Source organism: Cheilinus undulatus, linkage group 23, assembly GCF_018320785.1.
Source record: "Cheilinus undulatus linkage group 23, ASM1832078v1, whole genome shotgun sequence".
Classification (NCBI taxonomy): Eukaryota; Metazoa; Chordata; class Actinopteri; order Labriformes; family Labridae; genus Cheilinus; species Cheilinus undulatus.
The window spans coordinates 9,137,843-9,271,376 of record NC_054887.1 but is presented as its reverse complement, the minus strand read 5'-3'; the positions used below and the strand labels follow the sequence as shown (position 1 = coordinate 9,271,376).

At 39.9% G+C, this 133,534-nt stretch overlaps 1 protein-coding gene across 2 annotated transcripts; it reads left to right on the top strand.

Annotated features, from left to right (window-relative positions):
- The first annotated feature begins 14,398 nt into the window (after window positions 1-14,398).
- On the top strand, window positions 14,399-132,500 carry ptprz1b (protein tyrosine phosphatase receptor type Z1b). Of its 2 annotated transcripts, none has more exons than XM_041780677.1 (33): window positions 14,399-14,637; window positions 56,731-56,799; window positions 91,770-91,949; window positions 95,611-95,762; window positions 95,845-95,940; window positions 96,043-96,109; window positions 97,878-98,035; window positions 99,966-100,116; window positions 102,615-102,799; window positions 108,850-108,976; window positions 109,070-109,107; window positions 110,851-111,324; window positions 111,437-111,587; window positions 112,591-112,809; window positions 118,487-118,634; window positions 118,720-118,811; window positions 118,908-118,993; window positions 120,423-120,443; window positions 122,434-122,530; window positions 122,628-122,710; window positions 122,848-122,982; window positions 123,321-123,452; window positions 123,572-123,729; window positions 123,838-123,973; window positions 124,049-124,195; window positions 124,352-124,445; window positions 125,382-125,455; window positions 125,548-125,676; window positions 125,998-126,150; window positions 126,234-126,376; window positions 126,460-126,595; window positions 127,757-127,896; window positions 132,050-132,500. In XM_041780677.1, the coding sequence occupies exons 1-33, from the start codon at window positions 14,574-14,576 to the stop codon at window positions 132,120-132,122; spliced, it is 4,308 nt and encodes a 1,435-aa protein (XP_041636611.1). In that variant the 5' UTR covers window positions 14,399-14,573; the 3' UTR covers window positions 132,123-132,500. The 2 variants fall into 2 exon arrangements, with proteins under 2 accessions (XP_041636611.1, XP_041636610.1); XM_041780676.1 differs by having other exon boundaries at window positions 118,884-118,993.
- The last annotated feature ends 1,034 nt before the right edge of the window (window positions 132,501-133,534 follow it).

Here is a 133,534-nt window from a genome sequence, read left to right as displayed (position 1 = left end):
TCTTGATGATCCTGATGAAGGATACATGCCGAAACGCGTCCGTCTATTAAAGTTGTTCCTTAAACTACACGTGTTGTTGGAGATTTCTGTTCTGTTTCAAACTCTCCTCGTCCTCCATGCACCTTAGAAGTAGGTGAAGTTGTGCCAGATTTACCAACTTCAAAATCTCTTGTGAGAAAAACAACTGATGACTACCAAGCTAAAAGTTAATATAGCAGTGTACTTAAGCTTATTCTTCGTTTTTATTGTGTGACAGGACCATATTATCTATATCGGAAAACTGTAGGATTATCAAGTGTTTGGGAGCATTAACAAAGTTTGATAAAGAACTACACAACAATATTAACAGAGGCTAGCTGATAAAGGTGTAAGATAAAGAACAAACTGACTTTTTCTTTTTCTATCACAGATTTTACCATAAAGAAGAAGAAGAAGAAGACGAATGAATGTGCAGAGTGCTAAAGGGTTAATGTTGACCCAACACATCAGCACCTGGTCCGACAGTGACGGGCAGTCATGGCAGGCCTCCTGGCAGCCCTGTGACACTGCAGTCTGGCTGCATGCAGTCTGTTCCGGTCTGGGCAGAGAGCTGTCGGCCATATCGTCCTTTAAACCTTGACTGCAAATCTGTAGGAGACAGTCGACAGCTCCTAAGTGCTGACAGGGTGAGGAAACTGTCTTCTTGGACTGTCAAAACAAGAGTCAGTAGCATTGGCAAAATACGCTGTTTGGCATTGGCAGAGAAGATTTGGCATTTATTTAATGGGCCCAGCCCACATACTCAGCTCTGCTGCTCATCCCACAAATGCATGATCCTTACAAATGTGGCACTGTTTAAAAGGGTAATAAACAGGCTTTCCAACAGTTTAAGATTTACTGCCCAGAAGCATTGTTACAACAAAGAAATGATTTCCTAAACTCAGATTTCCTTAGTTTTTGTTCTGTGTTTATAAGGAGAAGCAGGACTTGTATCTAAATTGAATCCTGGTAAAACTGCTCTCTGAAAGACATGTTGACAACAAGTGAAATCCCAAAGTATTTGCACTACCAGTTCAATTTTTCAACCATCATTTACAACAAATTCCTGTGACAATGCTCGGTTTATATCTTCTTGAAGATGTTAGTGCAGGAGTTTAGTTTTGTATTTGTTTAAGATGAAGCCAACAAAGCTAATGGTGTGCAGAACCTGAAACACAAGTCCTGATTGTTGAGTAAAGTTAAACAAAAGTGAACTTGGCTTAAAGTAAAATCTGTGCTTGTGCATTCATGTTGCATTCAAGAAGAAAAAACTTCTGAATGTTTGTTCCCTAAAGCTTCTTTCTGTGCACAGCACAGCGAGTGTTTGTCACTGAAATGCATGAATGTACAATAAAGCAAATGTGTGCATAGCTTGGCAGTGTGTAATGGCAGAATGAAAATGCGTGTTGTTGATTAACTCCCTCTCTGTTTTTCCCTCCACAGCCCCAGTGACGGAGAATAGCCCCAATGGTTTCCATGGTGCCTAGCAGCAATCTATCTCAGTTCGTGTGCTTGTGCGCGCTGAATGAAAGTAAAAAAACAAGTACTCTGATGCCAGGATGAGGTGCTCACCCTCTTCTTAGGAAAGTAAGTGTTTGTCGCCCTTGTGCGTGCGTGTGTGTGACTTGAGTGTGTCCCTCTTCAGCTGCTTCAGAGACAGAACTTCATTCACTATTCATATCACACACCATTTACCAACCTCACTTCAAGTCTGTTTTCCCCGCTGACAATGAGTGTTTCCATTACAGTTTGCTCCGGTTTAGAGATTTAAGACCAAAGTTCCTGTCCAGGCACAATCTTTTAAATGCATGAGGGTGCAAACACATGCATATCATGTAACAGAGCAAATGAAAAGTAGAGGCTATAGGTGTGGTGTTTGCATTTTCAGTAGGTAGAATTGTCCCTCTTATACAAGTCAAAAGTACCTCTGAATTTCTGGTTTATAGTTTCTATGTCAGATGTCGAGAGTGGCTCAAAGGCTGAATGAAAAAGTTCTGCAAAAAGTTGTATCAGTTTTCAAGTGGGAAATTTTTCTGTTGTACAAGTGGCTGCTTTTCCGCTCCACAGAGAGGAGAGGTAGTTCTTTCTTTCTTTCTTTAAGGGAAGGGGAATTCTTCATTCAAGAACACCCACATCCCATCTTATCTGTGCTCTACTCTTATTGTCCAGGATTCTTTTTGTTACAGTGTTGGAAAAGATAATAGTTTTTTTGGAAACTATCAGCAAATATAAAAATTCTGCAAGTGTCTTGATAAAGTTGAGGGGTTGACAAACCTTGTACTGAATGCCCGGTGTATGAGAGAAGAAAACTGATGAAAACAAAGCAAATATGTGAGATTAAATAAAATGGTGTATATAAGAGATCTGATGTATTCAGGTGTTCAGACAGATTTCTTTCAAATGCACAAATGTTATAGTGAAATTCCACCACAATAGTGGCAACCTCTCAACTTCTAGTCTTTTCCTGGATTCGTCTATTTACCTCACTGTACAGGTGCATCTCAAAAATAAGAATATCATGTACATGTTCATTTTCTTCCCCGTGATTTATTTCAGAAAGCTAAACGTCCATCTATTCATGATTTATCTCATAAAAAGTGAAATATCCCAAGACTTTTTGTTTTAATCTTGATGATTCCAGTGGTTCTACTGGTTTCCTCAGCTGGGGACCTCCAGCAGGCATTGGGATTGTTTGCGGCTGAGTGGGAAGCAGCCAGGATGAGAGTCAGCACCTACGAATCTGAGGCCATGGTTCTCTGCCGGATATTGGTCTGGATTGCTCCCTCTGGGTGGGGAGCGAGTCCTTGCCCCATGTGAAGGAGTTCAAGTATCTTGGGGTCTTGTTCATGAGTGAGGGTAAGAGGGAGCGTGGGATTGACAGGCAGATTGGCGCAGCATTGGCAGTACTGCTGCTCCTTTGCATTGAAAGGAGCCAGTTGAGGTGGTCCGGGCATCTGATCAGGATGCCTCCTGGCCGCCTCCCCAGTGAGGTGTTCCAGGCACGTTCTGGGAGGAGACCTCGGGGAAGACCCTTAACTCACTGGAGGGATTACATGTCCTGTTTGGTCTGGGAATGCCTTGGGATCCCCCAGCAGGAGTTGGAAAGTGTCGCTGGGGAAAAGGACGTCTGGGTGGACATGCTTAGCCTGTTATCACAACGACCCGGCTCTGGATAAGCGGATGAGGATGGATGGATGGATCCCAGCTTACAGCTCAGGAAAATCTAAAATCAGCATCCTCAAAATGTTAGGATATTGTGGAAAAGTCCAATTTGCAAAGTCTTCCTGGTGGCAAAGATGGTACAAGCTACAGGTCACCGGTTGGATCAGTGGGTCACAGAGGTAGTACGGCGCCACTGACAAAGAAAAGTTCACGTTTGAGGTGGAACACCACAGGATTTATAGAAAACATAAACTTTAGGGAATAATGGAATTATGTCGAAATGAATAACAAATCAAGCCCAGAAAGGAAAATAATCTGTTGTTTACATTTTCTTCCTGAGTGAACTTCTAGTTCTCTTGTGATCTTTGTGATCCAGAGTCGCTCTACAAACATGTCCAGCGGGCAGTTGCTTGGTCAGACCACTGCACACCCAGAATGCAACACTCTGCGAGGAATTTATGGGTAACTGTTCACTCGCCTTATCAGTGCATCCCTATTGGATACCTTGGACTTGTATGTCTGTCATTCAGGCATTGAAACAGCTATCAGTTTTTAAAATTTCTACTTTTTAGAAATGTCAAACCCCCTCTTTTAAAGATCGGTTGACACTAAAGCTCATATGAGTCTTGAGTCTTTGTATCAAGCCATGCATACTGTGAAAACAATCATGTTTTTTCCATTGGCCTCTGGAAATGCTATTCATTTGAAACAAATAACCCCGTCTGAGGTTTATTCCTCCTCATGTAGCCATGATTTTCAGAGGTTTTAGAGCTTTAGGATTAGCATATATTCAGGATGAATCAGTGCAAGTGAATAAGATGTTTAAAGGGAAATGTATGGCTTCAACAAACTGCTTTCCTGTTTGCTGGAAAGATGTGTTAATCTTCGGTGCTTCTTAAGGCCTCAGACTTGTCTGACAGTGCAGTCATTACATAAGTTTGCACATACTCAGCACAGGTGGCATCAGTGGGATTTTGAGCTTATTTCTGGCAGTTTCAGTTTGACGAGTATATCAGCTCTTCCCCCTCTATAGCTCTCTTATGTCCCTGCTTTTAGCAGCAGACTCTGATAGCTGTGGAGTATATTTTCTAATCAGTGAAATTATTTTTACAGTTTTTATTTAAAGCTAAACTGGTGAGATATCTGTTATCATTTTTCGGCTTTTCATTATTTTCTTCTTTATCCCTCATTAAAGTTGTCTTGGATGGCATTTGTCTATTTGTAAAGAGGACTAGGAACTAACAGTGTCTAAAAAGTGTTCACCCCCTTGGATGTTTGACCCTTTTACTGATTTTATAAATCAATAATGGTAAATATAATTTGGCTTTTCTGATTAAAAAAATTACCAAAAAAACCTTTAAGGTCAAAGTGAAAGCAGATTTCAACAAAGTAATGTCAATTAAATAAAAATACATAATATAAAGTAAGTGACTGCATATTATTCACCCCCTGCAAGTCAGTATTTAGTGGATGCACCCTTGCTGCAATCACAGCACTGATTCTGTCTGGATTGGTCTCAACCAAGTCCAGTCACAAATTCTCTATTCAGAACATTTTCCTTGTTGTCTTTCAACCATTTCTGTGTAGTTTTAGCTGTTTGCTTCGGGTCATTGTCTTGCTGGGAAATAAATCTTCTCCCATGCTGAAGTTCTCCTGCAGACTGAATAAGATTGTCCTCCAGGATTTTCTTATATTTTTCCTCATTTATTTTACGCTCTTCATTTACAAGCCATCCAGGGCTGGGTGCCGAGAAGCCCCCCTACAGCATGATGCTGCCACCACAGTCTGCTTTCACTTTGACATTAAGCAGAACTTTTTTATGTCAAAAAAGCCAAATTGTATCAACGAAGATAGATTTATAAAATCAAAAAATGGTGAAAAATTCAAGGGGGTAAATACTTTTTATAGGCCGTCTAACTACGATTAGGATGGCAGCTCTCAAACAACAGCAAAAAACAAAACAGTGAAGCAAATTTAATTTCAGTCAGAACAAACAGGTTGGCAATGAAATGATCCTTTGTACCAGATTAGAGTACCGTATGTTGTCATGATGAATTGATTTTAATAGCTGTAGCAAATTCAGACAGACTCACAGCAGCAGGCCATCTGCAGCAACAACTATTATTACCAGTGAAAGTAAAAGTTCCATCCTTTTTACTTTTCAATGAAAATAACCTCTTTCAGTTCTGCCCCAGGAGTCGTACCACAAATTGGTACCTGCTTTTTAAAAACAGCATGAACGGATCAATGTTCCTGCTTGGAGAATGGATTGTTATTCGAAGTTCATACCACATAAAAGCAGCCCGACAGCCTGCTGTCTGTTTGACAAATGAGGAGCTGTGGTGGGCATGACTCTGCTGTCACCTGTCAGTTACAGTCAGCCCATCCAGGTGGTAGAAGAAGCGTGACAGGGCTTGACACGGTATAGAATGTCTACATGTCTGCAAAAAATGACTCTTCAAATGGACACAGGGGCTTCTGACCTGTCAGTCAAGCTTTATGTCTTTGTTATATATGATGCAGCACAGCTTAGTCTTTTCAAGCAGTATTTACCTCACTTTCATTTCTTTTTTTTGGTCCCTGCAGGATTTGGTGTCCACATGATGCAGCTCTTTTGTTGCCTTTATAGATTTCTCCACTAGTAAGTCAATACCCAAATCAAACAATAGTTGAGTAAGTCTGTGGTCAAACCTGATGCAGAGCTATTGTTTATTTTTTAAAGAGTTTAGATTCACGGGTGCAGAAAGGAATGACTCATTCACTAAGAGCAAAATAAGTAGACAGAAGTCATGATATAGAATATTCTTATTGAACAGACAAGTTATTTTTACACAAATAATTTGCAGTAGCTTGCTGCATCCATATGTTTGTTCCTAACAACCAAACACGAGAAGAAGACAAACCCAGGACAGTTTTCAGGGTGCTTTCAGGACAGCTACGATTGTTTCATACCATGCCTGAGCACGATTGCCCCCTTCCCTCCCATACACTGATCTGCTTTCACATTGTTTCATGTCCAAGCACACTTGTGTATGTCATATTCAGTAGGTGGCAGAATGCACCGTCATGGCTTACAAATCCTCCAAAAAGAAGAAGAAAGAAGACGCAACCATGGAAAGCACTTATGTTGACAAAAGTTTATGCTCATGCGCCAGTGGAAGTTTTTAAGATTTTAAGACACCAACAAACCTCTTCCTTCTTCCACATCTATCATGCATCATGGATGAAATGGATCTGTGCTGTGCTGATACCGTGGTTTTTGAAGAGGAAGGAGTTGTTAAGAATTGACTTTACAGCTCTTCTCACAGTCAAGTACCCAGTACTCATGCCTGATTGGATCACCAATGGTTGGAACACCATGAAAAAATTCCTTTTTGGGATGATTTGTTATGAAGTCCAGGTTGCTCTGTTAGCAGCCTTCAGCTTGTCTGTATTGTTGAGTCTGGTGTCTTCCATCTTTCTCTTCACATTTCCCCTGAGATTCTTAGTGGGGTTCAGATACCAGGTGCCAAGTCCTGCTGGAAAAGGAAATCAGTATCTCCATAAAATTCTCAGCAGATGGAAGCATGAAGTGTTCTCAGGTCTCCTGGTAGATGGCTGACGGCGCTGACTCTGATAAAGCACAGTGGACCAACACAAGCAGATGGCATGGCACCCCAAACCATCAGTGAATGTGGAAACTGAAAACACTGGACTCCAAGCATCTTGGATTCTGTGCCTCTCCGATATTCCTCCAGACTCTGGAACCATGATTTCCAAAATAAATAAATAAATAAAATTGACCTTCATCTGAAAACAGGACTTTTGACCACTGAGGAAGGCCCAATTAATTTTCTAGTGAAGGGTGTCAATGATTGTCTTCTAGACTATAGTCAAGTCAGCAGTCTTCCCCATGATTGTGGCCTGGTGTACTGAACCAGAGTGAGAGAATAAAGGTTGAGGAAATCTTTGGAAATTGGACTTTTCTACAAATTCTAATATTTTGGGATAGTGGATTTTTTGTGAGCTGTAAGCCATGATCATCAAGATTAAAACAAAAAAAGTCTTGGAATATTTCACTTTATGAGATGAATCTAGAATTTATCGAAGTTTAACTTTTTAGAGTAAATCATGGGGAAAAATTAGCTATTTTGAGATCCACCTTAGGGCTGGACAATTTGGGAAAATAATCTAATTGTGAATTTTGTCCCCAGCATTGTGATTGTGATTTGATATGCGATTATTCCTTAAGAGCTGAATAATTGCATGATATGTAATGCATGACATCTCTGCTGCAAAAAAAAATTTAGACTGGTATTCTGACTCAAATTTGAGGTAAAATAAATATTGCAACTTCTGTGATTTGAAAATTGCTGCAGGCCATGCTGCAATTTAATCTAATTTTCGATTAATTGCCCAGCCCTAAAGCACCTGTAAATCTTGTCCAGATCATCTTTTTTTATGCCTAGATTTGGTATGCTAGTGTTTGCCCTGATAAAATATGCAGGACTTTGGAATCAAGAATTTGGATCTATGCCTAGGTCCTAATGTGAAACCACCCTAAGATGCCAAAAATGTGAACCAAGAGAGCTTTAACAGAGCTTCCATTATTTTTTGTTTTACATATAGGGACGCACCATTTCCTGATATTTCCAGACCAAGTATAAGTACTTAGACTGGTGTACTCACCAATACTGAGAACAAATATGAGACCTTAATGATACCATAACTGTACTTTAAATTATTTAGAAAGTTAATTTTGTGTTCTTCATCCCACCTCTTGACACAATTTGACAGTGCATTTTTCATTTTCCTCTACTGTTTTAATCCTCATTTTTGTTAAAATATCACCAAACTGCAGATATGCATACAACTTTGACTTCATACCCACTTAATAAGAGGCTAAAATCATGCTCTAAAATAATACAGAGAATAGTATCTAGTAATGTTTTTGAGTATAAGTAATTAGGCTCAGTATTGACAACGATATCCGATGCTGGTATTGGTATCAGTATCAACACATCCCAAATTGAATTCTACAACTTTATTAATCCATCAAGGGGCAGCTACTTAAATAGTATAATATGTAAAATATTTCCAGAAGGGTCTGGACTAACAGCATGGGAAGTGTTCTGGTATCTATAGCTGGACAGACAGATTATGCATCAGCAGAATTTGTAGTATGCAGGAGAAACAGTGTGTGCAAAAAACAGGCAAAACATTACCCCCTCTAAGACATACTGGTAATGATAATGAGAATTGATGTGTCTCTGAGCAGATAATCTGCATTACATATCAAACATTTTAACCTGAGTTGCTTATCAACCTGACCGTGGGCTGTTAAAGCCAAGCTAATAAAACCAAAGTGAGCTGGGGTGAAGTCACTGTGTTTCTACATTTGAACTAAGACTAAACAGATGACCAGAATGTTACAGCATTCACACTGTAGGTATTAATGCTATAAAGGAAGTATCACTGTGAAGTCATTCTGGAAGTTAACATGGTATACGATGGTTGCTGCAGTGTTATGAGATTGACAACCATGTGACACAATGGCAGGCAGAAAAATTCTAAGTGCAAAATGATCTGATGACTTCAAGATATGTAGGTGAACCTCTGTTGTGTCAGAAAAGTAAATGTCAGATCAGCCCTCACAGCCTGTGAAAGGCCAGAGGACACTCTGAAAGACACTCGTGCTCTTTTTCAACACACAAGGATGCAGGCAAGCAGCTCTTACTGTACGCAGAAGCTAGTTGGTTCAGATTTTAAAGGACAACAACATCCTCCCTGTAACACCAAAGGCAGGACTTTCTTTTAACTATTTTATTTCCTTAGAGAGCAATTGTAAAGTGTAGTAGATGCATAAACCATGAAGTTCATTCTATGATCAAATGGAATCGATTTGGAATATTTTCTTTAGCATGCATGTTGATCAATTAGAAGATGAGGGACCCCATCCAAGACTCAAAATTTTCTTTCCTTGTCCATATACATGCATGGACAAAAGTATTTGGCTACACAATTATTGAATTAAGGTGTTTTAGTCAGACCCATTGTCACAGGTGTATAAAATCAAGTTCCAAGCCATGCACTCCCCATTTGCAAACATTTGTGACTTCAAGCACAGTAGTGTGATGGATGCCACCTTTGCAATTAGACAGTTCGTAAAATTTCACCCCTGCTGGATATTCAACAGTCAACTGTAAGTGATATTTTAGAAAGTGAAAGAGTTTAGGAACAACAGCAACTCAGCCACGAAGTAGAAGACCACAGGGTCAATGACTGCTGAGGTGCATGGTGCGTGAAAGTCGCCAATGCTCTGCTGATTCCATATCAAGCCTCACATCAACAAGTCCAATGCCAAGCGTCAGATGGAGTGGTGTAAAGTGCATCAACACTGGACTGTGGGGTGTGGAAACATGTTCTCTGGAGTTATGAATCACGCTTCTCTGTTTGGCAGTCAGATGAGGGAGTCTGGGTTTGCTGGATGCTGGAAGAATGTTACCTGCCTATCTGCAACATGCCAACTGTGAAGCTGGTGAAGGAGGGATAATGGTATGGGGCCTCTTATCTCCAGTCTTAATGCTTCAGCATACCAAGGCATTTTGGACAATGCTGTGCTTCCAACTGTGTGGCAAAAGTTTGGGGAAGGCCCTTTCCATTCCAACATGACTGTGCCCCAGTGCACATAGCAAGGACTGTAAAGACATGGTTTGATGAGTTCAGTGTGGAAGATCTTGACTGGCCCACACAGAGCCCTGACCTCATCAAGCACTTTTGGGAGGAACTGTAACGGAAATTGTGAGCCAGGTCATCTCGTCCAACATCAGTGCCTGACCTCATAAATGCTTTAAAGACTGAATGGGCACAAATTCCTACAGAAACACTCAAAATCCTGGAAATCCTTCCAAGAGGAATGTTATAGCTGTGAAATGGGGCCAACTCTACAATAAAATACATGTATTTTACTACCATGTCTCACAGTCCCTGTTGGTGTAATAGTCAGGCGGCCTAATGGTTATGTCTATACATTATAGTTCTAATTATCATCTTTAAACATGTATCAAATGATAATATTTTTTATACTTAAACATGCACTGAATTAATTTTGCAGACATCAGTATTTTTCATGCATTTCCACCAAACATGTGCAGGACTATCTGCATGAATGCATTTCTATGTGGCTCCATTGCAGGTATCGACCCTCAATGGTATCTCTGCCTCTACTTAACACACCCACGCACACACACACACATCGACCATGTTTGTCATCCCAGTGGTGTCCAGGAGACTGACATCCAGATGCCACCGCTGCAAGTCAATATCACTGTCAACTGGGAAGCAGCATCCACTGTCATGGAAACAGCAGTTCAGGCATGCATAATCAGCTAATACAGCAATTAACACTTTGATTAACTGTGTTTAATTTTTGCCCATTGTTTACACATTACTGCTATAGAAATAGATCTTTATGTTAATGTTTGTTCTTTTTTTACCCCAAGATACTTGAACTCCTTCAGCTGAGGCAGAGACTCACTCACCACCCAGAGGGAACAATCCAGCTTTTTCCGGCAGGTGCGTCTGTCCCTGTGGCTTCATTTTCACTCTCCAAAGCTTCACCACAAGTCATGCATACAACATATTCAGAATGGCTAGATGTCACATGAGTACCTGGTGAGGATAGGCATGGGTGGATGATGGCCATCAGCAGCCTGGAGCAGCACAGGGCCAAAGTTGACACAGCAAAGTGCCAAACGCCTATTGCTCCCATATCAGATCTGACCTGACCCTGCAGTCATTATGGCTTATCACATGACTGCAGGCTGAAGCATTAACTAAGAAAAATATCAAACTTTGAATAGCCTTTATGTGGCACTGTTCTGTCACAATGTATTCTTGTGTATCCCTAGTGAGGGTGTTTTGGAGCTTCAGACATATAAATGAGCATGAAAATGAACCTTGTTGTACAGTTGACCCTCCTCCACTCACAGTGCTGATGCACAGTCAGAGAGAGGAAAGATAGAGCTAGCACATAATCCATAATCCAGAGCAGCCTGTGTGCCGTTTAAACTGAACCAGCTTTCCCACAAACGCAGGATCTGAGAGCTCAGGATATTCTGCAGCAGGCGACAGCAGCGCGCTATGATCGCTCACCACACAGCTCATGTCTATACACCTGTCAAAGCAGACAGTAACTCTGTGTGAGCATACATGCTTTGTTGAGACGATGGTGTGTTTAGTTTCTCTTTTTAAACTCGCATTGTATCCCTCGGCTTCAGCTCCAAAGATCTGTGTGAATGCCTGTGTGAGTCTGTGAGTGTGTCGCCTGTTATGTAAGACTCAATAAGAGGGCATTTTTTGCTCCGTTCTCTTTTTTTAACAGTAATCACACAGACTGATGCCACCAACATGGAAGTCCTTTTCATGTGCACAGACACAACCACACGGACAGGCTTATACACCGGAAACATGGGCCAGAGAGGATATTGTAACAAGCATCTGAAAAAATGTTGGTCCAACAAGTGAGACAGGCTCCCGCCTGAATTAAAGAGGATTATCTCTCTTAATTTATGCTAATTAATGCACACAGCGTAATGAGAGCAGCATGTTATTGTGCCTGTTTCACACACGCACACAAACTCTCAGAAACATGGAAAGGCTCCCACAACTGTGTGTGTTATTGCTCCATTGAATCTTGTTGCTTGTGGAGCTACACTTAGTCTTTTTCACAAGGCTACACACTTAGTCCTCTGCTATTGTGAATCTCATGGGAATCTCGTAGTCCAGCCTCTTCCAAATCTCACCAACTTAGCAAATACACAAACACACTCAGTGATTCTGCTGTGAGACCCTCGGCTTGGTTGGTTGGATGCACAATCATTCTTGTTTTGTTTGTGATGTTGCTACTGACCGAGGAACTTTTAACTTTTTATCCAACATCTTAAGAACCTGGGGTTTCTTTCTCTTTCTTTTGGAGCTTTGTGAAGTGGTCAAAAGAAACATTAAAGTTAAATTCCCCATGATTTTACAGACTTTTTCTTAAACCATAGCAAGGTTAGAGATTAAAAGTAACTATATACATGCTAATGTTTATCTACCACTTCAGTTATTGTCATCCTTTTCCCAAAACTCACCCATCGTTAGGCCCCACCAGTACCCCTCCTTGATGAGAAATCTGGACCAAAAGTTCCTTAAGTGTCAAATCATTCAAATGAATTTGAGAATTATTGCATATTGGACATAAACATATGTTTGAACAAAGACACAAGACAAAAAGAAACATGTTCATAAAGCACATGCATACATTTGACTCCATCTCCCACATGTATTTTGGTTGTTTTCAAGGGATCTAAAAAAGTATTATCCTGAAAAAACTGCTTTGTTGTCCAAAATAATGACATAAATAAGATCTCAATAAAATAACTCATTACCACGGTAAAATGAAGTGAAATGAAACGTGGATGTATGTCCGCTTTGGGCCTCCGTACATTGTAGACTTTTTGCCACTAAAAATAAACATTCCTCCACAACCCACTTTGGGGTCCTGACCCATCAAATGTCTTTTGTTAACTCAGAAAAATGCGGCTGAAATAGTTGTTTTTCGATTCTTTTTAGTTAACACAAAGCTATATTTATAATAACTGTCTGGTATTCAGTCTTACAGTCAAAAAATGAAAGCCACAGGTGGGGCGGTAGCTCAATCTGGATGGACTTGGGCTGGGAATCGGAGGGTCACCAGTTCAAGTCCCAGTCAGACCATATCCGGACTTTGACCTGGTAGCTGGAGAGGTGCCAGGACACTTCCTGAGCACTGCCAAAGTGCCCTTGAGCAGGGCTGAACCCCCAAGGGCTCATGGCAGTGCTCTATCAGGGGCAGCAAGGCCATCACTCTGACATCTATCCATTAGTGCATGTCCATGGGATCCTGTATTTGCATGTAATTCAGCCTATGTTTTTGTAGCATGTATAACAATAGAGTGAAAACTGTGAATTTATTAAAGTATGAATTAACTTTGACTTCTCTAACTGAGTCAGTAACTTCACTCATGGTGTGAAAGTGTCCAATGCCCGAAAGTAATTTGGGAAACTCCTCAAAGGCAACCCTGGTGTCCTTTACCTAGGCACATAGTTCTAGGTTAAAGGAACAACTCGCAATTTCAAGTTAAAGTAGCCCACAAGAGTACACTATACTGCCATTAAAGCACAAAACTGGATTAGATTCATGTAACAATATTACTTTACTTCAACACTCATACACTTTTAAGAGTGTGACTGTCAAGAGATAACCCCTTTCTGAGTGTTAGTCTGGTTCAATAAAGGTTTATTAAAATGAAAGTAAATGAAAATAATCACAGTTAACAATGGTTTGACAGCCCTAATTGTTACAATACACAGCAAAATAATACAAACCAAAATAGCTACAGCTTTATGATGGACTCTGGAGCACACTGACTGTTTCAGATTTGATAAAAAATGACAATCATTGGGGTGCAGAAGGCTTAATGGTTTGGTACCTGGACGGCCCGGGTTCAAGTCTGGCCTGTGGCTCCTTTCCCGTACGTCTCTCCCCCATTCTTCCATCCCTGTTTCCGACTCTATCCACTGTCTTTCTCACTAAATAAAGGCTTGAAGCCCAAAAATAGATCTTTAAATATGGCAATATGTTTTAATACACACAGAAGCTGCTGGAAAAAGCTACATAAAAATCTTTAATAAGGCCACAGCTGATCCTCCAACAGGTCAAATGTTGATGAAGTTTGATGTTTTCTGTTGGGGATGCTTCACTCTTCTCATCATAAATTGTACTAAAGCATCCTTGCACTGTATTATTCTGATATTATCAATTAATAGTAGTGCCTGCTTCTTAATGATTGCTCTATTATCTGTATAAGTACACTTTATGAGGGATAATGAGGTCAGAGAGAGACCCTGAATCCCCCTCATGTTCACTAATAAGTCATTTTTACCCCTGCTGTGTAGATATATGTAAATATCATAGGGACCATACTGCTGAGAGGAGATTAAAGCCCTTCAACCGCAGCTGCGAGCTGCACGCGCACACTCACACCGTGTCCCAGTGGAAATATCATCAGTGAACATTACAGGAGTCTTACACACGTTTCCATTAAGGGCAGTGGGCGGCGCGCGCGCTCAGCCTGTCTCCTATAGCGTTTAACGCCAGTGCGCGCCGGTTATCAGGCAACCAACCAGCCAGTCAGTCAGAGAGCCAAAACCCAGCCGAACCACACCGAGCCGAGCCAAACCGATCCCAGCATTTAGCGCTGCTGGCGCACACAGAGGCAGCACAAGAGGAAGGATGAACTGGTAGCGCATCTTTTACGCACCCGAGCCGCCGTCTGCGCCTTCGAATCCACATTTCTGCCGCTTTTACGTTTAATTCTCACGTCGAGACCATGGAGACGACAGTTCCCAGGACTGATGTTTTCATCTCTCAGCTGCTCCTGTTCAGCCAGATAGGTAAGAAACTGAGAAGAAGGCATGCACTGATTGAACGTTCTGCGGTGCTCACATGTGATGCTGTCAAAAAATGAGCTGCGTGTGTTTAGACCCACGGGGACTGAACAATCCTGCACACTTCAGCCTGTGTTTCAAATCTGCAAACGGCGGCAAAGAGGATGAATTTTTGATGTAGATGGCATTATTTTAGCGCGTGCATCTCCAACATGAGAGTGCGTTTCTGTAATAGTCTGCTGCTGAATGTTCCAGTCCAGTTTCCAGTCTGCAGTAGCCTACATGGAGGGATTTCCTGTCAAGCTTTGAACATGTTGATCCCATTTCCCAAACACATGTTGAAGTATGAATGAGATTGTGTTGCGTGACGACGCTGTGTGGTTTCTGTTGTCTTTGGGGGATACTGGATTTAGCGAGCTGCCTCTGTGGGGTCTGAGGAACTTACTCAATAGGAGTCTAAATGTCCCTGTGAGTGTGCTGTTTCATAATGATGATCTTTTAAAACCTAACGGGGACCCAGCTTCATATTTCTGTGCTTTTCCAGGCTGGATGCTGAGTATCCCTCTTAAAATGATCAAAGGTCTGCTTGAGCTGCCTGAAGGAGGTCCACTGAGGCGTCAGCACACCACATGTCAAAACTGTTAGAGCACAGATCCTCTAAAAAAAATTAGCATTAAGGTAGGGTGCAGTTTTCAGTAACAGGTGCTGACTGAAGAATTGAAGAAAAGAAAACAATGCATGCCCTAAATTTGCAGTAAGACGATGAGTTTATTGAAAACTGGTGGCAGAGTACTTTCTCAAAGCTATCCAATCACAGGAGTCAATGAGATGTTTTCTCACGTTTGGTTAGAAAGGTCAGTGGCCTGAGACACAAGAAGCTGGGTAAATATAATGCTTCCTTTGGTGTTTTTATGGCTAGGATTTTGTTCATAATATACCAACCTGTATGCCATAATGACTTACCCTATAGACATGCAGAATAAAGCAGGGTGGAGCCTGAGAAATAAATCAGCAGTGACTCTATAGTGGCTTGTGTGGTGGCAGAAATATTGGCCAATTAGTAAGAAGTAATTGCAGCCCCTAACACCAAACACACTGCCTGTCTGAGATAGTTTCAAGACTGTGATGTAGTACGTGTTTTGTCCACAAGAGGGCACTGATGAGCGTGTTTTCAGGTGTTTTTGGTCCAAATTGATTTGACAGCCAATTTAGTGGATTTCCTTCAAAAATGTTCATAAAGTATGTGTAATTTCTGACAATTTTAATAATTTTTATTTATATTACTTACCAAATTCCAATATTACAGATTTGTCAGGTGTTTTTAATGCTCTTCAATTGGGACATTCTGGGTAAGGAATTATAAAATAGTCTACTTTAAACTGTCTGAATCCAAATGTTTATAAGTGCTGGATGATGTGGATCAACAACTATAGTTTGGTATTTTCTTTATATCTGAATAGCATACATGATAGATAATGTGTATGTTTTTTTAAGAGCTAGCTCTGTAGTGCCAAAATACAGCACTGTGCATCCTTTAAAGCATGTTTTGGCCAAAAACTGAAGCTTAATCAAGATGGAGTTGTGGGGAGTTAGGTGCTTCACCATCGGATGGGTAGGAAGATTGACACAACCCAAGTCATGCTCTGGATGTCTTTGCATAAAACCAGAGGTATGGTAAATAACTGTTGAAAAAATAACACCTTTTGGGCCGAGTGAGGGGTGGATGAGGCTAGTTAGCAGGACAGAGGGGACCGTCAGGGTGGGCCGTAGGGTTGCAACGAGCCCCTGGTCAAGCTGTGGATGTCCCAAGGGCCCAAAAACTTCAGGGGTGAAAAGGCCCAGACAAGAGATATGCCGTTGAGCTTGATCTTGGCTGTCAAGCAACACGTGTGTGTTAACGTGTGTTGTGATTCACTTTGGCAACCCCATCTCTCCAGCCCCAGGTTCATGCCTTGTGTGAAACTTGTGCATATTGACTTTATTGTCATGAAAAATGATGTAAGAATAGTATTTGTGGGAAAAAATAATATCAAATGAAAATTTATCTCATATAGAATAAGTTAATATTTCTACACTGAGCCAAAGCATTTCAAATAGATGATCTCATTTATCCATAAGTTAATGATTCTTACCAACAATAGTCCTTTTAACTGAACTGTAGGTCTGGCATCTATTTTTCTTTTTATTGGCTTGTGTATTTGGATATTACTTTGTGAATAATATCATATCTGGTTACATGCAAATCATAGATGCATTTAGTTGTCTAGTCTGTATTGTCTGTGAGATCTCGTGTGTGGAATCTTCACTGTGAAACTGCTACTGCAGATGGCAGCTGTGGGGTCACATGGCATTGTTATAAGCATTATCGTGTCATTAAGTTGAGCTAGAGTGGCCACTAGTGGCCGGTGGCTATGCTACAGTTTAGACAGAGCATTTGACAGGGATTATGGGCCTGAACTGGTGGAAAATATTTGGAACTAGAAAAGCACTCAGAGAGCGCAGAGCTCCGCCATCAGCCCTATCTCCCAATAGTGAAGAATCCTTTAAAACATTCCTGGATCCAGACTGTGATCCGGATCACTCCCAAAATCTAATTTGCCGTTTACTCCCTTCCCGGTGGGGTGGAGACACGGTGAGGCGAAGCATTGGCTTCGCTACGTGTGGACTGTCATGGTGGAAGCACCCAAGGTCTCACCGGACGACTGGAAGTCATGGCAGAGGGTGAATATTCCTCTATTCCTCCCATTATTGTGAGTATTCTCGCTACAATTTGCTGTCTTTCTCTCTGTTACAATCAAACTCTATAAACTCCAAAACTTTCTATAGAAACACACCAAAAACATGCTGCTGGGATTGAAGTTACTCATGTTCACCATCTCCTGGTGTAAAGTGGTAACAGCGCAGACCTCCGCCATTAGCCCTATCTCCCAATAGTACAGAATCCTTTAAAAAATCCCTGGATCCAGACGCTGATCCAGATCAGTCCCAAAATCGAATCAGTTCTTCCTTATGCCATTTCTGACATTTCCTGAAAATTTCATGAAAATCTGTCCATGACTTTTTGAGTTATGTTGCTAACAAACGAACAAACAAAAAAACAAATGAAAAAAAGCCACCCGATCACATAACCTCCTTTGCTGAGGTAATTAGGTTATCAGATTCGTGTCGACTACTAATAATGCACATCCCTATATAAACAGTACGGTTTTACCCAGTGGTGTAGTGTTATTCAGAAGTGGGTATGCCCGATGGAGACAAAAAAACATGTTGGAATGCTCCATTTATTCACGTTTCCCCTGCACTACACCACTGGTCTCACCTTATATCCTGTTTGTAGGTATATCCTAGGGACTGGATATGCTCTCCACTCCTAATGTGTACCACCTCTGTGTTATAGTTAATATCTAAAACAGAAAGATTAAACCCCTATCACTTAGTCTGAAAATTAAAAGAGAATTTGTTGTGGACCCCCTTGTACACCTCCTTGTAGTCCACAGTCATCCATCTTCTGTAAAGTTTCGCTTGACATTTCAATTTAGCCTTTAAGAAATTACATTTAGAAGCTTAAATTCAATAAGTATTGGGCTTTATTCTGCAATTTGTCTTTGTTCTGTGAAAGTTCAGGAAATGAATCTCAATTTAGGAGACAAGATCAGCGGTTTGGAAGTTTTTTCTCGTTCCGAACACAAACATTTTAGTTATGCTACCTGTGATAGATTGTTTTAAAACCTGATATAGAAACAGACAGATGGGAACAGTTGCTTTAAGTCAGATCTGTTACTTGCTTGTTTCCCCCCATTAACACCAACAGCTTTTCACTTCTGTCTGCTGCTTAGAGGAAGAGTTTGTTCTTAGTTAAGATCATGAATATCCTGCAAACTAGTGATCTTTGGATTCCAGCTTGAAAACAGCATGCTGAGATGACTTCTTCCTTTATCAGAGTCCTCGTTAGCATTAGATAATCGTTGGCTGCTCCTCCTGGGGTCCAGCAGACACACAGTAATACACACTTATGCACAGTACAAATTACAAAATAAGAAGCAGAGCTAAAAGGTTAAAAAAAACAGCTGGTAGATTTGAGGCTGTTCTTTTGTTTTGGCCTGGAGCAGTAGTGTCAGTCGAGCAGATGTTGACAAATCTAAGCTTCGCCGTAGCTGCAGGTTTACATGATATATCTGCATCCATCTGACGAGGCTGGTTCGTTTCCTTTAACATGTTTGTGTTAAAGATGCTGTTTAGACACAGAAATAATGTATCCTTTAGGGAAATAGAGCATCCTCTAGCCATCTGTTCTTCAATATGCCTGGACACCACTCAGAATCACGCACAGACACATTTTCTTTCTCAGCCTCCCGCTCACGCTCTTCTATACTAACACACATACAAGTGGCTGTGATGTCGCTGGCGCTCTCATTCTGGCCTTGTTTGTCCAAGCAGATCTGCCAGTAAACACAACCGTCTCCTGCCATATGCTTTCCAATGTGGTGGCATCTATACATCTGACCTCTCAGTGGTAATCACACCTGAAGCCTGCAGTTTCATATGTGCGGTTCAGCGGGCAGAAGGGTGCACCCAGTGTTTTTACACTGCAGTACAGCACGATACAAATGTTAGAAAGCCCCTTTACTTTGAGCTCTAGCATCCTGTCATCCTGCTGGTTAGAGATTTCAAACTAATGTGACTCAGCTCAGCATGACTGGAGCTTTCTTTCTTCTCACACTGCTATGTGTTTCACCAAGGCAAAGAGATGGATCAGACTCTCCAGAATCACTTGTTTTTTTTTTTGTTTGGTTCTCTCGGGTGAACTCTGACAGAATAAAATCAAACTGGTATTTTTTGACACCATGGCAACAAAAATAGAAACCATTGCACCATATTTTGGTGATTTTTTGTTTTAGGTATCAAATACTGCAAAAGAGTTCCTGCACAGTTTCTAAATTGCACTAATACTGCCCCAATTCCAAAAAAGTTGGGGCGCTGTGTAAAATGTAAAAAAAAACTACGAATGCAATGAGTGTCAAATCTCATAAACCCATATTTTATTCACAATACAATGGGAAAAAGATCAGAAATTGAAACTGAGACAGTTTAACATTTCATGAAAAATATTAGAAAATTTCTAATTTGATGGCAGTAACACATCTATAAAAAGTAGGGACAGGGTGGTGTTTACCACTGTGTTGCGTCCACTCTTCTTTCAACAAAAGTCTGTAAACAACTGGGAAGTGAGGAGACCAGTCACTGGAGTTTTGGCAGAGGATTGTCCCATTTTGTCTGTTGTAGGATTCTAGCTGCTCAGCAGTCCTGGGCCTTCTTTGCATGATTCATCTTATATACGCCAAATGTTTTTTTGTTGGTGAAAGGGCTGCAGGCAGTCCAGTTCAGCACCTGTAGCCTGCAGCTATTCGTAACTTCTGCCTTAAGTTATGGTGTAATGTCCCCACTAAACCCTACGCTGAAACTAGTTAAGTTCTAACTGAAGTTGTGTCATTGTTCAGTTGCACCACAGAGATGTAAGATTGATCTTAACTAGTAGAGATTTACGTCCAAAATATTGTTGCAGATATGATGTATTCTCTTACTTTAACCAATCACTGAAAATCATTTTTTAATCCTGCGTTTGCTACAGATGCTAAAGGCTAAAAATAACGTTTGCTAACTGCCGTCAATCCTCAAACAGCATCCAGTGTGGATGAAAATATCACTAGGCATTTTGCATAGTGAGTATCGTGGAGCCTACAGCCTAAACCTAGAGCCAGTATAAAATAACAACACTGACATGGAGTGGTGAAATCGCTAATAACACGAGATAATATAACAGTGGACGGCGGAAATGACCTCCGCTCATGGAAAACAACATTGTTATTGATCATTGATCATTCCTCAACTCCTCGCCACCCTCCGGGTTATCGCGTCTTTTGGAGCTATCATTATGACAGCCATATTCTACGAAGGACTTTACACCTAGTAGGGGTTAGGTGTAAGATTTCAGTTATAACCTAAGCCTGCGTTGGAGCTATCTCAGCTGGTGCAACACCTTAAATGTTAGGAGAACGTAAACTCCGTCGTAAGAACTTACGTTCAAACTAGGCTACGTTTGAACTTACGCGCAGCTGGTGCAACCCATAGCTGGACTTTTCTACTGTGAAGCCATGCTGTGGTGATGGATGTTGGTTAGCATTGTCATTCTGAAATAGGCAAGGTCATCCCTGATAGAGACGTCTGGATGGGAGCATGTGTTGCTCAAAATCTTTACATACTTTCAGCACTGATAGCGCCTTTCCAGATGTGTAAGCTGCCCATGCCATATGCACTAATGCAACCCATCAGAGATGCACGCTTTTTGAATGTGCAATGATAACAAGCTAGATGGTCCTCTCCTCTTTAGTCTGCAGGGCACAGCGTCCATGGTTTCCAAAAGGAATTTCAAATTTTCATTTATGTGACTACAGAACAGCTTTCCATTTTGCCTCAGTCCATTTTAAATGAGCTTTGGCCCAGAGAGGATGGCGGCATTTCTGTGTTGCGTTCACATACCGCTTCGTCTTTGCATGATCCATCTTGTATTTGTGGATGGCATGGCAAACTGTGTTGACAGACAATGATTTCTGGAAGTGTTTTTGAGCCAATGATGTGATTTCCAGTCCAGAATTATGCCTGTTTATAACACAGTTCCACCTGAAGGCCCGAAGATCATGAGCATCCAGTACTGACCTTTGGCCTTGTCCCTTATGCAGAGATTTCTCCAGATTCTGATGATGTTATGGACTATAGTGTCTAAAATGCTCCTTTTATACTTACTCATGTCACTGACTTATTGCCAGATAGGGATAAAAAGCCAGTGAGTATGGCTTCGTTTTATTACCAACACTTGGATTGGGGTTTTCATACCATGTGGAGGCCATGTGTGTTTCCCTTTTTTTTTTTTTTTTTTCTCTGTTCAGACGTTTTGGTCGTACTACTGCTCACAGCAAACTGTGACATCTGAACCATGAAGATTTGGGACAAATACAAATACTATTACGCCCCTAATCAAAATGAATCCTTTTCTGGCATCAGCAGTAGCTCTGGACGTAGAAAATTGAGCCTAGAAGAGATTCAGATTAGTGTCTCCTCACCATTGTTACATACAGCTGAGACGGGTGTTGTAGCCCCTATGGAGGCTCTTCTAGCAACCTGGAACTTGAGTGACTTTCCGTGGCATTTAATTATAAAATCAACACTAAACTCTAATACTTAACATCTTTTTATCCATCTTTTAATCAATTTTCCATTGTTTCTGCTGCTAGCTTAGCTGGCTAACAGCCATATTGATTTCCCACAGTGCTTTGTGATGAGCTGCCGTCAACCAATGACAGACTGTTCTGTTGGCACGTGATACTTGATCATACTGTTATCATGCAGGAGACGGCCTGAATATCTTATAAAGGAGAAAGAGACACAGAGAGCCCGTGACGTGTCCCTCTGTGCCACTGCAGACAGGAACTGCTTTGAATAATGACTCAAATAGAGCTAACACAATCAAACACAAAGACTTTGTTTGTAAATATGTTAATATTTTGAAGAATTTTTGTCACAGAATGATTGTTTTTTCACTTGTTGGTCGCCAAGAGATAGGAGAACAAGTTTATGCCATAAAAGGTTTTGATTTCTGTTTAGTTTTTTCGTTTGTCTTTACAGTCCCATAACTTTTGAAAAATTCAGTGGACATTACTGCAGTACACACATTCTTAAAGTCCAGGTTGTCCTGAACAAAAAAGATGTTTAGAGCTTGACTGTGCACCACAGAACTGATGTTTAACAAGCTTTTAAAGACAGTAAGTCCTGGCTAAACACGATAGTTAAAAAATAGCTTATGGCTGAGAGGGTTAATAAAGCTGATATCAGAGATCACTGCCCTTCTTGATTTTAATTGGTTGGTGAGGGAGATGCGATACTAATGAGTGTGGCCGTGGTCCAAAAGTTGAACTGTTTTGAGTGCAGCAACAGAAAGCAGCGAACACCGAGGGCATTTTTGTACTCAAGAGGCTGAGGATTAAAAAATGCTGGGGTTTAGATTAAGAATCAGCTCTGGCAACCACAATTGTCGCATGCCCTAATGAAATAGATGCTTTTTGGTAAATTTTAAATTGTGCTCTTGTTGTGCCCTCTCCTGCAGTGTTTTATTCATTTTTACATGTGTAGCGCCACCCACTGAGCGACCTGTTGACTCCTAACTCTCACATAACAGCAGTGCACAGAAACACACATGAACTTGCATTTTCTTTTGCCCAGTTTCTAAAGAATTATTGAAATTTGGGACACATTTGAGTGGAGTCTACATTACAGGCTGCTGTGAAGTTCTGTTACCTTTTTTATTCTTTCATTTTTAGATCTATTAATGTCATAAACCAGCACTTACATGGCTCTCACAGCCTAAAACAACATGTAAACAGTGCATTGTCTCTTGTTGGAGTCATGGATTGGTGGTACATGGTGACAGGTTTGCTGTTCTGCAATAACACAACAACAGCCAGCATGCCATTGATCATTAAACAGATCAATATGATCATTACTGGAGTTTTGGCACATCTGTCGAGTGTTTACATGCCGTGTGAGAGAGGGATATAGATTGAGGCCTTTGTCACTTAACCCAATAAATCTGAATAGGCACAGATTTAATGCTCTCACATATAATTAAAAATGAGGTAGAATTTTTCAACAACTTAAATAAAACCCCATTAAATAGCCTTGTCACCTATATATTCTCTGTTAAAGAATCAGGCCACATACCATCACTCACTGTGTCATAGTTGGTGTGTGTCCGTTGATATGGGTCCAGTGATCATATGTTCTCCTTGTGAGATACCATCTGGCCACCGAGCGCTCTCAGAGCGTTTGGACCAGAGGGGATTCATCCGGCAGCACAATGTGATGTCTGATGGTGTAATAGCCCACTAAATACTGGCACTCTTTCTGACACACATAGCATACTGAGTGTGTAAGTGCATTAATAATATATGGGGAGCAGTAATGCGGGATAATGAGAGAGACTGTAAGTTAATAACTGTAGGGTTTAAGCAGAGGAGTAATAAATGAAGCTGCTCTTAAATATGTTAACATACTCATTGTTGAAATTACAGTATCTGTAAAGGGACAACATCAAATCATCTTAAAAGCTTAATTCATGTCTGATTTGCATCTTGTCTTGTCTTGAGTCTTGTAGGTCATTTCCACCAAGTGGTCCGGCTCAGATCGGTGGGGTACGGCATGCTTTTTTTGGCATTTCCATAAGAGGCTAGCTGAGACCCTTTAACATGTAAAACAAATCTCATTTTGTCATCAAACATGCTTTTAACTGAAAAAGTGATATGCCAGTGCCAGTTTCCTTTCCTCCTTCTTTTTTTAGTCCACATTTTAAAAATACAAATTGGTACCAAAACAAAGAGCCGTTTGGGAGCCAGACTTCCAGCTTTACTGAGCTGAGCCACATGATCTGGATCTGATTACATTTGCTTGAATATTTCCCTACTTTCAGTATACAAATGGAGCTTAATAATTGATAATGTTCATACTTTCACACTTTGAATGTTTGGCATAGTTGTATTCACTCTAAACACTGCCTTTTTGGTAGCTTTTTTTAATGCAGAAATCAGTTTGCCCCCAAGTCTTCTACTAAGACTGTATGGTCTACATTAAACATTAATATATCAATAATTGTTTATTAATATAACACATTATTAATATTAATACATTATCAATTAATTAATTTAATTTTATATCAAAGACAGCATTGCAATTTGGTAATTTCTCAAGAAATTACCTTGTTATCTTTGGAAAAACAGCTGTATTACGAAAAGAAAAGGAAATAAATATGAAGAATTCCTGGAAAAAATACTGAAATTTTACTTATCATAGGAAAACCTGAAAATTACATGTATGAATTTACTGTGTCCTCTCAGGGTTTCTTTACATACAGTTTATGCCATGTTTGTGACCCGCCAGAAAGAGCCGACTCCTGACCCGCCAGTTGAAAACAACTTTCTTAAAGACCCTGTAAAGTGAAATCCAAAGTTTTTGTCTTAACACACTAGATATGTTGGAATATGGTTGCTGTAAACATGTGAAAACACTGAGATCTACATGTGACTGTTAGAAAGTTTTTCACCTCTTTCCTGGCTTGGTTTCATGTGGGCGGGGCCAATAGGGGGGCAGTGGAGAATGACCCCGCCCTCTAACACCACGATATAAAATCACAGAGCAGTTCATCTCAGTCCAGTCTGCTGTTAGCTGATTTCACTGCCTTTATTGAAAGTTAACAGTCAGTTAAATGCTGTTTTTTGTTCATTGTGTGGTAAATTTCCCAAATCTATCAGCTACAGAGGTCTATGGATCATTTGAAGTATCATAACAGAGATTTGAGCCAGAAAACGGACTTTGTCTCTTCTCTTGCACAGAGCCAGGCCGCTGCATTCTGCTCATAAGGTCAACATTCAGATTGTAACATTTTTTGAATCTGAGAGGATCGTATTTCTCCTGAGTGGGCCTGGTTTCAGCTCATTCAACAGACACTCCCACACCATCCTTGGGCATTTTTCACGATTTGGAAGCTTAATTTGTCATATGTCATCTTTAAGCTAAGGCTAGTTGACTCCCTGCTTGCTTTAATTTTCAAAGAAAATCAAAAACATTCAGTATATGAAAAATTATGATATGAACTTGCTATGGATTGAAAATGAAACAAGAGAGCAGTTACAAAGGTAACACTGTGATAACACAAGGATCAGGTGACCTTTCACTTGTCCAAATGAGACGTAAAGGAGCACAACGTACACCAACGTGGCTGCAGGAAGACGCTGCAGTAGCTTAACCAAAGTGTGCTGAAAGCGACAATAAATCATTAGATAAATGTGATCGAAAAAGCCCTAGTTTCAGATCTATATCTTCCATAGTTTTTATATTATGTGTGACATGAAAATGCAATGGTTGCTGACACAGGTAATACTAGCAGTATAACATCCTGTTCCACTGATCTACTCTATGGCTGTTAATGAGTAGCACCAGGAATAAAAGAAGCTGGGTGATGAAATAAATGTAAAAATGACCTTTTCTAGGAGTCAGCGGATACAAATCATGCATTCTGGGTAGGGCTGTAGTCAAAAGACATGCTAAGCAACTAGGAAGCCATTAAGGCACAACCAAGACTTTCAGTCTTTTCATGAATACCTTACTTTATATCTGTTTGTTCTGACCCTAGATCAGTCATATTAGATGAATGAACCGCCACAAGTTTTCTACTTTTTCCTATTCTCCACTGTCTTTTGTTCGTGACTGCAGATGCTACTTTATTTTTGTGTGCCTCTTTCTTACTTTAACTCTGAGCTAAGATGAGATTATGTGTGCACTAACTTAAAGACATGCACACCCATACATACACATCCTGATGGAGTGAAGCTCTGTACTCCAGCCAAATAAAAATCTTCACTGAAGGAAATAAATCTTGTTAGAGAGATTTTCCAAAGCCCGCTTAACTGTCTGGATTCAGCCAAAAAAACAGATTTTCTTTTTTTGGCTTGGAAATTAGGAAAATTGTGATTTTCTTTTACAGAAAAGTTGAATCAAAAATAAATAATTGCATCCTCATAATGGAGAGAAGAGTTTCATGTAGATTTAAGTTCTTTGTGTTTTTTGAGGACTATCATGAGAAACGGGTTGCACTGATAGTCGCCACAGTGTTGGCATTGCTAGAAACCACAGATGTTACATTGAATAATTGATCACCTTCTTTTCTCTGTGATATTTTGTCTTCCTTCCCCTCTGTTTCAGCCCCTTTCCTTACTTTTTTTTTCTTCTGGTCTCTCCATCTAAAGCATTTATTCATAAGTGCTCTTATTCTTTAATCCACTTAGCTGCGGTCTGCTCTCACTGTGGCAGCACACGGTCACGGTTATTTTAAAGCCGGTCTGTGCCATGAGGACCGCTGAATGTCTTTGATGCTAAGCAGCCTGGACAGGAAACTCAGCTCAGTGAAACACTAATGTCACTCAAAAGTTTTTTTAGTTGTTACCGAGGTTGCTCCTGTCGGCCCTGATTTGTAAAAGTACCAAGTCTCAAAGGTGAAAGTGGAATCATGTGGCGGCTTCCTGCCTTGTGATATACAAGGAAGCCCAACAGTGCAGACTCTAATGTAACACAAGGAGTTATAAAACACTAGACTACAGGGTCCTTTTACCTGATAGGGTTGTGCTTCCTCTGCAAAGAATAGTTTGCACAGATGAATTATGTTAAATGGTTTCTTGCTTCATGCTGTTTTGATGGAAATTCTCCTCAAATAAGAACTGGCGGTCAACATTGTTGTCATTTTGATGGTGCAAAGTTTGGACCATCTTGTTCAGTCTGCAGAGCTCCTTGCTGATGTTTATGTATCTGTACAACTGATAACCTTGTTTTGTTTTAATCTCTTGTTCTTTCAATTAGAGCTTGGATTTAAAGTACTGATTGGGAGCACACCTCAGAAAACATAGTGGACCGCTGGCAGGTCTGTTGGCAGTGTGTTTGTCTTTTACATAATTGGTGATTACTTGTTCATTTGAGTCATTACTGTAAAATCCTATCCTTAATTTACATGCATATTACAAGGATTACACTTGTCTAAGAGCAAGAACTGGTTAAGGTCATGAATCTGGCATTAAAACCAGAGTTTGGAAGTAGATGAATCAGCCAGATAAATAGGCTTACAGTAGGTATCAGAAAGGAGCTGGAAAGGGTGGATGGCAGAATCCCACAGGACAAAAGGTGAACAGAAGTGGAAGAAAGACACCAAGTCACTGAAACCACAAAATGCCAGCGCTCTCTCGGCGGTCTCTCCAGTTGAGGAGGTCTGTCTGAAGTTACATCCGCTGACAATGGCCGTCTGTCTCTGTCTGTGCCCACATACAAAAGCTTCTGTTGTATTTTTGTCATGCTGGCACCAAGGACTGAGGCTACCGGAGAGGGAAAGAACCTGGCCACCGCTGGGCTGGCCAGCTGACGGGCATATGAGACGCTGACTCCTAAAACTATGAACACAAATGAAAACACGAGTATACATGGTTTTTAAAGAAGCCATTACAACGTGTCTGTGTTGATGGTGATAGTTTTGAAAGACGGGATAACTTAGAGGAGTAGGGGGAGCTGAGGATTTTACCAGCAAGTTTGGTGAGCCTGTGCGTTCTCACTGATCAGTGACTATTTTCACACACAACCATCTCTAAGGGAACGTATTCAGTCAGCAGCAGTTGTGTGGATGAAAATGCCTTGTTGATGTCAGAGGTCAGCGAAGAATGGGCGAAAGGTTTGAGATTATAGATAGGCAATAACGTAAATAACCACTCATTACAACCAAGATATGCAGAGTAGCATCTCTGAATGTACAACACATGGAACCTTGAAGCAGACAGGCTACAGCAGCTGAAGACCACACTCCTGTCAGCGAAGAATAGGAAACTGAGGCTACAATCCACACAGACTCACTAAGATTGGAAGAACGTAGCCTGATCTGTTGGGTCTTGATTTTAGCTGCCACATTCAGATGGTAGGGTCAGAATTTAGTGTAAATAACATAAAAATGGTGGTGTAATGGTGTGGTGGATATTTTAGTTCCTTTAGTATCAATTGAGCATTGTTTTATCGCCACAGTCGACCTGACCATCCCTTTATGACCACAGTGTACCCGTCTTCTGATGGCTACTTCCAGCAGAATAATGCACCATGTCACAAATCATCTCAAACTGGTTTCTTGTTTGCTGTACTTCAAAGGCCTCCACAGCCACCAGATCTCAGTCCAGTAGAGCTCCTTCTGGATGTGGTGGAACGGGAGATTTGCATCAAGGATGCAGCAGACAAATCTGCAGCAACTGTCTCTGCAAAATCTCTGAGGAATATTTCCACCACCTTGTTCAAACTACGCCACGGAGAATTTAGGCAGTTATGACAGTAAAAGGGGGTCCGACCCAGTACTACTAAGGTGTTCCTAATAAAGTGGCCGGTGAGTGTATATCCATGCAATGGATGCAATGCAGTGTTTCTGGCGTGTCAGGTTGGTAAAGCTCTGCTAGTCCTCTACAAGACTTAATTTATGTCATTACTTAAGACATAACTTACACAAAGCTGGTGCAACAGGCTGCTGGTGAGAGTAGATGTAGGTGAGTGGTTTTTTTGGGTGTTCCCAGCACAAAAACTGATAATGGACACAGGCTCTGATGGGATCTTAAATGGTAGAAGTTCTCTTTTGAATCTTTGTGGCTTCATTTGATTTAACAAGGTTGCTTTACACCAAGGGAGAAAACATCAAGCAGGTTTTTAGATTAAAAAGTGTATTTCCTTTCAGCTACTTCTGAAGCTTTGAACTGTATGAATGAAGTCAGAGGGAGATGCAAAGTTAGTAGCAGTAGACGCTGTTTTAAAGTGCTGACACATTTCTCTTTTATGTTCAGACAATCGCCGAGTTCAAAGTGACAAGCAAAGACAGAAATCCCATTTTTAATCTTCTTATTTTTTTATTTCCCATAAAAAGTTGAATTTTGTCACAGCCCTGTTATCAGATGAGCTCTGAGATATGTTTGTTATTTCAGGCGGCGATGAAGTTAAGTTGGGAACCAAAACCAATCAGTCTGGTGAAAGTTAATAGAGGCTTGTCTATCGATTGGTCAGGCTTGGAAACGAGAGAAAGTGAACTGGATCTTTTCTTAACTCTTTTTTTCCCAGTGAGAAAGTTCATCAGGGGGCTGCTGCTGTGACCAATTGTTGGGTTGAAAGACGATTAACCCCCACCCCCACCAGCCGTCCACCCCCTTTTGTCACATTTCTATAGAAATCTTTGGGTGGGCACTTAGAGTGGTCGCACACACAGGCATATATCTAAAAATACACCTTTATGATGGTCTTCTGTCTGTTTATAAAAGCAAATGGAGGCTTTTATTTGTGAGAGGCTTCCTGTTTGAAAGTGTGCACACATGTATGTGGGTGTTTTAATATCCTAGAGTTTCTGTGATGTCTGCCAGACAAGTGAGGAATTGGGGGCGTGACCTTGCACTGAAAGATAGAGAGGAGAGGGGATGGTTTTATATCCATGGTGATGGAGAGAGCCGGAGCAGGAAGCCGACAGGAAGTCAGGGTGTTCCACACGCCATCGGGGGCTCTTCCGTTGTCATGACGCTGTGAAGTGTTGTCATGGAAACTCCACTGATTCAAGCTGAATGCTGACGGAAACCATGTTGACTAGATTATTAATGCATCCACAGCTTCAACACTTGTTGATCGGCATAATTTCAAAGTTATACGTCTGAGCTATCAGCTGATGATGGAAATTAATAATCTGCTAACTGCTTGTTCTTTTGTGTTGTGGCTCAGGGCTTTAAAGCTAGGACAGAAAATCCTACAGCAAAATGATTTCTGTAAGCCCTTTTGGGAGCCGGTTGTCTCCTTGTTTTACTGTCTTCTTTGTGTCCTTTCTTCTTCTTCTACTGCTGATTAAAACTGCAGCAGACTTCAGCCCCTGCCCTCCTCGTTAAAGAGTGATCAATGCGTTAGATACCAGAAAATCTTTGAGCCCTTTTTTCCCACCAGAAGCTGATGTATTAGTTTGTAGCTGTGCTCCACTGAAATGCTACAGGATTACTAATCACATACATGTACACACTTAACACACACATACAGGGCATTTTCTCTGCTGAGCAGATGGAAACAGTGCATCTCACTGCTCTAACTAGGCAGGCAGATTAGTGAGCACACATACACTCACAGTTCTCCCACAGCTGAGGTGGACACGTGCAGTCATACATGCTCAGTGGATCAACTCTCTGCCTGCATGCACACTTGGGGGGTGAGCATTTGGGCTGCAGTGTTAAACACACAGACACACACATGCATCCTCCAGTTGGCTGGCTTCCTTTAGTCCCTTGTGCTTTCTCCCTTTTTTTATTTGCATGTCCTAAATGTCATCTCACTCCCTCCTTACTGGTGATTTAATTTATCTGCTGTGATTTTTGTGTTATCCCAGGATCTGTGTAGCTTATATCTGTGTGTTTTGTGTAAATGCAGGTCATGTTTACATTCCTTTCAATAGGACGTGTCCCAAACCTGGGGCAAAGATTTCAGGTCAGTCCTGCAGGGTCTCTGTGACTCACAGCTCATCAAAAATATCTCAGCCTCAGGGAGACATGTGGAGGAAACACTCGTTCATCCCTTTAACACCTGGCTTCAACCCAAACCAGGGTGGATCAGGCTTTTATAATGAGACAGCTGAAAGAAAAAGCAGGTGAAACAGCAAAGAACCTCACAGAGGAGGAACCACAGGATTAACAACAAAGTCAAGGCTAAAGACGAAGAGATGTCTCTATACTAATTAAACAAATACTGTGGAAGTAACAAGGGTGGGGATCATTTTGATTCAAGCCATGCTTCTGTTATGTAATGGGAACTTCTAATCTGCTCTGCTGCCCCTTCTTGCCACACTTGGATTTTTTTTTTTTTTGGTTTGTTTTACAGAAAATGAAAAGACTGCATTATTAAACGTTCTCTGACTGTGTGGAAATTGCATCACAGATCGATAGCAGCAACACTTGTCTCTTGATCACTGCTGAGATGTTGTACACCTTGAGTGGAGTTCACCTGTGGAAATGTAAACTGACTGGACATGATTTTGACAATGCATATCAGAGTGGAAACCAAGCCATGAGGTCAACGGAACTGCCTGCAGTGCTCAGAGACAGGATTGTTGCAAGGCACAGATATGAGGAAGGCTACAAAAAGTCCTGTTGCAATGAAGGTTCCCAAGAACGCAGTGACCTCCATAACTGTAAAATTGAAGGGCGACCAGACTCTTATGGGAGCTGGTTGCCCCGGCCAAATTGAGCAATTGGAGAAGAAGATCCTTAGTAAGAGAGAATACCAAGAACCTGAGGGTCACTCTCAGAAGGTCAACCATCACTGAAGCCTTGCACTAACCTAGGTTTTTTGGAGGAGAAGCCCCACTCAGTGAAAAACTCATAAAAGCCCTCCTGAAGTTTGCAATAAAGCTCCTGAAGGACTCTCAGACTGTCAGAAGTAAGATTCACTGGTTTGAGGAAACCAAGATTGAACTGTTTGGCCTCAGTTCTTCACGTTATCTTCTGGAGGAAACCAGGCACCACTCAGCACCTGCGCAACACCATCCCACCAGTGAAGCATGGTGGTGGCAGCATCATGCTGTGGGGGTGAATTCAGCAGGAGGGACTGGGAGACTGGTCAGGGTCCAGAGACATCCTCAATAAAAGCCTGTCCCACAGTGCTCAGGACCTCAAACTAGGCTGAAGGTTGACCTTCCAGCATGACAATGACCCTAAGGACACAGCCAAGACAACACAGGGGAGGCTTAGGGACTGACTGGCTAGGCTTGGACTTGAAACCTATCTGGAGATACCTGAAAATCACTGTCCACCAATGGTTCCCAGCTTGAGAGGAATTGCAAAGAAGAATCAGGTGTGCAGAGTTCATTGTATTTTATTTCTAAATCATGTCCAGTCAATTTAATTTACCTAATGGTCTCCAATGAAGTTTAAAGGCAAAAAGTTGTTTCTATGTGATCAGACTTCCAAAACAACGAGCACAGCACAGATTAACTGGTAACCACTCTTTATGATTTATAAAGCAAAACTATCAAAACATTCTTGTGTCCCTCCGTCTTGCTGTAAATTTGCAGTCTCATTGGACATATTAGAAAGAATAACAGCCATAAATATGATTGATTTTCACACACAGAATTCATAAAGCCTAAAGAAGGCATAAATGTTTGTCGTAATTATCAAAATGAAGATGTTAGTCCAGTAATAGCTCTGAATAGCAAAAACATTGCTTGCATTTTGAGCTTTCTACATGTTTTCTTTGCAGTCATCCTGTAGTGTTTCTATTTATGAGGAAACTGTAACATGTAATGGTTTGGACAGGATCTGCACACTTTTATTCTTACTATGGAAAAAATACTGATGCTCAAACAGAGCACTTGAGGCGTACTACTCCTTTAAATTGAAACAAAAAGACATGTTTTTAACCCAAAGCAGCTGTGCTTGTATCTCCCTTTGACTCATGCTGTCAGTGTGGGTATTATTCATCTCCACAGCTGGCTGTTATTAATTCTTTTGACTGCAGCTCTCTATGAATTAGGAGCACTAGGACTGCTTGTTCTACTGCCGGCGTACTGGAGTGTAATTGGTTACAATAAGGATCAGGGAAGAGTCTGGATTTATAAATGTCATACACCATCCAGTTGAGTAATTGCTACATCTGTGGCTGTCCGCTGCTCTGCCTCTGTTAGCGAACCCCCAACTCCAGGCTATTACCCTGTTAGATATTTAAAATTTAGCTTCGTAGGGCCGTGTCCAATCTGACCAGCGATCAGTTTTCTGTCATCAGCAGTGAATGTTTTTGGATGAGGCGTTCAAGAGTTTTAGATTACAGAGCAGTTTGGTTTTATTGGACTTTTGTGGAGCCAAAGGGCTGCAGAGGAATTTGTGATACCCCATTCTGGCAGCACATTGTGGGCTGATACCTGACACTATATCCATGGTACATGTGTGGGTTTTTTAACCCCCCCAGCTGTTCAACTGTATTACCACCTCCAACTCAGGGCCCCAAATTCTCACGGTCACCTCCTTCCAAAACAGGGGGCCTTGTCCCCAATTGGAACAACTGGAGTTAAAGACACCCCATTCTCTATTACACACCCACACATCCAGAGATCCCAGTGATTGGCTTGTCTGATAGGGTTTTATATTGCGGCTTTAATGCTGTGGTATCCCTTGGTACAATGCATGGTTTGTGTAGTTCTCAGTAACAATAACCTCCATTTAATACGCAGCCTAATCTCATTAACTCATAACCTGTGCTGCTGGAGTTCACCGAGAGGATGGAGAGAGGAGATAAGAGGCTACATCTCCCATGGTAATGCATGAATCGCAGGGCGAAACAATGACAAAATAGGACGTATAAATGCAGGGGAGAAATGTCTGACCTAACACTGGATACAGTTTATTCTCTCTATACACTCTGCATGTTACTTACTGGATAGAACGAGGAGAGAACATGCCGTTCCTTTTTCTATCTGTAGGAGAAAAGTTAATCCTATCCCGAGGTATTAAATGGTTGGGATTTAATTAAATGGTTTGTTAAATGGCTGATTTTGTCACAGACATTAAATAGATAATTAATCAAATAGGTAAATAAATGTGCAGTGCCTCCAGCAATCCAAACAGGGCTGTCATGACACCAGAACTTTAAGCATCCATATAATATGAGTAGAAATCAAATGGTATAAATATATGTTTTAAACCAACAAAACTGAAGCCCCACTCTTTTGTCACTCAATAAAAACTAAAAGTAAACTCACTTGCAGTTTTTCCAGGGATGCACTGTTCTGTTTTTGGTACTATCTGTTATGCTGCTATTTCCAAACTTATTTTAGTCAGTGCAGATACATAAATACAAACCTTTTTAATGTGCAAGTGTCTCCTGTGCAAAAGAGGCTGAGAGGAGCAGGAATGTAGACAGTCTGGTAGTTTTTTTATATTTAGGGCTTCACTCAAAATGTTCAAGGCTCATGATGAGGCCCCTTGACTGTGTGGCGGCCTCAGCAGCTGACTATACCTGATAATTAATGCCAACACATTATTTATACTGCTAATATTTACAACCAGGGTGCAAGTTGCCTGGAAGGGTGGTGGGATATTCCTCCTTGTGCTTCTGATATCCTCACTCTGATGATAAATGATAAATGATAAATGGGGGGGGGGGCTCATTCTTATCCCTGCCTCTGCTTGGACTGGATGCATCCAACTCTTTAACAGTGGTGGTCTAATCTCAGCATTCACTGTGCAACTGAAACACTGATGACACACGACCAAAACTCAAGATTTATGTGCTGATTCTGCAGTCTGCAGAGTCTTAGTTCCTACACTGATGATTAGGGCTGGGTAATTAATTGCAAATTAGATTAAATCACAATATGGCCTGCTGAAATATACAAATGGCAAACTTGAAATGTGCCAATGTAACAGTTTAATCCTTTATTTAAGAAGAGATTTATGCACATTAAACATTCAAGTTCTTTTTAGAATAAGACTACTGCTCTACTAATGAAACAACTAACAACAACAATTTTGCATTTGATGTCAAATGTGCAACATGAGCCAAAAATTGTTTTGCTCTAGTGTATTCTATCTAATGTCTAGGTTATAATATAGAATGATTATTTGCTTGTATTCATTGAAAAATATATACAGTGAGGAACCTCATAATAGTCGCATATCGCAATTACAATCACAGTATTTGGGGAAAAAAATTGACATTAGATTAGTTTCGTGAATCGTTCATCTCTACTGATGAGTGAAATCAGGACGGAGCAAACGCAGCGCCAGGATTACAACTTTGGCTGGGCTGATTAATATCAAAAGTTAAAACTATTTCCCCTATTTTTGAAAAAATAAAATGCTTCAGATATTTGAAACATTTTGCATTGTTTATCTATAACTGGTTTTATTAAGGTGTGCAGTTCCTACAGCCAAATCCAAAAGTATGATTGTGTTGATTATCTGCTATACTAACGACCCATCAATCTGTCCTCAGTCGACTGTTCTTTTAATTTCTATAAAGGTTAATTCTGTTTTTATAAATAAGCAGGAATTATTATTTTATTTTTTGATCCCTGAAAGTTAGAGAGAGAGAGAGAGAGAGAGTTGATGGGAAAAGAGTGGTGCACTGCACTGCCAGTTTAAGTTTAGAGTAGTTTGATTTTTGCATTAAGACAATATAAAAACATCAGCTCAGAAAGTAACATTCAGCTCTAACTCCTGTCTTTTTATACGTTTTTGCCAGGTCATAAAGAAATGTTTAACCAGCACTGAAATCAAACGTGACTCAGCAGGTGCAGAATTAGTGACTGTGGATGAGATCGATTGGGGGTGATCAAATCTTGGTTTTCTGACTTTTACCTGTTGGGACTTGAGTTTCTGTCCTCTCATGGATCGTCTACTGCTCAGCTGAAAAGATTTTACACAGAAAAATGCCCTGATGTTTGGCATCTACTCATGGCTCCTCTCTCAAGTCTTTATGTCACAAATTTGTCCCTGTTAGGAGAAGCTAATCAAGCCGAGGTCGGCCGTTGTTTACCAATGCCGATAATATCCTGCTTCTACAAGTTTTTCATGGATTAATTCTTCTACTGCAGTGATTCCCAGATAGTGTGGCATACTGCTGTGCCTCGAGACAAATCTAGGTGTACCTTGGGAATTTGTACAAGCATGCATTGGAGCCTACAGGAGTTTGATGGTCAATTGATTATTTTCTCTTTTTATCTAATATTTTGACCTTTTCAATGTATGATTTTGACTTTTATCTCATATTTTGAATGGTCAATGTATTATTTTAATTTTTTACATCAAATTCTGACCTTTTAAATTGATTATTTTAACTTTTTAACTAATATTTTGACCTTTTCAATGTATTATTTCGACCTTGATCTCATATTTTGACCTTTTAGGTGCACCATTTTCAATATTAAGCCATATTTTTGCCTTAAAAACATGATTGTGACTTTCTTTTTTATACATTTGTCTATTAAAAGCTTTATTTTAACATATAATTTTGTGTTTTGACCTTTTGAACAAATAAGTTTGGCTTTTTATGTCAGATTTTGAGCCTTTTAACTTATTATTTTGACTTTTTAATTCTCAAAATCATTTATCATCATTGCTAACTTTTTTCCCCCATTATTTATTACTGGCAAAAATGAGGTTGACAGTTAAATGTGGAGTCTTTTAGGCCCTCAGGTCAGACCTTAAACCAGAATCTGGCCCCTTCTGTGATTAAGTTTGACACCCCTGGTTTAAATAGACCACTGAATTAGGAGGGGAGTGTCATGTGATTTGATTTTGATGCGTGTCAGGTCTGAATCGTTAGCTTTAGTTTAAAGCCTGAACTCACTTACAGGCTATATGCTTTATTGGATGTAACATGTTTTAAAGCGGTTATTTTCTATGGATATGATGTGCCTTAAGATTTTGATCTTAGGTGGGCCATGGGCAAAAACGGTTGAAAACCACTGATTGACTGAGCATCTGTCTCATGACAACAATTATTTTTTAATGCTATTGTTTATTACAATAACAGAGATTGTCTTCTATAAATCACATACTAAAAAAAGAACAAAGTTGAAATCAAATTTTCACAACCTTAGGCTTGAATTTGGTGGTAATACAGGATACTAGTAAGTAGGTCTCTTGAAAATGTAAATCCTTTTGTTGAAAACAGAATTGAAATACATAAAAAATGGCTAAAACGGGTTAATAATGACAAGAAATGGTGGGAAAGGTGGTGAAAGTGGATTTTAAAAGCAGCAGAAATGGGTTAGAAGTGCCAAAAATTAGATTAAAGTTACAAAAAATAACAAAAACAAAATAAATAAATTGGCAAAAATGGATTAAAGTGGACAAAATGTGCATGTTAAGTGGTAAAGGGGATTCAAAAGTGGCTGAAATGGCATTACAGTGGCAAAAATAGGGGGAAATTTGGTGAGGTGGGATGACAATTGATATGAACTGGCATTAAAGGCTTAGCTGAGGCAGAAAAAGTCAGAAACTGGCAAAAATTGGCATATCAAATAGTGAAAAAGTGGTGAAAGGGGTCAATAGTGGCAATAATGTGTCAACAGAGCCAACAATAAGCAGACAGTTTCAAGATTTGATTCAGAAGTGGCAAAAACAGGCAGAAAAAAAGTGGTGGAAAGGGTTTGAAATGAAAAAAAAAAGGGTTTTAAGTTGAGAAAATGTGTTAAAATTTATCAGATTGGTGGGAAAAGTGATGAAAAAGGGTTAAAATTTGGCAAATTGGTGTAAAGTGCAGCAGTGTAATTTTAAAAAATGTCCTATTTTTTTAGGGCATTTGGAGACGCCCTGTCAGTGTCTTGCTACCCCAAATGGGGTCCTGACCCCAACATTGAGAACCACTGTTTTAACAAACCATAACACTGGAGGCTTTCATAACAATGTTAGTAAAGTTTTATATCATTGCATCTCTAAAGTAAGAGATCATCTAGCTTTGTCTGTGTCGCTACGTGTCTTGTTAACGTGCCCATGCATTCTGTCTCCTCTATCATGCACCCATCAGAGAGGCTGACGGTGTTAGATAAGGCGACAGGAACAGATCAACAGTGAACCAGAGGAGAAGTCGAGCATACTAATTTAACCAGCTGACACTCTACACAGCTGAATGCTATATACGTTATCGTCTGGCCTCAGGAGGTATGTGCACAGATGGATGTGTGTACACGAGTGTGTGCGTTTTTGTGACACGGAGGTCAACAGGTGACACGCTTTATGTGACATGGATGTCGTGTGCTCATCAGACATCCATTATGGCAGCTGCTGTCTTCAAGTGCTTTCACTGAGAAAGACATTTAACACTAATTAGTTTAATTATCCCACACTATAGGAATGCTCCTCTTCATGAGTTGACGGCAGAAGTCACTGCTGTGATGTATAGTGAGAGCTGCTTATTGTAGAAAATACGTCATCATGCTGTTTTTTTAGAGAAAATTAGATTTTTTTTACAGTTATTTTCACAAACCAAGTTATCTGGCTCAAATGCGTGATTGAAAAACTTTGGGCAGGATGATTGTAAAGTTAAAATGCTGCCATGAAAATCTGAAAACAGCAAATATTCATATTTTACTCTGTTTTCCTGTGATACTGGAGTTTTGTCAGTGCCTCTCTCAGGATCATCTTGTTAATTACTATCATTTCACAAGCATTCATGAGCATGTGTGTCATGGAAGAGCAGTGTGCCTACTACACTTGATTATACACTTGGACACAAATTATAGCCTGGGTTTTCTCCTGTGAATATGACGGTAAAGTGTTTGTCAATCCACCAGAAGGGAGAGAAAGTTCACACCACATTAACAAGACCGCCAGAGTTGGCTGGGACATGATGTAGTTAAAACATGTAGTTTGCCAAAACTGCAGGCAAATTTGACTGGATGTCAACTCCTGAATTTAGTTTTATGCATTTAGATCGGTGTAAGTGCTGTCTATAGGTATTACTTTTTGGAGTGTCCATCTGTCCCGCTTTTAAAATTGCAGCATTTAAGGAAAAAGTAATGAATCCTAATCAGCTTCAGTATTTGATTGGATTGCAAATTGTAAAGAATACAAAGGCCAAAACATCCTTACCTTGCAAAGCCAATGTATTTAACTCAGTTCAACTCAAAAGACTTTATTTTTGCCCAAGGGGGCAATTCAGGACACTTAGAACAGCAGCATTACAAAAATCAGAGCGCAGAAGTCAAACAAAAAACAAAAACACAATTGCAAGTATAAATAATATTAAAAGAAAAAAAATTCTAAACAATATGCAGTATATGTGTATTTATATACAAAATGAACACTATATGCAGACGATATCAGATATAGGTGTCAGATATTGATTTGAAAAGTCTTACAGATTAATGTTGAAATAATATCAGTTGCTTCGTTTTCACATTTCTAATAGCTACAAACCATAAACAGCAACGCCAGCACACACAACTAGCAAACAATGACAAAGGCTATGTCAGCTAGAAGGCTGCGGGTAGGCCTGTTTCCCTCTTGTTTGTTTCCTGAATTATAAAGAATGGGCTAAGGATGTCTCAAAGAGGCTATTTTCCTATTCCCCTATTCAAATTGCAATTTACTGACTTGTCTAATGAAGAGGAAATGCTCAGAAATTCTTACAGGGCCATTCTGTCAGTGGGTATATGATGTGTGCCTGGTATGCTGAATCAAGCGTGGCTAAAGTTAGCAGCTAGCTCGTCCGGCCTTTGTTCCTCTTTGCAGATTAAAATCAAGCTCAATGTTGTTACTCTTCCTTATTTTATTTTTATTTATTTATGTATTTGATTAGGACAGCGCAATCAATCAACATGTTCGCAATACACGTCAATTTAAATATGCCGGAATTAGCACAGTAGCTAAATTGCATCCATTGTCCTAAGGCAGGTACAGTGTAAGACAGTACACAGAAAACACACAGTTTTAACAAACAAGATGGACGCAGTTTGTACACAACAAATAACTCACAAAAAGAAAGCTATCTAAAAGCAGGATACACCAAAGCCCTCAGCAGCAAGCAGTGGAGGAGGAGACATACATTATGAATGATTACATGACAGGTTTGTTTTCAACCAATGTTTAAGTTTATTTTTAAATGTTAAATAGTTGTCACTGTCTCAGATATGTGCTGGCATCACTTTGGTTGAGTTGTTTTATGTGAGTATTGCTTTCAACAGCCTACATACAACTTTATTTTTTCTAGTTCAAAATACTTCCATACTCAGCTGTTATTATGACATGCTAACCGCTAAGCCTCTCCTGTTAGCGTACGATGCAGGGAAGCATGAGTCGTCCTGGGACTCCTAAGGTTTGCCAGGGATGCATGATGTTAGGTCCTGTGATCCAGCGTGAAAGCAGCGCTTGGATTGCTGTTGAAAGGAATCCAGGGCTGCTTTGGAGATAAGGAATGTCAAAGTCCGCCTCCCCTGTTTTAAAGATGCTTTTTTTCCAGCTTGACATCGATGGCTTCCTTAACACCGTTCTCAAACCAGCTATCTTCTCTGGAAGCTTCTGGTACCCCCAATCAAGTACCTGATTTCTGCAGCGGTCAGCAGGTGTCTGCTCCAAGAATTGGCAAAGGCATGTTCGACTGATGTGGATAGGGCAACTGTAAGCTGGTGTTTCTCTAAACCAAGGTGTCAGTATTTGGCGTGAACCTTGGTACCATGTCCAAACTGAAGTTCCATGCAACCCTCATACTCAGCTCTGCTGCTCATCCCTCAAATGCATGTTCCTTACAAATGTGCCATTCAAAAGGGAAATAAACAGGCTTTCCAGCAGTATTTATTGTCAAGGACCATTGCTTTAACAAAGAAAGACCATAATCCAGTAGAATATCTCCTCTTTTACTTCGGATTTGCACCAAATTTGAATGAGGAATTCCTTCAGAACAGTATATGCTAGAGACTTTGGTTATCCTCTGATGTTTCCTGTCAGCTAAACTGAGGTTGAAGAGTTTATAATTAAAGCATCATCATCAAATAATTTGTTTCCAATCAAATCCAATTGTGGAGCTTTCTGTGTCTACTTTGCTCTGCTGTGGTAGTTTCTGCTGCATAGTGTGTTTTCTCTTGTATTTGGATTATATCTGCCTGTAAGAAGCTGATGGAGAAATAGAAAAATGAGTTCATATTCTTGCTGTCTAACTGAAACCTTCATAGATTGTTGAACTCACACAGGCTTTCTCTCCCTGGAGAAACACACTGGTTCATTTAATGAGACAACAGTAATCACATCTTCTGTTAAAAATGGGTTTGTGATGGTCTAAATGCAGGCGAAGAAAGATTCCCTCATTGTAGAGATTCGGGCTAAATCAGCCCCAGGAGTCTTGTAATCCAACACGGTGCTATTCATTAGTGTACAGCTGGGAGCGACTCACTTATCTCAACACTAACACAAAGCTTCAGTGAAACCTCCCTGCACTGCCTCCATCTCAAAAACACAACCATTTTACACTGTTGCTGCATGTGAATGTAATTTTAAACATATCAATGTTAGACTTGAAGTCAAAGCGGCAGCAAAAGTGTTCAAATAATGATGAAATACACACTCTAAACTTTGGTAGTGAAAAAGCGATATTTCTTCACCCATCGATCTAGCTTTGATTGAAGGCAGCAAGTCTTTGCAGTGTTTTTCAGGGTCACTGAAAGGCGTTTTAGAAATAGAAGAAATGTGTAACTGAAGAAGAGTAAAGGTCAAGGCCAAGTGGAAGCTCAAAACAATAAATTTCTACACTTCAACACAAAATCCCTCCTGGAATGAGCAGAACATGATGGATTGATGCAAGAGGATATGAGTGGACACACTAGAGCCTTTCTGGAGGCTTAGAGTAGCGTGACCTCTAGCTTTGTGACCTGTGCTCACTTTTTATATCAATTTCTGAGTTTAATTTGTAAAAACACAGTGGAATTCTCCCAAAATACAGTTCATTTATCTGTCTAATACTTATGAAGCATCTACAGGGATTAAAATACTGAGAAATTGTAGAAAATAAGTTTTTTCCTAGTGTATGGAAATGTTAATCACCGTAACACAAGTTATCCCAAGCTTGTATTTATTTCAAATTTATTTTTGACAAACTCCTGAGCAGCTAAGATTTGAACTAACTGACACTGTTGTGTTGGGTTTCTATAAAGCAGTTGTGGTAAAATATGAAATTTTGGTTCAGATAAAAAAAAAAAAGGAATAAAACTACAACAATGTATTAAGCAGATGAGGAATTATTGCCTACTTAACCAATTATTTTCCAAAGATAGACAAGGGAGGATGTCAGTGACAATAAATCCAGATTTAGTTCACTTTATCAGAGAGGACACTGTCAGATTTTGCCCCCCTAGCCTCCTACAGATTGTGCGATTTTGGCAAATCTTATAAGTTTCTGTCGTGCTACACTGTGTGGCATGAATCTCATACAAGATCAGCTTTGTATGATGACAGCTCCCACTAAACACAGCTGAATCGCAGGTTAGACGTACACTGATATGCAAAATATAAATGTCATCAGTGTGTCATCCATCTGTGCCTCAGTGCCGTGGTAAATAATGAAGCAAAGCAACAACAAAGCTGTTGTAATGCAATTGTAATGCTAACTTGTTTGTTTGTCGGTGCCAGTGTTGTTTCTTATGTCACTTCTTGGTTGGTTAGCCGACATAGGCCATAGCAGCAGTCACATTGTGGGATGATCATCCTAAATTTCTGACACTGTCAGAATTTTATTCCAGGCATCTAAGGTCACAAGACCATGACAACAGCTGTCTGTCAGCCTGTCTCACAGTGCGACATAGGACCCTGGTTTCAGAGCCCCAACCAAAGATACCGTAACATCTGCACTACTTGTGGAACTACCAGACAGTTCATCTCTTTGCAGGACGGCTGTATTTTCTTGTTACTCTGCATACAGAATGCACTAAACATGGCTAAACACAGGGGCTCTCCACTTCCCAAAACATCCCAGCTTCCCCCATCAGCAGCCAATCAGTGTGCTACGTTCATGCCGTCTTAAAGCAACAGTAGCCTCAACATAAACATGCATCGTGAACATCTATGTTGCATGATTAAGGGTCGTTACAATATTGTCATGATTAGTCATCTTTAATCTGGGAAGCCCCAAATTGCTCAGTGTATACCAGGCTTTAGAGGATGCACAAGAGGGCATTTTGTTAAATTTTGTCCACTTACAGGTCACCAGAGAGTACATTTATCATATTTTGTCCCCTCGAAGAGATCACTTTGTCAAATTTGTCAAATTTTGTCCACCTAGAGGTACTAAAGAGAATACTTTTTCAATTTTGTCCACTTAGAGGGCACTAGAGAGTACATTTATCATTATTTGTTCAAATATAGGGTGTACAAGAGGGCACTTGGTCAAAATGTGTCACTCTAGAGGGCACCAAAGAGGGCACTTTGTCAAATTTTGTCACATTTGAGGGCACTAGAGAGTAAATGTATCATGATTTGTACCTGCACAGGGTGCACAAGAGGACACTTTGTCAAATTATGTCGCCTTAGAGAGCATCAAATAAGGGACTGTGTTAGATTTGATCCACTTACAGGGTATCAAAGAGGACATGTAGTCAAATTTTGTCCAACCATAGGGCATCAGAGGGTGTTTTTCACATTCTATCCCCTTACAGGGTGCCCAAGAAGAGGGCACTCTGTTAAATTTTGTCACATTAGAGGGCACCAAATGGTACATTTTTAAAGTTTGTCCATCTACAGGGCTTGAAAGAGGGGACTTTGTCATATTTGGTCCACTTATAGGACACCAGAGAAGGAACTTTGTCAAATTTTCTCCATTTACAGGGCAGCAGAGACTACATTTTCCAAATGTTTTCCCCTTAAAGGGCAATCAACGAGAGAACTTTGTCAAATTTTACCCACTTATAGACACCCTGGAGGGTACCTCATCATGTCAAAGGCATCCTTAAAGGCACTTCTTGCATTATTGTTTCAAACATTAGGGCACCAACCCCCCTCCCTCTCTGAGTCCACCGCTGACTTGAAAGATTAGAACTGCAAACCCTGACACTAGCTGCCTGGTTGGAGAATAAATGAATGAAAATATGAAATGAGTTTTGTTCTCCAAAATTCTCCAAATCCTATCTGGAAAAACAACATAACAGCGCTCATGGTAAAACCATTATTGGCTGAGGAGGATCAGTAACAGTATTTTAATCCTCCATATGTCTCATCTGTGTTTACAGTTTTTCAGTCAAAAATGTCCCAAACAACATTCAGTGAACGTGGGATGAGATCCTAAATCCTTGCTGTGATTTCATCTGCAGATTGACAAGTGACAGCGAGTGGTGCTCACTTTTACATCAGCATGTTTTGGCTGGATCACATTTTATGAGTGGTGCTCTTGTTGTAAATTATTCTCGGTGACACCCTAGCATGAGAGGGGCTGCAGTCAGAGTATCAGGTGTCTGGCTGACACATCCTCATTTGGCTCCATGGTTCTGTCTCACACAGACAGCGGTGAAGTCATGCTCACTCATGCCAGTGAGCGGGGCATGGGTCAGATTGAACTGTAGCACGGCTTTGATGGATATAAACCAGATATTAAAGCTGAGGTGTACGGATGCATGAGGAGGAAGCAGATCAAATACAGTAAAACTGCATGTCACATGACCTTTCCTGTATGAATGAAATAACTATCGGTAGAAATGTCATGTTGCTCGGTCTCCAAAGCCTCCTGGGAAATCTGATAAAGCAGATAAAGTGCAGATGGGCGGAATAATACAGTGATTCAGCTGTGAGCTTCATGCATGGCCAGCCTGCAGCATTAAAGCCCCGTCACTATCTGCTGTGCTGCTGAAACAGAGCAGCGATTTCTCTCTGCTGCTGGCTTTTTTACCTACGCTGTGCCTCATTCCCTCGTTCTTCTGCCACCTCCAGTGATTGGCAGCTACTGTAGGAGTCTGCAGCACAGCTCCTTTAGAGATGTGGGACATACCTGTGTGAACCAAAATGTCCATCAAAACTGGTGGCTGCCAGTTATCCTTTTCTAAGAAGCTTGAAAGGAAGTTATTTTATCAGAAATAACATGCTGAGAACTACTAATGGTGGAACAAATCACAGGTGTCAATTATTTAAAGTGTTGATTTGATAGGCTGCTGCTAAATTATGGCACAAAGTCTGTCCGCTTGGACAACTATCCATCAACTCATGTTCATATGTTTTTAATTTCCTGAGACTGATTGAACCTCATGGATGATGATGATGATGCTGTGCAGGGTGGCTGTGGATCAGCTGAAGTCAGTCATCTGTCAACCAGAGGGTTGGGGATTCGATTCCCAGCTTCTGCAGTCACATGTTGATGTGTCTCTGGGCAAAGACACTGAATCCTCATGTAGGCCTGCCCACAGATCTGACTGGACCCCTGATAAACCCACAGAATGGGCCCTCCCTAGATTTATCAGTGATATCCATGTGTAAGTGTTGGACCAGTAGCATTGGTGCTAGCATCGTGGCTAACAGTTTCTTCATTATGGAGATGAAAAATGTGTCGAGTTGTTATTGGGTTCTGATGTGGGAATAATTTGTTTGTGGTATTTTCATAACATTTCTTTCCGTTTTTGCTACATTAATCCGTTTTTTGACAATTTCTGTCACTTTTTCCCCCCATATTTGCATTTTTTTGCCACTTTTTGCCAATTTAGTAAATTTTTTGCCACTATTTGCCTTTACCTGAGCCACCACATGCCATTTTTGCCAGTTTTTTACCCCTTTCTTCCTTTTTTAAAAACATTTTCCTTAAATTTTGCCACTTTTTGCCTTTTTGCCCCTTTCCCCCCATTTCTGTCACTTTTTGAAAACACTTTTTTGCCCATTTTACCGGCTTCTTCAACATATTTTTGTAACTTTCTGTTGACTTTAGCTGCTTTTTGACACTTTTTTCCCATTTTTTTCCACTTTGATCTCATTTTTCTTTTTTTTTAAACATTCTGCCATTTCTTGCTCTTTTCTGCAGCTCTCTTTTACAACCTTTTGCCTACTTTAGACACCTTTGCCATTTTTCTACATTTTGTGAATTTTTTCTTTTTAAACTTTTTTTTTTTTTACCAGTCTTTCTTACTTGTGCTCTTTCTTTAAACTCATTCCTGCAGCATATTTTGCAACTTTCTGCTTACTTTACCTGCTTTTTGCCTCTTTTTGTCATTTCTTTTGCCTCTTTTCACCCATATTAGTCACTTTAAGTCCATTATGCCTTTGTATTTATGCCACTTTTTGACTTTTTTTGCATCTTTCAACCCATATTGACATTTCTCATGTTATGTGAATGGTGATGTAGAACCCAGGATGCGGAGGCGGAGAAGCAGTTTTAACAGTTTTATTAGCACAGGTCAAAAATCAGGGAATGTGAGTCCAAGAGTCCGGGGGGAAGAGAGTGCTGGAGCTGGCTGCAGTGAGCGGGGAGTGAGGCACTGGAAAAGAAAGGAGGAGGCACGTTAGAACGGTCCACAAGAAACACAAGCACTGGAAATTACTTAAAGGTCCAATAATCAATTCTGTAGACTTCTCTGAGGGTATCTCGAGAGAGCGTGTGAGCCTGGAGTAAAGGTTTACCACGAGGGAAGGTAGTCAAAACTCAGGCGCTGGTGGAGAGCTGCAGCTGATCTTAAGTAGTCCCTCCTGATGAGAACTCGCTGCAGGTGTGATCTCTCCACAGCACCCGGGGGGAGGGGAGAATGCCTCAGGGAACACAAAGTCAGGTTAGCAGCCAGCAGTAGTGACTCCGGAAACCGGAAGTTAACAAAATAATACAAAATGTGCAACGTGAAACACCACATCTCACCCATTTTTGCATTCTTTTTTTGCCACTGTTTGCCCTTTTTTGCCATTTCATTTTGCCATCTTACCCATTTTCCCCTTTTTCTTGCCACTTTTCACCCATGTAAGACATTTTTTTTTTTTTTTTTACTATTTTAACCCATTCTTGCCACTTCCATCCATTTTTTGTCTCTTTTAACAATTATTCAATTATTCACTATATATCCAAAGATGTTGTCTCTGTTTCTTTTATTTTTTTTTCTGGCATTCTGGCATTTGTGCTCATTGTGGCCTAGCTATAAAGTCTTACATCACTTTCCTAGTAGTTCAGTGCATCCATCTGCATTATTAACGTTGCAAATTAAAAGGTCGTTCTGTTTTTTTAAAGGGGTTTACATTTTAAAAAAGGGTTTATCATACTACAGCATAAATAAATTTAATTCATGTTTTGTTGTTTTAAAAGAGTTGTTATTAATCAGGTATAAAATATAATATGGTTATATGGTTATCACAGATTTATTTTATAATGGACCATGGTTTTCCTGACTCCATGGGCCCCCAGTTTGCCAGAGCCTCAGAGAGCTCTACCCTTTATCCCCCCTCATGGGCAGCCTTTCCTGTCCCCCCGTGTCCTCCTGCTGCTGAGTCTGTGGCACGTGAGCAGAGATGAATGTGATTAGTTATTACTGATGGCTACTTTACATAGCAGCCTCCGTCATCAGTGTGTGAATGTGGTGTAAACGGGCCTGGGTAAGAGAGACCCGTGGTGTTAAAAGCTTTGAGTAGTCAGACGACCAGAAGACTTGTAGCACAGGAATAAGGTACCCTCTGATGCAGTTTTCCATCTTTGTTATGAACATGACAAAAACAGTTAGAGGTTGGATTCTCCAGAGACTGGCGTGACTTGGTCCACAGCCTGGAACCGAGTCAGGCCAAGATCCCCACCCCCTACCCTGGAGGTGGGTCGGGCTTGAGGGGAGTCAAAGACGATCTGTCAGACATGGCAACATAAATGTTTCACCCTAGATTTTTTTAGTTTTTATTCCCCCTTTTTTTATTTTTTCTTCTTCCAAGTCCACTGGTCACATTTCTTGACACAAAAAGCCTTTTAAAAAGAAAGTAGAAGTGGTATATTTATTAAATATTTTATCATCGTATTCTTTAAATGTGTGTTTTTACATAAAGAGGGAGAAAAATGATCACATCTCTTGCAGCGGTCGAACCAAGGGCACAGCACTGACTGGTCAGCTTCTAAACCACAGGCTCAGTTTGAACTTTAAGGATGGGGGATTTCACAAAAAAACATCTGGAGGAAATATCTGTCTCTAAAGAGACATCCTTCACAAGAAAATATTTCAGAAAAACAGCAGGTTTTAGTTTCATTTCCTTGAAGATATGTAGAGTTGTAAGATCTGTCAGAAACACAAAGGTACTTTCCTTCATATGTTTTGGTCATGTGACCTACTGTTAGCATTTTGGACCTCTGTTGTTGAGTTAGTGTTTACATGTTTCTATTCCCCTTTCACCTATTTTATGCTTCCTGGGAGCAAACACGCTGGACAAGTGGAATAAATATGAATGTAGGTACATATAACTTGCCTTACTAGCAGCAAGGAAACTGGAAGGCATCAACACTCCCAGCAACACCTCACTGGTAGAACCTAACCCTCACCTGTTGTCTTGAACTAGGTGATGACCAAAAGAATAAGGAAAGCGGGTTCAAGCAGTTAAAATGAGGTTCCTAAGGAGGGTGTCTAGGCTCAGCTGCAGAGATAGGGGGAGGAGCTTGGACATCCAGAGGAATCTTGAAGTAGAGCCAGTTGAGGAGGTTCGGGCATCTGATTGGGATGCCTCCTTTGGAGGTCTCAGGGGCACGTCCAACTGGAAGAAGACTCAGGGTTGGACCCAGAACTTTCTGGAGAGATTATACATCTAAACTGGCCTTGGAACACCTCAAAATCCCCCAGGAAAAGCTGGAAAATGTTGCTGGGGAGAGGGATGTGTACCCAGCTGTGGGTAAGTGGAAGAAAATGGATGGACAGATGGTTGGAGATGTTACATAATCTTATATATTTCCATAGAACTTCTTGATTTCTTCATTGTAACAGGCCGGCGTGTGTTTTCATGGAGTCTGCCATTGGTTGCGGCTCATTGGCCCAAACTCACCACTGTGACGCTGAACCCTCCACTTGGCATTCCCAGGGAGTAGAGGCTAGCACTGCTTTGGCCACCCCTCTACAAACAGCTGATATTTATAGCTGATATGACCTCATAATGGCTGCAAATACTGACAGAAATTTTCATCATTGCCGTTACAGATAGTTCACTTTATAAGCTTATAACTGCTGATGGCCATAATGCCGATAATTTCATGCATTCCTTGGGTAAAGCTGTTCAAAGTGCACTTTTGCATTCGCACTGGAGGCAACCCAAGAATGCATGGGCATCAATGCACTCCACTGTCACTCCCTTTTCCTCAGCTTCCTCTTTTGCTTACCTTATTTCCTTACTTTTGCAAGTATTTCTTTTTTTGTGTTAACATGAATATGAAAAACAAGTGTGGTATCTGCAGATTGCAGTCCTAATGACACAAGGTTTGACACAAGGAGGGATTAACATGTACAAAGTTTGTTGTTGAAGTGAGTCATCATTGATTTTTAGTGATTGATTTTCCCCATTGCATATTATGCCTTTGTGACCAAATATCTCAAGAATGCCTGGAGGGATTTTCATCAGACTTTGCACTAATGTCTGCTCTGAGTAAAGGATGAACTGATTAAATTTTGGAGGTACAAGGTCATGGTTAGTGGTCCTTCTGGTCGACGTCCTTATCACATTAATACAGAAAACCAAACCACAGTCCTTGTTGAGGTACACTACCATTAAGCAGTGGCTCTAGCTGATTTCGAAAGAGGTTCCTTCCATTTTCCTTCTCTTTCCAGTGTCATTGTCTTTACCATTATCCACTTACATTAGACAGACAATAGAGAATGATTTTATAGATGTGGTTGTGGCCGTAATTGTCTGCACTTCACAATAAATCTTTCCAGTCTTTGTCATTCATGTCAGCACAGAGCGGCACAAAAGGATTCTGCTGCTAGAATCATTATTACATCTCACTGAAATTACTTAGAACTCCATTTCATTTCACATTTCTTTTTTAGATTGCAGACTTTCTTTTAAATGAAGAACTTTAAAGTATTTCCAAGGTCAAATAAAGAACTTTAAGAAGATTAGATATGTAAATACATTTTAAAATCTGTGACTAAATTATACTTTTTATTCCAGAAAGACCCCCTGCCGTCCTCTGATGAACTATTCTATGAATAATGTAAATGACATTTGAGGTAATTGTATTTTTTCACTTCTCAATGGTAAAAAGTACATGTGCTCATAAATATGAGGCTCTTTTGTTCCATCGTTCTACACATTTTGTCATGCACATTAGCATGCTCCTCTCCAAAATCACAGCTCAACCCCACTCTTGTAGATGTTTGCTCAGTTGTAGCTTCCACACTGACTCAACAAACGCCACGAGCCGTGGAAGACTTCTCCTTCCACTGACTTAACAGGAGCAAATCTCCAGTCAACATTTTAATGATGAGCTAGTTCATCTTCTTTCCCCCAGCGGCATCACCACGGCGCGTGCTGACACAGCTAGCAGCAGAAGTGACGGGAGATGGCTCACTATGTTCCTCTGCTGTTTTTTACTTGTACTTCATCTGACTGGCTTTATGATTAAATATGCCTCATTGTACCCAGCTTGCATTGCGCCTCCATCTCAAGAAATGAAAAGATCTCTCATATCCTTGCTTGTCGTTACGCTGCTTGCCACCATGGATCAATCATCTGAGAACATTGATTCTTACTAGGGCTGAATGGTTTGGTAAATAATTGAACTGCAATTTTCCCCCCATATTGCAATGCAATTTGATCTGTGATTATTTCCTAAATTCCTCATCTTGTGTATTTTTCAACAAACATAAGCAATAAATCATTATATCTATAGATTAGTACAACAACATGATGCATCAATCAGTATGAATTTCTTAACTTTATTTATCTGCTTTGGTCACTGATGTAAATTTACTAATTTGTTTCACTTAAAGCCTCGTAGCAATTGTCATGAAAACTAGTGGAAAACAGTTTTGAAAAAATACAACTGGGATTATTTTGACCCATATTGCAGATGCAGTGTGAATTGTTTTATTAAATGGAGAGAGCATTTTTATGTCAATATAATTTCTAATAAAAAACACATTTATGAAAATAGGAGGAAACTGATGCATCAATGTTTGCACGATATGTAGAGCAGAACATCTCTGCTGCAAATAAAAAGTATGAAATTGTTTTTTTGATACACATTTAAGGTAAAATAAAAAATATTGCTACTTCTGCAATTTGAAAATTATGTTAGGACATATTAAAATCTAATCTCAATTTAGCTTAATGCTCAACCATAATTCCCACAAAAGGAGCCAATACAATGAAGCAAAATAACTTTTTTTTTTTTTTTTGTAAAAATGTTATTTTTTTTTTTTTTTTTTTTTTTTGGTCACAGAATGATTATTTTTTTCACTTCAAGAGATGGAGAACGAGTTTTTTGCCATTATTGTTTGCTGTGTGCCACACATAAAAATCTTTCAGTTTAAAATTCTGTTTCATTTTTTTTGTCTTCATGGTTCCTTAACTGTTTTAAAACTCAAATGTTGATACTGCATCACACATATTCTTAAAGCCTGTTTTGTCCTGGAAAAAAAAGGACATTTAAAGCTTGACTTGATGTTTTACAAGCTTTTTAAGATCATAAGTCCAAGCGAGACAAAATGGTTAACCCTTAAAGATCCTATGTACATTTTATGCCACTCAGATTGTACTTTAAAGCCATTTTGACTGTGTTGAATGAATACAGCTCAAATTTTTCAGAGGATATTCATTTCCAAATTTTTCATTATTGTCATCTCAGTTCCTCAAATTAGCCTGAAATGGCTGAGCTACACAAAAAAAGACAAATTTATTCCTAAAGACAAAAAAGTCCCATTGAAAACCACTGAAAATGCTATTTTTGATCCCACATGTATCTGAACATAGACTAATGCATTCTTTTATGTTAAGATTTCATTTCAGGCCCTGATCAGAATAATAATTGTATTTTATTGATTTTTTAAAATATAAATAAACTGTGGATTTATGTAAACATACTGACCTTTAAAGGGTTTAAACCTCCCAAAATATAATTAATATTTGACATATGTATTTTGTGTGGAGGTAGTTCTTAAAGACTGACTTATTTAAAATAGAAAAAATATTAATATGTACTGTTTTTACAGCATTTTTTTTTTTGATAACTCTTAAGGGTTAAAAAATAGCTTAGGGCTTGAAGGGTTGAATGATATGATATTCTGAACCTTCTTATGAGGAAATCTTGATCCCATCCTGGACCTTATAGAATTTTAACTGATGATCTCTGTTATGAACCATGAAATTACTTCATGCTCGTAGTCAGTAAGCAAGTATCAGTACCATCTGCCATGCCATGGACCTTTGTAACACCATCATCACTGGTGTAAACCTGCGCTGTGTTGTACACATAAGGCAAAAACGATGTCGATGATAGCACAACCTTTTAGCCACAGAGGTGGGCAAATTAAACTGGTGTAACAGTGATTTCAGACAACTGTCATAATGGGCCATCAGCATGTTTCACTCTGACGCTAAAGGGCCGCACCAGGTGGACTTACACGTTTACTAATCAAACACCAAGTTTGATGTAATAACAGCAACAATCAGTGATTGTTCTGGCTGTGCAGAGCATCTCTAAGGCTTTGGCACAGGCTATGTGCTGGAATGGATCGACTCCGTTGACTTGGACCAAGCACTGCAATGATGTATCTACATTAAAAAAGTTTAAACATATTTAAGGTGTATTTAAAATGATGACTTGCTTTTTTTAAGTAAAAAATAATCAAAAGAAGAAGGCTGTGGCTCTGATTGTGGTCAAAGAAGCAGCTGTAAACACTGTAGCTCCATACACTAGCTGCTGTCTCTGCTAAAGCTTTGGTAAATCATGTTATTCAAACAAGTTATTTGCAGTAAAAGTCACCGGATGGGTGCTTTTATTTTAGATAGCCACATCAGGCACAAGGTGTCATCAGTAGCAGCTTAACACATCTCATTAGGAGACTTTATAACTTCAGATTCAGTCACATCCATATATTCCGTAGCACCACAAAGAGCAAAAAACCCCATGAGATCAATTTTATGTGTTATTGCCCAGCTCTACTTATTACATGAGCATAGGCGCCCTTGCACACCCTTATTTCATGGTGCATTCAGATATTCTGCAGCTCCCTGGTAACCTCCAACAGCAGCAAGGAGAGCTCTTTGGGGAGAAAGCAGAGTAAGTTATACAAGTGTGAAGTAAAACATTGGAGCCCCTGTGGCGGCTCCTGAATATTCATTGATGCAGAAGATTTTACAGATGATACAGAGGGGTTTTGTTTTCAGAGTGGATGCATCAAATTGCAGAGCTTCCAAAGGTCAACAACACGCAGTTTTAATAAAAATGAACTGGTGCATATTGTCACGCACATGCAGTAATTTAGCCGTGTTTTATTGGCCGCAGCATACAGTAAACAATAGGATTATACTGAGCTCATCCATGCCACATGAACAGATTTACTGTGCTGGATATGATATAAGATGACCTAAATCTGACTCTGCATGCTTTTCATCTTCTTTCAGGATGCTTTTTTTGTCTTTCTGTGTGCAGAAAATTACAGGGTGTATTATTTCATTCTCCATTCTTTGTATTTATTCTTGCTGTCTGTGTGTCAGTTCCTTTAAGATGTGTTTTGATGTTGTAATCTGTATTAGCATGTGGCCTCTGCTTCTTCTTCCTCCTCTCAGCACAGAGAACGGCTCAGCAACAGGCTTAGTCAGATTGTGTTTGTTGTGCCTGTCTGATCATATTAAGTATGTCTTCTGGTTGTATTTGATTTTTTAAGTGCTTTCCAGTATCACTGTCAATACACAAGCATAGGCCACATTTCTGGCATCAAACCTGAAAACACTGACACATCTTTGTTGATCAGTGTTTGGCTAGTAGCTAGGGTGAGCCTCTGATGAGTGTGAGCGTATTTTTTATTTAATTACAGTTCACCATATTTACACTCTAGCCTCTTGTCCTCTGATGTTATGTACGGGCTTACGACTTCTCCACTATGACTATTGGCCGCGCCGATCCAGACCCAGCTGTGCTGATTTACTTTTCCATCACCAGTTTGGCCAAGCTAGGCTATGCCAGGCTGCACCCAGACTGGTCCTGCTCTGGAGGAGGGCCCAAGCGCACCTGCCCTGCCTCAAAGTGCGCCGCAGTGATGTCACAGTGGTTCATCAGCATTCGGGGACGTCTTGTAGACGTGTTTAAGTGGCAACCAAAGCACCAAACTTTGAAATACTTCGGGACAACAGCATGGACAGGCATGATGTGAGTGGACAGCTTAACTCGAGAGTGCTTCTTCTTCTTCTTCTGGCGGAAATAAAAATGCTTCCTGAAGTGCAGCTTTTTGACGTCATCGACTCCAAACGTCACGTCGTCAGCTCTTGACGCTCTATTTAATGGAAAAGCCCCATTAAACTCTTTTATAAATTGTACTTGCATGCAGGTGGAGAGTGGACGTTGATGAACTGACCTAAAAAAAAATGAGAAAAAAATATTGGCTGAAGTTTAGTGGGAAGTGGAGATACCAGGTGAGGGGGAAGCAGTACTATAATAAGGGCCAATCCCATTCTACCCCTTAACCTTTCTCCTTGCCCCTTGAAACAGAGTGGTAAAGGGTTGGGGTGAAAACCTCCCCTTAAGAAATGAAACTCCACTTGATTGCTGTTCATCATCACACATTGCCGATAAACAGCTGCGTCATCAGAGGTGACAATAAAGCTTGACCATCTCGTTCATGCTATGAAACTCTGTGTTGATCTTCTCCGTTTATTTATACCATTAATAGCCCTGGTTTACACAACTGTTGTGTTTTTCTATAATCATTATGCTGAAAAATTTTTTACGTTCATGCATCCCCTTTGTAGTCCGTTGTGCCATTTTGCAGTTGAACACAGTGCATGGAGGGAAATTCATCATACCCCTTGGTTTCAAGTGTGGTCATTTCAAGGGCTATGTAACCCTTGGCCCTTAGCTCTAGCCCTCGTTTCATAAGAGAACTGGGACACTCCTTCACCTGACGTGAACGCACAAAACCAAGGGGAAGGACTAAGATAAGGGCTAAGGGGTAGAAATGGGATTCAGCCTAACTTATTTTGGCATCACAAGGACTAATTCAGAACGGACTATCAGATTTTTTTGGTTTCAGACACAGCAGGACCACAAACAAATGACTGGGCTGGCAGCTGATTTCACATTTTGTTCATTAGTAGATCAGATACCCAAACATGCTGTATCATATACAGACGCTTTACTCAATGCTTAGTTGAAGCACCTTTGGTAACAAATGTATCCTCAAGTCTTTCTGAATATGATGCAACAAGCTTTACACACCTGGATTGGGAAATTTTCTGCAATTCTCTTTTGCAGATGCTCTCAAACTAAGTCAGGTTGGATGGGGACCATCAGTAGAAAGCCATATTCAGGTCTCCAGGGATGTTTGAAGTCAGGGCTCTGGCTGGACCACTCTAGGGCATTTACAGAGTCGCCCCTAAGCCACCTGCGTGTCTTTGTGGCTGTGTGCTTAGAGTCATTGTCATGCTGGAAGGTGAATGTTCAGCTCAGTCTGAGGAACTGAGAGCTGAAGAACAGGTCTTCACCAAGTACATCTCTGTATTTTGCTCCATTCAGTCTCTCAGTCTCTGCTGCTGAAAAACACCCCCACAGCATGATGCTGCCACCACCATGCCTCACTGTGGGGGATTGAGGTCAAACAGTTCAATCTCGGTTTCATCAGACCGGTGAATCTTACTTCCCAGACTGAGAGTCCTTCAGGTGCTGTTTTTTGTGACCTCCAGGCAGGCTTTCATGTCTTTTGCATCCTGGTTGTGCCACTGTGCTCCTGGGAACCTTCAGAGCAGCAGAATGTTTTTTGCAGCCTTCCCCAGATCTGTCTCTGAGCTCTGCGATGCTTCCTTTGACCTCGTGATTTGGTTTTTGCTCTGATAACATTGTCAGCTTTGCAGCCTTCTATAGAGAGGTGTGTGCCTTTTCAAATCATGTCCAGTCAGTTTAATTTACCACATGTGGACTCCAGTAATGGTGTAGAAACATCTCAGCAAAGATCAAGAGAAATGTGAGGAATGTGAGCTAAATTTTAAGTGTTTCAGTGTCTCCCTGAAAGTATTTTAAATGCAGCCTGGGTAACATAACACAGGCAGAATCCTGGTACATTCACCAGGAGAAGACACAGAGCATTAACTGTGACTTCATTCATGATTGTACCCTCTGCCGTCACCAAGTGAGAATTACTAGCCTGTAATAGAAAGCTGTGTATCTGTGTGCAAGTGTGCACAGGGAAAAATGATGTTAATGGTGATACAGATCCCTTCAGCACCCTTTAAAGTGGTCTGCTCTGAGCTGATAACCTCTGATATCTGCACTCGGGATGTGTGTGTGTGTAATAGAGTAGACCAAGGGTTGGTCCTGTGCTTTTGCTGTAACTGAGAAACCTTTGGTGTTGCACTGAAACATTTTTCCCCTTCACAAAAACGCTGAGGTGCTGTGTTGCTGCAGAGGGAATCAGGTCATTTTTGTGCAGCAGAAGCTGCTGAAATGAAACCAATGACTGAGAATATGATGCCAGTTGGTTTCTTTTGTGTGTTTAGAATGTGGCTGTTAGTGCCAAGGCTATCTCAGGGTTGGCTGTCCATACAAAGAAAAATAATCTTCCTCCTCTCCACTGGAGTATATATTTATATTTGTGTTTTCTATACAGCTCAAACATGGACGTCACATATGATACAGTGTATATTTGCCTCTTCTTTCTAACTGAATCATCTCTCAGCTTGTTTCCAGGCAGGATGGGTCGTTGTAAGCCGTATCCCCTGAATGACGGACAGAAAAAGCCTGTCACTCATCATGTGGCAAAGACACGCAGCAGCTGGTCGCGGTTTCACCTGTCAGCGTTTGTGTTTGTTTTTATGAAAATGATAAATGACACTAATTAGCTCCCTCATCTCTCCTCTACAGTGGTGGCAGCTGAGCCGCTGGCCCGAGGTCTGAAGAAACTCCCAGAAGATATCGACTGGTCGTACTCAGGTCAGTAGGAGCAGCTTGGTGTTAAAGGTTAAAGACTTCCAATGGTAATATGTGTGGTGACATCAGCTTTTACCAACAAGGATTTTCTGTTTTTTTTTTTTTTTTGACAGTTGATTTTTTTTCTAAATCACAATGAAATTTGTTCCTGTAGCTTGAAGAGCTTTGCACTCTACATGACATTGAATATGGGCATAATTTGTTACAGATTATGTAGACTTTGTTGCATCTTTTAGGGATTTTGGCCTTTTTTGCAATGACAGTGTGTTTTCTGTAGAAAATTGATGCAATTCAGCGCTCAGCAACCTAAGCACAAAAACACCCTTGGTATCAGCTGCTTCATAGCCAAGTTTATAGTTTAAAATAGTCCATTTCTTGTTACACACTGTATTCTCAGACTCACTTCTCCTTCACCGACCAATCAAAATCAAGGGGCAGGCCAACTACAGAAGAAAAACTCAAGCTTTTTCTTGCATTTTTTATGTCATGCATCATTTGTTATCAAATGGTGAAAGTACATTTTATACATACTATAAATAGAGATATCCAAATGCCGACAACAGCAGGACTTTAGTTCATCCTCTTGCAGGAAAATAAATCTTCTCCTAACCTATAATTCTCTTGCAGACTGCATAAAATTGGCCTCCAGGATTTTCCTATATTTTTCCACACTCATTTTACCCCCTGCCATAAAAAGCCTTCCAGGGCCGGCTGCCAAGAAGCATCCCCACAGCATGATGCTGCCACCATCATCTTGTCTGATGGCCAAAAAGCAAAATTTTTGTCACATCAGACTCGGGAACTTTCTTCTGCTTGACCATAGAGTCTCCCACACTGTTTTTGGTCAACTCCAATCCAGATTTAATGAGTTTTCTTCATCAGCGGCTTTCTCTTTGCCACTCTCCCATAAAGGTTTGGCTGGGGAAGAACGCAGGCAACAGTTGTATGCAGGCCCTCTTCAGCTGCTGAAGCTTGTACCTCCTTCAGAGTAGTCATAGGTGTCTTTGTGGCCTCTCTCTCTAGTCTCACTCTTGCACAGCCACTCAGTTTGAGGACGGCCTGATCTAGGTAGACTGACACATGTACCATATTCCTTCCATTTCTTAATGATGGATGTAGCTGAACTCTTGGGAATGTTTAGAGCCTTGGAAACGTTTTTGTATCCACCTCCTGACCTATTTTTCAATAACCTTGTCTTTGAGTTACTGGGAGTGTTCTTTTGTCTTCATGGTGTAATGGTAGCCAAGAAAACTGATTAACCAGTGACTGGACCTTCCAGACACAGGTGTCTTTATATAACAATCACTTGAGGAGAGTTTTTGTTTTTTTCTATAAAAAGCCAAATTACATTGACCCAACTGAATACTGAATACTCAATAAAAGGTTAAAACACTTGAGGGGGTGAATACTTTGTATTAGGCACTGCACATGCTGCCTCTGCATGGTGTCCACATCCTATATCAGGTGGTGATGATGCTCGTTACTGCTGCTACAAATGGAAAAAAGAAGCGTGCACAGCAAAACACCTGAAGAAGAAACGCAGTGCAAAAGTGTGACTTCTGTAAACAGTTACATCCTTACGTATAATGTGCATTATTTTTGGAAGTATTCCTTGGCTATTGCTTTAGTTTTAATAGGAAAAGAACCGCTATACTGATTTGTAATATTTCAGCGTTGCAGTATTAATCAAATCACCACTCAGTAATCTTGATAAAATCTTATTGGTGTAAAGGCGTATTGTCCCAGCCCTAATATCTACAGTTAGAAGTGCTCTGAAATTGAGGTTGTTGGCGCTGTAGGGGAAAAAATGTTGTTAAAGGCTCTTATGGAGTCTGTGTCCTAAAACAAGCAGAGTAAGGAAATAAGTCTCTAAGTGCTCGTGATTGGATTTAATTATGCAGCCTTTAATCAGTGAAAGGGGGCCCTAAAGATGGATTTGTCCTCAGCTTACCTGTCTAACTCACCTCTAAAACAAACAAGAGGACAATTCCATCAGTCTGGTAAAGCCCAAAAGAACAGGCAGAAAATCACAAGAATTAAGGGAATTATCCATTAACAGCCCCCATGAGAGCGCCCCAATCAGCCTCAGACCATATGCTAACTGACCTCGGCTAACTCAGCACCAAGCCCCCGCCGAGCTAAGCTGTGGTCCAGCAGAAACAAAAGATCGGGAGCAGACAGGCAGCAGTGGTCCCAGAGGGAGAGATTAGCTTCTTAGTGGTCAGGGCAATCAGGAGGAAGGATCTGGCTCAACAGGTCATCAGGGGACTAAATACAGAGCTATTATTCTGATTAACCTGAAACCAAATTGATCGATCCAGATCGCTAAGATCTCATCTTCTTTACGGCGTGGATGATCTGGCAGAAAGCCTGCAATTCCTTGTTGTATATTGATCCGAATTGATATTAATCATGTTATAATATGTGATTATTCTGCTTTTTTAAAAGCATTATAAGACAGAGTTGTCAACCACCTTTTTTTTAAAAGTAAAGATCATCCAGATATTTTATTCTTACATTTTTTCTTATGTTGTTGTTGAACAGACAGGGGCAGGGAGCTGACACTTTGGTTCAGATTTGCACCAGTTTTCATCATTCACCAGATTTCCATCAGGAGCTGACTTATCTGATGAAGTCTCCTCCATGTGAAAACAGACGATCTCATTGATCCATGCTAATTACAGCTGCGTCAAGTGTTTTTGCAATGATTTCAACCGAACAGATTGTCAGGAGGGGGTGTAATGAGGCCTTTCACTAATGATGTTTTTAGACTGGGTTGTCTTTCTCGTTCATTGTTCAAAAGATTTTGACCAGGAGCCAAATAATCCAAAGACTCCCCCTTTGTGAAATATACAGGCCGAGGTATAAAACCTGCCAGAATCCTGAACAAAGCAGTTTCATTTAGAAAATCTTTATTCCCCTCATGCTCTGGCCTTGGGGATTTTTGAGCCAAGATTCTGCTAACTTCAGCTCACCTTGTTTCTCAATACCTTGGTGTGTCATGGCTACAATCATTCATGCAGGTACTTAAGATTTATTAAGGTTGCAGCAACAAAATAAAACATTATCAGTAAAACGAGGCTGGCTGCACAATCAGAAGAACAGGCTGCATACATCCAAACATTAGTGATGTTCCTAGGTGAATAGTTTCACATCCAGTCAGACACAGATGATAACTGCATTTAGTTGATTGGTCTAAAGTTAAGAATCCATGCAGCAAACAGTCAAAATTCTGTTCTGTTTCTGTAACATGGCAGCAGCTGGTGAACAGTGTGACGCTGGGTTAGTGAATGTTGTAATTCTAGCAGGGCTGGCATCCCCAGCTTAGTGCTGGATGTCATCTCTTACTATATGTGTGTTTAAAATGACAGGGACTCCTGATAACTTAGTACCCACTCTCTAGATCACTGATCATCAACTGGTGGCCCTGGGGCCAAATCAGGCCCCCCAAAGCTCCAAATCAGGCCCCTAAAAGATGGTTAAATTCAGAAAATGAAAGAAGGGAATTTAATGTTTTTAGTTTTTAGGTTTTATTTATTAAATCAACCCCAAAGGATCAACACTGACACAGTTTTATCAGGAATAACTTAATGCTTGAATGCTTAATTATTATTTTTATTGTTATTAATTGTTTGTTATTATTGATTGTTTGAAATTCACCTGCTAGCCAGTATTAGTGAATACGATACATGATAAATATTTACCCCAGTCCTGACTAAATCTGCAGTTTTCTTCTTCCACTTCAGGCTCTTGGAGAGTGAAATTTTCCCGCCTCAGAATCATAACAGCATATCTGTTTTCTGCACATTTCTCACCAATCAGGAAACAGCATGTTAGCCCCAACACCAGTGATGGACAACATGACAGCCTTAGAAATATGTAGCTAAAATATTTCAGACACTGGCTGCAGTATAGGCAATAGGGACTGACCTCACTGCTAATGCCTAAAAGTTACTTTTTTAAACTTTTATTTAAAAGTTTGCCCCCCAAAGCGTCTGCTAATCCAAAAAGCTGGCCCTTGCACAGAAATAGTTGCTGACCGCTACTCTAGATGCGGACTAATGAGGGATTCAAACTCAATTGTTTGCTCAGCTTAGTCAACATCCCTACTAAACACTGCAATTTGACTGACTATTGTCAGGTATACTGGTGCCTTTTAGAGCCATCATTAATAGCATCAATATAAAACACCTGTTTCTGTAACATACACTATGTGTACAAAAGTATTCGGCCACCAGACCATTGCACCAACAGGGGCTGTAATGATATTGTTTTCAAATGTACTTTAACATGGAGTTGCCCCCCTTCTGCAGCTATAACAGCCTCCACTCTTCTTGGAAGGCTTTCCTTAATATTCTGGAGTATTTTTGTGGGATTTTGTGCCCGTTCAGAACCAATTTTTTTCCCAGTTTGAATGCGCCGGCCAGTTCAAATTTGGGTTCAGGAACCAGAACCGGCACAGAGCCCTGCCAGTCTGAAAGGCCTATGGGTGACCAGTCAAGTTTCTCCACACCAAACTCACCAAACCATGTGTTTATAGTCTTTGCGTTGTGAGACTGCATGGTTGATTTTACACACCTGTGGCAACGGGTCTGATTGAAACATCTTGATTCAATGCTTAACAGGTGTGGCTAAATACTTTTGTCCATATAGTTTCAGTGTAGACATTAAAGTAAAGTTACGGATGGCAAAGTCCTTGACAAACCGGTCACTGGTACCTCTCCGTCCTGTGACTGTGTGGTTCCTGTCTTCCCCACTCTTCCTCTCTGTTCAGCCGTCCTGTTACTAAAAAAGATAAAGTCCATAAATAGTAATCCAAATTATTGAGCAAACTCATTTTTAAACCCTTTAATCGGAGACTTGATGTACTTTTCTGCTCAGACCTAATCCCTGAAAGAACTATTAATTGCTCTCAGGAACATTTTGGTTCAGATTCACATTTAAAGGGAAAAGATTTGACAATGCTTGTCAGCTACATCCTTTGTTTGGATCTATTTTTTGATGCCCTACCTCTAAGCTGCTTAACAGGGGAGCTTACCTCTGCAAAAAACACACAGTTAATATCAGGCTGTCATCAAAAACTGTGTCCAACAGCCACAAGAAGGAAAGGAAATTCATTTATGCACTACTTTAACTCACTAATTTCTTTTAATGGGCCTGAACATGCAGGAAATTAACTTTGCACACAGCATTGAATGTGAAGGCTGGTGATGAGCCATGTTGTAATGGACTAGTAATTTGGCAATGACTCAGCCAAATACACACACTGGAGCACAGTGCAGCATAGAGACTGTTTATTCCACTTGTCTCTGTTCATATTTGTCAGGGCAGCATGAATATCAATAGAGACTCCACGTGTTTTCATCTCTCTCATTGTTTTCTTTTCCTTGTTTGAACCTGAGCAATCAATTCTGAAGCTCATACAGCCTGTCTGTTTTTATTTTAGCATGCTGAAAAATGATCGTCAATGAGGAAAACATGTCTGATGAAAAATGAAGAGAAGCCCTTTTCTCCTCCTTTTCCTCCTCGTCCTCTTCACTTCCATTTTTAATCTTCCTCAGTGCCACTTCTCATTTTCTTCCTGTCCTGTTTGCTATTATTCTTTATTTTTCTTCTGTCATTTCTTTCTTCCTCCCTTCCCTCCATCTGTCCTTCCTCCTGTTATTCCTTTTCCTGGTTGTTCCTTCCTGCCTTCTTTCTGTCCTTCCTTTATTCCTTCCTTTTTTCTTTCTGTTGTTCCTTCTTTCATTTATTTCTTTTGTCTCTCCTTCCTTCTTTTCATTCTTTTTCCTCCTTCTTTCTGTCCTTCCTTTATTCTGTCATTCATTACTTCTTTCTGTCTTTCTCTTTCCCTCTTCTGTTATACAATCCCTCTTTCCTTTTTCCTTTCCTTCTATCCTTCTTTCCTTCCTTCCTTCTATCTTTCCTTTCTTTCTTTCCTCCTTCCTTCCTTCCTCATTTCCCCCCTTCCCTCTACCAATTCTTCCTTCCCTCTTTCCTTCCTTCCGATATTCCTCTTGGCATTCCTCCTTTCCCCACCCCTCCTTCCCTTCTCTTTTCCTTCCTTACTTCTGTCTGTCCCTCCCTCTGTCTTTCCTTTCTCCTTTCATTCCTATCTGCCCTGCCTTCCTCCCATTCTCCTGCCCTTCACCATCACTCTGTCCTTCCAGTCTTCTTATTGTCTTTTCCACATCATTTTGTCCCCTCCTGCCTCCTTCTTCCTTCCTTCATTCCTTTCTTCCTTCCCCTCTTTCTTCCATCCTTCTGTCTTTCCTTTCTTCCTCCCTTCCATTCTCATGTCCCTATGTCAATCCTTCCTCCCATCAGTCCCTTCTTCCATCTTTTCTCTTGTCCTTCCTCCCTTCTCTTATTCCTTCCTACCTTCCTTCCTTCCTTCCTTCCTTCCTTCCTTCTTTTCTCATGTCCCTCCTTCCCTCTGTCCTTTTTCTTTTCGATCTTTCCTTTCTCCTTTCATTCCTTTATGCCTTTCTTTCTCCTGTACTTCACTTTCCTTTCATCCCGCCTGTCCTTTCCCACTTCTCACTTTGTCTGTCTTTTCCTCTGTCTGTCCCTGCATCTAACATCCTTCCTTCCTTCCTTCCCCCTGTCCTTCCTTCCTTCCTTTCTTCCTTCCACTCTCATGTCCTTTCCTTTCTTCTGTCAAACAGTCCTTTCTTCTTCCCCTTTCCTGTTCATCTGTCCTTTCTTCCCTCCCTCCTTCTTTTATCATGTCCTTCCTTCCCTCTGTCCTTCCTTCCTTTCTTCTTTTATCATGTCCCTCTGTCCTTTCTTCCTTTCTTCTTTTCTCATGTCCCTTCTTCTCTCTGTCCTTTCTTTTTTCCTTCCTTCCTTCTGTCCTTTTCTTGTTGATCTTTCCTTCCTCTTTTCATTCCTTTATGCCCTTCCTTCCTTCCTTTCTCCTGTACTTTACTTTCCTTTCGTCCTGCCTGTCCTTTCCCACTTCCTACTTTGTCTGTCTTTTCCTTTGTCTGTCCCTGTATCTATCTAACCATGTTTCCTACCTTCCTTTCTTCCTACCTGCCCTTCCTTCCTTCCTTCCTTCCTTCCTTCCTTCCTTCCTTCCACTCTCATGTCCTTCCCTTCATCTGTCAAACAGTCCTTTCTTCTTTCCCCTTTCCCGTTCATCTGTCCTTCCTTCCTTTCTCTTGTCATTCATTCCTGCCTCCCTCTGTTCCTATCCCTTCTTCCCTGTGTCATTCCTTCCTTTCCTCTGTCCTCTCTCCTGTCTTTCCTTCCTTTCTCTTTTTTGCCCTTGTTATTCAATCCTTCATTTTGCATTTTTCTTCCTTCCCTCTTTCCCCGTCTCTTTCCTTCTTGCTCTGTTTTTTTAACCTTTTTCCTCTCTTTCTCTACTCTTTGTCTTTTTCCTGACCTCTGCCTCTCTTTATCTTTCTTCTTTCTTTCCCTTTCTACTTTATTTGTTTTTTTCCTTTCCCTCAGCTCTTTATAAATCTTGTTTTCCCCTCTGTTGGGTTTTGAAGCTCATCATCAGATGTGAAGTCGACTCAGTGGCAGTTCATTTGGATTCATTGTGACTGTGGCCGGCCCTGCCGTGTGTCTCTGGTGTGAATATATATGTGTGTGCGTGTACACAATCTTGTTTATCGGACCGGCTCTGTTTCTCGCCTTGTGCTGAGCGCTGAGCCGTGAGTAAAAGCATTAACATGTGAAAGAAACACACTTCATTGTGAGGCACCGTGCACAGCTTTTTAGATGGGTCAGAAGTACAGAGGGGACAAAGGGAAATAAAAGAAAGGCGGGGGTGGGAGAGGGAGAAATGGAGTGAAAGAGAGAAAAAGAAGAATTGGGATGACTGAAGAGAGGCAGGGAGGGAAAGTTAAATTAGTAAAGTAAAACTGGGCGGTTTCCAAATCACACTGAATGAGAGCTTTAACACTGGGCTCCACAAAGAGACAGTAAGGCCTGTGTTATGTCATAGAGACTGGAGAAATATAAGCGTTTCAAATTAGAGATGGTCAGAGTTTAGGGCAAAAATGGCATGAGTACTTAGTTAGAAAGGAAATTTTCAAGCTGTAGTGGTCTTTGTTTATAAGGTTTTTAGATTCTTTATGTCCTTCAGTAATGTCGTTTATCAAACTTTCACTCACATTTTAGATTATTGTTAGTAACTCTCACATGCATAGTGATGTAGTGGATGAAGTTTACTTCCACAATGTGAAAACTGCTCATCTTTCCTTCACTTTTGGCCTTGAGCATCTGGAAAATTAGCAGCATGCTCAGAAAATTACTTTTTAGCATATCTTTGTGTTTTTTGTTGTGGTGTCTGAACATTTTTGCACTTAATTACTGCTGTATCATTTTAAAACTCTGTTTTCAGTATCTCATTTGGTTGAAAGTCACTTGCTAGTGTAAGCCCATGAGACATCGCTTTGAAATTTGCTTTAACATTTGAAGTTTTCTTAACTTTCCATGTACAAGATTTGCACTACACAGATTAAATGAGCTTGTATAGCACTTTTCTAGTCATCTGACGACTCAAAGCACTTAGTGTCTTACCCAATGAAAGTGGTTCTCGACTGGTTGAGTCCCAGGTCCCGCCATCAACTCCTCAAGGAGAGTTGTGACCCTTATTTTGGAGATTTTTTTGGTCAATCAGATGTATTTAATAAAAATTAGAAGGGCTTGGGCAGACAGTATAGACCAGGGGTGTCGAACTCAAGGCCCGGGGGCCAAATCCGGCCCATGGTACAGTTAAACCGGCCCTCAAGATCATATAATTTTATTATAACTGGCCCACCGGGATGAGGTCTGCAGATTTCCTCCAGTATAAGATGCAAATTTAACATTGCTGGTTTGAAATATCCTAAAGTCATCAAAATTTGAAAAAATAAAGGGAAAATAATCTGTTAAAAAGTCAAGAATGTGGAAAAATAAATCTGATTTGGGTTTTCAATTTATATTTATAATTTTGCATCTCACAATTACAACTTAAACTTGTAATTTTGGCTTTTTATTTCATATTTAGACCTTTCAATTCATAGTTTTGACCTTTAAGAATGACATTTTTTTCATTTTAAGCCAAATTTTGACTTTTTAATCATGATTTTGAATTTTATCTCACTTGTTGACCTTTTCCAAACTTAGACTTTTACCTTTAAAACGTTGACCTTTAAAACTCACAATTAAAATTCTAAAACTCACAATTTTGACTTATATCTCTCATTTTTACCTTTTTATTTCATGATTTCAAATTTTATCTCATGTTTTAACCTTTTAAACATATTATTTTGGCTTTTATCTCTTCTTTTTGCCTTTTAAGTCATGATTTTAAATTTTATCTTATATTTTGACCTCTTTAACTCAATTTTGAATATCGTCTCTTATTTTTACCTTTTAAACTTGTGATTTTGACATTTAATCTAATTTTTTTACTTTTTAAAGTCGTGATTCTGAATTTTATCTTATATTTTTACCTATAAAACTCATGATTTTAAAATCCTGAATTTTTAAAATGTCGACCCTGTAATGCTCTCTGGTTGGACCTTAATTCAGAATCTGGCCCTTGCTGTGATTGAGTTTGACACCCCTGGTACAGACAGTACAAAAGGTGTAACAGAACAGTGAAACAGGACAAAACGTGCATGTTTTATAGAGTCTCAAAGAGAATTCTGTGCAATTTTTCAAACCCACAACCTGACTGAAAGTTGATCGACTGTAACTACCGAGCCACAGTCGGTCCAAGCTATGCAATCTTAAGTCCTTTTACACATCTTTCCACTGAAGTGCTTTTTCAGCACTAGCATCAGGAAAGTAACATGCCCTTTTGCTTTCCAGGACCAGACAGTTTGACCTAAGATGCCAAAGGTTTATATCAGGGCTATTGAAATAGTTTGGAGTGGGGGCTAGCTCCTGAAAAAGGCTCTCATATGAAGGGCCTATGGGCGTACATTATATATGTATGCTTATTTTACAGCTTCTATCAGTTGATCAAACTGTTTTGCTGTAACAAACTCTTCAGCTAACGCATGCATATACACCTTGATAGTCTTAGCAGCTGTAAATGGCTCTTTCTTTGTGCCTAAAATCCATGCCACTAGTGATCAGCTCTCTGTTGTTCTGCACAAGCTTGAGAAAAGGGGTGCCAGGTATCTGCTCTCAACATGAGGTACAGCCCAAAAATTGGAGCCAAGTGGTGTCGAAGTTAGCACGAGTTGTCTTAAAGTTGCAGTCCTTGTACACCAGTATGCACTAGTTGCAGAGTAAGCACACAAAAAGATATAAACACACACTTCTCTGTCTGTTTTACTGTTGAGCTGTGCGTTCGCTGCATCTGCAGGAGAAGTAGAAGCAACGTTTTGTCTGGATAAATGGCTCATGTTCTCACAAGAATATGTCCACAGATGCTGAAATGTGAGCGCTGAGGTGCTGAAGTGGAGAGCACTTGTAATGGATACATGCATGCATAAATGCAACACCATGAGGTGGGACCAACAGAAAGGGGAATAATTGTGACTGATGATGATTTAAATATAATAAAATTACATATTTTTATTAAAAAAGATCTGTGTGGGTCATCCTTAAGCATAATCTACTTAAAGAGCAACTAAAAATGACCTTTAGGGCCTGACCTGGCCCCAGGGCCAATTGAATAGCCTGGGTCTATACCAAATCTGTGTCAGCATATTGTCACCTATTGAGTGTAAGACTTTCTATTTATGTAAATTGATTTTTAAGATGCATTCTAGGGCAGTGGCACAAGCTTCACCCTGGAAGGTGCTGTCTTTAGTTCCACAGTGATTAAATAGAAATTTAAACCCAGTCAAACTGACCTGTTTGTCTTCTTTGCCTCCCAGTCAGGGCCTTTCTGTGTGGAGGTTACATGTTCTACCCATGCATGCGCAGGTTCTCTTCTGGTACTCCAGCTTCCTCCCACCAATAAAGGCATGCTTGTTGGCTCGTAACTGGAGTTTAGAGATGCTCTGACAGTTTGGCCCAAGTTAAATTCTCATGCTTACCCTTTTTTCCTGCTCTAACACATCAACTTTAATGTTCACTTGTTGTTTAATATATCTCACCTGTTAGAGGTTGTAATGTTATGCCTGATTGGTGTAAAAATTTGGACTTAGTACTGTAACTTGTTATTGTTTGTCTGTTTATCATTCCTTCATATCAAAAAGCATTGCAGAGGGAATTTGCATGTTAAATGAACTTAACTGATTGATAGCAGTGTTCTTCTCTGCAGAGACAGAATTTTGTTACTCTCTTCTTGTTTCTTTTCTCCAGTTATATCCGTGCCAGCTTGATTTCTTTATTTTGGTTTTAACTCATTCCAGTGAAAATCTCTCCGTAGCTTCAAAGATATCTAAAAGCATTAACATTAAACCTGCAGGTGCACCGTGTCTGTTTGTGCAGGAAAGAATCCCTGCTGCTCCTCAGCTGTGTGTCCTCTGTTTTGTCTCTACGGGGTCCCTGGGATCCTTCTGCCTGGAAGACACCCCCCAGGGCCCCATCTGTTTGTGTGTAAGCATGCATGCGTTTGTGTGGATGTGCTCTTATAGCTCGGGGTTTTCTCTGGCAGGCAAATGCAACGGGATGCAAGACGTTTTTTTAAAGAATCCTTGATGTGCATCATGAGAAAACCCAGCTACTGTATAAAAGATGCCTTAATAACCAGGAGTCGATCATTATCTGGTAACACTACCTGTGCTGCCACTTGTATGCACACCACAAAGAAAAGTAGACTAATAATGTAATGTAATAAGAATAAATAATGTAATCCTGGCAGCTGATGGTGACACTTTTGCAATTATTTTGTCTTGTTACCACTTTTGGAATCAACAGCACAGCTGAAATATCACATCACACTCTGTATAACATTAGTTAAGTTTAAGATAGCTCCTTATTAGTGGAGCAGCATTAGGAGGAATCAGAAGTACGGAATAAAATGCTGATTTTGTTGACTATATTTTGTCAGTCTCTCTTCCTCTCTATCCGTGTCTCTGCCTCTCTCTCACTCGTCTCTGTCTGTCTCCATGTCTCCTCTTCCTGCTTGATCCAAGTCTTACCCGGGAGCGATGCAGGCTGCAAAACTCCCTAGTGTTTTGTCTGGGGAATAGACTCACACAGACACACATACCGACTTTCAGATTTTACATATGAATACTTCTGCCTGTCTATATGAGGCAATGAAATTCCTTCCTTCTCAGTTCTTCATGATCTAAGTGATTGGAGGTAGAAATTGACTATGAAATGGTTCATATTTTCACATTAAGAATCAGATCACACATTTGGTAAAGTGTTCAGCAGTTTCTAGGAAAACATCCTCATCTTACAGTCATTAGCACAGATGAATCATTAGGATTAGACTAAAGCAGACTGCATGAAAGACTGTTTGAATGCTCCTTCGCATCAAACCCCAGAAGATTTCAGTGTTCACTCAACACCCATTTAGAACCTGTAAACAGATACAGTTTATATGTATGTAAAAGCTTTACATACGTGGTGTTTGTAAGTATGATGAAATCAAGTGTAATCCTCACTGGGTTTTTGAAAACATTAAGAGCCCGTCTTTAGAGACGCATCACATTTTTACATATTCTAAATGGCAAAAAAAGTCGGCCATGCAGACCCTTATGTTGAAGCTGTGAGTGTTATTGCAGATGTTTTAGAACCCACAGTGGCACCTGGCAGTGATTCAAGCATGCCTTAATTTTAACCACAACACTGAATCATTCATCCTCTGCATTCAGTAACAACATGTACAAGTGGGAGTGAGTGACTAATATTATAACAAGGATACCGGAGCTAATACTCTATAGCTCAGCTGCTTGTAGGACTGTATGTCACACATTATTATGCTTTGCTTGCTTTGGTCTGATGAATATTCTCTTGCAGGATTTTTACATATTTTTTATTAACCTTTATGGATCATATTTAACCTCCCTACAGGTACTGAAAGCAACAAGCTCCACCTAACCTAACATGCCAGATAGATTGTTTCATGTATCCATGGCAACGGAGTTAGTAACATAATAAAAATACAGTAATTTTTTATTTCTTAAGTTTGCACAGAAAAAAATGTAATGTCAAGCACATCTTGTTCTGCAGGTTATGTTGTCGTCATGGGTCCTATACTTAATGTTCACCAGAGTTTCCAAAAGACAACATGAGTTTTTTTTCTCTATTTACACAATATTGCCAAAAGTTTTTGCTCGTCTGCCTTGACTCACATATGAACTTTAGTGACATCCCATTCTTAATCCGTAGGGTTTGATATGACATCGGTCCACCCTCTGCAGCTATAACAGCTTCAACTCTTCTGGGAAGGCTTTCCACAAGGTTTAGGAGTGTGTTTATGGGAATTTTTGACCATTCTCCCAGAGGTGCATTTGTGAAGTCACACACTGATGTTGGATGAGAACACCTGGCTCTCAGTTTTCGCTCTAATTCATCCTAAAGGTGTTCTGTCGGGTTGAGGTCAGGACTCTGTGCAGGCCAGTCAAGTTGATCAACACCAAACTCTCTCATCCATGTCTTTATGGACCTTGCTTTGTGCACTGGTGCACAGTCATGTTAGAACAGGAAGGGGTCATCCCCAAACTGTTCCTACAAAGTTGTGAGCATGGAATTGTCCAAAATCTCTTGGTATGCTGAAGCATTCAGAGTTCCTTTCACTGGAACTAAGGGTCCAAGCCCAGCTCCTGAAAAACCACCCCACACCATAATCCCCCCTCCACCAAACTTTAGACTTGGCACAATGCAGTCAGACAAGTACCGTTCTCCTGGCAACCGCCAAACCCAGACTTGTCCATCAGATTGCCAGTTGGAGAAGCGTGATTCATCACTCCAGAGAACGCGTCTCCACTGCTCTAGAGTCCAGTGGCGGCGTGCTTTACACCACTGCATCCGACGCTTTGCATTGCTCTTGGTGATGTATGGCTTGGATGCAGCTGCTTGGCCATGGAAACCCATTCCATGAAGCTCTCTACGCACTGTTCTTGAGCTAATCTGAAGGCCACATGAAGTTTGGAGGTCTGTAGCGATTGACTCTGCAGAAAGTTGGCGACCTCTGCATACTATGCGCCTCAGTATCCGCTGACCCCGCTCCGTCAATTTACCACTTCGGGGCTGAGTTGCTGTCGTTCCCAATCGCTTTCACTTTGTTGTAATACCACTGACAGTTGACTGTGGAATATTTAGGAGTGAGGAAATTTCACCACTGGACTTGTTGCACAGGTGTCATCCTATCACAGTACCACGCTTGAATTCACTGAGCTCCTGAGGGCGACCCATTCTTTCACAAATGTTTGTAGAAACAGTCTGCATGCCTACGTGCTTGATTTTATACACCTGTGGCCATGGAAGTGATTGGAACACCTGATTTTAATTATTTGGATGGGTGAGTGAATACTTTTGGCAACATAGTGTATGTTTAGAGGCATAATTTAGTTGAAGCGACTGCAAGCCTGTAAACAATGGCAGCCAATGAAGACATAAGCATAGATGCAGTTATGGCCATAGCTTTATCAGAACAGGACAACATTTCTGTTCTGAATGTAGGGATGTGCATGGTTAATCGGTAGAACGGTTAAATTTGTTTATTAAATTAGCTGGTGCAGGATTTACACGTCGGTTAAACAAATTGCCTGTCATTTTTTAAAAACACGGGCTTAAAATATAGGTAAAAATGAAATATAGTCCAGATTTAATCTGAGTGGCTTTCTCTCTGCCACTCTACCATAAAACTTTGACTGGTGAAGCGCCCCAGCAACAGTTATTCAGCTGCTGAAGCTTGTAACTCCTCCAGAGTAGTCGTAGTTGTCTTGGTGGCCTCTCTCACTAGTCTCCTTCTTGCGCAGCCACTCAGTTTGTGAGGATGCGCTGATATCGGCAGATTTACACATGTGCCATCTTCCTTTCATTTCTTGATGACAGATTTAACTGAACTCTGGGGGATGATCACTGCCTTGGAGATGTTTTTGTACCCATTCCCTGACTTAAACTTTTCAATAACTTTTTCTCAGAGTTGTTTGGAGTGTTCTTTTGTTTTCATGGTGTAATGGCTGCCAAGGATACTGATTAACCAGTGGCTGGACCTTCCAGACTCAGGTGTCTTTATACTACAGTAACTTTAGACACATTCACTGCACTCAGGTGACTGATTGTGAGAGTACTAGCACCACTTTGCAAATCATTTTTAGTTAATGTGGAAGTGTTGGTGCAAAATTCCCCCTGCAAACAAAGCTAGGTATAGTACTAAGTGATAACTTACAGTGTAACTTCACCTTCTTGTCCAGAACACAAGGTTTCAAAAATGCAAATTTGTTTAAGTGACAGTGGCTTCACTCATTACATACGTACACTTCCTGTTTTCTGGCCTGTTTACTTACATTTTGGTTTAGTTTCACAAATTTTTCCACTTAAGCCCCATGGTAGGTTAAAGGATTTTAGTAAAAGTCTTAAAGAAAGCCTCTTCTCATTGCCATTATACACAAGAAAGTTCCAGACAATAAATGATGTTGCATTCCCATCTTACATATGAATAATTCCACATCGGTGCAGTCATTTGAAAGCCAGTCCTTATCCTGCAGATGCAGTTTGTTTTGTTGTATTTAGAGCAGTATTTATGGCTGATAATGTGTTCAAAGCTCTGATTCTTAATTGATTTTAATCCAAGAAAGCATGTATTAGCATGACTTTGTTGTTTTAATCATCATTATTGTAATAAGAGTGCTTTAGTGTCTCATAGGGTTTCAAAGCTGTTGTCAAGGCTTTCCCTCTACAACAAAAGAACACTGAAGCTTTGATCGCAGGTTTCTGAGTGTCTCTCCACCAGCGAGCTGCTCGCTTCTGTTTTCTCCTTCTCTAATCTCTCATGTGTCTGTTGTCTCTTTTTCTGTGTGTACGCATGTATTCACCACCCACCATGTTCTCAGCCACTCTCTTAGTCACCAAATACTTTAGGCCGGCTTCTCTTCTGCTCCAGTTGTTGCTCAGGCTGTGTGGCTGCTCCTGGAGCCCTGTGGGAGACATGAGGTAATCATGCAGAGGTGTGTATGTGTGTTCCCTAACACAGAAATACACACGCTCGCTGTCCCCAATTTTCTGGCCGTGTTTCTTTCTTGCACCATTACATGGCTGTGATAATGAGCCTGCCATTTCTGTGCAGTAGTAGCCGCATTAGCCTCAAGAGATTTAGTGTGCGTTGCTCCTTTAAGGAGAGCACGCAAGGGGAAGCTAGCACTACAGACGGGTGCAGTTTCTTGAAGTAATTTAGCGAGTATTAGGTATAAATGATCCAAAAGACAATGTTGGCTCAGCTGTAGGCTATCCTGAAAAATAGTGCCTGTGCTAGGCACTATTTTGCGATGCAAACTTTGGCTACATGTTCTTCCGCCTCATGGTATCACAATCACCCGATTAGCTGTTTGGCTCTGCGGACTTCAACAGAGACAACAACAATCTAAAAGAACACAGAACTGAAATAAGCAATTTCGACTGAAGTGACGGAGACAATGCTTTCACTGTGGGAACAACTGGATGCAACTCTGAGTACAAAGAGGATCATCTTTAGACCAGTCAGCGGGCCGCAAGATAGAGGGGAGAAACTTCAGTGGAAACTGGTGAGCAGGAGAGATCCCAAGTTATCTGGCGGTGTAGGTGTGTAAACTGTGAGCCCATGAACACAGAGAGCTACTGCTTTCAGGAGTGGGGCTTAGTCATAAAACTTCTTCAGGACATTTTTGATCAGAGGATAGCGGCTCACAGACGCCTGCAGCCTGCATCACTCCCCATGCAGAGTTCCCTGCTGTACTAAATGCTGGTGTTTTACCAGCCTTCTTCAACTTTTAAACTGGAATTGATTTCTTTGAGTCATTGTCAGCACCTAAGTACCTAAAAAAAAGAGTCAATAGAAAGAGCAACATAAGCTGTTTGGTGTTGGCAGTTATTATTTGTCATTTTAGTCAACCGGCAGTCTATCTCAAGTGAGTTATTCAAAGACAACAACCCCTTCCTTTCCAAATCCAGCACATCAACACAACATCAATCGGGATGAGTATCTAAAACAGGAACCAACATGGTACCGGTACCAACATATCTGATACGTAGGGGACCAAATTACAACACAGATACCACTACTTCATTTTGAAACCCTGCCACCCAGTGAACAGCAAGGAAAATGTTATGGAATTTGTTCGATTAATGTTTTAAGTTACACTGGTTTCCTTTTGTATCCCATGTTTGACTGGCACTTTATAAAGGCATTTCTTCAGATCATTTATGATACCAAGACAGCTTTCATTCTCCCGCTGACTTTCAACATACATTTTTCCTCTCAAAAGAATCAAGTCAGCATCCAAGTTCCAGTATTTACAATGTCAGCTGTCACTCTTTGCACACATTCTTTATTTTTGACGGAGTGAGATCTCCTGTCCTTTCAAACTCTCTCTGAATAAGCCGGTTAAACCGGCGTTAACTCACTTCCTCGTTCTTTGAAAACACCACCAGAAGAAGATGATGGAGACCTCCTGGGACAACAGGACAGGATGAGCAGGGAAGGATGACTGTAGTTGGAAAGTGATCTGGGTTGTGGAGGTAAAGGCGTAAAGTTTATGGACAATTTTTTTCTACGAGCTACCAAGGCAGGCCGAGGTCGCAGTCTCACAGACAAACTATGTCACATCAGGGTTGCATGCTCTTGGGTCACCCCGCTCCATACTAACACCATGTCACTTTTTGGTAACCTGATTGTCAGAGCCTGGGTATTCCAGTAACTGAAAACAAGAGTCCGTAGCAACAGCAGAATCAGCTGTTTGGCATTGGCAAAGAAGATTTGGCTGATTTTTTATGGGTGCAACCCACATACTCAGCTCTGCTGCTCATCCCTCAAATGCATGATCCTTACAAATGTGGCACCATTGAAAAGGGAAATAAACAGGCTTTCCAACAGCATAAGATTTTTTTTTTGTGTGATGATGCATTGTTGCAGCAAAGAAATAATCTGTCAAACACAAAATTTCTTAGTTTTTGTGTTAGGTTTAAATCATATATGTCAGTTGTCTCCAAACATTACTGCTTTCTTTCTTTTTAACTATCAGCCAAATGGTTCGAAAACAGCTCTTTTTTAAAAATAAATGTATAGCTTTAACGCTTCATTATTTGTAGATTAAGTGTTAGAATATTCAGAAATAATTTCCTATCCCTGCAGCCAACATTTATAATGAAGGAGAAAGCTCAAACATTTAGGTAAACCTCAATAACTGGAGCCAAAGGACTCTTTTTTTCTCTTTCAGTTTTTTTTTTTATTTCACCTTCACTTTGCATGTTTACAGAGACAGTAAATTAGTTCAGAGAGGAAGTGTGCCATCTTTAATATTTAATGAAGTAACTCCATGTACTCAGTGTTGTCCCGGCCGTCTCCTGCTCCAGAGACCTTTTTCATATTCACACGTCTAGACGGAGCTGCCAGAGATCACATGAAGAGCACACAGGGCCTCAGATTCACACCCTCAGGTTTTTTTCTGTTTTGAAATAATCTGACAGGTCTGATTGTCAGATACGACGACTGCTGACGTGCACGGCAGTCCATCATTAACATAGAAGCTCTCACCGGATCAGTGTGTGCGTGCGTGTAGTTCTTTCTCTGCCATTCATAATAGATTCATTTAGGAGCTTAGATCTTGTCAGCCTGAGACTCACTCCTTTATGTCACTCAGTGTGTATGTGCGCCCATGAATGCATTCACACACATTGATTCTGCAGAATAGAAATGTCTCCCTTCACACAAAGGAGCAGTTCTTGTTTCTCGGCTCTGGCTTCTGCTGTGCTGTAATCAAAGAGTGTTACTGCAAACTGAGAAACTGATTGAAACACACGACAACAGCTTAGACAAAGCAATGGGCTCTTATTGTAATCAAGCATGAAGAAGTAAGGATCCAGGGTGAAAGGAGAAGTAAGAACCATCTCTAATATTGGCAATAAGGTTGGTGTTTTAAGTTTTTGCATGTTTTAGTTTCTGTGTCCTATTGTTCTCCTTTTTTACATTAGAAAATGATTTTCTATTTCCACCTTGTTTCTGAAGGCAAAAACACTGATATCATTTCACTTCATTGACCATGAGGCGTGCAGCAGCAGGAGAAGTTTAGCTCATACTATCTAAAGTTCGTTTACTATGATCATTTAGATGCCTGCTGTCATCAGGCATTCTGACATTGTTCAGCAGAGGTCCAGTCAGTTGGTGCTAGTAGTCCAACTATTAGTGAAGCAGAGATGACCTATGTGAACTGAATGTGCCTTATGTGATTGTATGATAAAGACACCTCTGTCTGGAAGGTCCAATCACTGGTTAATCATTATTCCTGGCTACCATTACACCATGAAGACAAAAGAACACTCCACACTCCAACACATCATCCCCACTGTGAAGCATGGTGGTGGCAGCATCATGCTGTGGGGACGCCTCTCGGCGGCCAGCCCTGAAAGGCTTGTAAAAGTAGAGGGTAAAATGAATGCGGCAAAATCTACAAAAATCCTGGAGGAAATTCTTATTCAGTCTGCAAGAGAACTACAGATGGCTTGAAATGAACCAAAGCAGCAAAAGCTCCACAGAAGTGGTTTAAAGACAGCAAGGTGAATGTCCTGGAGTGGCCGAGTCAAAGCCCAGACCTCAATCCAATAGAGAATTTGTGGCTGGACTTGAATAACAATGTAACAACGTGACATTTTTATATGTGACCTTGTTGAGCCCACCATGCCATATCCATGGCCGGGCCCAACTTTGAGAACCACTGGGTTAAACCAACATTGATAATTTTGATCTGCCTCAAGTCCCTTATTTTCTTTCAAAATAAAATGAAAGTTTTTACACAGGCGGGAAGAAAAGCTCTCTTAGTAGGACAGGACAAATTACAAAGTAAAAGCATAACAAATAGTTTTATCTTAAGAAAATCTTTTGATTTTAAACCATAACTGGGTTACTTACTCAGAGAAAGCAACTAAAAGGCAGTACAGAAAAGAACAAATGCTGTCACATTAACCAGGGATAAATAGACTTCAGTGTGTCATTTTGTACATGCACTCCTGCTTAGGTCTTAATGCATAACAGTGTTTAACAGTCTATCTGACATTATAGAAAATGTCTTCCACTTGTAAGTCATAGTTTTAGACCACACTTGTGTAGCAGTGCAGAACTCACTGAAATAATCAGTCTAAAAGTCAAATAAAATAAATATCTCTAACTTAATTTAACTCACAAATCAAGACGCTGGAAAGATTTTCTTCACATAATCAATATGGCCGTCAATATTTAGTTTTGAATGGAAAAGTAAGTCAATTTTAATCATTTGACAACCTTAATTTTTAGCGTTTTTGTAAATTATTAAGCACGGTTTTACGTTACATGTCTGAATTGCCAACACTTTTATCACATTCTGTTACATTTGTATCGTATCATGGATGTGGTCACTACCCAGAGTCTGGGTCTGTGTCTAGTCTGCCGTTACTTCTGTCAATAATGCTTCTTTTAACTTTATAATAGACTTTATGTTTATGTCCATTAGATTTGTCTTTTATATAATTAAAAACTAAACAGCTGAAGCAAACTAGCATTAGAATTTCCTTTCATTATTCAACACGCCAGATATTTAAGGGATCAGAATAATTAGTTTCTACTGCAGGGATGCTGTGGCTGAAATTATTTCTGAACCACCATGTTTGCTTTGTCTAAATTCAATAATTGATTGAATAAAAAATGCTGCAGGTTAATTAAAAAGCCCAATCTCATTCTCCAGCCCTCCTATAGAGAGTTATTTAAATTTTTAATAAGTACTTTTGGGGGTTTATCATTGATTAATTTCTTGCTGCACAAGCAGGCAGCCCACAGTCATCTAGGACACTGGAAAGTTGCATTAGACTGTTTCTTTTTTTTCTTGTTGTTGCTCTGCCAACTCAGTAAATCACAAAAGACCTTTTCACAGAACAGGTTTGGTCTTTTTAGGCTGGAAAACTGGTTTTACTAAGCAGGCATATTGCTGAGCCAACAGACGTAATACCCTGAGACAAGGACAGCTAAATGACTCAGAGCATTTATCGGGATAATTAATTACACCTGTGCTTTCCCTGCTGTGATGTCTCATTATACCTGCTGTGAGTAAGGTCTGTTCAAGAGACTGCTTGATTAAATACATTAGTGACTCAATGATACGTGAATTAATTGATTAGTGATTGTTTTAGTTTCTTCTTTAGGCTTCTCAAAGTTGGGTTGTGCAGCCCTGTGCCCTTTATTTTTTAGAGATCTAAACAATTTGATTTCACTAAAAATGAATACACTAGATAATCTATCAGTCACTGATAGGGATGTTCCTGGACGACTGATTTCAGTTTGATTAAACACATTTAACACACATGGCTTTCTAAATATTGTTTTCACTTTGCTCCTTTCATTGGAAAAGAAGAGTAGATAGTTGCACCCTGGAAAGAAAGGGCAGGATTGTGAAATGGTATTTCGGACTCAAAGTCAGGTGACTCAAGATGGGGCATGGTTTTTAAATATTTGTGTAGCGATAAGTTCATTAAAATTTGTAAATTTCATGCATCTTTTATCAGATCTTGAAAAAAAACTAGTAGATTTGAGTAAGACTCCTGGAACAGTCCCAAAACACCTCAGCATTTGCTTATTCATTAAAGATGGCAGATTTCCTGTTAGAGTTAGAGATTTGCTCTAGCACATTTTTTGTAGATCTCCCCAAGCTGAATCTGCACACCAAATTTCATAACTCTAAATCAAAGCCCCTTTGGGGGCTGTTCGTAGATGCACTAAAGGTGGCGCTATTGATGCAATTCCTGAGGGCCATTTGTGAAACCTATATCACCCTCACATATTTTTTTTCAGACCACACATATGTTTGCCCTTTATTTGATTTTTGAGCATGCTGAAGGGCCCAGAAAAGGCTGGGGCGTTATGATAAAAAGAAGTGCTAAACCTGACTAATTTCAATAGGGCTAAATATCATATGATTTATATAAACTTAAAACAAAGTAAGAAAATTTGTGTTTGGTAGATTATTTCTTTGTTGTAAAAATGCTCCTTGGCAATAAATCTCCACAACCGCAGCCTCTTCCTCTCTGGGCTAAAGCTTGTTGCAACCTTATATTTACTTTTAAAGTTTGGCTGCTGCCAAACTCTAATTCATTGTATTTGACATGCATTATTATTTATGTCTATCTAGCTGTCTAATCTGAGCACCAAAAGTTAGCAAATTGCCTCTTGGCAGTAAATCTTACGCCACTAAAAAGCCTGTTTATTTCCACCGTCACATTCGTAAGGAGCATGCATTTGTTGGATGAGCAGCAGAGCTGAGTATCTGGGTTGTGCCCATGAAAACTTTGCCAAATCTTCTCTGCCAATGCCAAACAGCTGATTCTGCCATTGACTCTTGTTTGGTGAATTAGATGATTGAAGTCTGAAGAAACAAGACATACTGGCAAATTAACCGTTTATTCATTAAACAACCAACCACAACAGCCTGGCACCTCCTCCTCATGCTGGTCACCAGCCTGGTCACACACTCCTGTGGGATGGAATTCCATTCTTCAACCAGCATTTGTTGCAAGTCAGCCAATGTGTCTGTGTTGGTCACTCTGGCACGAACAGCACGCCCAAGCTGATTCCATTAGTGTTCAGTAGAGGTCAGGACTGCTGGCTGGCCGTTCCATCCTCTCCCCTCCCAAATTCTGGAGGCAGTCTCTGATAAACCCCACTCTGTGGGGGTGCGTGTTGTCATCTTGGAGGATAGAGTTCAGTCTGCAGTTTAACCACAGGCATCCCTACTGAAAACCATCCCTTTCTACAGGCAGAAAGTTGCTAACCCAGTGGATATCTTCACTCATGGTGCAGAAGAGTCTAACATCAAAAACAACAACAATCCACCAGAAACACGAGGAAAGGAATCTCAGCTACTATCATGGAGTTAAAATTGCTCTATGGTTAGTTTAAATCAACTCTGAAATGTTTAACAGGAGCTACAGCCCTGCTAAGTGGCAGGCATTTGGGTTACAGCTTGGACACAAGATTTAACTGGCAATGAGGGCTTTAACTGGTCAAAATATTGATTTAGTGAACAAACTTGTGGCTCTGAATAGCATTTGATAGTTCAGTTGACTGATCATGCACATCCCTTGTTAGATGTTGTATTATCAGCACAGATTGTGTAAAGATGCTGCTGTTTTTAACTGTGTATCATTGTATAAATCTATGAATCTAGCATATCTGAGGAATCTCAGATACATGAATTGGGGTTAAACTATTCAGGTACAGGCGCTTTCCCTGCCAGACACAGTCATGCAGCTTCAAAAGCACCACAGGGGCTTAAACCAACCAGCACTTCTTTTTTTTTTGCTTTTAATATTTGATACATATTCAGCTATTTCTGCCAGCAGTGAGGCAAACGGAGCAGACAGCCCCCCAAAAAGAGTCAAGCCCTACATTATTCAATTTAATAATCCTGCATGTTTTCTGCACAGCGGCGCAGTACCTTTCTCACGGAGGGTGAAATCAGCTCTGTGTGTGTTTGTGCGCGCATGTCTGTGTCGTCCAAGGGAGCTTAATTGGTATGAGCGTGGGCAGAGGGAAGGAGAGGCAGAGGAACTTCTTAGAAAATCAGCAGGAAAATCATCTGTACAGTTTTAGTGTTTGTGCACCACTTCACTCTCCTTCTTTTGTCTTCATTCTGTCTTCCTTCCTCCTCCCACTCTTGTCTCTCACACTGCACCTATTGTGCTTTTGTCTTGTTTTTTTTTCTCTTTTCCCTCGTCTTGTTGATTTCATTCAGGCTTTTCTCTATCACCTCATCTTTGCAGTGCTCCCTGCTGCTGTATCTCCTCCCTCCTCTTTATCCTCTCATACTCTTCTCCTCCTTCGCCTCACCTCTCCTCCCTTGAGACAGAGGTGAGCTGAAATGATCTGGATGCTGAGGTAAAGTGAGCAGCAGCAGGTGTAAATGGTTTCTGCCTTCGCCATGTTAACAGTCGACTGATCTCTGAGCTCCTGCAGAGCATCGAGTTTCTTTACAAAGTTTCTAGAAATCCGTACTTTCTTTTCTAAAGAGCTTTTTATGCCCTTTTGAGGTGATTCAGCTTTAGCTTATCTATATACATCTGGCATTTACAGGACATTCAGAAAGAATTAAGCCTCCATTTCCCTTTTTCAATCCTGGTATATTGCAGCCCTTTGCAACAATTGTTTAAATTGATTTTTCTCTCATTAATGTACACTCAGTGCCCCATCATGATAAAGCAAAGCAAAAAAGCATCTGAAGAACTCAAAGGCTGAACTGTTTGGCCTCATTTTTAAATGCTATGTCTGGAGCAGTGTTACTAAACCCTGCTCAACCAAAGAGCCAAATTGTTGAAAAAATGCCTTTGTAGGAGCCAAACTGTAAGTGGTGAAAAGTGGCAAAAATGGGATAAAGTGGCATGAAAGTAGGTTAAAGGCTGGCAAAAAAAAAAAAAAAGGTTGAAAAGCAGCAAAAAGGGGCGAAAATGAGCGAAAAGGGGTAAAGTAGGCATAAAATGGCAAAAGCTGGAAAAAGAAAAAGAACTGGCTCTAAAACGTGAAAAAATACGGAGAAAAAGTAGCAAAATAGGGTAGCAAATGGCAAAATTGGTGAAAAGTTTCCAAAAAATGAGTTACAGGTGGCAAAAATTGTCAAAAACAGCAAAAATATGGCAAAAAAACTGATGTACAAGTGACTGAATGGGCAAGGTAGGGAGAATAGGCAAAAAGCAGAATAGAGTGGCAAAAATGTGGAAAAGAGTGGTATATAGGCAGCCTTAATGGGCAGAAAGTTGCAAATAATTAGAAAAAAAATGCAAATAGCAAAAGAAGAAAAAAAAACTGGTGAGAAAGTGGTAAACGTGGGATAAAAGTGGCAAAAATGGCCAAAAAATGTCAAAAGAAGTGTCAAAAGCAGGCTTAAAGCAGTAAAAATTTATTAAAAATGGCAAAAATTACAATAAGAGCAGTGGAAATATACAGACAAAAAATAAGATTAAAGCCAGCTGAAACAAACTGATTAATTTGACTTGCAATAGATAATTTCTGAGGTCAAAGTTTCCCTTTATCCAAGCTTTTCTGGGGGAATAATATTTCAAATTGAGACATAAAAGAGCCACAAAACATCACAAAAGAGCCACATGCAGCTCCAGAGCCACAAGTTGAATATCACTGGTCTGGAGGAAACCAGGCTCAGCTTATCTGCCCAATACTATTTCAACAGTTAAGCATGGAGGTGGAAGCATCATGCTGTTGGGGTGCTGTTCAGCAGCAGGGTCTGGGAGACTGGTGCCACATTGGTAAGGAGCATGCATTTGTGGGATGAGCAGCAGAGCATGTGGTAGAGTATGTGGATAAGGAAACCAGGCATCCCTCATCACCTGCCCAACACCATCCTAACAGTTATGCATGGTGGTGGCAGCATCATGCTGTGGGGGTGTTTTTAAGGAACAGGGACTAGAAGAGTGGTCAGTAGTGAGATCCTAAGCACACAGTCAACACAGGAGTGGCAACTGTGAATGCCCAGAGCTCTGACTTGAACCCTGTATCAAAGATCTCTGGAGAGACCTGAAACTGGCTGCAAGGATCCTGACTGAGCTTAAGAGGATTTTCAAAGAAGAATGGGAGAAAATCCCCCTGTCCAGGTGTGCAAAGCTTGTTGTCATGTTCAGAAAGACTCAAGGCTGTAATTGTTGCCAAATGTGCTTCAACAAAGTTCTGAGTAAAGGGTCTGAATATTTAATATGTTGGCAACACTTTCAAAAACTCTGTTTTCACTTTTTCATTACTGAGGGTAGACTAATGATAGAAAAAAGTTAAAGGGTTATGAATACTTTCTGACTGCACTGTAGCTGTTTTATCATCAAACTTTCTACAATTATGAATTTAGTATGATCGTCTCTGTCAGGGTATAAATGCTTGTGATATTTGAAGTGATTTTGTGTGCGCTAGTTCACTTTGGGAGAACAGCTCATTGGTGCCTTATTGACAGTAATGATTGCTCTGGGCTAACTACTGTGTCCTGGCACTGAAGTTGCATCTCTGTCTGGCAAGTTTGGATCAAGCTGCAAGGTTGTTCTAGTTTTCAAAATAAGTATGAAGTTTGGTACATTTAGCCATGTCAGCCTCTAAACCTTTGTGTTTTTTTAAATCTAAACTTTTCAGTTCCACTATTGCTTTTTATAATCCATTCTTTCCTAACATCATATTTTTGATTTTGTTGGGCAGAGGGATTTAACCAGTGTTGCGATTATGTTTCCTGTCAGATGGACCTCCAGACGAAGCGGACTGATTGGCTGTCAGTTGGAGAGAAATAAAAAGAGATACAGAAAGGGGGGAGAGTTGAGAGGGAAAACGTTACTCAAACAATAAATGCTCCTGCCAATGCCTTCTGAGTGCAGACTTTATGATCTATAAACTGTCACCATAGCGGCCCTCGCGGCCCCATTAGCAGCTGGGCGCACTGGGAATTCTCCAGGTTCTCCAGATTAGGCGCTCCAGGCCTGGGTGGAAGTGGTGATCCAAACAGGTCACGGATCAGCTCAGTTTCTTCACTAGCTGCTAAGTGTCAAGGGCATCTTTGTGGTCTTTTTAAGTCCAATTTAGTCTTTTATTATATCATGGTAACTTCTGCTCTGTGTCTATTTGGCATATTGATCTCTGAGACAGTTTTCACCTTGATGAGAAATCTTGATTCAATCTTGTGTGAGATCTCATCACACCCATACTAGTGATAGAAATTCAGATTTTGCATACACGACTGTTTTCTCACAAAACTTTTGCTTTCTTTATATGATCAGTTTTTAGTATAAACTCATTTAAAAATTCAGATTCAGTGACAGAGGAAAAGCATTCTCAGTGCACAGGCAGAAAAGAAAAAACTATAATACTCATTATTATACTCTGCTGTAAAGATCGTCCATGTGGATTTGACAACAGGACATGAATTGTCAGCATCAGCAGACTTTCCACTGTTAAAAAGTGAGTCAAACTCAGAGATAGGAACTGTAATTCCCATATTTAACCATCCTAATTTCATCCCCTAACTGACTGTGAGCGTGCAAGTGTGTGTTTATGGATTTAAATGAGTCTAGCTTCAGGCGATTTATGTCTTTGTATTTTCTTCCTATCTCCAACCTGTCAGCTACTTGTTGCCATGGTAGCATTATGTCAGAGGAGTTACTCTGCATTTGTGCATGTCTCATGTAGGTGATGGATGCAGAGGTTAGATGTGGTCATTGACACACTGACAGCCATCCTGTCGTTTCCTCCGACACACACACACACACGTGCGTACAGAGCTCACACTTTAATGCAAAATATAGGTCATGATGGAAATGTGCGAGCTCTTTCCTCTAAGCCTGCTTCCAGATGAGTGAATGTATGCCGACATCTCTAATTTGCAGAAAATATAGGAGCGGCATCCCTGGGTAAGGAGCTTAGATGAATTTTCAAAGGTTAAAACTAGATACACAACTTTAAAGTGTGCAGCAGTCAGTGATGCTATCTTTACACCACCGTGACTGAGAGCTGACAGGTTTGATTGACTTTAGCATGCTGTTAGTGACAGGAGGCTGCAGTTAACACAATACCACTGTAAAAACTCTCTTTCTGTCTCCTTTGAATATGACACCATACAGCTATAGATCTGGTGTAATTCTAGAGGAGGTGTAGAGTCATTTTATGGTTGTTAAAGGACTTGTCCGTCTGTTTATTGGATTTCTAAGAGACTAAGAAACAAAGATCCTGAATGCAATCCTACTGCAGTGTTGTAAGACAAGATTCATGGCCGTTTGGTTGCTGTTTTTGTGTGATCACTTTTTTAAATTCACTTGGAGAGAAGGATTTTTGCAATTTATTAAATTGAAATGATTATGCTGTGTTTTGTTGTCAATTATGTTTGACTAGAGCCCTGTGCAGGCTCTTTGTTAGTCCGCTCCCTCCCACTGGATTTCTGACCATTACCCCCCATTCCTGCTGGCACCCTCAACAGGTGTGTCCAGTCTCCCACAGATTCTGACAATCCATGTTTAACAATCAAATAACAGACAGCGCCTTTGATTAAAGGAATGGTGATATAAATGTGTTGACTTCAGCACCAGATTGACAATGTTTCCTCCCTGAATGAAAGGAAACTCCACAACCAAAACCACTCACATCCTTGTCATATGAAACGGTACCACACACATGGGCGTAGCACGGGGAGGGGGCTACTGATTACCCAAACCCACAGTAGAGAGAGGCCCTTGGGAAGTCTGCAATAAAAAGAGTGTTTTTATTTTTCTTAGTTACTTGTGTCATTATTGAATCAAAAGCGACTGAATGAATCTGCCCACAGACTGAAATTTGTATCAAATAGACCATTGGTTCCCAACCTGGGGTATGGGACCCCCAAAGGGGGGCGCCGAAGATCTTAGGGAGGGAGTGAAGCTTTCTCTGCTTTGAGGCTGCCGAAATTAGATTTGCAAATATTGACTAAACCAACCAACCAAACCAAACTAAAGCAGTTTTAAGGTAGTTTATACGAAGGTATTTTGATAAGAATAGCATGCATAGGCCTTTTTAGGGTTTTGTCAGGGAAACAGTTCAAATCTATGTTGATTTTTGGTAGCAGTGTGTCACTTTTTCTTCTCTCTTGGGTCCTGGGGGGGGGGGGGCTCCACTTTTGTTAGGTACATTTTTGGGGGGGGGGGCTCCAAAACATGGAAAGAAAAAAGAAAATATGGTTGGGAAACATTGACATAGACTAAAATAAAATGCTGGGGGGAGTTGAAACATGTCTGTTGTGCCTTGCCATAAGGCAAACTACATCAGTTTTGTGTTGCTTTTCCATGACGGTGGACTCCTTGCGAATGAATGAGCCTCCGGTTTATCAGCTGATGCACATGCAGACCAAGGTGATTTACTGGCACCATGTATACAGAGGAGGTAAGTGAAGTAACGAAATAAAACACTAAATGAGCAACGTGACGTTAGCGTTGTTTGGATAGCATCTTCGTAAGCAAGCTAACGTAATTTAGCATACGTTTTATAGAGCATAAAACCCTACATTGTATTGCATGGTCCGAAGTCATGCCCTACCTTTTCTACAGAATGATGACCATCTCTGGATCTCTGGAATAAAGAGCCTCGTCCTTCACGTAGATAAAGTGTGCACCAATATATACTCAAAAATGGGAATGTGAAAGCAGAAAAGTTACATATAGCCCATTTAAGTAAGTATTTTTTGTCGTGCACGTTAAGAAGTTTACTGTTTGGAGGATGCTCTTTGGTATGTTTTCCTTGTGAACATTGAGAGCTGGCCTGAATGAGGCTGCAACAGCTCAGTTCACACAGCTGCAACTGTCCCTGCAACGTGTTGAATCAGTGTGGATTTTGGGTCTGAACTGGACTTTAGAATCCGTTATGATTTAAAAAAAAGTGACAAGCTTTCTTGCTGTTGTGCCCCAACTCCCTGGACATCCATTTAAAAAATACATGAAAGCACAAATTTTTAAAAGTTGATTCTGATTGATTGATTCTGACAACCTTACATCACACCAAGCAGCAGACTGTACAACCATACTTCATCCAGCATCGATGGCAGTGTAACAACAGGAAATGAAACATCTCTATCAAATCCTGCTGGAAGTGTCAGAGACAGTGTGCCGACCATTTTCACCTCAGTCCTCAGTCTATTCCCATTTCCTCGACAGCAGCTGCCACAGCAGGCAGCAGTATATCACAGATGAAATTGATTTAGTTGAACTTGGTTGGAGCGAGATCTCTCCCTCGCTCGCCCCTCTCTCACTCACACAAACACACTGAAAACACACAAGCATGACACACACGAGGGGAATGTAAAGCCAATACCTGTTAAGTCATGTGTGACCAGTTACGGTTAAACCATCTGCTCTGACCTCATTAGACCTATTGTCTTTACTGTAACAACACACACACACACATGCACACACACATATTATTGTAACAAAGCACTGGTTAGCAAGCAGAGCATAACAATGACGTATTTTCCTTATTCAGCTGTGAAAAAGTAGATCAAAGGGATTTATTTACATCTTTACAGAGTGTGTCTCCACTGCATGAGGTTTATTTGATTTATTCCTGTTTTTATTTTTGTTATATAGCTTTTGTGGCTTGGACCATTTAGGATTTCATAATTGTTTTTTACATTCTTGGTTCTGGATATTTTTAACATCCATTGGAGCAACACCATATAGAGAGCATGGAGTAGTTGGTTTTCACTACTCCAGGGAGTGAACTACATAAGGCGAGCTCCACAGGCAGTCATTGTGGTTGTTCACTATCAGAGGAGCCGGTTGGTAAATCAAACTCCCCAAAAATGGTTGAGAGAAGAGCGGGAACATCTTACCCACCAAGAAAAGTTTTCAGTGCTGTTATCTGCTCTTCTTTTATAAAGAAGTGTGATCCAGTTCTGATGAGATTACTGCTGTAGCTGCAGCTACACTAATCTCTTTAGAATCAGTTTTATTGTCCAAGTATGCCAACGCAACACAGAATGGGTGGGCTTTGCTCTCAGCATACAGAAATTCAACATGAAGTATCAAATTTGATAAACTAAAAAAGTAATAAAAAATCAGATTTAGGTATGTACAAGTTTCATAGGTATTATTTCTAGTATTTACAAGTCTGTGTGTTTATTTGGGTTGCAAGATGTGCAACGGCTGCAAGGATGCTGATTAGACAGGATCGATGAAAGGATGTGGGCAGATTTACCTGAGTTAGATAAGATCATTAGAGTTGGTTGATTACTGCAGATGTGCATATAGGGTTGAGGCATGTTTACCATGGAGAGCCTTTTAACACCATTTGAGTTACAGATTAATTACTTGTGGCATATTAGTAATGAATTGAGTATTGAATAAGTGATTAGTATTGTACGTAGATTAATAAGTGCACATATCAGGTGAGGCTTTTACCACAGTGAGTTCCTACAGTATTTAATTACAGTAGGAGTATTTACAGTAACATTACAGTGTAACGTTTTACATTAAGCAGGGCTAAGGTGCTTGTTAAATAAAATTTCTATTGTCTGACACTTGGTGACTAAGTGGTCATCAGAGTGACTCTGTGACTGTTGATTGGTCATCAGAGTGACTCTGTGACTGTTGATTGGTCATCAGAGTGACTCTTACTGTTGATTGGTTGTCAGAATAACTTTGTGGCTTTGCAAGGTAAAAAAAGATAGGGTCATGTGATAAACTTATAAATATTCAGTTATGTTTTCATAGAAATTTAAAGTAGCTGCATCAGTTGTATAAAGCAACTGAGCTAATATTCTGGGTTTTATTGCTTTTAGTTATTGGACTATTAGCTCTGCTGAATGGGTTGAATTGTTTTGACTGCCACTTAATTCTCATTAATTATTTATTTAAGTAATCATAAAGTAATTTTGGTTTTCCTAATGTAGGATGCTCGTTGCAATGCTTTGTGGGAACTTTTTATGCGGCTCTAAAGTAAGTAAAAGCTAAATAAGGATGAATATTGTGCTCCTTTTATCAGGTTACACTGCCACCTGTTGGAAGTCTGAGTACACTACAAAGCTAAGTCGTCTGACCAAACAATAAACCAGCTGCTTTATCAAAATACAGTTTATGATTAATGTCAGCTCAAAGATGGTTAAAGAAATACTCTGATTAGAGCATCACTGGTTATTTTTGTCCTTTGTTTTTCTTCTCTGTTATAATATAAAGTAAAAATGTACTTTTTACTTTTTAATCGTATAACTCTATGACTAACTTCATCAGAAATGTTTGCATTAGTTGGATGTTATGTAACGTTCTTGTAAAGCTCTTCTCTGGCTGACTTTGACCATGAAAAGTGCTGTTTCAATGAATATTTCTTATTTACTCACTATATTCTATTATACATGACACTGTGGTTTTAGCTCATAAATATTACTCAGCATAATAAATGCAGTGAAGACATGCTTCGTCTTCAGTATTCCTTAAATATGCCTGCAGGAAAAGACTGAATGTTAATAGTAAATGAATGGATGTTCAGTAAATTAACACGTTCACTCATGCAGAGACTTTTAAAGCTTGCACGCTAAAAACAGCAGGTCTCTGACTGTATACAGGTAACTCAGATATTCAAATGAATATTTTACTCTCATGCAACCCTTGCATGTTGACAGATTTAAAGTAAATATATAGTCAAAAAAGAAGGGAATGAATAAATAAAGAGCAGACACACATGTCAGGAGATGATAGTGTGATACGCAGTCATGAATATATTCAAGCACAGTCTCTGCATCTCCTTAAATTTAATTTGAAATCCAGGCATGTGCTAATAAATAATAAATCCACCGTAGTTTTGAGTTAGAACTAAGGATACTAACAGAATATTTGGACTAATTAAAAGTCTTATAAACACTCAAATACTTACAGGAATGTCACCTTCACTTGCTGCTATCTCTTTATTGTGTGTTGCATGTTTGACTGCAAATTTCCTTCGTCCTGATGCTCTTCATTTTCTCCTAAATTATTCATGTGTAGAGCACAGTCATCTTAAAACACTCAGATACACACCTCCACACACTCAAAGCACATCAGAAGTTCAAATACTATTAAAGCTGTGCACTCTCCCCTTAGAGACACAAAAATATATAGAAAAAACTATCACCACGTGAAAACATGCTTCCACACATTAACTATGCACACACACAAATGAAGAGCTTGGAGAAATCTGTGGCTGAACTTTTGTAAAATAAAACGTCTCATTATTTCATGAATCAAATAAATCTTTTACAAATTGTGAAACTTTTTATTTATTTTTCATGAAAATATGAGTTCAGCCAGCTGCCTGTGCTAAAATGGAGAACATTGAGCATCTCGTCAGGTTAAACTTTAATATCTGACAGTAAAAAGATAGTTCTAGGAACTGGGTTTGTTCTCAGAAGAGCAGCTGTAGACTTATACAACTTTATAATCCACAACTTACTTCTTCAAATACTTTATTCTCTATTTTACTGTTCTTTTAGTCTTTTATGTGGCCTGAATACTTCAGTGTAATTAAAAAGACAATAGATTTTTTATTCAGTTGGGTAGAGATGGGCCAAATCCAATCCAGTATCAGTGCTGGGTCGGATATTTATGTCATAAATATATATGTTGAACATCAGACTGATGGCGCCAATCCAAAAGCACTGTGTACTAGCATGCATGTGTTGTAAACAATGCTGAATTGCTCATCATCAGAGTAGTAAGTTGACCCAAATGTCAACCTTTGTATCTGTGTGGTTAATGTCTATCACAGTTACGAGGTAAAAGGTGTGTTCTCTCCTCTCTAAGTTTAATGTCTGTATTAACATCAGTATAAGGCGAGCATACTCTGTCAGACTGTATAGTTTTCATACGAGCTGCAGCGACTTGTATTACAACGGCTTAAACACCCATTTTAAATCCACGATTCAAAGAAGCAGCTGGCTGGACAAGTCCTTCACAATAAAAGCCCGCAGTTGTTCTTCTTTGTTTGAGGAAAATGATTGTTGAATCTACTAAGAAAAATTGTGCCAGCAAGGCTGACCGTATACAAAGTGGTTGCTGCTAAGGCAAAGTTAAATCAAATCAAGTACATGGTACTTCAGACAAATCCTTCACAATAAAAGCCTGTAGTTCTTTTCTTGAGTGCTTTTATTGTGAATGCCCACATCAGGAAATGAAGTGTTTTCAGTAGCAGCTTTCACTTTTGTCAATTCTAAGTTTGAAATCTTCACATTTGTTGCTTCCTGTTGCAGTCGTCCCTAGACATAGCTTTCTTTTCAAACTTATTTGAAAAGTTTTTTGTTTTTCTTTTTAATAGATATTTATTTCTACATATCGCTGGCATCAGGACCTAAACCTTGTATCTCCAAAATCCCTACTTGTCAGAGAATTTAAAAAATGCTGTGTTTTCCAACTAATTTAACACTGAATGGTCATAATCAGCATCCTTTTGACATTTTTTTTGCTTTAAAATTGGTTGAAGTCCACTGACAGATGAAAAAAATAATAAAAATCAAAGAGCTACAAGGTTCTGGCCTGACTTCAGTGATATTTACATTTAACATATAGTAATACACTTTTATTTTAAATATTCAGTTTGCTGCAGTAGCCTTGTGGTGCTTTTGCGGTTTTTATATTTCACCTTAGTTTTAATTATTGGATGAAAAAATGACATTTATATGTTTCCACCTGTTTCTATTTGAAGCCAGCACAAAATTAAAATAATTTTACTGGGAATTATATTCAATTTTATGCATTTTAAAACACTTTTTGGTCTTTGAATAAGAAATTCTGTTTCAGGTTTACTGAAGCTTTGTTAACCTTAAACATAGTACCACCAAAAACAATAAATATATTTATTGTAATTTTAAAACAATATTAAAATTCACATCTGGCATCGGTAGATTGATCAAGGTTCATGTCACCCCAAAGTCTGGTTCCATTTGGTCCATGTGAACACAAGTGTATTGTCTGCTTGAGTAGGTGGTCCTGGGTGTGATTTGTGTGCTTGGGCAGGGTACATGGGAGGTATGAATGCAACCATGCTTGAGCACTGGTAACTCACCAGAAACAGGAGCAGTAAAGGCCTTTCTATGACTCCTGTAGCTTCTTAAAACACGGCAGCATGGACCAATTTCAGCTCAAGCAGCACAGTTGATGTGGAGGTAGGAGGGGGATTAGTATTACCTGTGGACCTCTGGTAATTTATGAATGTCCTGATATTTACAATCACAGCATGAAAATGCTACATCGTGCATATCCCATTCTGCAATGTTTTCGTCTGTAGACAATGCTTTGAGGGGCTCTGCTAACTCAGTTAGCTCCCTCTATTGATCTTCTAATAAAAGCATATGAAGGTTTTCTTGTTTATCAAAAGCTTTCTAGGAAATAGTAGTGCTTGAACTGCTTCAATTATACATCTCCCCCTCTGATTGCAGGTGCACTGAGCCAGCGCAACTGGGGGAAGAAGTATCCGTCCTGTAACAGCGCCAGACAGTCTCCTGTGGACATCGACGAGACATTCACCCAAGTCAGACTGCAGTACCAGAATCTACAGCTAGAAGGCTGGGACAGACTGACGGCAGAGTCCAGCACCATTCACAACAACGGGAAGACTGGTATGCTGATGATTTCACCACCTTGTACATAAATATGTATGTAGACCAAGAAGACATAATTTGACCATGACTGTTACATCTGCCAATCAGATTTTTTTCCTCGTTCGCAGCAGCCCTGGGAAGTCTTTTCACAGGAGTGAGAAAAATCCAATCAGTTGTGTTTCACTTGTATGCAAAGAAAAGTGACATGCGGCTTTTTTCTTTGTTTTTCTGCCTGTCAATCCCAGATAGGCGAATAATAAATCCGCAACCAGAGGAAGGAGATAAAAGATATATACTGCAGTGTTCAATCTGTGGAAGTGATTTTGATGTTGTTCTGCCGCTATGGCACATGCCATTCTAATCCATAGACGTGCAAAGAAGCTTAAATTTACAGAAGCAATAAAAAGATTCAGAACTATGAGTTTAATGAGAGAGAAAAAGCAGCAAGGACTTAAGGGAAAAAAGAGTCAGGAAATGAAACCGAAGGACGAAGAGACCGAGTAATTGAGAGAGAGAGGCAGGCAGGCAGAGACTTCAGTACTGAGATGACATGTGGAGGGAGAGAAGATCGATGTGAAGAGCCTGAGATGACACAGAGCGACGGAAAAAAGGCAGAAAAAAGAGCAAAGGAGAGACAGTGTATGTATAGAGAGAGGAAAGAAGGGAGGGGGATGTGAGAAGGGGAGCAGCGAGCTGAGCGATGTCTGGACTGATAAACAAATGAAAGCTGTCTGAGCTATCAGCACCATCGCTCCAATATAGCCAGAGCTCTGTGTGTATCTGTGTGTGTTTCTCTCTCTCTGTCTGTTCCCTCTATATGTTAACGGTCCACAGTTTAATCCTCTTTTTCCCCTCTGTGAAGTCAGAGAGGAAATTGCATCTTAAACACATAACGGCATTGCTGTTATGACATGAAAGAGATGTATTGTTAGCACAGTTTCACTACAATGGACATAATATGCTATTGTGAGGTATCATTTCACATTTGAAAATGAAGTAACACAAGAAATTTAATATTCTAAATGGGAAATAAGAGGAGAGACGATTCACATAGACACCGTCTGTATGTTTACATGCAGTAGGAAAAGTCAAAAAGTGTTCGTCTAACTAAAACTGCATTTTAAAAACACATTTAATCATGCAAGTCTGACTGAAATGAGCCCATTGTTAAAGGAGGGAGAGGCAGATATGCTCCCATCATTAAATCAAGTCTCTTGCTGTGTATGAATACTGGAAGAAGGAAAGTAATCCAGTTCAGCTGCCTTATCTAGGCCTAATGTAGAGGTGCCAAACGATGGGGTCAACATGCCAGTGAGTGTCTCTGTCAGGGTACTGACTGTTTACTGTCGTCTCTGACATCTCCTGCGTGCTGTTGTATGTACGTTTGGGGTAGACTGCAAAAACCAAACTGGCCTTTTGATTTATAAAGTTGTCTGAAACTGAATTTAATCATGAAGCTTGACTTAACTATCCATGTTATCTTACTACCTGTTATTAGTGCCACTCTATAACTTAAGGTCAATTTTAGGGATGTACGATAGCGGATTTTTGCTGATATCCATGTTGCTAATTTCCCAAATTTGATTTGGCCGATGCCCAAAAATGGGTAAATCTCAAAAACTTAGCATATCATGCAAAGCTCAGTGTTATATGTTGTATACTGTTTACTTCAGATACAACACGATACGATATGATACCATATGATACGATACAATTTATAGTCCTCTTAGGGCATTTTGTCTTGGACTCCAAGAGCTGCACTGATGAAGCTGCCAATTAAGAACAAAACAATGCAACCACATAACACACACAAATATTACACAAGACTCATAGAAATAGTTAAAAGAAAAATGTTGGCAATAGATAACAACGACAAAGAAAAAAATACAGCAAGATAAGATATGGTAATAAAGATAACACCATGACATTATTGCACAATCCGGAAAGTTCAACTTCCATAGATTGTAGATTCTTCTTATACAAAGTAAAATATTTCAAGACTGTTTTTGTTTTTATCTTGATGATTATGACACAAAACAAAAATCCAGAGAGGACTGCTGACCTGACAGTTGTCCAGAGGACAATCACTGACACCCTTCACAAGGAGGGTAAGCCACAGAGGGTCTCTGCTGAAAGGGCAGGCTGTTCTCAGGGGTTGTATTAACGCTTATTCATGGAAAATTGACAGGAAGGGAAAAGTGTGGTCAGAAAAATAACACAAGCAACAGGGATGAGCTCGGCCTTCAGAGGGTTGTCAAACAAAGCAGATTCAAACATTTAGGGGAGCTTCACAAGGAGTGGACTGAGGCTGGAGTCAGTGGATCAAGATGGGTCTAGAGGATGGACTAAAAGTGTTGTGTTCTCAATGCCGGACCAATCCTCAACCACAGACGTCATTAGCATCTCACCTGGGCTAAGGAGAAAAGAACTGGACTGTTGTTCAGTTTCCAAAGTCCTGTTTAAAGATGAAAACATGAATTTCATCTGGAAATCAAGGTGCCGGAGTCTGACGGAAGAACAGAGAGGCACAAAATCCAGGGTGCTTGGAGGCTAGTATTTTCAGATTCCACAGTCAGTGATGGTTGGTCATGTGCTGTTGTTGGTCCACTGTGTTTTATCAAGTCCAGAGTCAACGCTGTCAGCCATCTACCAGGAGATTTTAGAGCTCTTCATGCTTCCATCTGTTGAGAATCTTTATGAGATGCTGATTTTCTTGTGCAACCTGGGCTTCATGACAACCCAGCAGTGCCACAGACTGATCGGCTTCATGCCACGATGCGTAGATGCAGTAATTTGTGTAAAAGGAGCTCCAACCAATTACTGAGTACGTAAATGAGCATCATTTTCCAGAAGTTCAACATTTCTGTATTATTAATCCTTTTTTAGACAGATGTTTTTTGATATTCTAATATTTTGAGACAGTTGATTTTGAGCTAAAATGTCATCACTGTAATTACACTGTCAAGTCTGCAGGACTCTACAACAAAATCAGCTTGATTACATTGATTCCTACTCAGGATGGAAGCAAACAAACATAAAATACACATAAACATGGAGAATAAAGCTGCCAAACAGAAGACAAGAGTCCTCGTCTGTTCTTCAGTACAACACACTTTCAAAAACAAAATCCTGTCTGCTGTTGTGGTGGTTGAACTTTTTTTACCTGCTACAATCAACATTTACCCCGTCATTTTCATTCACTGGTGCTAATGTAGTTACCTGATTGTTTATGCCAATTGTCACAGAAAAACCAACAGACCAGAATATCCCAATTTAATGCACGAAAACATTGACATATCCTTTCAGCTGCTGCTGCCGGTAGCTGCTGTCTGCTCGTCTCTGTTTGAAAATTTGGATTTTTTCATCCATGACATTGCTGAACTGATGCTTTTAGGCTGAAAGTAACAGATTAGGGCTTGAAGAACCAGACAGACAAATGTGTTGGACCGCCAGAGAGAATGGAAGACTGAAAGGTGTCAAAAGAGCCCGAAGCTTATTATGACTCAGCCTGCTGTTGGAAAAACGAGGACTCAGACTGTTAGAATTTGTCTTGAACATCCTGAATGCATCTTGTTCTTTGTGCCGGCTATTTGTAAGGTCTCTAACAAAGCTGTGCATTTGTATTTCGTGTTTGTTTAAACTCTTAAGGGCTAAACTTGAGTATATGTTTGTGTTTCAGTGGCCATCAATGTGGAGGGAGACTTCTTTGTAAGCGGAGGAGGACTGAGCTCCAGGTTTCGTGCCAGTAAAATCACCTTTCACTGGGGGCGCTGCAATGCGACGTCAGAGGGGTCTGAACACAGCCTGAATGGGATGAAATATCCTCTAGAGGTGCTGAAACACACAGAAAAGGTTTGTCTATCCATTAACATTATTATCTAAGCTAACCAACTTGTTTCTTTGAATCAATCAGATGCAGATCTTCTCTTATGATCCAGATGATTTCCGAAGTCTGGATGATGCCATCAGAGAAGGAGGGAGGATCTCTGCCATGGCTGTTCTCTTTGAGGTCTGTCAGCTTGGTGATGTGTGCCCTAGGGTTCAAGATCAGCCTGGTTTTAATAGCATTTCATTGATAAAATAAAAGACTTAAGGTTTTCTGTTTCCACAGATCAGCCTGGAAGACAACCAGAACTTCACTCCTGTTATAGAGTCCCTCAGCACTGTCAGCAGGTTTGGTAGGTCAATTCTGACTTTTGCCTGTATGATATCAACACAAGGTAGAAATAATGCTTCCTCTATTTAGAGAAAAGGAGATACAGATCTTATTGGAAGGAAGCAGCAAGCAAGGAGATGACATTTTTATCATGAGGCTATTGGGAGTGACACACAAGTAGTGAAGTCTTTACTATTTGTATCACGATATGGACAAAAGTATTTGGCCACACATGTTAACTGTTGAATCCAGGTGTTTCAATCAGACACGTTGCAAACATTTGTGACACATAAAGAGTCGTTCTAAAGAGCTCAGTGGCCTCACTTCAAAAAGTGCTGTGGACACTTCACTGAATGAGTTTACATGGCCAAGCAGAAGCATTAAGTCTAATGCCAAGTGTTGGATGGAGTGGTGTTAAACATATCGACACTGGACTGTGGAGCGGTGTAAGCGTGTTCTGTGGAGTGACGAATCACACTTCTCTGTTTGGCGAGCCAGGGTTTGGCATTTGCAGGTAGAACATTACCTGCCTTACTGCATTGTGCTAACTGTAAAGTTTGGTGGAGGAGGGATAATGGCACAGGACTGGTTTTCAGGGTTTGGCTTAGGCCTCTTATCTGCACTGAAGGCCAATCTTTATGCTCCAGCATATCAAGACACTCTGGACAATGCTATGCTTCCAACTTTGTGGCAACAGTTTGGGGAAGGCCCTTTTCTATTCTAACATGACTGTGCCCCAGTGCCCAAAGCAAGGACTATGAAGACATGGTTTGATGAGTTTTGTGATGAAGATCTTGACTGGCCTGCAAAGAGCCCTGACTTCAACATTGAGCACCTTTGGGATGAAGTGGAACAGAGATTGTGAGCCAGGCCTTCTTGTTCAACTTCACGCTTGACCTCATAAATGCTCTACAGCAGTGGTTCTCAACTGGTGGGTCAGGACCCAAAAGTAGGTCATGAAGACCTTTTCAGTGGGTCGCGGATGTGTGCATGGGAAAAAAAATGTCTATGAGACTCTGTGAAACATGAATGTTTTGCCCCATTTCATTGCTTTGTTACACCTTCTGTACTGTCTTAGGCCCAAGTCCTACTAGTTTTTATTAAACACATCGGACTGACAAAAAAGAGCTCCAAAATTTGGGTTGCTATTCTCTTTGAGGAGTTGATGGTGGGTCCTGTAGCTCAACCAGTCTAGAACCACTGCTCTACAAAATGAATGGGCACAAGGAGAGCAGAAGTTGTTATAGCTCCATATTAAAGTTCATGTATTTGATTACAATGTAATTGCAGTTCCTTTTAGTTTAATGAGGTGCCCAAATACTTTTGTCCATGTTTGGAGGTAGGGTGTATCTGTTCAGGTCTAAACTGTCGTTACTGTGTTGGTCTCCTTTGCTTATTCTTCCATTTCTGCATCATCCTTTCTTTGTTGTTCCCTGATTCCTTTTCCTCATGTCAGAAAGATTCCCACTGTGAGGAAACATTCAAAGCAGGAAGATTTCAGGGCAGCATATTTCACATGTGACGTAGGCTTTAGAGTACATGAGAAAAAAGGAAGGCTAAATGTATTTTTTGTTCTAATTGGGATAAAGTTTTGTCAATCCAATAGTAGCTTTAGAGTAAGTCATGGAATTGACGTGTGCATCACCACAACGCTAACTAAAATTCTCATGACCAAACTGAAATATTTTGACCTGAATTATTTGCAGTAGTTCTTCAGTCTTCAGGAAGGAAACAATAATTTTGTTGTTTTCTGTTACATTTTGTTCCTGATAAGATTTTTTTTCTTACAGGCAAGAGCGGGTCGATGGAAGGTTTCACCCTGAGGTCCTTGCTGCCGAATAACACGGATAAATATTACATCTACAACGGCTCACTGACTGAACCACCCTGCTCCGAAATAGTGGAATGGATCGTTTTTAAAAACACCGTCGCCATATCAGAAACACAGGTCAGTGGGTTAAATAGATCTCTCACACATTCTTCTAGCGCTGCTTACTGATGCTCATGTCTGTTTCAACATAAAGAGCAATATTAAACATTAAAGGCTCTTTTTTCTGTTGTATGAAAGGCTGCTTCATTGTGGCCGTTCAACATACAGGGGGAATGGCCAAAGAAGAAAGGTCACAGGACTTTTAATCACCTTTGACCCCTGTAGGGTCTCCTCAGGTCTCCTTCTATCAGTTACTGTTATATGGATTAGGTCTCCAGCTTGAGTCTTTTCCTTGAGTCTTAGTCAAGTCTGTATTTATTCTAATCAAATCTCCACGTTTACTGTACTGTTGATACTTAATTCAAACACGTTTTAAATCCCAGCCCTTCAGCTAGTGAGTCTTTTAAAACTGTTAATGTTTAGATTCTGTTTAGAGTCCATTACATCCGTTGATTGTCTGCTATAAACTCCTCTCTTATTTATCTCTGCTGGTGTTGTGAAGTTGCATTGACATCCACTGTGTAGCTGCGTCCAATCAGAGAGTGATATCCAAGAAGGGGGCGTGTCTTTCAGTAAAAAGACTTCTGGGAAGCCTGCTCTCATGTGTCTCTGCTCAGCAGTCTTCAAATCTCAGTCCTCGGTCTTCGGACCAGCTAAGGGTCTTTGGGACGGTCTTTAAGATAACAGATCTGAAACTACGTCCAGTGAAGGTACCAGATCTGCAGTTTTTGTTGAACAAAGTCTCCCATTCAAAACAAGAAGTGACTCACTGACGTAAACTGAGCTAAGTGATGCATTTCTACTTGTCATCTCTTGTCACTGTTTTGATTGAGCGCCCCCTGGTGGTTCAATTTACGTACAGAATCACAAGGCATTGATGTCTAGACGCCCTTATCCATCCCATAAACCCTTCCCACACATCATTCCCTGCTCTCTTCCCCCGCTGTCCTATCTGCATAAAGGCATAAAAGCCCCCAAAAAATGAATTTTCAAAAACACAGAACCAGAAATTTGCAATGTGGATGTCTAAATCTAAAACACCAGCTTTGTACTCTTGCACATCATTTTGTTGAGAAAGCCTCTTTTGAAATCAGTGACAGCAGCTCTAACTACTGAGCTGATGTAGCTCTGTGTCTCTTGAAGCTGGCTGATTTAATAATGCATGCTGTGCTTTAAAATCTTAGTCTAGAAGCTTGCAGAAAAAGTCCTTTTATGCTCTAAAATAATGAAAATAAGTACACCATGTTTTTTTGAAGAAAAAGTCATGAAATACATCAATCTGAGTTGACTTTCTCTTCCAAAAAATGACATTTTAGAAGCGACCAAATGTCTTCAGTAGATTTAACATCATTTTTGCGTGTTTTGTTGTAGTTTCTGCCTTGTTTTGAGGTCAGTTGTCATTGACATCTGAAAACCATAAAAACAAAATGTCACGGTGGAGTGATGCAATGTGACAGCTTCAGTCAAACTTCCTGGACAGGGGTTTTGAAGAGGGATGATCCGGTTAAAAAAAGGCCTGTCATGCAGCAACACCACAAGCGGACACTGTAGCGTTACTGCGGCGTGACTCCAGGCTGAGGACCTCTGAAGACGGCGCCTTCAAATGAAATCATCTGTGTGATAATCATCAATTATGTAGCCCAATAATGGAGAGAGAATGAGGTCATGAGAGGAGCTGTGTGTATCCTCCATGAGTGTATTTGTGTGTTTGGGTTTGTCCGTGTTGCATGATTGAAGCGGGGGTGGCAAGGCATGACACGGCCACATTGTAGCGGACCAAAAATAGAGCAGTGTCGTCTCCCTGCCCTCGCCTCGCACAAATACAAACAAGCCTCAGTATTAGGTTTTATTTTGGCTACTCTAGAGAAACAGAGAACTTCTGTCTTTAATTTTAGTTTCTCTCCACCTGCCCTGTCTCTTTTCTCTGTCTGTTTGTCTCTCTGCACAGCTGGAGGTGTTTTGTGATGTGATGACGATGGAGCAGGCAGGATATGTGATGCTGACAGATTACCTGCAGAACAACTTCAGGGAGCAGCAGCAGCAGTTCATGGGGCAGGTTTTCGCCTCATATACCGGCGTGGAAGACGTACAAACACCCAGTATGTCCTGAAATACTTAATATTCTCCCTTTTTTAAGTTTTCCTACTTTCTTTGCTTGCATTTTAACATTTTAAACCAAAAGATCTCCCACAAAACCTGTAAATAACAAAGATGTTATAGTCATCACACATGGATAAAAAAAGCGGGTATTTTCAGAAATGATCACGCATGTTAATGAATAATCAATCTAGTAACAACATTAGCATCATCAGTGATAAAATAGGCAAGCAGTTCTTAAATTCACATATCATTTTGGCCACAAATTAAAGAGACCAGACCTCATGCCTGGTCAGCTTTTACACAATATCTGTTAAAACTACAGTCAGTCCCTTTATTATGTTTATTCATATTTAATCAACTCCAGTATTACAATTTTAGCTCCTCATTTTCGCTGAATGTTGTAAAATATCTCTGTTTACTCGGTGTTCAGGTTTGTTTTTCTTTCCTCTGTGCTGAGCCTCTTGTTATGGAAGTGTGCTTAGGGACTCTAGGCTTTCACAGGCTTTATCTCTTCTTATCAGATAGCAGAGCTACATGGCCACAGCTTTGGTTACGTAAGTCTCTATCAATTACATTTTTTTTGCTCTTGCATTCAAAACTTCATATTTACACACATGCATCTGAATTATTTTGATGCTCTTAATAAGTCAAACTCCCCATCAGCAATAAGACTATATAATTCTACCATAAACAGATGAGACTCCAGACTAGTGAATTTCCCTTTGGAGATAAATAAAGTTATTGTATTGTATTGTATTTTATTGTATTTTTTGCTACTTTCTGCCCATTGTTACCTCCGCCAAGTAGGTTATGTGTAGAGGTTGTTTGTTAGTTTGTTAGCAACATAACTCAAAAAGTTGTGGACAGATTCTGATGACATTTTCAGGAAATGTCAGAAATGGCATAAGGAAGAACTGATTAGATTATGGGAGTGATCCGGATCACTCTCTGGATCCAGGAATTTTTTAAAGGATTCGTTACTATTGGGAGATAGGGCTAATGGCAGAGGTCTGCGCTCTCCAAGTGCTTTTCTAGTTGCCTCTGTTAAACCAGTGTCACCACTTTTACACCAATTCTTGTCACCAGGATTTGTCTCAGAGACCATCCAGCATCATGAAGTGCTTTAATGCGGACTCTTTCATTTTCAGTGAGCTCTCCACGTTTTACCATTTTGAACAGGAATGAGGGATTTCAAACTGAATTCACCCAAATTTGAGCCGGCTCACTGGGCTTCTCTGAGAAGTCAGAAATTAATCAAGCATAACATTCATTCTGTTCAGGAATGCAAGTAAATAACCATAATTTGACATATTAATCAAGAAATAATAATGTGCTTTACTATTTTTTTCAGTTTTTTTGTAAATCAGTAAAATTGAAAATTCATAGATAACAATAATAATTATATTTTAGCATTAAAAATATCATTTGGGTTAAAGAGCTTCCACATATTGGTGTATTAACCATTGCAGAAACATAAAAAATGATTTTGGTAATTACCAGTGCTGTTAATTTAGGGCAGCTGTGGCATAAACCTTACTTCGGTTAGGGTTAGTGTGGTCTAATAAATTTGTTAAGCACTGTATATTTTTTTTCACAGCTTAACTTTAAAATGGATCATGATTTTGCTGACCTCCATAGATCTCCCATACGGCTGGCCCCAGAAAGCTCTCCTCTTTATCCTCTCTGATGGGCGGCCTTGCTCACATGCCCTCTCTGGACATTTGAAGCAGTTCAGTGAGAAAGCTTCGACAGGCTTGCTATTGATCCACAGTGCTGTGCCGTCCTATCATCGATGGACTTTATACCCTCTCAGTGGCCTCTGAAGACCTCTTTACCTCTCCTAAGCACTAAATCTTTCACTTGTCTAGTTTATAAGAAAATTTGGGATGCATGGTAGAGAAATTTCAAACTTCCCCTTTGGGTTCAATCTAAATATTGCATTGTTAATCTTATTTTCAGCCATGAGTGGAACTATTTTCCATATTTTGCTACCTCTGCAGCTGAAACTCTGTCCTCTAAGGTCAGCCTCACCATGATCATCAAAAGATATAATTCACACAGCTCTTCCCATCTTCATAAAGTCGACCCTCCAGTAAAGTGGGTCTTTGGGGTTGCCAGGGAGCTCGACTTTGTACATCAGTGCCCCTGCTTCTTTCAGCGCAGGCAATTTATTTTGCAGCTCTTTTTGAAATTGAAATAAAGTATTCAGGAATTCACAAAAGAGCCTTTTTGGCTGCAACAAATTCATGCAGCCGTACACACATACGCACACCTCCCACTCACTGGCACTCTCACCTTCTTATCTGCTCTTAAAAATGTATTCCTGCTCTCCTCCATTTCAAATCCAAGTCGATTAACATGAGGCGACCTTCAGCAACACTTATTTCATTCCTGATGTTGCACCTTTTCATGTTTTCATCTCTTTCTTTCTTCATGAATCTGCACGAGATCTAAATTAACTTCTCTAACTGTGTTTTCCTCTTTTAATCATCTCCAGCCTGCAGCTCTGAGCCGGAAAACGTTCAGGCTGATGCCCAGAACGACACCACCATCGTGGTGACATGGGAGCGCCCCCGCTATGTTTATGACACGACTATCGACTGGTACACGGTCACATATCAGAGGCTGCAGGGTCGAGACCAGAACAAGCAGGAGTACAGGACAGACGGAGACCAGGACGTGGTATGAGAACATCTAAAAATACCAAACCATAAAACCATCACCCATGTTTTCTCTCACCTTTGACTGCATGCAATGTCCACTCTTGTTTTGCACCATAAGCTACAGTCCATGCAGGTACATTTGACTTTAAAATAGACTATATTAGATAGCTAGGACTCAGTCATTTCCTTTCTCCCTGTTGTAAATATTAGAGCAAAGCTTGTTAGATTTCTGTCATCCATCTGTGCACTCTTTTCCTATCTCTCACACTGACACTGTTGTTGGGATCCAGATTGATCAAAGTGATTGACTGATTGGTTGTGAAGATCAATCTTGGCCTCTTCTCGGGTCATTGAGCATCCCTTAATGTGACCAGCAGTGTCTGTTAGTTAGTCTTCATGTTTACTGTATGTCTATGTTAGGCTGATTGTTTCTGTGCTCCATATGTCAAATCAATGGGTCAATGATTAGAGCAACTTAAAATAATAGTAAAGAAGGCCTGCTAGTGAATGATTTCTGAGGCTTTGTCTGCTAGATTTTACATCAAAGTGCATTATTATTTTTTTCCTTTTATAGCTTCTGTTGTATTTAATCTCATTTTTGATCATTTTTCTTGTCTTGTAATACTTTTAAAGGAACCGTACTCAAGACGGTGTTTGGGAAGGGCAGGACCTTTCACAGAAAAATCAGATAAACTCTGAGGCAGTGGTGGGCAGTAAAATGGCATCAATATTGTCATGGGTGTGATTTCTGTCTTTTTTTCTTTTTATGATTTATTTTGTATGGAAGCCCAGTTCTGCCACTTAAAAAAGATAAATGTGGAAGTTAGAATTAAAAAAAAAAGAATCCTAAGTTATAATTATGAGATTAAAAAAAACAATGAGATGAAAAGTCATAATTATGAGATACCTTTTTATCTCGAAATTTTTATCTTATGATTTTGATTTTTTATCTCATAATTATGACTTTAAACTCATAATTATGACTTTTAATCACATAATTTTGACTTTTTGTCTCATAATTTTGATTTTTTATGTCATAATTATGACTTTGGACTCTTAATCATGACTTTTATCTCATAATTTTTAACTTTTTATTTCATAATTTTGACTTTTTACGTCATAATTCTGACTTTTCATCTCATAATTATGACTTTTATCTCATAATTTTGACACTTTATCTCATAATTTTGACTTTTTTTCTGATTACTCTCACTTTTTATGTCATATTTATGACTTTAAACTCATAACCATTATGTTTTATCTCATAATTTTCACTTTTTTTGTCATAATTATGAGTTTAAACTTATAATTATGACTTTTTATCTCATAATTTTGACTTTTCATGGTATATATGACATTAACCTCATAATTATGACTTTTTATCTCATAATTTTGACTTTTTGTCTCATAATTATGACTTTCTTACTCATAATTTTTACTTTTTATCTTAAAATTTTGACTTTCATCTCATAATCATCACTTTTTAGCTCTTAATTTTGACCTGTAATCTTATAATTCTGACTTTGGATTTTTTCAGTAATTGCCTTACTTTCATGTTTTTTCTCTTTTATTTTGCAGAAATGGGCTTCCATAGTTTGGGGCTTTTGTGCCTTTATTGATAGAAGAGGACAGTGATAGAGTTGGAAACAGGGATGAGAGAGTGGGGGAGAGAAGTGCGGGACAAGGCCACAGGCCGGATTCACTATACATGAGCTAATCACAGCACTGGGAGCTGTCAGCTTTCAGTACAACTAAACCTCGCACATAGCTACTGCCTCGTTCTCCTTGAATGATGCTGATTGGTCTGAACAATGTTCGGTTCATTGGACATATTGTGGATTGTAGCTTTTCAGGATGGATTTGCCGTATGACAGAGATGGAGTCTGGCAAATCCATCTGCTTTGCAAGGTTAGTGAGGCACAGTAATCAAGTAAAACGTGTTTACACTCAAATTCAATGTGTAATAGCTGCAACATACAGCAAGTGTGCTTGTTTTGTAGAGCATCCCTATCAGCTTGTCTGGTGCTTTAATACATGATGTGTGCTGCAGTGGATCAACTCAGTTTGACTTGAGCCCAGTGCTGCAGGAATTCATAATATAACAGCTGTAATAACTGTTACAATGTGTGTTTTTATGAATGACTTGCTTGTTTAGCCCACGATGATTCAAAGAAACAGACTGAAGTGATTAACGAGGTTGAAGAAACAGCAGTAAATGCCCCCTATACACTCCCCGGTATCTCATCTAGAGCTAAGTTAAAGCAAGATAAACAAACTGTTTCTGACAAATCCTTCACAATAGAAATTGATAGCTGTTATTTTGCATGCATGCTTTTGTGGTGAACATTACCATCAGGAAATGTGGTGTTTTTAAAAGCAGCAGAAACACTTCAGCAGGAGAAAATTGAAACTTAACACTGCAGGTCTAGTCAATAAAACGGATCACAGAGAGACATAAAATTATTCGATGTGATAATATGCTCAGACATGTGTAGAGTATGCCAACCCAGGTTTGTTTTAAGGGAAGAATTTGAATCCGCATATATCTTTATACATTTTAATTTCTGCAAATTGATACTATTACTGTAAAGAACAGAAAAACAACAGGAGATACATTTTGAAATGATAGAAATGTTTGAGGGCTTGCTCTCTCGATATGTTTGAAACCCTGTCCAACAAAACTAAAAGAAGAAAATTCAAGCACAAAAGTTTTGAAGTCTATGTTTCCTAACACCAATGTTTTATTAAACCAGATAAAGGCAGCATCAAAGTTACAATTCCTCGATGAAGACTGAGCAATCAGTAGTAGTTGTTCCCCTGTTGCAACAAGCACTTCCTCTGTATAATTAATTTTGTTGAATAATTTGCAGCAGAAGGGTTGGTGTTGATGAATGGGTACTTGAGCTCATCTGACAGGATTGGGTGACACAGAAAATACTGGGAAGTAGACTGTACATAAGAGGTGGGCATAGCTGTCTTTTGGTTTAAAAACTTTAGCCAATAAAGTTCTTTGAGTTTAAGACCCAGGGAGCGTGGCTCCAGTGGTGCCAACCATTCAGCTGATTTATTAGATCAGTAAACCGTTTCCTAATGAGGTCATGGTCTCAGTTATGAGTGAGAATACAAGTTAGTACAACCTTGGACATGTAACATTCATAAGATCATCTACTGTAGCTTCAAATCAGCATGTAGCCAGAATTGACCCCGTATCTCAGATGCCCTCCCCCCAGCATTCATCCCTAACATGAGCTCCTATGATGAAATCTTAATCATTTCATCAGCCCATTTCTTTGCCGTGGGGCATCTTGGGTTCTTCCAGTTTTGCAGTATGAGTCTTACAGTTGTGTGTTAAATCCAACTCTTAGAATACTAAATCTGTTAAAGATACTCTATTAGGTACCATTGTCCTGTCACTTATGAGACAGAGCCGTGGATGTATCATCATGACACCAAGCCAACCTCCTAAAGTCTCCAAAACCTTTTTCTGTAATGGATGGGACATGATGCACGATGAGACATGAAGGACCATGTATGGGATCAAGTATGTAACTATCTAGGTCATTTTTAATACATTAATCCATGCAGAAGTTGAAAGTCTGCTGTCCCTCAAGTGTTCATTGGGGCTGCAAACCCCTAAACTCTCCTTTTTTCTTCAGCAGACTGAATCAAGTTTAAATCCTGTTTAATAACACTGTTCAGCTCATTTCTTCAAAAAAGTTCTACTTTAGTTCAACTGGTCTTCCCTCAGAACCCACCCAACTTTAATAAAAGATCACAACCCTAATTTTGGAGAAATTTCTGAATGTATTTAATGAAAAATGTTGCAGTTTGTAGCTTGTGAAAGTATGATGAAAATGAGAAAATGTTTGAAAGGTACATCATTACAAAAGCCCTGGTAGGACATACATATATTTTATTTCAGTCTGTTTCCTGCAGAAACATGTTTTTTTTTTTTTTTTGGTTGTTTTCTAGCGATCTTCACATTATCAAGGGAAAGCCAGCTTTGTTATTCAGAGAAAAGGAGAAAAATAAGTCAAGGTCTCGAGAGAGCTACCAGAATTTATTTATTTTCAAAGCAAAACAGAGATAAAGAAGTTAATATGACTTTAATCAACCATAGATAAAGTAGGTCAAGTGAAATTACACCCACACAGACCGATTGATTGTCTATTCAGGTAAAAACAAAATGAGAGAAAAAGGGGTCAGTTTAATCTGTGATATGGTCCTTATTGCACCCTTCTGATCTAATAAATCAGCATAACAAGCTTTATGAAGCATTATTAAATATATTTAACCTCATTATGCTGTGCTAAAATAGCAGCTGATTCACAGATGATAGTGTACTTGTATTTAATCATACAGTTTCAGGACAATGACTACTTAGCACTATTTAACCAATAGCAGATAACTGTTTGTATTTATTCATATCTGTAACTACTGACAGGAGCACTTGCTCCTGCCTGTGCATTAAAATTACATTTTAATGGGATGATAAAGGGACTTAATACTTGTGTTTGCTAGCAGGTGAATTAAACAGGCTGATGCTTTGATGTAGGCCTGCAGAGACACTCAGCAATGCTGAAGCAGTACAAACACCCTGCATCTTTGTGTTGAGTTTGAGATATCGCTTACATCAGCCCAAAACCTCATATCTCCAGAATCACTTCTTTTTAGGGGACAACACAAACGTGTTTTTCAATGGCAATAGTCAGAGGCAGAGCCAGAAAGGTTTGATATCCGAGGCTTAGCCCAAACTTTGGAGGATCTGGGGGTAGTTTTTACTAATCAGATAGTTAAATGCACTATTTTAAAGCAATTTTAATGTGAATTTAAATTTAAAACACCAACAAATTTATACATCATATGGGTAAAAATGACACAATTTGCTCATCCTTTAAAGCTAACACAATTTTTTTTTAACTGCTATTGTTCTCAAAGCATACCCATCATTCTAAAATCATAATACACTGTATTAAAGATAAATTAACTTTTACCTCTTCTGCCTAAAACATGCAGAAACTGTCAGATATTTAGGGACTGAATAATATGAATAGGGACTGAATTCAGTTTAAATGTTTACATTTGGCACTATTCATTGAAAAACAGCATCAGAATATAACACGTTCTGTGACACTTTCTGTGCCTCTCTACCTGGATTGCCCAGGGCTGCATTGCTCCTCTCTGTCAGCTATGCATCTCTCACACCGTTTCATTTTCACACACATGCGAGACCAACCAACCAGCAGAATTTTGGTCAGATGACAGCATATCAATCAACCAGCTGGCTGGAAGCCTTAATCCATAGATTTTACTCTAGTCTGTTTCCTACAAAAACATGCAGATTATTGGTAGTTTTCTTGCAATCTTAAGAGATTAAGATATTATCAAGGGAAAACCAGATTTGTTATCCCAAGAAAAGATGACAATTAGTCAAGATCTTGAGAGAGCTACCAGAATTTATTAATTTTTAAAGCTAAACAGAGTTAAAGAAGTTATATGGGCATATGTCCACATAGGGCTTCTTTACATACTACATAGGCTCTTTGCCACAATTGTTTACAATGCAGTGCTGTGACCCTCGTGGGTCTTGACCCACCACTGGAGAAACACTGCTCTTCAGGGTGTTAATTGGGAAAACAAAAATCAGTTTGATTATATCAAGGCTTACACTTAAACGTAAATTTAACTAATCAGGAAAGTGGTTGTTTTGCCTGATAAGTGGGCTGTTGTAGCTGTTTGCCAGGAGGCTAAAGGCCTGCCTTTACTCTAACTACTCACCTGTTTTTAGATTAGAATGTTGAGAAAGCATTGAAATAGTGACTGCCATCAGTCTCAGTGATGGCACCCATCCATCAGCCTAAAAACGTCATTAAGACTACATTTATACAGTCCATGATTATGGCGCTGTAACCTTGAATTGATGAGTTGAAATGGTAGACATTGATCCCACTGTCCATCCATAGTCATGCAATTTAGTAGACAGCAAAAGCTAAAATCTAAAGCTAAAACAGCCACTTAATATCAGCAGATTCATGATTAATGAAAACTCACCTTTGTAACTTCTTTCAGGGCGCCATCATCTCCAGCCTGCTGGCTAACAGCAGCTACGTGGTTCAGGTTGTTGCCATTTGCACCAACGGACTCAGAGGACGATGGAGCGACCAGATCATAGTGGACATGCCGCTAGAAGACCCCGGTACCAACACATGCACTCATAAAGTCAAAGCATGTATTTAAACTGTTCTAGCTTTGATTAGGAGCTTTTAATATTTCTCTTTTCGCTTTGCAGAAAGTGATTCGGATCCCAACACTGGAGGAAACAAGGAGGTAGGAATGTCGGCTGCTTCACCTGATTCTGCTCTGTGGCATTCATTAATTTGCTGTGCTTATTTTGCATGTATTCAGACATATCAGTCCTCATTATTAGTATGCAAATTATTGTAATTATGTGAGCAAAGCTTTGTCACAGTGTTTTTAGAGCAGCACAAAAGGTTATAAAGAACCTTCCAGCATGTTTAGGGGAGATTAAAGAAGATTGTAATGCTTGCATGTTTTTCTCCTAGAGAGGACAAGCACATCCTGTGCTCTTCCACACTGCATTAATGGAGGTTACTTAATGTTTTATTTTCACTTCATTTGAATATTGAAGGAGTAAACAAGATGCAGCTTCACTCTGGGTTTAGTTACACTGCAAAGTGTGAAATATAAGATAGATAGATAGATAGATAGATAGATAGATAGATAGATAGATAGATAGATAGATAGATAGATAGATAGATAGATACTGTTTTGTCTGTCAGAAATGTTTCTTTTACAAGGCTCAAACAATAAAAACAGCTTGCATTAAAACATTAAAGCAACAAAGTACAGGCACTGAAAAGAAGGGAATGTTCAAAGTAATTACTGATAAAACCAAGTGTTGTATAATTGACTAACTACATAATCTTGCCAAAAGGTTTTTTTATGTTACAATATTTTTCTTGCTTTATCCATTTTAGATCATTTTCACAATAAAAAGTTAATGGTTCAGCTTTCTGAGGTTATTAGTTTTTAAAAGTCAGTTCTGTCAGGAACACTCGTCACACTTTTAACCATCTTTCTGCAAAATTGATTTGCAGTTTTACGTAGCGGAGAAGGCTCTGCTCAAAAGATGCTCCCTGGCTTAGTCAAGCAGCATGCTTTGACTTTACACAGATGGCGCAAAAGCAATCAATCCATAGTGGCATGAATCTGTCATTAGGGTGCAACAAGCTTTATGCTATAAAGGAGGAGGCTGGGGTGGAGGAGGTTAAGCTTTGCCAGCAGCAGCAGCGTGGTGCATCAGCATTAATGCAAGCAGGGATTAGTGAAGTACATCATATTTAAATACACTGCTGTGTTGAGAGGAAGTGGTGTGATTGGCTGTGGGAGCTGGGGGGCAATAAGTAAGATCAGCTGGCCTTCAGTGTTTATGACTACTGAAGGCCAGCTGATCTTACTTATTAGATAGATAGACAACAAATTCCAGCTTTATAAAAGCTGGAATTTGTTGTTTTAATCGTGTTATCTCTTCACACATTGGAAAATCACAGTACAGCAAAAGTGAACTTCAATATTTGCAGAGTAAAGATATTTTTTCTTTCAGAAGCTGGGAATTTAAGTTAACTTCACAAATCACTGTATAAGTTACAGTTTATCTGTTTAACTGCTCATCAAGGCAAATATCGTTATCGTTAGTTTGCATGCAGACGTGAATAAGATGAAAATCCAAACCAAGCACCAGAGTTTAAAAGGTGGTTTAATTGACTTTGAAGACTTTGTCCTTATATCTTTTATGCTGGTGTATTTCTACTGCCCTGCCCTTGGCCTGTTTTTGCTTTTGACTGAGCAGTTCCTCTTCCTCCCTCTGTTTCTCTTATTTTTAGTTAACTGTACTGAGGATGGATGTTTATGCATAATTTCACATTAAAGGACTATAAGGCGATAGCATGAAAATCCTCAGGTTTAAAGCCTGCCTCCTTTAATCCTATACAGTGTATAAGCAAACATACTGTGACACATCCAACAGTAAAGCTTTATCCCCTGTGCCAGGTGTCTTCAAAAGGCAGATGGGAGAAGCCTGACAGCGAGAACCGCTTGAATTTGTCTCCAGAGGACAACAGCCCCGTGGAGGAGATCCCTCTGGAGCAGACCAAAGTCTACCAGAACCAGCCCAGTGACAAAACCCAGCAAAACCAGAACCTCCCAGTCCAGGTCGGCTCTCGCCCAACCCCAAAGTCTTCGTCTGAGTCTGCCGTCCTGCAGAAAACTCGACCCAAACAGAACGAGAAGAAGAAGACACCGGGCCCAAAGAAGTCTAAACCTGAGGATCAGAACTGGATTGACGAGGACCAGATGATCACAACACAGAGGCCGTTCACGAATTCTGGTTTTGATGGTAACAGTGCAATATGGGTAACTGAAGTCACAGAGCAGCCGGGCTTCCTTTTTCCAGTTGCACGGACGATCACAACGCCAACAACCCGACGACAAATGACAGAAGAGGCCTCGTTGTCACAAAACCAGGTAGTTCACAAATATCATTCTCCTTTTCTAAATGTTTGAGTCCTCCCTCCTTAAAACTAAAATAGTTGTGACACATAATGCAAAAAAACACAATATACGGTTTTCCGTGTAGTCAACAGATCAAGGTGAAGAACAAGGCGGTGACATCAACGTTCCCTCTCCCCAGACGGATCTCTTCACCCCTCCTGCAGAGAACATCGATGTCACCGACGTCTTCTATGAAGACACAGACGACAACTCTCCACCTGAAACCGCATCCTCAGGTCAGACTTGGTTGGACGAATTTTCTATTTTACACTCTCTTGTTAATCCAAAACACCTCAGGTTGGAACTACAACGGCTCTTCATGCAGTGCTAGGAAGGAATTTAAGCTCATAAATGATTAAAAAGCAGCAGAAGATACTGCCACAGCTGCCTATTGTGACTCAAATAGGACTTGCTCAAAGTTTTGGAGCACTTTTCAGCATTTATATGAGCAGCTGAAGAAGAAAACTATCCTGAAGCAGCTGAAAGGAGGGGTATGACCATGGCTTGATCCTGTGTTGTTGTTAGCATCTTTGCTAACATTAGCAAAGATGTGTTTTACCTGAGGGTGGTACTTCATTGCATTGTACCATACAGTATCATAGGATATCGTATGGTATTGCATTACATCATGTTGCATCGTATTGTAACTTATTACAGCATATTGTATGGTATCCTATTGCATTGCATTGTACCATATCGTATTGTAACGCATGTATCCATCATCACATCACAACCGATTGTACTGTATCGCATTGTAACTTATTGTATCATACTGTAATGTAACATATCGACCCCTGTGAACTATTTTATTCAGAAATGATTTATTAAATCCCTTCATCATCTCACTAAAGCAGGATCCAGCTGGTCAGCTATGAGTCAATTTTCATTTTAGTGCAGCATAATGAGGTTTAAAAGAATTATTATGCTGCACAAAGCTTGAAATGTTTATTTTCAAGTTCATTTAGACTTGCTGTCAGGGTTCAGTAAGGACATAGTTGCTGATTAAGTTGATCTAGAGGTGTCACAGTTCATTACTTCACATGACAAAGTGTTGTTTAGTGTAAAAAGTCATCCGTCACTTTAAATTATTTTTTAAAATCCTCATAAAAAAATACCACGTCATAGCAGGTCAGGATGTGCTCTACTGATGAATCGCTTCATCTTGTCAACTCAGGAAATAATGAAGTTTTGGCTCAACAGTTATCACATCACTCATGACTTTGTTATTCTGTCTAACAGGAAGTAATGCAGGCATCGTCCCTCCACTGTCCTCTAAAGACATCGCTGACTCTGGGAACAAACTTCAACCAGAAACCATCACTTCCACTTCCTCTTCAATCTGGATCACAGCGAGGGCGGTGACAGCGAGCAACACACTCGCAGAATCGGTCTACAAATCATTCACCACCTCGTCTCTGCTCAAGGTGCTGATGCACACGACCCAGCCCATGTTTAACGGTAAGAATAAACACCCAAAGAAATCTGAAAAGTATCTGTTGTACTTCAATTTTGGCTCTAAACCAACATGATTTAATAAAGCTTTAAATTAATAGCCGTCTGCTGTGCAGCTAATGACTGATGCGCTTCATGATTCCTGTGGCATGTTGCATAGAGTTGGCATGATGTAGACGATGCTGATGGTGGTGGTCATGATGAGGGTCGACAAGAGACAGCTGCTGGCTCTGGTTATATTCCAGTGGCTGCCTCACTCTCCTTTTACTAGTTAAAAACAGAAGTACGCTTCCTCACATCTTGCAGCATATTACGTCTCCACATGAGGTCATACTTTAACGGCTCTTCATAATCAACTTGAATCCTCTCAGTCTTGGTGCTTTTAAGAAGCCTCTTCTGGGTTTGCTCTTCTCTGCGGCTCCATGCTGCCCTCTGGTGGTTGTTTCATTTTTTCTTCTGTGCTTCTTGCAGAGTGCAGTTTTCATTTCAATCATGGGTGCCTCACCTGTTTGATTCACTAATCTGATTTTTCAGAAGATTAAATCTCTTGAATGTGGGGCATGATGACAGCTTAAGACTCAAAGACTGCTCTTTCAAGGCTCCTCCATGCACTCCATGCCAGGAACTTGCAATTCTTCTTCTTCTTTTTATTCATCTTAGACTTGTTTTAAAGGACATGTTTAAAGAGTTACTAAACCCTTAGACCACTTTTTCAGATGAAAATCTGTATGTGGGATTGAGAAGTAATGTTCAGGGCCTGAAATTCACTTTTTAGACTAGAGGGAAATACTTTCCTCATTTCTTCACAAAGGGGAATTTTTAAAAATGGGGGTTTGTTTGGAAACATAAACATATCAAGATTAGTTTTTATCTGGTCAAGATATTGATCAAAATTTATGTTGATGAACTTTAAATCAAATAAAACAACTAAAATATTACCAGCTATTTCTGTATTTAAATGATTGTCATGTCAGCCACTAGATTAGAGTTGGAGGCAAATTTACTGCACACAGGCCAAAAGTAAACACAATTTCTGGTATATTCCATCAATGAGACCTCAGACAGTACAAAACAGAGAGACAGAAGAAAACAAGCATGTTTGAAAAGAGTTTCTAAGACAAAGGCAATGCTTTTTCTCCAATATACACTATATTCACGACTCACTCAGAAGGCCTCTGCAAACTGTGAACTACTGATCTACGTAACCATATATCTTCTTTTCTCCATTTAAACTGCCTTTTGTTGAAAATGACTGTTAAAATTCACTTGCAGTGGTGGAATGAGAACATTTGGCGGGGAAATGGTGGGATCAACCAGTCAGATATTTGGTTGTGGCAGAAAAATGTGGTAAAAAGTGGTAACAGAATAGCAAAATGTAGATAAAAGTGGCAAAAATGGGTTCAAAGATGCAAAAATGGGATAATTGTGGCAAAAGAAAGGCAAAAAAGGATGAAAGACGGTGAATAGCAGTTAAGTTGTGAAAATGGGTTAAAAGTGGAAAAAATTGCCAGAAAAATGTGTAAAAAGTGAAAACGGAGTGGCAACAAGAGAATAAAAGAGGCAAAAACTGGTTCAAAGAAGCAAAAATGGGATAGTAGTGGCAGAATTCGATTGGGGCAGGCAACAGAGGGGTCAAATTTGGGCAAAAAGATTGTTAAAAGTGGTTCAAAAGTGGAAAAAATGGGTGAAAATAGGCAAAATAGTGGCAAAAGCCTGTGACTTAAGTTGTGAATATGGGTTGAAAGTGGCAAAAATTAGCAGAAATTGTGGTTATAAATCTTTGTGTCAAAAAGATTGGCTAAAAGATGCAATAATTGAAAATGTGGCAAACATGGGTGGAGACAGTGGTGAAAAGACCTTTTTTTTTTTTTTTTAAAATCCCAGGATTGATGTGCCTCAGCTGAAACTCTGGGGTTTAGTTACTCTTTAAATGTCCAGAAAAAGTTTCCTTTTGGGTTTTTATTTTGGCTTTTCTTGCAGCAAACATGCCCAAAGTTGAACACTCCAGCATCAACCTCGCTCAAGCCTCCTCCAGCTTAACAAACTCTGCTGGTGACCCGGCCAAACCTGCAGACTCTGTCAAAGAGGGCGGAACGTCTTCAGATGTAGATTTATTCAATGTCATGCCTCAACCACTTGACCTTTTGAACAAATTCACCGACAGTTTCCGTCCTTCTGCTGCCCTCCCTGAAGATACAAGAAGTGGCGCTTTCTTTCATCGTAATCACAAGTCCTCTGAAAAGCCACCTCTCCTCAGTCGCCCTCAGACCTCTACGGCTTTGGGTTCTCACTCAATCACTGCAGACTCTGTCTCTCTACAGCATGATTATGACTCGAGTACCATCAATTCCACCAAAACAAACAAAGCTGAAGAGAACACCGAGAACACTTCACACAGTCTTTATAGTAAAAGCCAAGACATTAAAGGAGAAACCAAAATGGACAGCCAAAATTCAGCCTCTTCTTTCTTTGATTCTAAAAGTTTGAAGTTCATTTCTTCTGGTTCAGAGGAATCCAGTGGAGACTTGTCAGCAGATGGAAGTGGATCAGGCTCCAGCCTTTGCAGCAGCAAGCTCAGAGAGGATTTTGATGCCGTTACAGCAACCAACACTGACCTTTCTGCTATTACAAACTCAGCTGTCAGCTTCACAGCACAGAAGATCGACAGTAAAAAAGATTATGATGCAGATAAGTCAGCACGCTCAATATATAGGAAGAAAGTGAGTGTGTTAAGAGACGATATAGAGGAGAATGAAAGGGAATTAAGTGTCAAGCACAGAGAGATAAAAGCAGAAGTGGTAGTCAACACTAGTAGTCGGAGACTGGGGAAAGTTGATGGTGAAGTAGATGAGAGAGTCAGACGGTTCAATAGCACAGCAGGCAGAGACACGCTGAGAGAGAACGTGAGAGAAACGAAAGCTGGAGAAAACACAGACACTGAGATGAGCAGTGTGAATGAAATTGAGTCCAATTCAACAGATTTTCACAGGCCAGAGGAGGAAAGTGGTTCTGGAGAGGGTGAGAAAGACAAAGTTGAGAATAGAAATGAACAAAACATCAGGGATGATAGTAAAAGTGACAAATCTGTGGGTGATATTAAAAGCAAATTAACAGATTCTCAAGGAAACAATAACAAAGAATGTGGAGAAAAGGATCCTCTACGCTCTTCTGATAAGTTTCTACGCTTCAGTCATGATGGAGAGGCTCCAAGCATAAGTCTTAACATTCAAGCTGTAGTGAATAACGGTACTCTAGAGAAGCATGGTGACAGAATTGGAGGTGTTGAGAGTAAAGAAATAGAGGGGACTGAAGCAGCTGTGGTTGAGGAGAGTTTGCAGCAGGTCTTGTTTGTGGATGGATTGTTGTTTGATGGTGCAGGAAGTTCCACTACAGGAGGTCTTGCACCTCTGCTCACACCAAACGACGATGACAAAGCCACAGAGGAGCCAATGGAAGGTAAATGTTAGTCAAGGTTAACATAGTGAGTCTGGGTGTTTAATTGCACTGTATAAAAATCCCACCATCAAAGGGCTCTCAGTCAAAACAGTAACAAAAGATTACATCAAGAGTAGCAAATTATTCCAAAACACACTAATTTTTATGGTAAACGAACTGAATGCTTTTATTCACAAGTAATGAACAGAATCCTGTGCACAGTTCACTTCAGAGCACAACAATTTATGGCCCAGAAAAGTGAAAAACCCCTGCATACTGAAGCAGACTTACTGCCACTGCTATGCATCCTTCCAGTCAATACATTCTGGACCTTTACCTCCTGAGACCAGAGCTTCTGTTTGTCGTGCATTTTTAGTTTCACCCATTTATCTTGGATAAGCTGGGCCTGATAAGTATGAGACCTACAGAGCAACTGCAAACAGCACAACGCACCTCAGAAAGGCCTCATCTCTGCTGAGACTTTTGTAGAGTAGATTTTTGACCTTAGGTTTTGGCTGTTTATCTGACTGTTGATAGGGCGCCATTTAGTTGGAAGAAACTGTCTCAGTCTTTAAGATATGTATGGTTTCATTTTCTGATGACAGACCAAAATAACTTTTTAAGGCTAGTATGAGCTAGATTTCCAGGAGAAAGTCAGGAGGTCTTGAAAATTTCCTTTCAAATGATTAGAGATTTCCAAAACATAAAAACATCCCCTAAATTCCCTTAAATTTACAAGACATTAGAAAAAACTTTGAAAATTAATCTAAATTAAAAAAACATGAAAACCCCAAATATTCTTGAATATAGACATTTTAGTGAAACTTCTAATAAGTTTTAAATGAAACTTTCCCTAAAAAATCCATTAAAATTCCTGAAAATCTCCATTCTCTATTCAATGCAAATTCAATCCAAAATTTCTACACAAATTGCAAATAAATTACACCAAAATTCCAAAACAAATACCCCAAACATCCAAACAAATTCTATCAAATTTCTAGGACATTATCAACATAAATAAATTCATATGAATAAAAAAAAATCTTAAAAAAAAAAAATGTCAAAAATTCCCCAAAAAATTCTATCAGTGAACCTTTGTGAAAAGCCTTAAGAGTTAAAAAAAAAAAAAAAAAAAAAAAAATTTTCCAAAAATTTCTATAAAATTTCACACAAATTCCTCAAAATTCAGATGGGGTCCCTGCTTTCTACAGCTGAGAGGAAGGATAGATACAGCTGCATTGTTTTTTGACAGATTTACCCACAGTGGAAAAATATCATGGATTTAGAATGTCTGACAAAAACTACATTACATTTTAGTCTAGTTTTAGACATCTTGATGAAAACTAAACTTAGGTTTTGTCAGTTTTAGTCATCAAAGATCTATTTTTGTTAGTCGTAGTCTAGTTTTTGTCATGGAGAATAAAGGTTGTCGACAAATAGTTTTAGTTGACGAAATGAACAGTATCAGGCAGTTAATATAAAGTATGATATTTTTCCTTGGGTGCTTTTTAAAGGTAGATTGAAGATTTTAACATTACCCTAACCATGAAAAAAAGGAATTTGATAGGGATTAAAAAGGGAATAAGGAGGCAGTAAAGGTATAAATGTTTGCACACATTAACTTAAACCATGATAAAAGAGTTAATAGGTAAATAACAGTAGTTACATTTAGCTTAGGTTCCTCCCAGATCTTTGCTGAGATGTTTCTACACCTTGATTGGAGTCCACCTGTGATAAATCAAATTGATTGGACATGATTTGGAAAGGCAGGCACCTCTCTCACTGCTGACAGTGCATATCAGAGCAAAAACCAAGCCATGAGGTCAAAGGAGCTGCCTGCAGAGCTCAGAGAAATGACTGTTGCAAGCCAAAGATCTGGGGAAGGCTTCACAATATTTCTGCAGTACTGAAGGTTCGTAAGAGTACAGAGGCCTCCATAATCCTCAAATGGAAGAATTTTGGCAATTTTGACTCTGCCTGAGCTCCAGGGATTTGTTTGGGACTCTGAGACTGTGAGAAACTAGATTCTCTGGTGTAATGAAGCCAAGATTAGGTCAAGGTGTAGAAACATCTCATTATGGAGTACTGAGTGTAGATTTATGAGAATGAAAATGATTTATCTTTCATCTGTAGCATCAGGCTGCAATGTAACTAAATTGAAAAAAGGTGAAGTGGGTCTGTATACTTTCTGAACGCACTGTTAGTACAAAAAAACACATTTAAAGAAATTGTTTCCTCTCCTTTCCAGCGGGGGGCAGCAACAGCAGCCACGAGTCTCGGGTCGGACTAGTCGGAGGCGTGGAGAGAGAGAAGAGGACGGTGGTTCCTCTGGCTGTTGTTTCCACTCTCACCATCCTCTGTCTGCTGGTGCTGGTGGGGATACTCATCTACTGGAGGTGAGACAGACACATGAGCCATACATAGGAGGTAAAAATCTGCCATGAGTACTTTTACTCACAGATTCTTGTATTCGTGCAACAGAAATTGTTTCCAAGCAGCAAATTTCTACCCTGATGACACAGCATCACCTAAAGTCATCTCTGCTCCATCTACACCCCTGCTGCTGGCCACAGGTAACACAGACTTGGACTTTTTAAAATCGTTCTTACATTAAAAAGAACCGAGCTGCATCGCATGGTATCCAGTTAATGTTTGCTCTTTGGTTGCAGACGGTCATGAGCCGCTGACAGTGAAGCAGTTTGTGAAGCATGTCATGGAGCTGCACTCCACCAACACTTTCTCCAAGGAGTTTGAGGTATGTAATCAAGAGTTTAAGAAAAGGTGTGCGAGATATAAAAGAAATAACATTAAAGAGTCACGTGTTTTAGAAGAAGGTCCTTCATTTTTCCACAGCTCCTTAATGCACTCCCATATTTCTATTAACATCATGTTTTTCGTATCATCAGCATAGTGATGACTAAATTCATATTTATTCAGGATGTTTAGTACTTTACTACTTCCTGTAGCGAACCCTCAGTAAAATCTTCATCTCTGTTTTGTGGATGATGTATCTACGGAGGCCCTGAGAGGCAAAAGTAAAGGTTAATTCTGATGTTCCATTTCCTACTTCTTGATTTTCTCCCATCTGTATGACCATGGGCGTAGCGTGGTGAGTGGGAAAGGCTTTCATAGTACTGACTGTCGTTTTTGACATTATTGGACCAGAGGCAACTAAATTAAATGGTCATCTGACTGAAATTTCCTTCAAATCCAGATAAAATAAACAAAGGAGGGAGCAAGGACAGAGAGCAAGATGAGCGTGATGGAGGAGGAAAAAGCAGGGACAGAGAGTAAGAGTAGAATGATAGAGGAGAAAGCAGGGACAGAGAGCGAGATGAGAATGATAAAAACATAAAGTAGTGTTCAGGAAATTATGTAAGTAAATTTGATTTACCATAGTAAAGATATTGCTCATTAATAGTGGGAAGTTATCGTTAAAAATAGATTAAACATTGCACTGATATTGGTAAAACAGTGCAGACTTTTTTGCTTGGCTGGCTGCCTAAGGGGGGCACTGTGTCATTTTCCTCCTGGTGTCCCAAAATCCCCGGTTACGCTCCTGTGATTTAGAAGAAGGTAGAGAACAAGCTCAGTTTTTCTTGCTCATTTTTATCTTGATTGTTTAATTCTCATTTCAGCAACAAAAAGTTGCACAGGAGAAAATTCTCGATCCTTACTTGCCTCTCAGGGATTCTGGGTGTATCTCAGTATTTGTGTACTTATAAAAAACTTGTGCATAAGTTTCCAAAACAAATACATCTGCATGACATTAGTCATTTGTGTTTCCTAGCATGAACCCTCTGAATAACACACAGACTGGAATGATAGAAGAATGCATCTCCCAGGGAATAAGTTACTTAGATGTATTTTTACCCTCATTTTATTGACGTTTAAAGCTACAGCATTTATTTTATAGCCATGTGAAAAGAAGCTGAACTGTAGACTGGATGGCATTTAGAATAAATGTGTTGAATGAGATCTGACTCGTGTGGTTAGAAACGTTGGGAACTTGATTGTGTTTCCCAGTTAGCGTTGCCTCTCTGTGTGTATCTGAACCCCATGTTCCTGTACCTGCACTGACTCCCTGTCTGTCTGTCTGTCTGTCATCTTGCCCCCTCCGACTCTCCTTTCACCACCTCCACCACCATCGTCGTGCTTTCTGCATCCTCACCACCCTCCATTAGATTGTCAAAGAATCCTACGAGGTAAGACGCCTACGTTATCACCTCTCTACTCCAGTTTCAGAGGTGGTTTCTTTATACCTTTCCTTTATCCTTTTCTACAAATAAAATAGGCTTTGTTAAATAAAAACACTTTTTTTTTATCCTTTTTTGCAAATTAGCGGGCCATTTTAAAATGCATTACCTGTATTAAATAATGATATGTAATGTAAATGAAGGTAATCATACAAGATTGGATTTTTCAGACAAGCATTTAGATATGATTGTTAAACTTTGAGAGTTCTAGTTTTATAAATTTCTTATTTGCAGACCTGAAACAACTTTTTTGGGTTACAAATGTGTTTCTGGAAAAGTAAATGTTGGAAAGATTATTAGTCTATTATTAAACAGGGTTGTGTTTTGTTCTGTTTCTTTGTGCTGTCACATTTTGCACATACTGAAGCCCAAACTGCGCTATTTTATTTTATTAAATAAATCGGATTGGTTGAAAGTTGGCTGAAATTTGAGTTGGGATTTTCCATGAAGATGTTGGTGAGTCCTGAGGCTGGACCAGTTGAAAACCACTGCTCAAAAGCTGTGGTTCCCATAGTGTGGACTGAGATGGCTTCCATTAAAACAAAGAAAAAGTCTAATGATTTCAACTGGTGTAATTCACTCATTACTTTAACAGTAGATAAATAAATGAAGCCATTGTGAATGTAAACATCATACAGTGCCTTTAAAAAGTATTCACCTCCTTAGATGTTTTACCCTTTTATTGATATAACAAATCAATCATGGTCAAAATTATGTGGCTTTTTTAAAGGTTTATTTTTGGGACTTTTCATGCCTTTATTAGATAGCGAAGACAGTGGATAGACTCAGAAACAGGAACGAGAGAGGGGAAAGACATGTGGCAATGGGCCACAGGCCAGATTCAACCCAGGCCACCCATACACGGTGCACGCCCCATACCACTCGACCATCTGCAAGTGAAAATGGCTTTTTTGATTAAAAACCTCTTTGTCAAAGTGAAAACAGGTTTCAATAAATATTGATTAAAAAAAAAAGTATAAAATGTAAAATAAGTGACTGCATAAATATTTACCCCCTTAAAGTCAGTAGTTAGTAGATGCACCTTTAGCTGTAATCACAGCACTGAGTCTTGTACATCTTGACACTGCAGTTTTACTCTTTTCTTCTTTGAAAACCTGCTCAAGCTCTGTAGCTTTTGCTGTGCGCTTCGGGTCATCCTTTTGCAAGAAAAAAAAAATCTTCCCCAAAGCTGTAGTTCTCTTGCATACTACAACCACTTTAGACACATTCACTGAACTCAGGTGATCCCCACTTCACGGATTGTGAGACTGCTAGCACTGTATGCTGGACTTCTGTTGAATAAGGTTGGCCTTTTTAAATTGGATGAATCTATACAATCATTTCTTTTACCAGGCATATTTTTATTTGACTGGTATTACTTTTTAGAACTCTGTTTTCATTGTTTAGGGCAAAGGTTTGGGAACCTCTGCTCTAAACAAAAATCTAGTCCAGGATTTACTTGGAGAAACTGACAAAAGATGGGCTAGCTCAAGCCTCAAGGCCACTGCTTAAATTTGGCATAAGCCCTTTGGTTATGTTGTTCTAGCTCAAAGACAAGCATGAAAAGCAAAAGTAGAAACTTAAGCAGAGTCATTGATATGGGAACAATTGATCATCTTCTCAGTCTAAACTGACAGGCTTTCATCACGTTGCAGAGCAGCCTCCTGTAAGAAGTTGCAAGTTTTGGCTGCAAAGTTTTGGTCTAAGCGGGGCTTAAGACTGCTGCCCTGCAGTTTGACTTGATAAGGCTCTACTAATGCTCACTCACAGATGCATCAATCACCTTCATAAATCATAAATTAATTACTTCTTTCCTGTAAACATTGGTCTTCTTCCTGAAATGACTTGTTTATCTAGAAGAAATCAGATAGATACAGAAACTTCAGTTGCTTTCTCTCACATCTAAACCAGTCTTTTTTGTGTGTCTCTGTGTTTTCAGGAGGTGCAGGCGTGCACCGTGGACATGGGCATCACTGCCGACAGCTCCAACCACCCTGACAATAAAAGCAAGAACAGATACATCAACATCCTGGCCTGTATGTCATATTGAGAGAGATCACTGTTTAAAATTTTGCAGTGAATTTTATCATCATAGCCAGCAGTTTAAAACTATTCTTGCTTTTCTTCTCGCAGACGACCACAGCCGAGTCAAGCTCTGCAACAGTTTGGACCGAGACGGAAAATGTGGAGATTATATCAATGCTAACTTTGTAGATGTAGGTGAAGTCTGCATGTTTGCTGTAAAAAAAAAAGTGAAAAACAAACCCACTTATATGAGTCAAAGTCAAATGAAAATGCTCAGATTGTACTTTACATTCAGCTTTGTTTTGGTTAATATTGATTTCCTCTGCAGGGTTATGAAAGAACAAGGGCGTACATCGCAGCTCAGGGGCCTCTCAGAGCAGGCAGGGAAGACTTCTGGAGGATGATCTGGCAGCAGAATGTCGGCGTTATCATCATGATCACAAACCTCAAAGAGAAAGGACGGGTAGGAGACCTCCCTGCTTCTAAGAAAAACACAATATTCTTTACAAAGATCACTTATATTTCATTCTTGTATTCCTTTGATGTCTGATTATGAGGTGGGGTGGCATGATGGGAGCCATCTAATGAAGGAAAACAGCTACATCTAGCAAAATCATACATTAAGTCTCCCAAAGCATGCTGGAAAATGTGTTATCATCTGAATGGACCAAATTAAACCTGATTGTGGTGACTGTGTCTTTTCAGGCCACATTTTTGCTTTGAGCAGTCATTTTAGATGCAACACTCCATTAAAAAATACATATCTTGCACTTTTTTCTTAGTCATGTCATCTTTGAACAGACAAAATGTGATCAATACTGGCCGGACGAGAACCAGGAAGACTACGGATCATACCAGGTGACCCTGAAAAGCAGCAAGACCTTCGCCTACTACACGCTGCGGACGTTCACCGTCAGAGATTCCTCAAATAAGGTGCTGAACTCACAGATATAAACACAGACTTTGATCAACCAACTACGTTAACAATGCTAGTAAAACTAAAGTTAAAAAACATAGTTTTTGTTAAGCTCACAGCTGTTTTTGTCCTCCAGGTGTCTCAAAAGAGAGCTGAACACACTGTCTTCCATTACCACTACACTCAGTGGCCTGACATGGGCGTCCCAGAATACACTCTGCCTGTCCTGTCCTTCATCAGAGCGTCCTCCAGGGCGAGGACACAAGAGGTCGGACCTGTTCTGGTACACTGCAGGTGAGCCAAATGTGTTAGTGTGTTTACATGTAAAAATGTTTAAGAGAGCACGAGTGCTCCTATGTCAAAATGCCTTAAATTGAACAGTTTTGACTTGTCGTGTCACAGTGCTGGAGTAGGAAGAACAGGAACCTATATTGTGATAGACAGCATGTTGCAGCAGATCCAGGATCAGGGCACGGTGAACGTTCTCGGTTTCCTGAAGCATGTGAGAACACAGAGGAACTTCCTGGTTCAAACAGAGGTAGGCAAACTGACACCGAGATGTGCTCAGACACACTTGAGAACACACTAACTCAGAGCTGTCGCCCTACTGTAGGAGCAGTACGTGTTCATCCATGACGTTCTGGTGGAGGCCATCTTAAGCCGTGACACTTCTGTGACCTCTGACCTCCTGCACACGTATGTGTCAGACCTTCTGACCCCAGGAGCGTCAGGCAGGACGCGCATGGACAGACAGTTTAAGGTGACTATGTTGCCTATTGTTCCTCTACATTGTATTGACCCTCATAAAAATTAGACTTAAGCTTTAAGTCTAATTTTTATGACTTTATCACAGGAATCATACACAATTTTGCTTTAACTGTTGCAAATATGACAACATGTTTTTATTGTGTTTTAGTTGATCAGTCAGCGTCAGGCGAAGCATGCAGACTACAGCACCGCTCTGAGAGACGGCAACGCTGAGAGAAACAGAGCCAGAGCTCTGATGCCTGGTGAGTACAGCTCATTATGTAGCTAAGAGAACAGTTTTGGACATCTTAGTCAATTTAACTTTAAAGTTAAGTGAAACCCCAGCTTAGCGCTAACTCTGCTCACTTCAGGATTTCAAAAAATGCATGGAAAGTGAGCAGTTTGGTTTCTGGGGGGAGGGAGGGGAAAGGGAAAGTCAGTTAGAGGTGGTAACGTTCTACAGCCCTGCCTTTTCAGAATTTTTTTTAAAGCAGCTAATTTGAGCTAATTAATAGTTTTAAAATGCAGATTTTTATCAGTTTGGTGCAAATGTCAGAAATAACACAAGCATTGATGTGTTTTATCTTAGTTCAGTCAGATACCTCAGTGTTCAGCTGAAGAAAAATGTTAAAGTGTTCACTATTTCTTTAAACAATTTAAAATACACAGAAATACATGCAAATGGTTTGACTGATAATCGAAAGAGGTATAATAATTTTGTTTCATACTTTTTGTTTTTATGTTTCTGCATTAGATCCTATTTGTTTACAGTTTTTCTACATTATCTCCTTCCCACAACTCCCTTAACACCGGATTTATTTGGTCAATATCCAGTGACTGTAGAAAATATGTACCCCCTTGGATGGTTTAGCCTTTTACTGATTTTATAAATCTGTCTTCGTCGATATATTTTTTTCTTTTGACAAAAAAAGTACAGAAGAACCCTCTTGAATGTCAAAGTGAAAGCAAATTCCTACAAAGTAATGTCAATTAAATGCACCTTTAGATCTAGGCAGATTTACACGTACACGTACATACACGTGCCCTTTAAAATAACTATCTCTGAGTAGCTTGGCGTGTTCTTTTGTTCTCGCACTGATTGGCTGGACCTCAGTTGAATTAGGTCAGTCACTTTAAAGGGGGTGAATATTTATGCAGTCACTTTTTTACCTCACTTGTTTCTATTTGTCTTTGTTTAGTGGAGAGATCGAGAGTTTGTCTGACTGCCTCAGAATCAAACACCACAGGGTTCATTAACGCCTCCTACGTCATGGTAAGACATTTTCACAGTGTGTGTTTTCTGCTGCTCCATTGAAACTGTGACAGTTGTTTTGATAAAAAAACGAAACCCTGGCGTTGTCTCAGGGTCATCACCACTGTAAGGAGTTCATTGTGAGCCAGACTCCTCTGAGCAGCACGGTGGCAGATTTCTGGAGGATGATCTGGGAGCACAACACGCACACGGTCGTCCGCCTGCCTGACCCACACTGCCAGGTAAAAAACACTCAATATATAGTTGAGACCTTAGTGAACACAAACCCCAATTCCAAAAAAGTTGGGACGTTGTTAAGAATGTGAATGAAAACAGAATATAGTGATTTGTCAGTCCTTTATATTGAACTCAATACAGCACAGAGACAAGAACTCAGAAATGTTATTGTTTTTTTGGAAATATATAAACATTCTGAATTTAATGCGCCCCAACATACTCTAAAAAAATTGGGACATGGGCAAGAAAGTGTTCAAAAAACTCCTGGAAAGAGGTTTCTTGTGATTGACTTGCTACTACTTCCTGCCTCTTTTCCTCATATTCAGGGTGCAGAGTTGGAGTCTTGCATTTACTGGCCAAGAAAAGACCAGCCAATGAGCTTTGAGGGTTTCACTGTGTCGTACTTGGGGGAGGAGCTTATGTGTTTGTCCAATGATGAGAGACTTCTGGTGCAGGACTTCAGAGTGGAGTCCACTCAGGTAAAACAGCATACAACATATTTAAGTGTTTCAAGATATTTGACACATTTGCGCTAGCATCTTTCCTCTAATTTACTGTCTAGAATGAGTACGTGTTGGAGGTGCGGCAGTACAGCGCCCCCTGCTGGCCCAACCCGGACAGTCCAATCAGGAACAGTTTTGATCTAGTTAACACAGTCAAAGAGCACAGCAGGCTGTCAGACAGACCCACAATCGTACATGATCCGTGAGTACAGCATAGGTTGGAACCACTCCTTGTGTTGACTTTGGTCTTTTCTAGGTTAAATCTGTGTTTGGTTGTGCGTGCAGGTTGGGAGGAGCTGTATCGGGGCTGTTCTGTGCCCTCACCACTCTGTCCAGTCAGCTGGAGGAGGAGGGGGCTGTGGATGTCTACCAGGTGGCAAGGATGACCAACCTGATGAGGCCAGGAGTTTTTAATGATGTAGTAAGTACTGAAACGCATTGAAGCTGTGTCTCAATTCAGGAGTGGACCCAGCCTCCTTAGCCTGGGTAGACCACTCAGTCCAGACTGAAATGGGATAGTCTGGTATATGGGGATTCCCTGTTTTCATCCCAGGCTGTCCACCTCCTCTTCAACCCCGTCCTTACCTTTTCTTTCCTAAACACCAACCCTGTCATCAGCCACCTGAATAGCTGCATCATACATAGCTGATGTGTATCACCCTGATTACTATTGCCAAACTATTAATCCACAAGTGTAAAATATATAGAGACTGTTCTGTAGCTTCATTAAATAGCCAACAAACTTAAAGAAAACATATGAGTTCAATCTAAATGGACGAGTCTTGTGATTTTCAAAGTTATGCAGTAGGACTGGATGGTAATGCAGTATCCCAGGGTATTTAAAAATAGCCAGCACATTCCTTTAATAACCATCATGAAAAATCTGCAGTGTGTTTCTGTTTCCAGCAGCAGTATGGCTGCCTTTGTTTGAAGATGCTATAATAGAACTTCTTTTAATTATATTGGACTAGTTTGTTTGCTGGACTTTGGTACATTCAGCTGTCCCTCAATCCTGACTGGTCTTCCAGTCCCTGCTGCAGAAAAACACCCCCACAACATGATGCTGCCACCACCATGCTTCACTGTTGGGCAAGTAATGAGTGTTGCCTGATTTCCTCCAGACATAACATTTAGAATTGAGACCAAACAGTTAAACTTTGTGTCATCAGAGTTTTGTCTCTCATGGTCTGAGAGTCCTTCAGGTGCTTTTTTTGTTGCAAAATCCAACTGGGCTTTCATGTGTTTTGCCAGAGGACAGGCTATTAAGCCCAGATCGCTGGAGAGCTGCATTGCTGGTTGTCCCTCTGGGACTTTGCCCCATCTCCACACAGGATCTCTTGAGCTCAGTCAGAGTGACCATTCTGGTTCACAGCTCTTAAGGGATGTAGCCTTTAAATTGGGGCAAAGCCAAAAGCCCTAAAGCCCCCATTTCTCTGTCACCTCTGTCAGAGTTTTTGCAAGACATAAAAAAAATAAGCATTTCGAAGTGTCTGTTTATCATTTAGGAGAACAGCAGCTGGTCAGGGTTATTGTTTTGATTAAACATGGCTCTGTTTAAAAGGATTTTCTTTTGTCCCCACAGGAGCAGTACCAGTACCTGTACCGAGCCGTGCTGAGCCTGGTGAGCAGCCAGGAGGACCAGAGAGCTCTGCAGAATCCAGAGACCAATGGATCCGTACCGCTGGGACAGACAAACATTGCTGAGAGCCTGGAGTCACTCATGTAGACACACAAACTCATGTTCAAACACAGAAAACCCCATATAACACACAAACACAAACAAACAATACTAATGACATGCTGCTGAGGCGACGAGTGATGGTGCATCACCAGGTTATAAAAACTCTCTCTGACTTGTTAAATAGCAAATTAATAGAAAAGGGCTGCTGACAAAAAGGACCAAAATCCACTTAGTAAAGCTAAATATTAAAAAATTTTTATTAATGGATTATAAAGTTTTATAAGTCTGGAAACACTGACCATGCTGATTGCAGGATGAACAGCTTAGTAACACTACTGGTTTATTTTCAGTTACAGTATCATGAAGAGGTACCAAATCAGCTTCACTGCCTCTCCATCAAAACAATCAACAGACTTTCAAGCGTTGTGTGTTTGTGTTTGTGTGTATCTGGTGAGCATGGAGCCTCGAGCAGCCGAGCAAAAACATGACCCGAAAATAGCAAAAAAATAAACTTAGGGGTGCTTTCAGTTAAACCACACTGAAAATGACACAAATAAACATCAAAACAACTCATAGCTGAGAAAGTTTATACAATAGTTTCCTGGAAATTATTTTTCTCAAAGAAATGGAAGGCACAGCTGTCTGTTGGCTAAGGAAGCCCTAAAAGGACATACACCCAGACATTTGATTTGACTCCATTGTTTGATTAAAAAGGATTGTTATTTTTATCCTACACACTTGATCAAATTCTAGAGTGCCCACAAATGCTCAAAAAGTTGGTATAAACATCAAGCCTGGAAAAAATGATGTTTTATTGTTCTCTAATACAGGTTTGTATATTAACCGGCTCAATAGTGACCCATAAAGCAATCCTAGGAGCAAGTTAGACCTGGAAAAGAAATTTGGTAGGCATATTCAGAATCCGCATTCAGCAGTAAACATAGTGGAGTTTTGGTCTGACTGAGCTCAACTACTGTACTAGAGCTAAGATTGCACTAAAAGAGCAACTGAACGTTGTGGACATTGCTGAACAACATGGAAATTATCATGCAGGAGGGCAGTTCTATCCTCTTTCCCCTCTGGAGATTAAAAAAAAAATCAGACTGTGGCTTAAATACTGGATCACCTTATAGTCCAGACTTTACAGTAAACAAAGTCTTCTTCAGTCAAGTTAATTCAAGTTGCTTTCTCGAGATTTGAATTGATTTAATTATATTTTTCGTGTTGTTATGGCGAAATATTGCTATAATTTAGTCTAGATCTCATAGAAATAACCAGAAAAGACTTCTTATAAGGTAACTGCGTAAAATTTATGTCTGTATGTCCTCTTAGGGCTTCCATAAATTACGGTATAAAAGCCACCTAAAGTGTATCTTTTTTTTTTATTCATTTTATTTATGTTTGAAGTTATTAAATTCTAGAAGGATTTTTTTAAACGTTTTTTAATCATGTAATTTTTTGCCCAAAGTGACAAACAAATGAGTAAAAATATTAAAGACTAATTCATGGCTGTAATGTATAGAAGGGAAATGACTTTCAGCTAAGCTCCTGTATTTCGCAAAACAAATCAGAAACCCAAACAACTTTTCTTCTGAAGAGTTAAGTTTTATGTAACCAGAATCTCACTATCAACATAAAAACTCAATTACCTGCTTTCATATTTCTCTCTTCACGTCTTGTTGCCACAGGCTCCATGGTCTCTGGTTACCCTGTGCCTTTTGTAATTCATGTTCTTTTACTTAAAACTTGTTTTGATACTACTGTACAACTGTGTAACTAATATGCCAAAACACTGATCTGTGACTTTTTTCTATTTTCTTAAAATCTTGTTGCTCTTGCTTCCTTTAAATGCCAAGGTCAAAGAGAAGCAGGGGAATGGAGGCAGTGTAACACCTGAAAATGTAATAACTGCCCACATTATAATACAAATCTACATCTTTTAATGTAAAGATCCCACAAATGTCATGGATTTCCCACAAACGTTAGCACAGCTGCCTACTGCAAACCTATTTACTATTACAATTGCTGAGATTTACAGGAAGGTAAACTCACTGCCTCTCAAAACTGTATTAACTTCCCACAAATGTTATGTGAACTGGAAAATTAAGTTGTTTTCATAGTTTGTTGTTTTTTTTTTAACAACTGCTGATGTCACATCAAAAACACAGTCATGTCAATTTTTTTGTTCGCCATGAAACAGGAAGTTTTTCCCCCAGAGTCTTTAAACACTCATAGAGCCATGAATCTTAGCACAACATTTCTGAATGATAAAAGAAGAGGACTGATATCAATTTGGGAGAATTCAGAAAAATCTAAGGGATTCTTCTTGAAGCCCTCAGTGGGGGCTCATCTGATCTAAATAGAAGTAATTTTACAGTTCATAGAGCTGCGCGGGCTCTCCATATGAAGGGAAGTTACTGTCTTAAACATACAGGGTTCAAACTTTAAAAAAGAATCAAATCCTTAATACATTTTAATCCACTATGATTCATGGCTCCTCCAGTGTTTTAGCACCCTGATAAACTACTTCCTGTTTCATGGCAGAACTTGCCATGACTTTGTTTTTTGATGTGACTTGAACTTAAGCTGGCAGTTTTCAAAAAAAGGCTACAAGAACAACAATGACAATAAACATTGAGTTTTCATATCACTTTTGTGGGAAATTATTACAAATTTTAAAAGTTGGAGATTTTTATTCTCTTACAAACGTAAGAAATCCCTGCAATTAATTAAATTTGTGGGATGTTGATTGTTTGCTTTTACATTTACAAGAAATTGATTGCATTTTTGGGATTTTAATGTTAAAAACTGCAGATTTGTATTACGTTTGAGGTTTATTATGTATGTGGGTGGTTATTACATGTGCAGGTGTAACAGGCAGGCTTGCATGATTGATAAAAGAAAAAATACGGGCTAATAGTTAAACTCTACAACACTCACTGATCCCTTTAGGGACATCTGTGAACTTCAAGCAGATGGGTTGCAGCAGCAGAATCGATGCTCGACTTGTACTTCAGCTCACAGTCTTGACCATGTCTAAATGCACAGGTTGCTGCTGTGATTGGCTAATTGCATAAATGAGCAGTTGAGCAGGTATTTCTAATGTTATCAATTGGTGTATTTTTAAAGTAATAAAAATAAATCACGTTTAAAGCCCTATATTTGGCTGTGAGAAGTTGCAGTTATAATTTGGCCAATAAACAAGTGGAAGAATATATCAAAATAATTACATTTATGTACACATACAGTTGTGTGCATACGTTTTAGGCATGCAGGGACCTAACGATTCACCGCGGGGCCTGACATGCCAACGCCAGGGGCTGGAGAGGGTAAAGTGTCCAGAGTCAAACTGGACACATGTCGATGTCAATGGCATCTCTTTTGTCCTGGCCTTCTCACCCCTACGCCAGGAGACCACTCATGGTTTTCAGCCCTTTGGACATCTACAGCATGACCAGGGGCTCATGCCAACCCTGTTACCTGGCTGACCTGACTCGCCACATCCACCCCTAACTAACCCTTAAAGTGTGGACTTTGTTATTTTTAAAGATTGTTTTTGGGGGGCTTTTTTGCCTTTAGAAGAGCTGAAGAGAGGCAGGAAATACGGGGAAAGAGCGTGGGGGAAGATATGCACCAAACAGCACCACCACTGCATCAAGGACTATGGCCCCTGTATATGGGTACCTGCTGTACCAACTGTGGTAAACTGGCACCCTAGACTTCATTTCTTTTAACAGATTATTTCCCCGTGTCCATGGTAATATGCCAGGACATCCAGAGCACTACTGGGGTTGTGTCAATCCTCCTCCCACCCAGTGGTGCCCTCAAGTGGGCTTACTCGCCTCACTTCAGCCTCAGTTTTTGGCCAAACATGCCTAAAAGTTCTGCACAGTTCTGTAGGTACAGTATACTACAGCAGAATTCAGACCAAACCTGGCCATGAAGTTGCAAATGTATGTTAAAGTAATAAAACAGATCAGTGAAAGACAACTTTCCATTTGTGGGGTTTTGCCTCCTGTTATTTTCATCTTCACATGTTCTCTCTGTGTTGAGTCGCTTCATTTGACTGTTTTTTTTTTTCTGAGAAAGTCCAAGTACTTTTGTTTGCATCAGACAAGGTAAAAAAAGAAACCTCTGAATCACTTTAAAAAAAAAAACCTCACAGCTTCTTTTTGTTTTGTGTCCACTCTGTAGCATCGGTTTCGCTCCTCTGGGGATGCAAAAAAGGCACAAAACCACTTCACCTGACTGTGACTCATCCTACTAATAAAACTGTTAAAAGTCTGACACATCTTTGTGTAAATATCCCTGAATACATCAAAAGGCCAAATTACTGTATGTTTATACTGTACTTCTATATATTTTCTATTTTACTATAAAAAGTGATTTTCTAGTCATTTACACATATATAACTGTGCGAATTCTATTTGATAATTTTAGCCTGAAAATATTGATCATGTTTATAGTTTTAATGGAATGTTATCTCTTTTTATCTTTATGACTACAGTAGCAGCTTAATGTCTCTACCTTTATCTCCAGCCATAAACTGGTGCAGTATGTATATAGTTACAGGTCAAACTTTGTATATGATTAAAACTTGTTCTTTTTTGGGGGGAGAAAAAATAAATAAAAGTTCTTGTTATGACCTAAACCTGTCCCTTATATTTGTTCTTGGGTGTGTAAATTCCACCACCAGGGGGCTCTGAATCAAAACAGTAACAAAAAAAGATGACTTCGAGGGTAATGGGGGATTTTGGGGGTAATTCCTCTCACTCCACCTTCACTAGCCTGGGATGAAAATGAAGTGTGAGTGGAGAAAAGTTGAGATGAACAGGGGGAAGGAACTTACGTGACAGAACAGCAGCTGATTGTCTAGTGTAGTGCACATTTAGTACAAGGAAAGTGTAGAAAGATCAAAATGTCGGTAATAGATACAAATCATTGGGGCAATTGGATTTGATTGAAGACCCCAATTGAGTCAAGCTGCCCCCTTATGGACCAAGCTTTGGATATTCATGCCCTGGATGTGGTTTATTCAACTCAACATACTGAACCATTAACATCTTAAAAAAGCAAACATTGCATTGATGGGTTTTATTATGCTTTTATTCAAACTACAACACATTATAAACACATTATATTGCATTATCTCCCCTGATGGACATGTACATGACATTATAGTAACAACAAAAGTTACACAATCAATGCACAACCATGAAAGGTTAACAAAGATTAAGTCAAAACCAAAAATATATATTTCTATATTATCATATTAATAATTGCCATTACACGATACTGTAGCAGTCACATAAGATAAAGTGTATATAGTGCATTAATATTAAACCTCGTTATGCTGTGAGAATATGAGCGCCCACCATAGGAGGATTTCAGTTTTATTATGATAGATTTATATACTTTAAAAGGCACTTAAACCCTGAAGAAAATCCTGCCTTCACACACAGCATAGCCTTAACTCTATATGAAGCATTTTACAGGATTATTTAAAGGCTCACACATCTAGGCTCCCCCTCATGGTCACGCCAAGTTCATGTATAAACAGGCTCTCAGTACACAGGTTGGGTATGTCACATATCTTTTTTTATGTTCTGGGTTCTTATCTTTTAGACATGATTATACTTTATCAATTAGCAGATCTGTTTGCTCACTCAAACACAAGGG

Bases quoted from the DNA above. Each gene is read 5' to 3' on its own strand.
- ptprz1b (XM_041780676.1), top strand. From the start codon at position 14,574: ATGGAGACGACAGTTCCCAGGACTGATGTTTTCATCTCTCAGCTGCTC. The intron at 122,531-122,627 runs GTATGTCATATT...TTCTTCTCGCAG, and splicing joins ATACATCAACATCCTGGCCT to ACGACCACAGCCGAGTCAAG. The intron at 124,196-124,351 runs GTGACTATGTTG...ATTGTGTTTTAG, and splicing joins GCATGGACAGACAGTTTAAG to TTGATCAGTCAGCGTCAGGC.